Source organism: Aquarana catesbeiana, linkage group LG03 (assembly GCF_042186555.1).
Source record: "Aquarana catesbeiana isolate 2022-GZ linkage group LG03, ASM4218655v1, whole genome shotgun sequence".
In the NCBI taxonomy this organism is placed as follows: Eukaryota; Metazoa; Chordata; class Amphibia; order Anura; family Ranidae; genus Aquarana; species Aquarana catesbeiana.
The window spans coordinates 679,310,572-679,454,750 of NC_133326.1; the positions used below are offsets into that span (position 1 = coordinate 679,310,572).

Here is a 144,179-nt window from a genome sequence, read left to right on the forward strand (position 1 = left end):
CCAGAACCCTTCCTAGAGCTGGCCGTCCGGCCAAACTGAGCTATCGGAGGAGAAGAGCCTTGGTGAGAGAGGTAAAGAAGAACCCAAAGATCACTGTGGCTGAGCTCCAGAGATGCAGTTGGGAGAAAGATGGGAGAAAGTTGTAGAAAGTCAACCATCACTGCAGCCCTCCACCAGTCGGGGCTATATGGCAGAGTGGCCCGACGGAAGCCTCTCCTCAGTGCAAGACACATGAAAGCCCGCATGGAGTTTGCTAAAAAACACCTGAAGGACTCCAAGATGGTGAGAAATAAGATTCTTTGGTCTGATGAGACCAAGAGAGAACTTTTTGGCCTTAATTCTAAGTGGTATGTGTGGAGAAAACCAGGCACTGCTCATCACCTGTCCAATACAGTCCCAACAGAGAAGCATGGTGGTGGCAGCATCATGCTGTGGGGTGTTTTTCAGCTGCAGGGACAGGACGACTGGTTGCAATTGAGGGAAAGATGAATGCGGCCAAGTACAGGGATATCCTGGACGAAAACCTTCTCCAGAGTGTTCAGGACCTCAGACTGGGCCAAAGGTTTACCTTCCAACAAGACAATGACCCTAAGCACACAGCTAAAATAACGAAGGAGTGGCTTCATAACAACTCCGTGACTGTTCTTGAATGTCCCAGCCAGAGCCCTGACTTAAACCCAATTGAGCATCTCTGGAGAGACCTAAAAATGGCTGTCCACCAACGTTTACCATCCAACCTGACAGAACCAGAGAGGATCTGCAAGGAGGAATGGCAGAGGATCCCCAAATCCAGGTGTGAAAAACTTGTTGCATCTTTCACAAAAAGACTCATGGCTATATTAGATCAAAAGGGTGCTTCTACTAAATACTGAGCAAAGGGTCTGAATACTTAGGACCATATGATATTTCAGTTTTTTTCTTTTTTAATAAATCTGCACAAATGTCAACAATTCTGTGTTTTTCTGTCAATATGGGGTGCTGTGTGTACATTAATGAGGAAAAAAATGATCTTAAATTATTTTAGCAAATGGCTGCAATATAACAGAGTGAAAAATTTAAGGGGGGGTCTGAATACTTTCCCAACTGTGCGTATGTATGTGTATGTATATATGTATGTATATATGTGTGTATATATATGTGTATGTGTATGTGTATGTGTGTGTGTATATATATATATATATATATATATATATATATATATATATATATATATATATATATATATATATATATATATATATATATATTTGTAAATCACCCTCATCCCCCTGTGGGCACACGCAGTGGAGAACGCATAAGTAGGTAGTCCATGCCTATGTAAAGGGTGTTTGCACCACACATGTGAGGTATCATCGCAAACTTTATAGCAAGAACAATAATTCTAGTGCTAAAACCTCCTTTGTAACTCTAGACAGGTAACCTGTAAAAATGTATAATATATTTCCTATGGAGATTTTTAGTAGCGTAATTAGTCAGTATATATAATGTTTGGGGGTTCTAAGTAATTTTCTAGCAAAAAATACAGATTTTTAAAATGTAAACAAAAAGTCTTCAAGTGTTTAAACTTCATTTTTATACATACAAACAAAATATATTACACACTGTGTATATATATATATATATATATATATATATATATATATATATATATATATATATATACTTTATTATTATGTCACTTTATTTTAAGAATATGAAAGATGAAATTGCAGTAAAAAGATATCCAACATGTCAAGCCTTAAAGTTGGGCGTCCCTGTGAAAAGACAATAAACTTCCATACTCAAAATTTCCATAGGTGATCCTTTTAAAGGTCATCATTTTAGAGTTATTCTTACAAGAATGCCCTAGAATTATTTTTCACAATACCTAATATGTGTAGAACAATCAACATTTTTGCACATAGGTGCCCCAATAAGTGCCTCAATGTTCATATGTGAGCGTACGTGGGGGCTTTACTTTTCTGCTTGGGTGTATCTTTTTTTGTAAGGTTTTTTTTTTTCCACTAAACTTTATTGCTGTGACATAGGGGACTGACAATATTTTACTTTGATAGGTTCTCTTTATGGAGACATGGTCTATTAGACCCCTGAAGTCTCCTCCACTTGAAGCTAATGGAGGGCAGATCGTACTTCATTCGCTTCATTCTGAGCCACAGCGGGCAGGGAAAGTGACAGCTGAAACCAAAAGAGACAATGGTGGGGCAACAGAGTTAAGGAAACATGGCGGGGGGCTCCTGTTATGGGGGTCCATGGATGTGATTTAGTAGATTGTCTATCAGCATTGTCACTACTGATTTATAAATCTGTACCCTCCTTTTGAAAGCTACAGTGTCTGAGAGGGAGAGCTTAGGAGGAACTAATTAGGAGGATTTGTCTCAGTGCCAATGAAGTCCATCGAATGCATCTTACTGAAATATGGGGGCAACGATGCTGCTCCACTCAAAAATTCAGAACAACATTGTCATCTCCCATGTAGGTAGGATGCAGCGTGATGCAGTGGCAATAATACACAGTCCAGGTGCAATGTAAGAACATGTATTGAAATAATGCAAAGACAGTTCACAATACACCTGGAGGTTCCAACCAGGAACACTCATGGGTCCAACAGCATGTAGAGAGCAGGTCTAAATCGAACTGACATCATGTGTTAGAATGCGGCCTGGCCATGCCTAAGTGGGAATATGTCAACAGAAGTTGCGAGCCTTACGCATTCCCTCCTCATCAGGAACTTTTCTCTGCTGCTAGTTCTGCCTCTACCTTTCTCTACTCCACCCACTTTCAAAATATGTGCCAAGCCTGGGAGCCAGGGTCTTAAATTAGCTCTGCATGACCCAAGATGAATGTTAGCGTCACATGGGCCAGCAGCATGCAACCAGATGGCTTACGCACTGACCTAGGAAGACATAGAGAGACCAGGCCGCCCTTGACTTCCTCTTCAACTGCACTGCCGCTGAAGATGAGCACCACCTACAGTGGAGAAAGTAGACTGCACCTGCCAAAGCCAATGCAGGCTGTCCCTGCTTGCATTACAGGGAGATGAGAAGATGTAGCAGGGAATTGTCACTACTAATTTTTAAACCTGTCGCCTCCATCTGGGAGCTGCAGTGTCTGGGAGGGAGAGCTTGTGAGGAACACATGAGGATTTGGCTCACTCAGGGGGGGTAAAGGAAGTTTTTCTTCTTTTATATCATAAAACCTGTTCATAATATAGTAAATGGATTTTAGGCTTGTTTAGACTGTCATACAGGAGCCAATAGATGCAACAAAGAAATAACTTGTGCTGAGAGAAATACACAAGTTCCCTCTGCTGACCTCTACTTCTGAAAATGCCATCTGCTTGTCCAGGCTGTCATGTTGACCCGATGGCTTCCAGAATTTCAAATTCATTGGCTGAGTATTCAGACTGGGAATTCTGACCTTACATGGTGCCTACTTATTCTGAGTCAATGATCCCGATGCCTAGAGAAACCCTGGATTCACCTAATGAAAAGACCTGAAAGCTTTGCAAATGCTTTGTACAAGCTTGATGTACACCCTGCTCTTATACAAGTTGGAGCCCGTGTGTACAAGACATTCAAACTCATTACATTTTCAGTTTAAATCAGCTAATGCATTTCAGGTACATCAAAACAAATACATACGCAATGCCTTATGGTGGTTTTTCTTTAAAAAGTAGGACCGATCTGAGTTGAAAGGCCTGTCCCCTGCCAGCATGCTGTGGAGAAGGTCTCTGTCTCTTTGTGTGGATTCAATCATCTCTGTGAAGGTCCAAAGCACCCCCTGATGAATCAGACCTATAGATTTGTAATCAGCAAAATCATGACTCCTGCTAATTAGGGAGGGGTATAGGTTTGACTCAGCAGGGGGGGTGTTGGACTTCTGTTGAGATACTGCTGCTACTACACAAAGAACAAGGGTCCGCCTCTAAAACATGCCTTCAAGGGACAGGCTTTTCTACTCTAGGGCTAGTTTACTCTTGTGTTCGGATCACTCTCCAGAGGGCATTGTATAGGCAATGCAGAGGAATTCACCTTCTGTTTTAACCCCTAAAACCCTGCACCAGTGCACCACAACCACGTTGTGGAGCACCCCCATTCAGTTGAATAGACTGCAGTGCGTTTTCCCCCATTCAGTTTTAAGTCCCCCCCATCATTTGAATGGTCGTGTTGTGAGCACCCCATTCAGATGAATGGGCATACATTGTGGTTGCGGGGTGCCCCATTTGGTTGAATGGGGGAAGTCGTGGGGCGCCTTGTTGGATGAATGGGCCTTGTTCTGCCGAAGGTACTGCTGGCTGAACACAACAGTGAGGATGGTCTTTGCCAAGGCACCATGCAAAGCATCTTCGCTGCAGCATATGTACAGTATGCACCCTATGCTGCCTTTGCAGCATAAGGTGGTGGTGGTGGGGGGGGTGGACTTTGCACAGTATTGGTTTTGTTGCACCTGGAATCCATTTAGTGGATTTGAACTGAATTTTCAGTTGGGCTTTAATAAAACCCTATTTATGGGCTGTATTGACCACGTCCGCATAGACAACCTCCTCACTGTGCTTTGGCCGAGCTCGACTTTTATCATTCAGTTTGGTTTCGTCCAGTTTGGCATAAAGCAGTTTATCCTGCGGAAAGAGGATAGTTGAGTTAAGTCAACACACATTCTATACAACTCATCCAAAATAATACAAATATCATCACCTCCACACATGTGAATGGAGACTGGACAGATAGATGTAGGTCTTCATTCATTTTACGTTTATAGAGTATGGGGAATTTGAAAGTAAAATATATTATATTACAAAATACACTGCAATGTATTGGAGCAAAGCGTAGTGTTGGGAGTCATCTGAAGCAGTGAGCCATTGACATTGCAATGTTTCATATTGTTGCCCATTGACAGTGATCAGCATTCGGGAACCGGCCATCATCATAGGGTTCAGCAGCAGGAATAGCCAACTAAATCCCTGAAAAGAGACATCTCCATTTCTAAAGCTGACCATACACTAGTAGAAATTTGTTGAAGAACATTTCATTTTTAATCACAGTGACAAGAAAATTCAAAGGATCGGGATAGAAAATCTTTCTTGAATGAACATATTTCTAACAGTGTATGTGGTTTTTGTTTGGGAAAGTGAGTTCTTTCCAAAAAATCGAAATGCTAATTGCATTTTTAATGTACTACATTCACCAAGTCATCAAACGTATTGAGAATTCTGGTACAAATGTTTATTTAAATGTTTGTATGAACGTTCATTAAAAAAATCTACTTGCATATGGCATAAGATGGGTGTTAGAGATAATGATAGTCTGCTCCTGTTCTGTCCCAATTATTTGCATTTTTCTGCGTTCTTTTGAATGGCATCAAGTTAATATTTTTCAGCAGTATTCTGATGTCTAGTGGTGGTTTTAGGCCACTAGAAGTTGTTTCCTTAAATGATTTGCTATCTCCGTCTTATGCCGTGTACACACGGGCGGACTTTTCGACCGAATCCGTCGGACAATCCGACCGTGTGTGGGCTTCATCGGACCTTCAGTGGACTTATCTGTCGAAAATCAGATGGACTTTAGATTTGGAACATGTTTCAAATCTTTCCGCCGGACCCAGTTCCTATCGAGAAATCCACTCGTCTGTATGCTAGTCCGACGGACGAAAACCGACGCTAGGGCAGCTATTGGCTACTGGCCATCAACTTCCTTATTTTAGTCCGGTCATACGTCATTAGGTACTAATCCGTCGGACTTTTGTGTGATCGTGTGTAGGCAAGTCTGTTCGTTAGAGAGTCAGTCGAAAGTCCATCGGAAAGACCTTTGATGCCGAAAAGTCCGCCCGTGTGTACACAGAATTAGTTTAGTATTAGTTAGTTCAGTCCTATCTAGACCCTCCCGTTTCTTCTATGTGTCCTCAGTGGATATTAGAAATTCATAGAGACAAGGCTTGGGAAAGTCATTGTCTTCTTAAACTTCAAAGGACTGGAAAAGCATCCTCTGTGCTGCAGTTATCTGAAGTAAAAATTGGTTGGATTCAACGTCTGTGTCATTATTGAAGAGTTAAGCTGCCTGTGGATAGTGCTAAGTCAGCAGGTGGCCATTCTCTTTGGATAGACTGAGTCTGTGAAGGTATGTCAAAGCATAAAACATCTGAAACCGACCCCCCCCCAATGCCATCTGTCTCTAAGTACTTACATCTGCTCCATCCTCCACAGTTCCTCCCAAATTATCAGCGCCAACCACTGGGACCTCACCTGGCTTCTGGAAGCAAATAATAACCAAGTTACATTTAAATACCAACTTAAAGTGTATCTAAACTCAAGAGCCAAATTGCAATTTAGCAGTCCTTAGATGTGTCATCTGCATTATATAACTGCAGCTAGATATATCATGACCTGGATAAAAGAGAGCCTTTGCAGATATGGTGGCTGCATTCGTTTTCTTTTTTCAGGCTAAGTGATATTTCCCATAAATACAGTAAAATAGCTGTTGATCCTGCCAGAAATCCAATGTCCTTGTAACTTCCTGTGCACTGAACCGGAATCTCAAACAATTTCATGAGCTTTCTCAGCTATCTTCTAGAAAACAAATCCGCTCTATGGAGATTAGTAGAGGGAGACATGTTTGTTTTTCAAATCAGAAGAACAGCCTAGGGTGACAAAACTGCTTCTCGATAGACCTAGTGCAATGAATATGCCATAATGTAAATATTGTGGATGAGAACAGGAAGAGATTTGACTGGCATCATCATCCCTTAAATCTCAAAGATAACCAATAAGCATATTTTGGATGTAATTTTCAAGGTGCAGAATTGTCACAGACCATAAAGCTGTTAGGTTTAAATAAAATGTACTATTTTATCATTAAAAACAATACACAATTGATTTAAGGACACTGTTTACATTTTGTGGGTTTAGGAAACACATCCCTTTTACATATAGTCTTCTACATGTTTCACCATCATGGCTTCATCAGGAAGTACATGTAAAAGATGCAACTGAACAAAAGAGAAAATAACAATTCAAAAATCATATAACTTAAATATGAAATTAATCATACACATGTTTCTGAACCCAAACACACCAGGATGGTGTCAATCCCTCAAAATCACGACCAAGCCCACACACTATATTTCAGATGGCCAATTCACCCCCCCCCCCAACTATTTATTGTTCCACCTGAAATATAGTGTGTGGGCTTGGTCATGATTTTGAGGGATTGATACCATCCTGGTGGGTTTGTTTTCAGAAACATATGTGTATAATTAATTTCATATTTAAGTAAAATGATTTTTGAGTTGTTATTTTCTCTTTTGTTCAGTTGCATCTCTTACATGTACTTCCTGATGAAGCCCTGATGGCGAAACATGTAGAAGGCTATATGTAAAGGGATGTTTTTTCTATACCCACAACATGTATACAGTCTCGTTACATCAATTTTTCGCTGTTTTTAAAAATAAGAGTAAATGTACTATTTTAACAGCTTTATGGTCTGTGAAAAACTTGCACCTTGAAAATTCCATCTAAAATATGTTTATTGGTTATCTTTGATATGTGCAATGAATGTTGTCAATTTATGCAAGTTTTCCAATAAGAGAGAACAGCAGCTGTTGGTTGCTATCAGGATTCCTCTGGGTGAAACTGTAGGCAGCCCTATGGACAGAACAGCCAGGAGTATAGGAGGGAGGGGAGTCACTGCTCTGAGTCACTGGGGTTAATTTACAAAACAGGTTGTCAATGTTCACTCAGTAAAATTAAAGGGTCACTGGGTACAGTAAAAGTTTATTTAGTTTATTGATTAAAGCTGTGTTCATCTATCCAAACCTATGCGAAACACTTTTTTTTTTAGATTTTCATTTGAACATTCTCTGACTGTCTACTAAATCATTCATATTCACTTGTGTGGTAACTTTAGATTGAGCTACTGAGCTCTTTAAACAGCACTTTTTTCAAATAAATTAGATAGGGATACACAGATAAACACATATAAAGAAGCCAAAAACCTCCACATCCTTGCTGCAGATAAACATACAAAATATTTGCATGCAATATTTTACATTTACTAAGCCAAAAAAAAAAAATTGTGATGTGTAGAAAAGCAATATGTTTTTAATATCGAAAGAACAATCACAGGCGGAAGAGTTGGAATGAATCATGAAGGTAGATCCACCAACACCATCCAAGTTTATATTTAGGCAAAATATAAACACAATTTTTTAGCCACTTTCCACCCCTTCCTGTTCCAACATGACTGCGCACCAGTGCACAACGCAAGGTCCATAAATACATGGATGAGCGAGTTTGGGGTGGAGGAACTTCACTGGCCTGCACAGAGTTCTGACCTCAAACTGATAGAACACCTTTGGGATGAATTAGAGCTGAGACTGTGAGCCAGGCCTTCTCATCCACTGACCTCACAAATGGGCTTCTGGAAGAATGGTCAAACATTCCCATAGACACACTCCTAAACTTTGTGGACGGCCTTCCCAGAAGAGTTGAAGCTGTTATAGCTGCAAAGGGTGGGCCAACCCAATTTTGAACCCTACGGACTAAGACTGGGATGCCATTAACCCTTTCGCTGCCAGGCCCTGTGCTCCATTTTGTACACTCAGGTGGCCAGACCATTTTTGCACTTTTTCCTTTGCTTTTTTATTCTTTACTTATAGCTTTTAGAATTTGTGAAAGACCCCCAAAAACCATATATTTTCTGAAAGCACATGATCAGTAGAATAAAAATAAGGTGCTACTGATTTTTTAGACCCCGCGGTAATGTTTATCAAAGCAATATATTTGCAAAAAATACACTAAAACCATTATTAGGAGATAAAAACACAGCAAATTTTTCAAAATTCCTACTAAATATAAAAGCTTAACCTGCTTTGAGTTAATAAAGAACAAATATTTGTAACATTTAGATATATAGATATTTATTTTGATAGATATTTTGCGAAATGGTGAAAACTGAACAGACGCAAAAGTGTAAATATCCAAATTTCTCAAAAAATCTGAAGGTTTTATTTTTGTACCCTTACAGCTTTCAGAATTTGTGAAAGACCCCCAAAACCATATATTTTCTGAAAGGGTACGACCTCTAGGATAAAAAAAAGGTGCTACGGATTTTTTAAACCCCAAGGTATTTGCGCAGATGTTAATTTTTCCCACCACTGAACCCTCCTGCTCATCTGCTCCACCGCTGTACCCTCTTCTCATCTATGATATGTGTGATGTGCAGAGTGGTAAAAGGAAGCAGAGATGAGACACATCTACCTGTCCTGGCACACTCATCCTGCTGATCCACCTCTCACATCAAGCCCACATGCTTGTATGTGATATATATGATGTATGGGATGTATGGGATGTATGGGATGTATGTGATGTATATGATGTATGGGATGTATGAGATGTATGTGATGTATATGATGTCACCTACAAGCATCTGGAATGGATGCACAATGATGAGCTCAGGTCAGGGGCATTTTCTGAAAGCAGTGGGCCTGTGTTCAGGATCATAAGTTGGGCCCCCACAGCTGAGAAAAAGTGCGGCACTCTGCGATGCAGCTAAAGTTGGGTGTGATTTTCATTGCACTGAATACTGGTTGTGGCTTAAAAAGACACAGAGTGTCCGGGGTTCAGTAATAAGTTACGCAAAGGTTCAGGAATAATTTCAACAAAGTTCCCAGAAGCTCAACAGTAATTCCACAAACTGTCACCCAGATTGTGGTTTTCTCAATCACAGTGAAATCCCTTCTTTCTGGGATTGGTAGTGGCAACCAAGAGAGTCCTCTTCCTCCAGATGATGGGCGGGGCTAGCAGGACTGTGATTGGCTTTAGTAGTGGCCAATGACAGTCCTCCTCCTTCTGGAAACAGGGACCGCCCCTCCCTAGCAGAACTGCACCCAATCACTTTCCCATCACAAAAGCTGACAATCGCAGCTACAGCAAAGTTAGAGAACCAAACAATGTTTCCAATCTTTTACAATGTGTGGGGGGCCATAGTGCCCCCCCCTCTGTGCAGGTGCGGTGTGGGGAACTCTGAAATTGGAATGCATTAGTGTCTCACCAACACTTCCCTGCACTGCTCTGCTGATGGGGAGGGAGTAGGGTTGCCACCTCATCCCTTTAAAACCGAACACATACTAATTACACAGGTTGTGTGTCTGATTAAGGTGGTAATTAAACTCACTTGCTGCCTTATCTGCATTAAATTAGCCTCAGAACCTGTGTAATTCATATTCAGGTTTAAAGGGATGAGGTGGCAACCCTAGGAGGGAGTCGAGTGCCGGCAAAAGAGGCTTTGAGTGCTGCTTGCGGCACCAGTGCCAGGGGTTGCCTACCCCTGGAATAAGGAATCTGTATAGAGATTCCTCACTCATTCATAAACTGACAGTCTGATACATAGTAACACTCGCAGTTATTTTTATCAGATGTCAGTGGGCATATAGGAGCATTCATAGTGATTGCTGCATGTGCCCAGGTTGCCACACTTAGGGGGATGGTAAACACATGTTTACCAAGCCCCCCTAAGCCCAAACATCTCCCGCACTGCCCCCCCTCCCCCCGCCGCGATCCCCAGCCTGACAGCTTACCGGAGCAGAAGCCACAGGCTGCAGGAGGTGAAGGAGGGATGTCGCTGGAGCAGGGATGAATCGGGGTGTGGGGGCCAGTATTGGGGGGCTATCTGAGTGATGGGGGACACACATCTGGATCCCCCCCAAGCCCCCAGCAGCACCTGAAGCCAGCAAGAGCGGCAGAGGAGGGATGTCGGTTTATGATAGTGGCTGCAGAGGGATCTAATTTGTGGGGGGGCGGGTCAGTGCCAGGGGAAAGGGGGTAGAGGGGGATAGGAGAGGAGAGTGGGTGGAGTAGTTTTAGGTGGAAGCGAGCTGTGGGAGGTAGAGAGGCAGGGGATAGGGAAGTGGCGGCATGGAGGGGGGGGTCAGTCACATTAGGGGTTAATAACTCTGATCAGCGGGTGGTAATCCGCTGATCAGAGTTATAGAATTGTTCTGCAGAGTCTTCTCATTGAAGTGACCATAAGCTTATAGGAGAGAGAGAAAGGAGGTCCATACGCCGTACTGACCTGGACGCCTGCAGGCCCTTTTGTAGATCCGTACGGCATACGGACTTGGCAGTGAAAGGCATGTAAAGGCAGGCGTCCCAATACTTTTGGTAATATAGTGTATATATATTTATTGTACAATATATATAAAATTTATAAACATATATTTTGATAAGAATATCACAGGTGCTCACCTTTGAGCTTGTCTCCGAGTATCCTGTCTCTTTACTTGACCTATCACCTGGAAATCAATGAAGAGTTTAAGGAAATGTCCCCAGTACATTACATAGTTACATAGTAGGTGAGGTTGAAAAAAGACACCATCAAGTCCAACCTATGTGTGTGATTATATGTCAGTATTACATTGTATATCCCTGTATGTTTCGGTCGTTCAGGTGCTTGTCTAATAGTTTCTTGAAACTACCGATGCCCCACCGCTGAGACCACCACCTGTGGAAGGGAATTCCACATCCTTGCCGCTCTTACAGTAAAGAACCCTCTACGTAGTTTAAGGTTAAACCTCTTTTCTTCTAATTTTAATGAGTGGTCGCGTATCTTATTAAACTCCCTTCTGCAGAAAAGTTTTATTCCTATTGTGGGGTCACCAGTACGGTATTTTGTAAATTGAAATCATATCCCCTCTCAAGCGTCTCTTCTCCAGAGACATAAAGGTATTTAGTTATTATTGTGCTTTAGATTGTGAAATAATATATTGGTGTATTGTTGAGAGCTAAACATAATAAAGCCTGATTGACCTTTTAGTTTAAATCAGCTAACTACATTCCAAATGCATTAAAACAAAAGATATGCAAAGTCATGTCCCTTTTTTTTTTTTTTTTTTTTTTTTTAGAAAGCAGCCACACCCGCAGAAGAAAAGCCTGTGCCCTACCATCTCCGTAAGGAACTATATGCACAGGTAGGGAAGGCAAAAGAGGTGAGTCACTGCTCTAAATCGTTTACTTGTGTGTAAAAAAACTTCAACTTGAGCTACTGACCACTGTAAACACTTCCTTTTTTTTTCCTAGCAAAACAGCCAAGAAGAGCCTTAAAAATGTGAAAAGGAGCCAAGAACTCCATCTGCTGAAGGAAAATTATGATACAAAATTTTAATGATATATTTTATATTTACTTGATTATAAAATAGGAAAAAAATACATTAAATGTGTTAAATTTAGTTGTAGGGATGGGCCGAACACCCGCCTCCGGGTTGGTTCGCACCAGAACACCTCGAACATGGTGCGAGATGGATTGAAATGTGTCTGGTTCAGCAGGGACCGGACAGATTTTGGTCCATGTGTGACCACTGATATTGAACAGAAGTCGATCTACTGATCAAATTCTGTTTAAACTGGCCTGTCAGATAGAGGCCACTCAATCAGTGCCTGAAACCAATGGCTGTAGCACTGATCTGTGTATTCTGTCAGCGGGGGAGTCTCCATGCTGTCATAATATAATAGCGCAGTGGGGAGGATTTTCCCATACACCTCGAATGTGTGGATGGGAGAATTGGTTCAGTTTTTTTGTTTAGCCCGCTGGCTGAAGGAAGCCATGTATGGCCAGCTTAAAGTGATTGTAAAGGTTGGCATTTTTTAAAAATAAAAATAACAAACGTGTTATACTTACCTGCTCTGTGCAAGGGTTTTGCACAGACCAGTCCTGATCCTCCTCTTCTGGGGTGCCCTGTTGGCACTCCTGGATAGCTGTTTTCCATGGGGGCACCCATTCAAGCGCACTCCAGAGTCCCGCTGCTGTGTCTATTGACACCGCCCCCCATGTCAGTGGATTTGATTGACAGCAGCAGGAGCCAATGGCTGCTATCAATCTATCCAATGAGGACAGAGACAGCGGCTGGGCTTATGCACGTAGATGGAACGGATGGTTTCAGGTAAGAAAAAGAAGGGGGGGGGGGCACTGGGGCAGCTGTAACAATTAAGGTTTTTCACCTTAATGCATAGAATGCATGAGACTTTACAACCCTTTTAAGTCTGTTATTTTTAATTTTTCAACTTTATTTAACAGACCAAGCTGTCCAGCAAAAGTTGTAGTTACAGAGATGAGACGAACCATTTACCACCGACAGGGGTGCTTACAATGATCAGCTTTTATTCTTTTATATAAACATTTATCTCAAAATGAAAAAAAAAAAGGTTGATACACAGTATCTCACAAAAGCGAGTACACCCCCTCACATTTTTGTAAATGTAGCACCCTGGGTTTAGTCAGGGAGCTCTCCTCACAAATTTACTTGCCAAGAGTAGTTATCTTGGTTGATTGTTAGAGATCTATTGATTTCTCCCTAAGTTTGGCCTTGTTGCACTTTTCTCTTCTACCACTAAGTGGCCGGGTACTTGGTGGTACTAGATATGAGAAGGGCAACCCAAGGTCAGGTTATGAGTATATGGGGTATCTCAGCCAATGGGAAGGTGTTTTCTTGAATCCCTTGGCCTGCTGGGAAAACATATATATTCGGGTGGAGTCAGGTGATCGGGGTTCGGTGCCACCTGGATGGCTGTCCGGGTGGACGTGTGACATACACCCTGGGCTGCTAGGCTGGCGATTGGGCCTATATCAGGGGCATCTGGCTGCCAGGCTGTGTGAGGGCCTATCAGGGCCTGTGCTACCACTACGCAAACTAGGCAGCCGCCTAGGGCGCACTGCTGCCTAGGGCGCCCGGCCACTGGTGTTCCTACTCCGTTCTCTCTGCAGCAAGCAACTAAGTCTCAGCATCAGCTGGCAGCCGCCGCTCAGTTCGCACATAGTGTCATAGGCGCAGCGTCGGCGGAGGACTGTATCTGTGTCCCAACTCCCGAATGAATGGAAGCAAGCAAACATTTATTGATGGGCATTGGTAGGCTGCATAATTGGTCGGTGCTTCAGGGGTGGAGCCAAGGGGGGCGGCAAAATGAGGTTTAGCCTAGGGTGTCAAAAATCCTTGCACCAGCCCTGAGGCCTATCCAGAAGAGAGCAGTGCAGGGTTGGGATTGCGGCTTGCAGTCCAACCAGAAGTGATGGTTCTGCCAGCCGGAGAACCTGCCAGTGGTCAGAGGTAGAAGGGAAGCTGTCACCACAAAGGGACCAATCACTTTTACCAGGGACCACAGTGAGTAACTGAAGTAAAGGAACCGTATTCTCGCCGAAAGGGCACGGTGAAGAATCGGGAAAATTCAGGCGGTGATCAAGTCAGGGACCCAACCTGTGGAAGAGATGCTTGCAGAGAAGCCTTGTGAGTCAAGCCAGGGACCTCGCCAGTAAGCAAGGGTGAAGCTTGAGAAGTATCTTGAGTGCCAAGCTAGGGACCCAGCAGAGAAGCAGGGGTGACGCTTGAGGGAGCTACCACAGCAAACCTTGGAGGAGCTCAAGGGATTCAGAGTCAGTGAAACAGAGGGTCTAGTGAGAGACCAGGAGCTCAGTGTTGAAGAATTACAAGAGGCAGTTGTAGTGGAGCTGAAGGAACTGTTACATTTGAGTTAGGAACTGTTAAAAGACTGTTACCATAGGAGACAGCATCCCTGCAAGTGCATATGTGGCTTCTTGCTGGGGCCTTTCCCTGCATGGCTGTTCTCTTATTGAAGTCTCGGAGTCTGCCAATTGAATTAGCAACTATCTAAGGGTGTCCTGGCCCACACCTCTTTCCCCCATAAATACAAAAAAAGGACTGTTAAGAGAGATAAAAACCTCTTTTACATCCTAGAAATGTCTGGCGCCCAATAACTTTGTCCACCTTGCACCCACTATGCCTCACAACCCACCACATACAGAAGGATGTCAGCTATCTTTGGCTTGGAAAGTTCTCATTAGACTGGATAAGGCCAGATACTTTGCTACATAAATATTTTATTATGTCTTTTAATGTGACAAACGAAAGAAATGACACTTTGCTACAAAAGTAAAGTAGTGAGTGTACAGCTTGTATAACAGTGTAAATTTGCTGTCCCCTCAAAATAACTCAACACACGGCCATTAAACCGCTGGCAGCAAAAGTGAGTGCACCCCTAAGTGAAAATGTCAAAATTGGGCCCAAAGTGTCAATATTTTGTGTGGCCACCATTATTTTCCAGCACTGCCTTAACCCTCTTGGGCATGGAGTTCACCAGAGCTTCATAGGTTGTCACTGGAGTCCTCTTCCACTCCTCCATGATGACATCACAGAGCTGGTGGATGTTAGAGACCTTGCACTCCTCCACCTTCCGTTTGAGGATACCCCACAGATGCTCAATAGGGTTTAGGTCTGGAGACATGCTTGGCCAATCCATCACCTTTACCCTCAGCTTCTTTAGCAAAGCAGTGGTCATATTGGAGGTGTGTTTGGGGTCATTATCATGTTGGAATACTGCCCTGCGGCCCAGTCCCTGAAGGGAGGGGATCATGCTCTGCTTCAGTATATCACAGTACATGTTGGTATGCAGTTTTGTCCAAATTTTGGAAATTGATTTTGTGTTCATTGAGATAAGGATTAAAATCTTACTTTTCAAAGGGGGTGTACTCATTTATACTGAGCGCTGTATATTACATTTTTGATTTTGGGTTTAATACCCCTTCATATAAGTACACTTTTTATATAGGTTCATATATGTTCTTTGCCGTACCTTTAGCTGGATCCTGGATGGTGTTCATCTGATGTTCAGAACTAAAACAAAAATAAGTATGTCAGACTCTGCACAATGAAGCAGAATGTTTGTTTATTGAATCAAAAATGTACACCAAATGAATGTTGAGTAAGTGAAAAATATGAAAATTCCCCAGCACAGACTAAAATAAGCCAATCAAACAATAAGTTGAATGCCAGGTCAATGTTTTTCTCTGCTGTGTTGCTCTGTCTCACTTAGAAGGCCCACTTGGGAACACTCACAAATTCCAACAGCATGCAGTGAAGCAGGTTTCAGCCCAACTGACTGTTAGGAGGAGCAAAATGTGGCCTAGCCATCTCGTGCCCAAACGGGAAGATGTCTAGAGAAGTTGCGAACCCTACACTTTCTCTCCTCATTGGAAACCTTTCCCTACCGCCAAAACTGTCCCTGACAGACTGGTAACCTGTCCCTAAACCACCCACTAGCAAATATGCGCCAAAACCTGAGGGCAAAAAAGACTCTGGTGACCTAAGATGGCCACAAAGGGTCACCAGGACACAGTGCAGCCAACCTGTCAGAGAATACCAACCAGCCATTTGGCTAATAGGAATATGCATGCACGAATACATGTGGCTAATAGAAATGCGCATGCGCGCATGAATCTCCACAGAACGGCTATCGGGAATGCACATGCGAACAGGCACGCGCGCAATGTATGTTGGTGACAGATGCACTATTTAAGGATACTTCTGCCTGTGCTCTAATACTGACTGGTCTTCAGCTGTTCCCTGTGTCCTGTGTACCTCCAGTGTGTTCCCTTAATTGCTGTCCCAGCTTACTCCTGACCTGGTCTCGGATCCTGCTTCTGTCCAGTCGCTATTCCTGACCCGGCTCGTTCCTGCCTTTGGCTCTGCTCCAGATTTGGTACCACGTTGCCCACCTGTTGATGACCCTGGCTAATCCTGTGATCACGCTTCTGTCTCAGATCCTGGCTTACCGCCCCGTTGGAGTGTCTGCCTGGCTGTATGCTGCTGCAGTTATGCGCCCTGCTGTGTGTTCCTGCTGCAAGTCTGTGGAGAGCTCTGACCAGCCACATGTCCTGGCCCCACAGTACAAGTGGAGTGCTTCCTTAACCCCAGCTGTTCCTGATCTCATTCTCCTGCTGCCTTGGAACCACATCTCCCACTGCAAGTTCCCCGATCTTCATCTGCAGGCACTCGTGTTCCTCCTGTCCCTCAGTGCCCTCTGTTTCACCCCCCAGTGGGACTTGGGCTGGAGATACAAGAGAGGCTGACCTTGTCATTTCAGTCTCCTCTCAGGTACGTGACACAACCAAAATGCTGTCTCTAGGAACCAGGAAACCACAGAGAACCCCAGTTTCCCCTGACTTCCTCTGCAGGCTGTAATGCCACTCTGGTCGGGCGCCATCTACAGTGGAGAAAGCAGACTGCATCTGCCTACAAAGTGACCCTACTGACTGGACAGACTGGGTCTGAGAAAGTATGTCAATACATAAAGTGTCACATGAAATAGAATATGTGTAGTGATTTCATTTTTGCCTTCTTCATACAGCTGAAAAATAGTTGTTTTCGTGGCTCTCTCCTTGCCCCACTGACATCAACACTGCAGATATGATGGACACCAGTGCTGATATTATTTTTCCATCTATGTTTGGTTTCTCCCAGTGCACACCAGTGATGTAGCTGTGGCCATGTGTTTTGGTGTTTCTATGCACTGGCTCCAGTGTCAGCTGCACATCATTGCCCTGGAATGGCAACCTGATCATAAAAACAGTGTTTGGGCTATGTGTGTCAGCACAGCTGCTTGTAGCACTATTGTTTTTTACTCATTAACCACTTATGGACCACCCACCGTCATTATACGTCAGTACTGTGAAGAGGAGTATCGTTGTTATAGCAGCAGCTAGCTGCCATAATCCCGGTGTCCTCTTCTTCAGCGGGCCGTCCGCTTCAAGATAAAAGTGGTCTGATTTTAACTTGTAAACAACAAGTTTGAAAAATAGGCTCAGGGCTGAAGTGGTTAATACCCCTTGCCTTAAATATATTATGCTACGCAACAACTTCAGCCTTTGACTTTTGTAATTTGCTTTTAACTGGAGTTCCACTTTAAGCCATAATTGTTCAAGAACAAATGACCCAATGATATGAGATCAGACCAAGGAGGTGTAGATTGAAAACTGGAGAGGAGTAACAGTCTGTAATTATCACACTTACATATTTCCTTTCTTTTTGCAGAGAACACCTGCAAGAAATAAACAGGCATTCATTTTTTTAACCACCAGAAGACTCTACTTCCTTCCTTCATAACCAGAGCATTTATGAATGGCAATTGCATGGTCATGCAACACTGTACCCAAAATAAATTCTATTATTTTTTTTTCACACAAATAGAACTTATAGAACTTTATTTTGGTAGTATTTGATCACCACTGGATTTTTTATTTTTTGCTATATAAATGAAAAAATACCAACGGTTTTGAAAAAAGCATGATTCTGTTATAAAATTTGCAAACAATCTTTCTTCATAAATATAGAGCAAAATGTATACTTCTACATTTCTTTGGTGAAAATAACCTAAATCAGTGTATATTATTTAGTCTGTAGGAACTTATACAGTCCACAAACTTCTGTGTGTACATATATATATATATACACACATACATACACACATACATACATACATACATACATACATTTGAAAATTCATGACTTCAAAGGCCTATCTCATTTATTGAGGTCCTAAAATGCCAGGACAGTACAAATACCCCCAAATGTTCTCTATGTGGAAAGTAGACAGTCTCAGGTATTTAGTAAGAGGCATGGTGAGTTTTTTTGAAGATGTAATTTTTTGTTAAATGTTTTAGGAAAATGAAGAAATTAAATAAAACATACACTCTGCAGTGCAGTGTCATTATAGGACTGGTGTGGCGGTGATCGGGGACACTGACTGGTGACAGTTTGTAAAAAAAATAATACTTTTTCAATTATTTATTTATTTTTTGCTATTTTTTTACACCCTGTCATCGGAGTAGTTTAGTGTCACCATCGTGATATTATTGCTTATAGCAGTGATGATCATTGGTATGAGCAATGGCTTTCATTCATGACAGCTTGCTTACTATTGTGATCTGTGATTGGCTACAGCTAATCATACGGTACGGGATGCTGTGATTGGCTCAGATACCATACGATAGCTGTGGGTCAATCACAGCATCACAACAGTAAGCAAGCTGTCATGAACGGAAGCCATTCATGACAATTTTGCTTACATTTAATCATGTGATCGCTATGATTGGTCATAGCAATCACATAATAGCATCGTGATCTGCTGTGGTCAGGAGATCGCCATGCCGCGGCACCCCAGGGGACACGCTAATGTGCATGTGCTAGGCGTCGTGCCACTATGTTGCCTAGCCTGTAGCTGCCGCTTGGCTGCAGTAAATGTACTGTGGGCAGGTGGCAAGCAGTTAAATCAATTTCTGCCTGCATGCTTAATCACCACCATTATACCACAATGGTCAGGGGCAGTAATATTATATGCCCCCTTCATTGGTAGTCATAGTCAAGAACAACAAATCCCCTCTTTCTTTGTGGTCATTGGTAATAATATTATAATTCCCATGCTTTAGTGGTCAGTGGAGATAACAATAAATTAGTGGTCAGTGGCAGTACCATAAAGTCCTATCTTTATTGATGGTCAGTGGCAGGAACATTACATTTGGGTGCATACTCTCCTCCCAACCCAACACAGGAGACATGTAATTATCCTGCGACCTCACCAGGGCCAAAGAATTATAGATCCACTCCACTCTTTTCCTGCAAACAAAACTCTGAGGCCCGATGGTTGACCCTTGGAGTGGTACAAAGCAAACCTTTTAGCACCTCATGTGCTTGTGGTTTAACAGGATGCCTTTAGGCATAGTTTTTTATCTCCCTATGTCGGAGGTGTTGAAACTTCTCTTGCCAATACCCAACCCAGGTATAGATACTTGAAGGTATGAATATTTTGTACTGGTTTCTGGTATAATCTCTCTACAGGGGGTCAGTCACCAGGGAAGCCTCCTATCAGCTTTGCTTTCTATAATAGTAATGGTGCCCTTGGCGCGCTGTATTAGAAAATCCCACATGATTCTTGGCATTTGGCTGGGGGGGTTTGGAAGATTCCATTCTTCTGTATGCCGAATATGATCTTATCCACTTATGTAACTCTGAACACTTGATGGTGGTGTCAATGAATATAATAGATTGTTTTAGTGAGGTTATAGATTTGGAGGAGAATTAGGCTAAATCGGCCATCTTTCCTATAGGTCCCCACAAATTGTTCCCATTTCTGGTGTGCTACAAAATAGTTTTCAATACCTTGGTATTTCCATCCATATTTAGTTTTCCAAATTCATCTAAACCCAAATGTCACTCCTATGGAAACTAAACTTCAAGTGTGGTCCACACTTCCAATAAATCTGATAGATAAAATTACCTTTGTTAAACACCCCAATACCTCTACATCTTAAAGCAGCACTCTAACATCCTTACAGTCTTCATTCAGTGAGGGACGTGAAGTAAGGGAAAATCTCTCTAATGGAGACCCGGATAGTAATAAAAACGTGGATCTAATTCTAGAACAAATAAAAATAGGTTCTAATTCTCCCTCCATCCAAAACTTAACAAAAAGGTTTTTGACTTGGCATACACGTTAATTAAAACACATGGGTACCACCATTGCTACACCTTGCTCCTAATTATCTAATATTCTTGTTATTTGTAATGACGTTTATTTACGGGTCAGACTGGGTCTAGAACCTCATCTAAGCCAGCTCTAAGGTTATGGAGTTAGGGGGAATCACAAGTAGAGGCAGGAACCACACCGACGCCAGATTCAAACTGCTTCCAACTTAAGATGCGGGTGGGCGCCTGCCATTCCATTTACTCCTCCTGTCACTATTTTTGGCTCCCCTCGACCGTACAGTAGGACCTAAGATGCCCCTAACAGATAAGGTCTGACATTGCTTGTAGATATTGGCACTCCTAAACTCCTAGCCCAACCAATCGACCTAGCATGTTACTTTATTATATTAATGGATTATCTTGATGTTACCCCTTTTTGGAACTGTATATTTCATGAACTGATTTATATATATATATACACAGTATCTCACAAAAGTGAGTACACCCCTCACATTTTTGTAAATATTTTATTATATCTTTTCCTGAGACAACACTGAAGAAATTACACTTTACTGCAAAGTAGTGAGTGTACAGCTTGTATAACAATGTAATAACTCAACACAGAGCCATTAATTTCTAAACCGCTGGCAACAAAAGTGAGTACAAAAGTGAATATGTCCAAATTAGGCCCAAAGTGTCAATATTTTGTGTTGCCACCATTATTTTCCAGCACTTCCTTAACCCTCACGGGCATGGAGTTCACCAGAGCTTCACAGGTTGCCACTGGAGTCCTCTTCCACTCCTCCATGACCACATCACGGAGCTGGTGGATGTTAGAGACCTTGCACTCCTCCACCTTCCGTTTGAGGATGCCCCACAGATGCTCAATAGGGTTTAGGTCTGGAGACATGCTTGGCCAGTCCATCACCTTTACGCTCAGCTTCTTTAGCAAGGCAGTGGTCATCCTGGAGGTGTGTTTGAGGTTGTTATGTTGGAATAGTGCCCTGCGGCCCACTCTCCGAAGGGAGGGGATCATGCTCTGCTTCAGTATGTCACAGTACATGTTGGCATTCATGGTTCCCTCAATGAACTGTATCTCCCCAGTGCCGGCAGCACTCATGCAGCCCCAGACTATGGCACTCCCACCACCATGCTTGACTGTAAATACGTTTATCTTTGTCTCATTAGACCACAGATGACCCCCGGTCTCAGTTTTGCTGTAATGCGCTCATGTGAGCGTATTCGCACATACAGACGTTAGTGGAAGACCATTGGCTGCAGAAACCTTCCTGTGGACACGGCAGATCTGTTTTCTCTTTTAGGGATGATCGTTTATGCCTCACCAAGAGACTGGCCACCTCATGGCGATTGCATTAACGCTCCTAGCATACAGATCTGTGTACATGGGAACAATAGCAAAACCATACAAATATTATGGCCTACTGAGCCATGATAGAGTACGGCTCGCGTCATTTGTAGCGGTGGGAATGTGCACACGATTGTGTTCAGAGCCATGTAGTTAGTGTTTAAATTGTGAGACACTTTGTGTTTCACAAGAGGCTGACCGCATGGCTCTGCACACGACCATCTGCACACGTCACTACTGGAATTTTATTTGAATATATACATGTGTGTGATTGGTTCTTTTGAAAGAATACAAGTGTCTGATTGGCTGATTCTGAAGCCACCACCTTCCTTTGTTATTCATGTTTACAGTAAATAAAAGCAGCAGATCATTGTAGTCATTTTTTGCTAAGCTCAATGTGATACCAGTGTCTGTCTACACAAGCTCGCTTTTCCGGCATTATACCAGAGAGCTATGATTGTGCTTATTAGCGCATGGAATTATTTGCTTATAGGCGAAGCTTATAATTTCCACCACAGAATCAATGCTGCCAGCACTCATACATCTACAGTCCGGTCCATAAATATTGGGACAGCGACACAATTCTAATCTTTTTGGCTCTATACACCACCACAATGGATTTAAATGAAACGAACAAGATGTGCTTTTACTGCAGACTTTCAGCTTTAATTTGAGGGTATTTACATCCAAATCAGGTGAACAGTGTAGGAATTACAACAGTTTGTATATGTGCCTCCCACTTTTTAAGGGACCAAAAGTAATGGGACAATTGGCTGCTCAGCTGTTCCATGGCCAGGTGTGTGTTATTCCCTCATTATCCCATTTACAAGGAGCAGATGAAAGGTCCAGAGTTAATTTCAAGTGTGCTATTTGCATTTGGAATCTGTCGCTGTCAACTCTCAATATGAGATCCAAAGAGCTGTCACTATCAGTGAAGCAAGCCATCGTTAGGCTGAAAAAGCAAAACAAATCCATCAGAGAGATAGCAAAAACATTAGGTGTGGCCAAATCAACTGTTTGGAACATCCTTAAAAAGAGAGAACACACCAGTGAGCTCAGCAACACCAAAACACCCTGGAGAGCACGGAAAACAACTGTGGTGGATGACCGAAGAATTTTTTCCCTGGTGAAGAAAACACCCTTCACAACAGTTGGCCAGATCAAGAACACTCTCCAGGAGGTAGGTGTATGTGTGTCAAAGTCAACAATCAAGAGAAGACTTCACCAGAGTGAATACAGAGGGTTCACCACAAGATGTAAACCATTGGTGAGCCTCAAAAACGGGAAGGCCAGATTAGAGTTTGCTAAACCACATCTAAAAAAGCCTTCACAGTTCTGGAAAACATCTTATGGACAGATGAGACCAAGATCAACTTGTACCAGAGCGATGGGAAGAGAAGAGTATGGAGAAGGAAAGGAACTGCTCATGATCCAAAGCACACCACCTCATCAGTGAAGCATGGTGGTGGTAGTGTCATAGCGTGGGCATGTATGGCTGCCAATGGAACCGGTCCTCTTGTATTTATTGATGATGTGACTGCTGCCAAAAGCAGCAGGATGAATTCTGAAGTGTTTCGGGCAATATTATCTGCTCATATTCAGCAAAATGCTTCAGAACTCATTGGACGACGCTTCACAGTACAGATGGACAATGACCCGAAGCATACTGCGAAAGCACACAAAGAGTTTTTTAAGGGAAAGAAGTGGAATGTTATGCAATGGCCAAGTCAATCACCTGACCTGAATCCGATTGAGCATGCATTTCACTTGCTGAAGACAAAACTGAAGAGAAAATGCCCCAAGAACAAGCAGGAACTGAAGACGGTTGCAGTAGAGGTCTGGCAGAGCATCGCCAGGGATGAAACCCAGCATCTGGTGATGTCTATGTGTTCCAGACCTCAGGCTGTAATTGACTGCAAAGGATTTGCAACCAAGTATTAGAAAGTGAAAGTTTGATGGATGATTGTTAATCTGTTCCATGACTTTTGGTCCCTTAAAAAGTGGGAGGCACATATACAAACTGTTGTAATTCCTACACCATTCACCTGATTTGGATGTAAATATCCTCAAACTAAAGCTGAAAGTCTGCAGTTAAAGAACGTCTTGTTTGTTTCATTTCAAATCCATTGTGGTGGTGTATAGAGCCAAAAGGATTAGAATTGTGTCGATGTCCCAATATTTATGGACCTGACTGTATTTCCCAAAGACAACCTCTGGATATGATGCTGAGCATGTTCACTCAACTTTTTTGGTAGAACCATGGCGAGGCCTGTTCTGAGGGGAACCTGTCCTGTTAAACCCCTGTATGGTCTTGGCCACCGTGCTGCAGCTCAGTTTCAGAGTCTTGAAAATCTTCTTGTAGCCTAGGCCATCTTTATGTAGAGCAACAATTCATTTTTTCAGCTCCTCAGAGGGTTTTTTGCCATGAGGTGCCATGTTGAACTTCCAGTGACCAGTATGAGAGAGTGAGAGCGATAACACCAAATTTAACACACCTGCCCCCCATTCACACCTGAGACCTTGTAACACTAATGAGTCACATGACAGGGGGGGGTGGCTGGCTGATTGGGCCCAATTTGGACATTTTCACTTAGGGGTGTACTCACTTTTGTTGCCAACGATTTAGATAATAATGGCTGTGTGTTTAGTTATTTTGACGGGGAGAGCAAATTTACACTGTTATACAAGCTGTACACTCACTACTTTACATTGTAGCAAAGTGTCATTTTTTTCAGTGTTGTCACATGAAAAGATAGAATAAAATATTTACAAAAATGTGAGGGGTGTACTCACTTTTGTGAGATTCTGTATGTTACTTGGTCTTATACTGCAATCCTCTTATGTTTTTGTTTCTATGCTTTCAACTTTAATCAATAAAAATAGCTTATAAGAACAAATGGATAAAAGGTAGAGAACCAAATTTCGTAGAGAATGTTACATGGGTTTGCAGTGACTTTCTGTTACACCTGTGAATGGATAGCTAACCTTGTTTGGACAATAAAAAAAATCTCCTGAATGAGAAGGAGGAATTATTCATTTATAACTAATGGCAATTTTTTTTTTGGATAGAATGAAAATGGATTAGAACACCTGTATGTTTTTATTGCTGTCTGTACCTCCTTTAGGGAGTATCACCCTCTCTATTTACCATTATCATCGAAAGTGAAATTAAGCCGCGAACACACGAGCGGAATGTCCGACAGAAAAAGTCCGACGGAAGCTTTTCATCATCTATTCCAATCGTGTGTAGGCCTCATCGGACTTTCTTTTTGAAAATTCTGACGGACCTAGAAATAGAACATGCTCTAAATATTTCCGACGGAACCAATTCCTATCGAGAAAACCGCTCGTCTGTATTCTGTTCCGATGGACCAAAAACGACGCATGCTGTGAAGCAAGTATGAGACGGAAGCTATTGGCTACTGGCTATTAAACTTCCTTTTTCTAGTCCCGTTGTACCTGCTGTACTACTTTGGATTGACCGTGTGTAGGCAAGACTACTTGAATGGAATTCCGTCGGAGTTCCGTCGGAGAAACCTTCGGAGTTTATGCCGATGGCTAAACCGGTCGTGTGTACGCGGCATAAAAGAAAATCCCAAATTTTGGCTTGTCCCCAGAAAAGTAATAGAGGGGAAATCTTTCAATAGGGACCTGGGGGTCTCCAAGATATTCCCTTAATTTACAAGGATTTCCTCTCACTTCCTGTTTTGACTATGGGATAGGAAGTGAAGGTGAATCTCCCCAATGAGACAAAGATGACAAAATACTTACATGAGTTATTACCCTACTTTGTCCAAAAATTAAAAAAAAAAAGTTTGCCTATAGATTTGCTTTACGCTTACTCACCTTTTACTTTCAAAACTAGTAAGATCAGGATGATAACAATCATGATAATCACAGAGGTAATGATAATACTGATTATGGAAATTGGCAATTCTTTAGGGGTCTTTTCAGTAGGACTTGTTTCTTGTATAGGAATGTCTCCTTTAATTGAATGGGTTCCCTGATTAGAAACATAGGATCTGTCCTGCCAGTTGGCGTCTAACAAAATAAAATACAATGAAAATGTTAACTAACACAGAGGAAAATACATGTAACAAACCTGTGAGCCTTAATTAAAAGTTGTTATAAAAGAACAATTAATATGATTGAAAAAAAGAAACATGCAAAAGCCATCATAGCCATAGAGAAACTGATATTAATAACATTACATTTAAAAAGAGACTTAAATGGTCAATTTTATTATATTTTTGAAAGTGTATACATTTATAAAGTAATGTTTTAAATCTGATTCTGTACTGCTTATGTAAAATATTTATTCTACAAAAAAATATTTAACCACTTCAGCCCCTTCAATTAAAAAGTTGAATATAATACCATTAAATATAAAAGTTTAAAAAAAATATTTTTTAAAACTGTAATTTTCGGCCAAGTGCATGGTGTTTCAGCACCAAAATTTCCATTCGGTGCGCCTCTAGTATCCAGCATCAGTGAAGCTATGGTTAGTTCAGTTAACAATGATCCAGACCTAGGTTATTTATCAATAATGAAAACGTAAATTGTTGTGATGCGTACAAAACAAAAAGCCTAGATTTCCAATTTAATGCAGAACTCCAGTCACACATCTAAATATACAGGTACAGTGAGGAAAATTATTATTTGATCCAAAACCATCAACCAAAAATCCAGAAAAAACACATAATACAATTGTTATAAATTGAGTTGCAACTCAGTGAGTAAAATAAGTATTTGATCCCCTACCAACCAACGATAAATCTGCCTCCCACAGACTGGCTACAGTAGCTGCTCATGTAGTACACTGATTAGTCCTGTCAGTTTAAGAAGGTGCTCTCGATGACAACTCATTATGTGTATAAAAGACACCTGTCCACAGAATCTTTTTCTTCCATTCAAACCTCACCATCATGGGCAAGACCAAAGAGCTGTCTAAGGACATCAGGGGCAAGATTGTAGACCTGCACACAAGGCTGGAATGGGCCACAAGACCATCAACAACAAACTTGGTGAGAAGGAGACAACAGTTGGAGCGATTATTCGCCAATGGAAGAAATACAAAATAACCATCAATCGCCCTCGGTCTGGAGCTCCATATAAGATTTAGTCTCATGGGATAAGGATGATCATAAGAAAAGTGAGGGATTACCCCAGAACTAGGCGCTTGTGAATGATCTCAAGGCAGTTGGAACCACAGTCACCAAACAAACCATTGGTAACACAATACGCCACCTTGGATTGAAATTCTGCAGCACCCTCAAGGTCCCCCTCCTCGGGATGGCACATGTACAGGCCCATCTGAAGTTTGCCAATGAACATCTAAATCATTCAGAGAAGGATTAGGAGAAAGTGCTGTGGTCAGATGAGATCAAAATTGAGCTCTTTGGCATTTGGCATTAACTCGACTCGCTGTGTTTGGAGAAAAAAATGCTGACTGTGACCCTAAGAACGCCATCCCTACAGTCAAGCACGGAGGAGGAAACATTATACTTTGGGGCTGTTTCTCTGCTAGAGGTACAGTCCGACTTTGCCGCAATGAGGGGCCAACAGACGGGGCCATGTATTGTTAAATCCTGGATGAGAACCTTCTTGCCTCAGCCAGAACACTGAAGATGGGTCATGGATGGCTCTTCCAGCAGGACAATGACCCAAATCATACCGCCAATGCAACAAAGATGTGGATCAAGAAGAAGCACATTAAAGGAGAAGTAGAGCTAAAGCTTGTTTGGCTATACTTTTCCTATGGATCACAGGAGTGCAGTTCGTTTTGTACTCTTGTGACCCGTTTTCAGCAGAGAGTGAGGTGAAATCGCTCTCTGATGATGTCACTGATTTCAGCCCAGGCACCACGTCATCACGACAATAAAGTCTGGATCCACCAGCGGTAAGTATGATTCAGGAAAAAAAATCCTTTACTTTTCTTTTAAGGTCATGGCATGGTGTGACCTAGCCAGTCTCTAGACCTCAATCCTATAGAAAATTTATGGAGGAAACTGAAACTTCGAGTTTCCAGCCAAGAAACCATAAGGATTTAGAGAAGATCTGTAAAGAAGAGTGGACCAAAATCCCTCCTGAGATGTGTGCAACCCTGGTCACCAACTACAAGAAACGTCTGAACTCTGTGCTTGCCAACAAGGTTTCCTCCAAGTACTAAGTCATGTTTTGCGTGGGGTTTAAATACATATTTTTCTACCTGAACTGTAACTTCATTTATAACATTTGCATCATGTGTTTCTTCTGGATTTTTTGGTTGATATTCTGTCTCTATCATTTAAAATACACCTATGATAAAAATTCTAGACCCTTAATTTCTTTGTAAGTGGGCTAACCTACAAAATTAGCAGGGGATCAAATAGTTATTTTCCCCACTGTATATACAAATATTAAAAAAAATATATATCTATATATATATATATATAGATATATATAGTATATATATACACACTGTATATTGCAGCTTATGGTCCTTGGATGTGGTAGTTGAACTTGTTTTTTCTTTTTTTTCGAAACTAAAAACATTTTCAGCAAATACAGAAAATACCTGTTGATCCCACCAGAAATACAGTGTCCTTGTCACCTCCTATAAGCTGAATTGAAGAATATCTTTCTTTCCTAGCTATATTCTGTAGCATAGACATGGGCAGGGGATACCCTAATCATCCCGTTTGGCGCAGATTCCCCCTGCTGATATTTCACCAAAGCCCTCCAACGGGGCTCCTAAAAAATTGAAAAAATAATAAAAGTATAAAAGAATAAAATAATAAAAATAAAAAACTGACACCATCCACTGCCCTACTAACACTGTTCATATTTTAATACATTTGGGGTACACACCATAATGCAATGAGCTATGCACACCTATGCTCTGTAGCCTAACAATTTGCCTGTCCCTCGTATAATGGAGATGAAGAGATATGGACTGGTTTGTAGTCCATATCAGGAGAGCAGCCTAGGGAGACAACCATGGCTCCCACCATAGATAGAGACCAGTTTGATAAATGAGTAAAGCCACTCATGAACAGAATGTGTGTTTCATGCAGGATCACCAGGTAAAAATTAACTGGACAAAAAACCTGAAACAAAGAAAAAAGAATGTAACCATCATATTAAGGACTGGTACACTGCAATAAAGTGCATTTTTTTAATTGGGCTTAGATGCACTTTAAGTTTTATTTCATAACAGATATCTAAAATAAAGAAATAAGAGGTCAGACATTCTTACACATTACCTTCAACGTTTAGTCTGGTCTCTCCTCCATACACAATTGAATCCTCATATTGGTTGTCACCTTTACACAGTTTGAACACCACAAAGCAGTGAAAGGTTGTGTTGTCCTCAGTCTTCACACCATTTATTTGGAGGTTTGCTGTCCCCGTTATGGTTGTTCTTTGTATATACCTGGAATGAACCATTTCCCGGTAGGGGTGGTAGGCGTACGGTCCGGTTACATTCCCCACTCTCCAGTATACATTGACCCGCACAACATCTCTCTCTTTGTAACTACTGGCTTGGGTGTAGGAACAAGTCAGATTTACAGATCCTCCTTTTTGGACTATGATCTTAGCAGAATTCGTAATATTGATTAATTGGTCTAGAAAATGAGAACATATCAAGATTTGACTTTAAAATCTTATGACATAATACTGCACACAAGTACTGTGATGTGCAATAAATTGTGACATTTGTGAAAAATGTTGCAAAGTGAGTTTGCTTTAAAAAATAATATGATATATAATATAAAATAATAAATATGAAATAAATAGTTTTTTTGTACATTTTTTTTTTTAAGAAATTGGCATAGTCGTAAAATTGTGCAAACAGAATCGCAAAACGCCCGTCGCTCAAAAAAAGTTCCAGAACTTCTTTTAGATGACAGGCATCCCGCGATTCTTTTTGCATGATTTTACCGCGTTTTGTTGGGCGAATTTGCGCTGCGATCAGGGTGCCTGTGACGGGAGTCACTGTTGGGCACAGGGTGACCAAGAAAAGAATGAACCCTGTGTATGCCATATTGAAAATGGTGACTGGGAGGGTATGTCTTGGATTGCTTAAAATGGGACAGTAATATTTATCCACAATATCTCCCAGGATATATGTAAAGACTATTCTTGGTTTGTTTGATTCTAAACTCAACATGTTAGTTGAGAGAGCTGATCATATTGGCCTCTAGAACTGGGTAGGAGCCGGACAGTCTACTCTTACTATAGTTTGTTGCCTACTAGGCTGAGGAGGGGGGTACCACTGTTTGTATTGTTAATTGTAATTAGCTCCTGCTATTGTGAGAAGGTGTCCTGTGTTTATACTAATGTGTAAAAGTCGGTGACCACAAGTCTAGGTGCAGAGTGCAGGGGCACGCTATGTGCAGTGCAGGGCAGCGCTGTGTATGATGGTCAGTGTAGTATGATGGTCAGTGTAGTATGGTGGTCAGTGTAGTATGGTGGTCAGTGTAGTATGGTGGTCAGTATAATGTAGTATAGTGGACAGTGTAGTATGGTGGTCAGTATAGTGTAGTATAGTGGACAGTGTAGTATAGTGGTCAGTGTAGTATGGTGGTCAGTATAGTGTAGTATAGTGGACAGTGTAGTATGGTGGTCAGTATAGTGTAGTATAGTGGACAGTGTAGTATGGTGGTCAGTATAGTGTAGTATAGTGGACAGTGTAGTATGGTGGTCAGTGTAGTATGGTGGTCAAGTGTAGTGTAGTATAGTGGACAGTGTAATGTAGTATAGTGGACAGTGTAGTGTAGTATAGTGGTCAGTATAGTGGACAGTGTAGTATGGTGGTCAGTATAGTGTAGTATAGTGGTCAGTGTAGTATGGTGGTCAAGTGTAGTGTAGTATAGTGGTCAGTGTAATGTAGTATAGTGGTCAGTATAGTGGACAGTGTAGTATGGTGGTCAGTGTAGTGGTCAGTGTAGTGGTAAGTGTAATATAGTGGACAGTATAGTATAGTGGTCAGTATAGTATAGTGGTCAGTGTAGTATAGTGGTCAGTGTAGTGGACAGTGTAGTTCTCAGTGTAGTGGTCAGTATAGGAATCAGGTAGGTCAGTACTATTGTATTTGAAGGGACTCAGGGATAGCTAAAAGTCCGCAGGTTGGGGAGGGGGCGCAAATTACTTGCCTTGCCCCGGGTGCTGACAACCCACGCTACGCCACTGGAGGTGCGCTATGTACAGATTGCAGGGTTCAGTGGTGCGCTATGTACAGAGTGTTCAGAGGTGCCCTATATACAGAGAGCAGGGTTCAGGGGTGTGCTATGTGCAGAGTGCAGGGTTCAGGGGTGTGCTATGTACATAGTGCAGAGTTTAGGAGTATGCTACGTACAGAGTGCAGGGTTCAGGGGTGCACTATGTCCAGAATGCAAACCCCCCCAAAGCTTCCTCACATCTCTACTCTTCCCTACTTGTCAGCCCAGCTCTAGTACCTCTCTGTGTAGGCAGCTATACTAGCGGTGTATTCGGCTCTAGTACCTACCTGTGTAGGGGTCTCTGCCTTGCCTTACAAGGAGGTTGTTTTCTCTCTCAGATTCTCTGAGATCTTTCCCCACCATGCCCCGTCATGAGTGCGTGCAGGGATCTGTTCAATCCGGCAGCCACTGAGAGCAAAGCTGTCCCTTGTGAACACAGAAGGCTTCTGTGTTTACAAGTGACAGCAAGGAGTGGGAGTGGAGGGTGAGAGCCGGAGGTGGTGGAATGGAGTTCAAGGGCCACATGACAGGGCTCGGTTGGGCTAGATTCAGCCCGCAGGTCTTGTATTTGACATATGTGTTCTAAACCCACCAGACTGAATAAAAAATAAATAAATAAAGAAGACTGGAATTGGACTTTTCCAGCACTTGGGAAACTTCAGTTAGTGGTTTTGCTTTTTAACCCATTTTACCTGGTCTTTCTTTTTTAAATAATTTTTAACTTCCAATTTTTTAACCGATTTAATTCTGTTTTTGCTTTTTTACCTCAATCCCCAGTCCTTCTAAAATTTAAAAAAAATGCAGTAATTGGGCTTTAAAATTCACAATCAGTGCTGGTCAGTTTTGTGTAACTAACCTTATATCATTGATGGGTAATTCCCCAAGTTGTTACTTTTTCTTCCTCTTGGCTTGGACGTGTATGGTATGTTCTGTATAGTGTAGACTTGTTATACAGTATCAGGGCAGCCATCAAAAATGTACACAGATTTACACAGATGGATGGTGCTGGGCGTGAATGGGGATGCATTGTGGAGAGGGATGGATGGTGCTGGGCGTGGATGGGGATGCATTTTGGAGAGGGATGGAAGGTGCTGGGCATGGATGGGAATACATTGTGGAGAGGGATGGATGGTGCTGGGTGTGGATGGGGATGCATTGTGGAGAGGGATAGATGGTGCTGGGCGTGGATGGGGATACATTGTGGAGACTGGAGGGATAGATGGTGCTGGGCATGGATGGGGATGCGTTGTGGAGACTGGAGGGATGGATGGTGCTGGGTGTGGATGGGGATGCGTTGTGAAGACTGGAAGGATGGATGGTGCTGGGCGTGGATGGGGATGCCTTGTGAAGACTGGAGGGATGGATGGTGCTGGGCGTGGATGGGAAAGCATTGTGGAAACTGGAGGGATGGATGGTGCTGGGCATGGATGGAGATGCATTGTTGAGACTGGAGGGATGGATGGTGCTGGGCGTGGGTGGGGATACATTGTGGAGAGGGCTGGATGGTGCTGGGCGTGGGTGGGGATGCATTGTGGAAACTAGAGGGATAGATGGTGCTGGGCATGGATGGGGATGCGTTGTGAAGACTGGAAGGATGGATGGTGCTGGGCGTGGATGGGGATGCGTTGTGAAGACTGGAAGGATGGATGGTGCTGGGCGTGGATGGGGATGCGTTGTGAAGACTGAAGGGATGGATGGTGCTGGGCGTGGATGGGAAAGCATTGTGGAAACTGGAGGGATGGATGGTGCTGGGCATGGATGGAGATGCATTGTTGAGACTGGAGGGATGGATGGTGCTGGGCGTGGGTGGGGATACATTGTGGAGAGGGCTGGATGGTGCTGGGCGTGGGTGGGGATGCATTGTGGAAACTGGAGGGATAGATGGTGCTGGGCATGGATGGGGATGCGTTGTGGAGACTGGAGGGATGGATGGTGCTGGGTGTGGATGGGGATGCATTGTGGAAAATGGAGGGATAGATGGTGCTGGGCGTGGATGGGGATGCGTTGTGAAGACTGGAAGGATGGATGGTGCTGGGCGTGGATGGGGATGCGTTGTGAAGACTGGAGGGATGGATGGTGCTGGGCATGGATGGGGATGCATTGTTGAGACTGGAGGGATGGATGGTGCTGGGCGTGGGTGGGGATACATTGTGGAGAGGGCTGGATGGTGCTGGGCGTGGGTGGGGATGCATTGTGGAGAGGGATGGATGGTGCTGGGTGTGGATGGGGAAGCATTGTGCAGAGGTATGGATGGGGCTGGGCGTGGATGGCGATACATTGTGGAGAGGGATGGATTAGGCTGGGCGTGGATGGGGATGCATTGTGGAGACTGGAGGGATGGATGGTGCTTGGAGTGGCTGAGGATGCATTGTGGAGACTGGAGGGATGGATGGTGCTTGGAGTGGCTGGGGATGCATTGTGGAGACTGGAGGGATGGATGGTGCTGGGCGTGGGTGGGGATGCATTGTGGAGAGGGATGGATGGTGCTGGGCGTGGGTGGGGATGCATTGTGGAGAGGGATGGATGGTGCTGGGCGTGGGTGAGGATGCATTGTGGAGAGGGATGGATGGTGCTGGGCGTGGATGGGAATACATTGTGGAGAGGGATGGATGGTGCTGGGCGTGGATAGGGATGCATTGTGGAGACTGGAGGAATGGATGGTGCTGGGCGTGGATGGGGATGCATTGTGGAGAGGGATGGATGGTGCTGGGCATGGGTGGGGATGCATTGTGCAAACTGGAGGGATAGATGGTGCTGGGCGTGGATGGGGATGCGTTGTGGAGACTGGAGGGATGGATGGTGCTGGGCGTGGATGGGGATGCGTTGTGAAGACTGGAAGGATGGATGGTGCTGGGCGTGGATGGGGATGCGTTGTGAAGACTGAAGGGATGGATGGTGCTGGGCGTGGATGGGAAAGCATTGTGGAAACTGGAGGGATGGATGGTGCTGGGCATGGATGGAGATGCATTGTTGAGACTGGAGGGATGGATGGTGCTGGGCGTGGGTGGGGATACATTGTGGAGAGGGCTGGATGGTGCTGGGCGTGGGTGGGGATGCATTGTGGAAACTGGAGGGATAGATGGTGCTGGGCATGGATGGGGATGCGTTGTGGAGACTGGAGGGATGGATGGTGCTGGGTGTGGATGGGGATGCATTGTGGAAAATGGAGGGATAGATGGTGCTGGGCGTGGATGGGGATGCGTTGTGAAGACTGGAAGGATGGATGGTGCTGGGCGTGGATGGGGATGCATTGTGAAGACTGGAGGGATGGATGGTGCTGGGCATGGATGGGGATGCATTGTTGAGACTGGAGGGATGGATGGCGCTGGGTGTGGGTGGGGATACATTGTGGAGAGGGCTGGATGGTGCTGGGCGTGGGTGGGGATGCATTGTGGAGAGGGATGGATGGTGCTGGGTGTGGATGGGGAAGCATTGTGCAGAGGTATGGATGGGGCTGGGCGTGGATGGCGATACATTGTGGAGAGGGATGGATTAGGCTGGGCGTGGATGGGGATGCATTGTGGAGACTGGAGGGATGGATGGTGCTTGGAGTGGCTGAGGATGCATTGTGGAGACTGGAGGGATGGATGGTGCTTGGAGTGGCTGGGGATGCATTGTGGAGACTGGAGGGATGGATGGTGCTGGGCGTGGGTGGGGATGCATTGTGGAGAGGGATGGATGGTGCTGGGCGTGGGTGGGGATGCATTGTGGAGAGGGATGGATGGTGCTGGGCGTGGGTGAGGATGCATTGTGCAGAGGGATGGATGGTGCTGGGCGTGGATGGGAATACATTGTGGAGAGGGATGGATGGTGCTGGGCGTGGATAGGGATGCATTGTGGAGACTGGAGGAATGGATGGTGCTGGGCGTGGATGGGGATGCATTGTGGAGAGGGATGGATGGTGCTGGCCATGGGTGGGGATGCATTGTGCAAACTGGAGGGATAGATGGTGCTGGGCGTGGATGGGGATGCGTTGTGGAGACTGGAGGGATGGATGGTGCTGGGCGTGGATGGGGATGTGTTGTGGAGACTGGAGGGATAGATGGTGCAGGGTGTGGGTGGGGATGCGTTGTGGAAACTGGAGGCATGGATGGTGCTGGGTGGGGATGAAGATGATGGACTTACATTGTGGAAAATGGATAAGGATGACTCTGGGTGGGAATGCGTTACATAACGAAGAGGCTCTCCACAATGTAACTCATCCCCACCCACAGTCATCCTCATCCATTTTCCACAATGCAACTCCATCATGCACTGATGCCAGCTTGTCAGCCTCGGTCCTCAGGTGACCCATCCAAGGAGAAGGATATTAAATAACTATTAAATCTACAGGCAGCAAAAGGGGCACAGCAGCACACACAACATTTTTGTGACTTACCCTCCAGGCTGCTCTCTGGTATCTATCTGCATGCACCTGATAGGGCTGGATGCATGCAGATAGACGCTGATGAGCTGACCACACCCCCTGCCCGTGTCCTGGCCAATCACATTGTAAACCAACCTAACAGCAGCGGCACAGGTGATAGATTCATTTCATGTGCTGCTGTAGGTGCAGCGGGCCCTGGCCAGCCGGGCCCCTTGGGACGCTCGGGCCCCTTATTTGAGTACTGCCTGTACCCCCCTGAAGGTGGCCCTGTAGAGTATGAATGAGCCCAGTTGTGACTATCAACCTTTTATCATCTATAAATGAATCTATACATTTGTTTGTGATTGGGCAACTTGAACATTGACTTCCATTAATACTTCAAGGGTCTTCTTGTCCCATCTATTTATAAGAGTTCAAAATGTGGAGAACAATGGCCATACACCTAAATCAGATTTTTTTTTAATGAGAAACTGACCTTGTTGTGCTCTTACCTGCAACAAGAAGTGTTGTGATTTGTTTGCTTAAAATTCTTGTAGCAGCAACCTCACAGCAATAACCACCCTGATCCTGCTTCTTGGTTTTTCGTATGCGCAGTGAGATACCTTGAGGGTAATTGACCAATGAGTGTCGGTTATCTTGATGTGGATTGTTCGATATATAAACTTTTTCTGCATTAGTGTCACAAATTTTCCAATTGCTCGCTACATGATACCAGGTGACTTCCCGCACAGAATCTATGCTTTCCCTGGGGTAGTGACAGGGAATTTCAATGTCTTCACCTAATACAGCAATCAATTCATCCAACTGAGTGACAGTTTTCTTATCTAGATAATGACAATAAGATATTATTTATATATACACTGCATATGACCACTGACAGGTAAAGTGAAAACCATTGATTATTTTGTTACAATGGCATCTGAAAGAGGGTGGGATATATTAGGCAGCAAGCAAACATGTTGTCCCTGATGGTTATGTGTTGAAAGTAGAAAAAATGGGTAGAGGTCGACCGATATATCAGCCAATGTTTGGCATTTTTTAGTTAATCGGCATCGGCTGATTGTGCTGCAAATTAGGCCGCTTAAAACTTCAGAGCGACTTGCAAATGACTTCTGTAATAGAAGTCGATGCAAGTCGCCTGAAGTCTTCCAATGGAGCGACTTGTCTCTCCTATCTGGGCAGCCTTCCAAGTCGGAGAACATAGCCTTCCAAGTCTGATAAAAGAAGCAAAGAGATACATTGTTTCTACTTATCAAATGACTGAACTCTGGTGTGTAGGAGATCTCAGTTTAACCATTTATAGCGGTGTTTTTAAAAGTCAGCAGTTACAAACACTGTAGCTGCTGACTTTTAATAAGGACACTTACCTGTGCAGGGAGCCCGCGATGTCGGCCCCCAAAGGCCGATCCGTCCATCGGATTTGGTGCAGGAGCAGCCATCTTAACAAAGGGAAACAGGCAGTGGAGCCTTGCGGGGCAGCTCGCCGAAGAGGAGGAAGTGACGGAACAGCACCGCGGAATAGGAAGAGGCAGATTAGGAAGAATGCCTAGCTACAGGCATTTCTGGTAAGTAAAATTTTTTTTTTTTCAATTGTTTTTTTATAGATTTTTTGGAGAATTTTAATGTAATTTTTTATTTTAGGGTGGACCTCCGCTTTAAAGACTAAATCTTTTCTGACATGTGTTGCTTACAAGGAAAAATCCAGTATTTTCTGCTAGAAAACAAACATTAAACATTATATATACAGTATATATATATATATATATATATATATATATATATATATATATATATATATATATATATATATATATATATATATATATATATATATTTAGGTAGAGACCCTAGGGAATAAAATGGCAGTTGTTGAAATATTTTATGTATTTAAGATAGTTTTTTAAAATCTAAATTATACATAGAAGTGCACTGATTGGAGGTTTGTTGTGTTTAATAAATGTTTAATTTAATAAGCTTTCTGTATCACTTCTTACTACTTAAGGCTGCTTTCACACTGGGGAGTTTTATCGGCGCTTTACCGTCATTTTCGTGGCGCTATTCAGCCACTAGCGGGGCGCTTTTAACCCCGCTAGCAGCCGATGAAGGGGTTAAATGCGCCCATGTAGTGATTTACAGGCACTTCGGCAACAGTGCCCATTCATTTCCAAAGATGCTGCTTGCAGAACTTTTTTTAACGTCCTGCTAGCGCATCCCCTCAGTGTGAAAGCAATCGCGCTTTCACAGTGAGACTGCAGGGGAGACGTTTTTCAAGCGCTTTACAGGTCCTATTTTTAGCCCAAAAGCGCCTGAAAAATGCCCCAGTGTGAAAGGGGTCTAACTGTTAGATTTTATGAGATGAAGGGAAAAAAAAAAACACAAAAAAATCAGCCTAACACACGGTCCAAAAAAATCGGCATCATATATCGGCCATCGGCTACCGCGATTTCTAAATATTAGCATCGGCCAGAGAAAAACCCATATCGGTTGACCTCTAAAAATGGGCAAGCGTAAGGATGTGAGTGATTTTGACAGGGGCCAAACAGTAATGGTTAGATGACTGGGTCAGAGTAATTCCAAAACTGCAGGTCTTGTGAGATGTTCCCAGTCTGCTGTGGTCAGACCCTAACAAAAATGGTCCAAGGAAGGAAAACCGGCAAGAGAGGGTCATGGACTGCCAAGGCTCATTGATGGAGGTGGGGAGTGAAGGCTGGTCTGTTCAGTCCTATCCAATAGAGGAGCTACTGTAGCTCAAATTGCTAAAAAAAAGTTAATTCTGGTTCTGATAGAAAGGTTTCAGAACACAGAGCATCGCAGTTTGTTAAGTATGGGGCTGTGTAGCCGCAGACTGGTCAGGGTTCCCATGCTGACCTGTGTTCACAGCCAAAAGTGCCTACAACGGGCATGTGAGCATCAGAATTGGATCACAGAGCAATGGAAGAAGGTGACCTGGTCTGATGAATCACATTTTCTTTTACATCATGTGCATGGCCAAATGCATGTCCATTGCTTACCTGGGGAAGAAATGGCACCAGGATGCAGTATGGGAAGAAGGCGGGCCAGCAGAGGCAGTGTGATGCTTTGGGCAATGTTCTGCTGGGAAACCTTGGCTCCTGACATTCATATGGATGTTAATTTGACTCATACCACCAACCTGAACATTGTTGGTGACCAAGTACACACCTTCATGGAAAATGGTATTCCCTGATGGCCGTGGCAACTTTCAGCAGGATAATGTGCCCTGCCACACTGCAAAAACTGTTCAAGAATGGTTTGAGGAACTCAACAACAAGTTGGAGCTGTTGACATGGCCTCCAATGTCTGTGATCTCAATCCCATTGAACATCTGTGGGATGTGCTGGAAAAACAAGTCCAATCCATAGAGGCCCCACCTCGCACCTTACAGGACTTAAAGGATCTTCTACTGATGGCTTGGTGTCAGATACCACAGCATATCTTCAGAGGTCTAAAGATCTATATAGGGGAATCAGGACCTCCTTTCTCCTACTGGTGACCCCTCTAGTGATAACTACATATCTATATAGGGGAATCAGGACCTCCTTCCTCCTGCTGGTGATCCCTCTAGTGATAACTAAAGATCTATATAGAGGAATCAGGACCTCCTTTCGCCTCCTGGTGATGCCTCCAATGATATCTAAAGATCTAGATAGAAAAATCAAGAGATCCTTCCTCCTGCTGGTGATGTCTCTAGTGATATAAACATCTATAGTATATCAAGGAATCAGGACCTCCTACCCCATGCTGGTACCCCTCTATTGATATACAAATCTATATAAGGACCTCCTTCCTCCTGCTGGTGATGCCTCCAATGATATCTAAAGATCTAGATAGAAAAATCAAGAGCTCCTTCCTCATGCTGGTGATGTCTCTAGTGATATAAAAATCTATATAGGGACCTCCTTACCACTTCTAGTGATCCCTCTAGTGATAACTAAAGATCTATATAGAGAAATCATGACCTCCTTCCTCCTGCAGGGGATTCCTCCAGTTATAACTAAAGATTAGGGATGAGCCGAACACCCCCCGGTTCGGTTCGCACCAGAACCTGCGAACGGACCGAAAGTTCGCACGAACGTTAGAACCCCATTGACGTCTATGGGACTCGAACGTTCGAAATCAAAAGTGCTCATTTTAAAGGCTAATTTGCATGGTATTGTCCTAAAAAGGGTTTGGGGACCCGGGTCCTACCCCAGGGGACATGTATCAATGCAAAAAAAACTTTTAAAAACGGCCGTTTTTTCGGGAGCAGTGATTTTAATGATGCTTAAAGTAAAAAAAAAAAAGTGAAATATTCCTTTAAATATCGTACCTGAGGGGTGTCTATAGTATGCCTGTAAAGTGACGCGTGTTTCCCGTGTTTAGAACAGTCCCTACACCAAATGTCATTTTTAAAGGAAAAAATCTCATTTAAAACTGCTTGCGGGTTTAATGTAATGTCGGGTCCTGGCAATATGGATGAAAATCAGTGAGACAAACGGCATGGGTACCCCCCAGTCCATTACCAGGCCCTTTGGGTCTTGTATGGATATTAAGGGGAACCCCGCACCCAAATTAAAATAAGGAAAGGTGTGGGGCCACCAGGCCCTATATACTCTGAACAGCAGTATACAGGCTGTAGGTTTGTTGTTAAGTAGAATCTCTTTGTAATTTTGAATGGGTACATTTTTAACGTGTTTAGCTCCAGCCAAAAAATCTTTTTTAAGCTTTTTGGAAAACATAGGGAAGGGTTATCACCCCTGTGACATTTGTTTTGCTGTCTTTCCTCCTCTTCAGAAGATTTCACCTCACTTTTTGTCCCAATGGATTGGAAAGCATCAGTGGAAAGGAGAAATGTTTTTCCCATATTAACTCTTACAGGAGAGAATTTCCCTTCCTAGGGGTAGATTTATTCTCACTTCCTGTTGTCTCCTTCCGTTTGCAAGTAGGAGTCGTTTGTAAGTTAGTTGTTTGAAAGTAGGGTCCTGCCCTATATACTCAGCAGAAATTTGGGCCTTAGGTGTTGCTGTGGCTACAACACTGTAAGCCCTCACAGGGCTCTGCTGTGAAATATTAGATCAAGAATTGTAATTACATGCCCCTGTTGAACAGGAGCTGAAAAATTAGGCCTTAGGCACTGGTGCTGGTGCCACAACACTGCAACCCCTCACAGACACTCTAGTTGGAATGCAGGAACGAGCCCTGCTGCAAAGTATTTCATCAAAAATTGTAATTACACGCCCCTGTTAAACAGGGGCTGAAAAATTGTGCCTTAGGCACTGGTGGTGGCACCCAGAACCAAAAATGTTCTTACAAGCTATCAGCGTGATGATTGAGGAGGAAGAGGATAATTACTCAGGGATAGTCACTCAGCATCAGCATAGGCAGTCTTTGAAGGGATCTGAGATTTCAAAAAAAATTATTCGGTTACATCAGCATCAGGTGCTTGGTAGCTGGTGGTGATCCAAGACTCATTCATTTTTATGAAGGTCAGTCGATCGACCAAGTCAGTGGACAGACGCACCCTGTGATCGGTTACCACGCCTCCAGCAGCACTGAATGTGCGTTCCGAAAGAACGCTGGATGCAGGACAGGCCAGTAGCTCAATTGCATACTGTGCAAGCTCTGGTCAGTGATCCATCCTCAAGACCCAGTAACCCAGAGGATTTTCGGTGGGAAAGGTGTCCAAGTCTGATCTTGCCCCTAGGTATTCCTGCACCATGTAAAACAGACGCTGGCGATGGTTGCTGGAACCGGTCATACCTTGGGGCTGCGGACCAAAAAATTGTCTGAACGCATCGGTCAGACGGCCACCTTCTCCACCGCTCCTTCTTTGACTGACCGAAGCCTCAGCAACACGTTGTCCAGAAACAGGAGTTTGTAACCTCCCAGTCTCTGGGAACGCGTTGCACAGACCTTTCTGCAAGGCCTCCCGAAGATGTTTCATCCTCTGCTCCCTCTGCGATGGCAAGATAAGGTCCGCAACCTTACCCTTGTAACGTGGATCAAGGAGGGTTGCCAGCCAGTATTGGTCCTTCTCCTTGATACCACGAATACGAGGATCCTTACGCAGGCTTTGCAGGATCAGGGAGGCCATGCAGCGTAGGTTTGCTGAGGCATTCGGTCCGGAGTCCTCTGGGTCACTAAGGACGACATGGTCCGCAGCCACCTCCTCCCAGCCACGTACAAGTCCATGTGTTTCTTGGGACTGATCCCTTAAAGACTGCTGCTGATGCTGAGTGCCAGGCTCCACCTCCATACTGACACAATCTTCCTCCTCCTCCTCTTCCTCCTCGTCCTCTTCCTGTGTGATCGGCGGGCACGCAGGAACACTGTCTGGATAAAGGGGGCCTTGAGAGCTAAGGAAGTCCTCCTCTTCCTGCCTCTGTTCTGCCTCAAGTGCCCTGTCCATTATTCCACGCAGCGTGTGCTCCAACAGGTGGACAAGGGGGACAGTGTCACTGATGCATGCACTGTCACTGCTCACCATCCTCGTGGCCTCCTCAAATGGTGACAGGACAGTGCATGCATCCCTGATCATGGCCCACTGGCGTGGGGAAAAAAAAACAAGCTCCCCTGACCCTGTCCTGGTGCCATAGTCGCACAGGTACTCATTGATGGCCCTCTGCTGCGTGTGCAGCCGCTGCAGCATGGCCAACGTTGAGTTCCACCTGGTGGGCATGTCACAGATTAGGCGGTTCTTGGGCAGGTTAAACTCCTTTTGGAGGTCCGTCAGCCGAGCACTGGCATTATATGACCGGCGGAAATGCACACAGACTTTCCTGGCCTGCCTCAGGACATCCTGTAAGCCCGGGTACCTGCCCAAGAACTGCTGCACCACCAAGTTAAGGACGTGAGCCAAACAGGGCACATGGGTCATTTGTCCCTGTCGGAGGGCAGAGAGGAGGTTGGTGCCATTGTCGCAAACCACCATTCCTGCCTTAAGTTGGCGTGGCGTCAACCACCTCTGAACCTGCCCCTGCAGAGCTGACAGAACCTCTGCCCCAGTGTGGCTCCTGTCCCCCAAGCACACCAGCTCAAGCACCGCATGGCATCTTTTGGCCTGCGTACTTTCGTAGCCCCTTGAACGACTACGGAGCACCGCTGGTTCCGAGGAAGAGGCCATGGAGGAAGAAGAAGAGGAGGGGGTGGAGGAGAGAGGTGTGTCACAATCATTAGTATTTTGGAGGCGTGGTGGCGGAACAACCTTCAACACTACTGCACCTTGTCCTGCATCCTTCCCAGCTGCCAGCAGAGTCACCCAATGCGCCGTGAAACTTAGGTAACGTCCCTGTCCATGCCTGCTGGACCATGAGTCAGCGGTAATATGCACCTTACCACTGACCGCCCTGTCCAGCGAGGCATGGACATTGCCTTCCACATGCTGGTAGAGAGCCGGAATCACCTTCCGTGAGAAAAAGTGGCGTTTGGGTACCTGCCACTGAGGAACCGCACATTCCACAAACTCACGGAAGGGGGCAGAGTCTACCAACTGAAAAGGCAGCAGTTGAAGTGCTAGCAATTTTGCAAGCTAGCATTCAACCGTTGGGCATGTGGATGGCTGGGAGCAAACTTCTTTCGGCGGTGCAGCAGCTGGGGCAGGGAAATTTGCCTGGTACAATCTGACGTCGGTGTACCAAAATCAGATTGCCCACAAGTACGTGGCTGTGACACACCTAATTCTACACCTTCATTCCTCTCAGTGCAGGTCTCAGAGAGGACTGAAGGTCTAGTGGGGTTGGAAATCTCAGCTGATGAGGAGCAAGCAGAGGTCCTCTTTGTTCTTTGGTGTGTGTCTTTTAGATACGCTTGCCAACGAACTGCATGGCAGGTCAACATATGACTGGTCAAGCATGTGGTACCCAAGCGGGAGATGTTTTGGCCACGCGAGATACGCTTGAGACATATGTTGCAAATAGCAGCGGTGCGATCTGATGCACTCGTCTCAAAAAAGGCCCACACCAAAGAACTTTTTGAATAACGCGCAGAGACTGCAGCGCCCTGCACATGTGGAGCTTTGGGGTGTGATGCAGTCAATGTGCTGCCCTTAGGCTGGCCCCTGGAGGGCATCCTGCCTCGTTGGTGATGTGCCGCCTCCTCCTCCTCCTCCTCTCTCCTATCAGGCACCCACGTTGAGTCAGTGACCTCATCATCCCCTCCCTCCTCATCACTGGAGCAAACCTGGCAGTATGCTGCAGCAGGGGGAGCATGACTGCCAGATTGCTGTCCTTCTTGGGCACCCCCTCTGTCCGTGCTCGTGTTACTGCCTTCATCGAGCTCAGTATCATCATCAGAGCCTTCCAAACGCTGGGCATCCTCCTGGAGCATGTACCCAACACTGTGGTCAAACAGTTCGAGGGACTCCTCAGGAGGACATGGTGGGGCTAGGGAAGGAGTCACTGATGACATTGATCCGAGGGAAGATGCCGCTGCTTTGCCAGACAAAGTACCCTGGGCATGGGTGAGAGAGGATAAGGAGGATGAGGACGGCTTGGTCATCCACTCGACCAAGTCTTCCGCATGTTGCGGCTCAACATGGCCAGCTGCCGAAAAAAAGGCCAAGCGTGTCCCATGGCCACGTGCTGATGAGGATGCACCGTCTCCACGACCAGCACTAGACACAGAGCCTGCTTGCCCTCTCTTATTGGCTTGTGACTGTCTGCCTCTCCTTCTTGGCCTTCCAGACATACTAATGGCCTGTAGCTGCACTAAGCTGGGATATATATATATATATATATATATATATATATATATATATATATGTACTGATACTGCAGCTAGCAAAATCAACTGCCTGCCTGTAGTATGAGAACACCACCAACCTTCTACAGGTAGCTTTAGCTGAACACTGTGAGGTGGACGCACCCCACTAACTTGTAAGTTTAGCAGAACACTGTGAGCAGGACGCACTGCACTAATTGTAAATAGTCTAGCTGCCTGACTGTGGTACTAATAGGATCAAAAGAACACCAGCAATTTTCTTCAGGTAGCTGTATTTACTGTAACAAGACAAGCCTGCCTGTCAGTAAGAAGATAACAGAAACGGATCTAGCTGAACACTGTGAGCAGGACGCACCCCACTAGCTGGTAGGTTTAGCTGAACACTGTGAGGTGGACGCACCCCACTAACTTGTAGGTTTAGCTGAACACTGTGAGCAGGACGCACCCCACTAACTTGTAGGTTTAGCAGAACACTGTGAGCAGGACGCACTGCACTAACTGTAAATAGTCTAGCTGTCTGACTGTGGTACTAATAGGATCAAAAGAACATCAGTAATTTTCTTTAAAATACTGTAACAAGACAAGCCTGCCTGTCAGTAAGAAGATAACAGGAACGGATCTAGCTGAACACTGTGAGCAGGACGCACCCCACTAGCTTGTAGGTTTAGCTGAACACTGTGAGGTGGACGCACCCCACTAACTTGTAGGTTTAGCTGAACACTGTGAGCAGGACGCACCCCACTAACTTGTAGGTTTAGCAGAACACTGTGAGCAGGACGCACTGCACTAACTGTAAATAGTCTAGCTGCCTGACTGTGGTACTAATAGGATCAAAAGAACACCAGCAATTTTCTTTAAAATACTGTAACAAGACAAGCCTGCCTGTCAGTAAGAAGATAACAGGAACGGATCTAGCTGAACACTGTGAGCAGGACGCACCCCACTAGCTTGTAGGTTTAGCTGAACACTGTGAGGTGGACGCACCCCACTAACTTGTAGGTTTAGCTGAACACTGTGAGCAGGACGCACCCCACTAACTTGTAGGTTTAGCAGAACACTGTGAGCAGGACGCACTGCACTAACTGTAAATAGTCTAGCTGCCTGACTGTGGTACTAATAGGATCAAAAGAACACCAGCAATTTTCTTCAGGTAGCTGTATTTACTGTAACAAGACAAGCCTGCCTGTCAGTAAGAAGATAACAGGAACGGATCTAGCTGAACACTGTGAGCAGGACGCACTCCACTAGCTTGTAGGTTTAGCTGAACACTGTGAGGTGGATGCACCCCACTAACTTGTAGGTTTAGCTGAACACTGTGAGCAGGACGCACCCCACTAACTTGTAGGTTTAGCAGAACACTGTGAGCAGGACGCACTGCACTAACTGTAAATAGTCTAGCTGCCTGACTGTGGTACTAATAGGATCAAAAGAATACCAGCAATTTTCTTCAGGTAGCTGTATTTACTGTAACAAGACAAGCCTGCCTGTCAGTAAGAAGATAACAGGAACGGATCTAGCTGAACACTGTGAGCAGGACGCACCCCACTAGCTTGTAGGTTTAGCTGAACACTGTGAGGTGGACGCACCCCACTAACTTGTAGGTTTAGCTGAACACTGTGAGCAGGACCCACCCCACTAACTTGTAGGTTTAGCAGAACATTGTGAGCAGGACGCACTGCACTAACTGTAAATAGTCTAGCTGCCTGACTGTGGTACTAATAGGATCAAAAGAACACCAGCAATTTTCTTCAGGTAGCTGTATTTACTGTAACAAGACAAGCCTGCCTGTCAGTAAGAAGATAACAGAAACGGATCTAGCTGAACACTGTGAGCAGGACGCACCCCACTAGCTTGTAGGTTTAGCTGAACACTGTGAGGTGGACGCACCCCACTAACTTGTAGGTTTAGCTGAACACTGTGAGCAGGACGCACCCCACTAACTTGTAGGTTTAGCAGAACACTGTGAGCAGGACGCACTGCACTAACTGTAAATAGTCTAGCTGCCTGACTGTGGTACTAATAGGATCAAAAGAACACCAGCAATTTTCTTCAGGTAGCTGTATTTACTGTAACAAGACAAGCCTGCCTGTCAGTAAGAAGATAACAGAAACGGATCTAGCTGAACACTGTGAGCAGGACGCACCCCACTAGCTTGTAGGTTTAGCTGAACACTGTGAGGTGGACGCACCCCACTAACTTGTAGGTTTAGCTGAACACTGTGAGCAGGACGCACTCCACTTACTTGTAGGTTTAGCAGAACACTGTGGGCAGGACGCACTGCACTAACTGTAAATAGTCTAGCTGCCTGACTGTGGTACTAATAGGATCAAAAGAACACCAGTAATTTTCTTTAAAATACTGTAACAAGACAAGCCTGCCTGTCAGTAAGAAGATAACAGGAACGGATCTAGCTGAACACTGTGAGCAGGACGCACTGCACTAAATGTAAATAGTCTAGCTGCCTGACTGTGGTACTAATAGGATCAAAAGAACACCAGTAATTTTCTTCAAAATACTGTAACAAGACAAGCCTGCCTGTCAGTAGGAATATAACAGGAACGGATCTAGCTGAACACTGTGAGCAGGACGCACTGCACTAAATGTAAATAGTCTAGAAGATAACAGGAACGGATCTAGCTAAACTGAATACAGTGTATATATATATATATATATATATATATATATATATATGCAACACCTGGGATGCATATATATACACAATACACTTTAAGTGCAGCTAACTGACTGACTGTCCTGCCTAATCTAGCTAACTCAAATGAAATGACACTGTCTCTCTCTCTCTAAGCACACCGGAACACACTGCACAGGGCCGCCATGCAGGCGGCCTTATATAGTGTGGGGCGTGTACTAAATCCCCTGAGCCATAATTGGCCAAAGCCTCCTTGGCTTTGGCCAATTATGGCTCTCTGTTAAGGCGGCGCTGTGATTGGCCAAGCATGCGGGTCATAGTGCATGCTTGGCCAATCATCAGCAAGCAATGCACTGCGATGCCGCAGTGAATTATGGGCCGTGACGCGCCACACGAATTTGGCGCAAACGGCCCATATCGTTCGCAATTCGGCGAACGATCGAACAGCCGATGAAGCTCATCCCTACTAAAGATCTATAAAGATGATTCAGAACCTTCCATCCTCCTCTTGGTGATCCTTCTAGTGTTAACTGAAGATCTATATAAGGGAATCATGTCCCCATTCTTCCTCCTGGTGATGCCTCCCATGATATCTAAAGATCTATATAAAGAAATCAGGACCTCCTTCCTCCTGCTAGTGATACATCATAGAATACCATTCACTTTCACCACTGCCTGGCCATACTATTTGCTCATTTTGCAATTATTGGAAATAAGCACCCCCAAAATCTTTTTCCTCTGTAGTATACTTTACCCCCAATATTGTTCTCTAATGCCCTGTACACACGGTCGGACATTGATCGGATATTCCGACAACAAAATCTATGGATTTTTTCAGACGGATGTTGGCTCAAACTTGTCTTGCATACACACGGTCGCACAAAGTTGTCAGAATTTCCGAACGCCAAGAACACGGTGACGTACACCACGTACAACGAGACTATATAAGGGCAGTCCAGTACCAAGCGCAGCACCCTTTGGGCTCCTTTTACTAATCTTGTGTTAGTAAAAGTTTGGTAAGAGAAGATTCGCGCTTTTTCAGACTCATGGTTTTCAGATCGTATTTCTGCTGTTCAGTTTGTGCTTGTGGGTTTGTATCTGGTCTTCAGTGCGTGCAGCGAGTTACCATTGACTTGTCATTGTGTTCTTGTCTGTTCACTCTTCACAGGCCTTGCTATTCTTCAGTGCGTTCTGTTACTTCGTTCTGAGCAGCCGTCTGTTTTCTAGCTATGTTGCGTGTACGTACTCATCGTAGAGTTCGTGCTGTGCCAGGGCTTGGTGTTGGGGCTCTTACTTCGACACAAGCCCAGTCCATGAACAGGGCGAGGAGGAGTTCATGGACCAAGAATTGGTTACTCCAGCATGACCAATTCTGTCACATGCCTTTGCTCCGTGAGAATAATCCTGACGATTTCAGGAACTTTCTCCGGATGACGGACCCCGTATTTCACCGTTTGTTGGCTTTGCTGATTCCTTATATCAGCAGGCAGAATACCTGCATGAGGCAAGCCATCACTGCGAAGCAGAGGCTAGTCGCCACCCTGCGGTACTTGGCGACGGGAGAAGAAAGAAAAATAAATCAGCGCGAAGTGGTATATACGTAATGCAGCAGATGAACACTAGGGTCAAAATTCAAATCCCTTAATAAAATCAAAACAACAGACAATGCAGAGCTAAAACCAAATACAGACAGGAGAAAACACAATAAAAATCCACCACAGTGTAAAATCAATGGGTCCATAGGAGTAATCCTGATATCATCTTCAAATCTGAGCAGAACACATGCTTTGCAGAGAGGTGATTCAAAAATCCCACCACCAAGGTAAAAGATGGCCTCTCACCTGATGGCGTAGACCCTTTAATTACAGAGGGTCAAAGAGAGCCTTTTCATGTAACCAAATGGTATGCAGCATACAGAGGCATCCGTCAGGGACACGGCATAGGACAATCCGATTTGGCAATATATAAAATAAGAATAGCAGAAAAAATAGTGCTCTCCGTAATATATAACTCTTTATTAAATGTAAAAGTAGTGACACTCACATGTGAAGCACTTGATAAGTGCAAGAAAACAAACAGAAGCGGTGAAGATCTTCCGAACAGCGATGCGGATGCGCAGTGGCCGCGGGTGACGTCACGGCGTATCCTCGTTCTGACGGGGAGAAGCCTGCAGGACCTTAAGTTCTCGACAGGCATCTCCCCCCAAGCTCTGGGGATCATTATCCCGGAGACCTGTTCTGCCATCATCCACGTCCTGCAGAAGGACTATATTAAGGTAAGATTTTTATCCTTTAACATCAAATTTTATTGTATTTAATGTTTGATAATGTATTGTATTTCTTTCCCCATTCCCTAATTACCATGATTGTAATATGCTGTGAATGTCCCCTTTGTCCTCATGCATGCTGGAAATTTTAAAAAATTTTTTTTGTCCTTCATACATATATGCCTTCACTTACCTCCCCAGCATGCTCTCCTGGGCCTATATCCACCTTGTCTACTCAATTGACAATGTATTTTGTCAGCTCCATAGTAGTGCTTTACCGTAAACACCCCCTAAAATGTGTTAAAATGTGCTTAAAATTCAGGCAGAGTGCCAGATTTTTTATTTGGGGGGTCAAAAATCATTTTCAACCCTCCCTCCCCCCAACTGCTAACTCAGCTGATACCAATCCTCTATCTATCCTCAATCCTCTATCTGCTGACTTTGCCAAACCCATACATACTATACCCACCTCTTTTGTGGTCATATTTATGGATGAATTCCCCAAAGCATGTAGTGCAAGGGCCTGCCTGAATACTTTCAAATGGTAATGTTTAAAGTTTTTGTATCCTATTATTATCTTGATAGGTAATAGCAGAATGTAAAAATGTGCTAAAATGTGTACAGTGTGTATTTATCTCTTTGCATTATGACACTTCTTACCTGTCCAGTGGCCTGCCAATAGTGTAAGTAAGGGGGGGCTGGCCAAAGTAATACACATTATTTAGGCCAGGGGTCTCAAACTGGTGGCCCTCCAGCTGTTGTGAAACTACAAGTCCCATGAGGCATTTGAAAGCTGACAGTTACAAGCATGACTCCCACAGGCAGAGGCATGATGGGACTTGTAGTTTCGCAACAGCTGGAGGGTCGCCAGTTTGAGACCCCTGATTTAGGCATTCATCTCTCAATGAAGTGGAGAGGGTTACCTGGCCAAAACATCCCCCCCCCCTAAAATTTTTAAAATGGCCCATGAGAGGGGGGGAGGAATCTGATAGGTGGACCTTATACCTTTGCCTTTAAATACTCCCTAGAATAAATGTTATACTGATGTTGGCCAAGAATGTTTGTGTCTAATCTGCTTTCCATGTTTATGTGCAAAATGATTCATTTATTTTTCTTGTTTGACTCCACAGATTCCTTCCAACCCACAGGAATGGCAGACTGTGGCCTACCACTTTGCCCAGCGGTGGGACTTTCCTAACTGCGGAGGGGCAACACGTCCACATCATCCCACTACCCAACTCGGGGTCATACTATTACAACTACAAGCGGTTCAATAGTATTGTGATGTTGGTGGTGGTGTTGGCTACTTACGAGTTCCTGTATGTGGACGTGGGGAAGAATGGCCGGATGTCAGATGGTGGAGTCATCACCCACATGGAGTTCTACAAGCATCTCCAGAATGGCAGCTTGGGCTTGCCACCTCCAGAAGACAATGCGGAAGGACTCCCATTCGTCTTCGTTGCGGATGAAGCGTTTGCGCTGGGGGAGCATCTTATGCAGCCATTCCCTATGAGGACCCTCACCCCAGACCAGAGGGTTTTAAATTACAAGCTGGCCAGAGCCAGAAGAGTGGTGGAGAACACGTTTGGAATAATGGACAGCCGGTTCCGCCTATTTCTTACACCGATACACATGGCAGAATATAAACTCAATCACATCATCCTGGCTTGCTGTGTTCTCCACAACTTTTTAAGGAGAAATTCTGTGAACTATGCTGGCTCAGTTGGGCCTAAAGCCGGAATTAATATGAATGAACCAAACCTGACGGCGCTTGAAGCTGGCTGTCCTGGCTTGCCCCCCCAGAGTGCCCGCGAAGTCCGTCTAAGATACATGGAATACTTTGCGGGTAGGGGGGCCATCAATATGCCAGACAATGTCTGAGATATTTTTTAAATAAAAATCTATTTTAAACTGAACAAATATTTGCTTAGATTTACTGCTTGGCTTTCTTTTAGCTGACCATGACCGAAATTTGGGGAGTCCTGAAAATGGCATGATTGTGTAAAATTAGAAAGCACTGTTGGGTGTTATTTACTAAAGGAAAATACACTTTGCACTACAAGTGCAGTTTCTGTGCAGTCCCAAGTGCGCTTGTAGTGCAAAGTGGATTTGCCTTTAGTAAATAACCTCCATTGTCACTGAAAACACCAACTTTACAACAAAAGAATGCTTTTGAGCATTGAAAGAAGAAGCCAAACATTGTTGATTATCAATCTTTTTAATCAAAGCACAATCACATGTGCATTTATAAAAGGTTTTTAAAACAAACCAACATGTTTGATATATAACAATTTTTTAGGTCACATTAAAAAGTCGAAATTGCCTTTTAAAAGGTAAAACAGGCATGTTTAAAACCAACAAGAAATACACAACTCTGGAACTTACAAAGTTCAACTTTTGTAGAAACTGAAGGCAATATCAGACATGAGTATTTATAAACTGTGTTTGATATTGCATTCAGCAGATGGGCATGTGGCCTGGTACAGTTCAGGAGGGGGGGCGCTCTCTCGTCCCCCCCTCTTTTCCTGAGGCCTGCCAGGTTGCGTGCTCAGATAAGGGTCTGGTATGGATTTTTGGGGGGACCCCACGCCGTTTTTTTTTTTTTTTTTTTTGGCGAGGGGTTCCCCTTACTATCCATACCAGACCTGAAAGGCCTGGTACGGAATTTAGGAGGACCCCACCCATGTAATTTTTTATTTTTTTTATTTTGGTTCGGGGTTCCCCTATGTGTTTTTATCAATGAACTTCTATGTGTATTGTCGGACCGGCAATGCATTAATAGCCGGGAGTAGTTTTAAATGACTTTTTTTCCTTTGAAATGTCATTTTGCTGTCAGACTGTTCTAAATACAGGAAACATGCGCCCCTTTACATGCTTACTATAGACACCCCCCAGGTACGAAATTTAAAGGGATATTACACTTTTATTGTTTCACTTTAAGCATTATTAAAATCACTGCTCCCGAAAAAACGTCCGTTTTTAAAACTTTTTTTTGCATTGATCCATGTCCCCTGGGGCAGGACCCAGGTCCCCAAACACTTTTTATGACAATAACTTGCATATAAGCCTTTAAAATTAGCACTTTTGATTATTCATGTTCGTGTCCCATAGACTTTAACCGTGTTCGAACAAATTTTTTGCCTGTTCGCATGTTCTGGTGCGAACCGAACAGGGGGGTGTTCAGCTCATCCCTACTTATCTGTTTTGGACAAGCTTCACAGATGGAGACACCCCTATAGTATACACTGGAGCACCTGTGTGGGCCCCCTAATAAAAAGGGCGTTCTTGTGTCCCACACTAGTGCTCCAGCGTCCAGATGTGTAAACAGCTGCTGAGTGTCCTCTCCTTACACAGAATCTAGTTTGTATTTCATTCTAGTTACAAACCCATCTAGACAAAAAAATAATTTTAAGCGAAGTAGGCCAGAAAAAAATGTATTGAAATGCATCTGGACAAAACATGGTGTTTTATTGGCCGAACTAACAATGTTTCCTATGAACGAATAATGTGTCCATAGACATGCCATTTTAAACAACAGTATAAAGAAAAGCACATGGAGCAGCACGAATGTAATAAAAATAAAGAATAGGAACACAGGACAACTACTTACTTTTTTGCAGCACTCTCCTGATCCTTCTGTACTGATCGTGCTCCCTTAATTTGAGGTCCGACCACCGCTTCCTCAGTTGATCCTTGGATCGCCATACCCCAAAATATTTCTGCAGACTCTTCACAACTTTAGTCATGAGCTTGGCCTTTCTGACATTGGGGTTGGGGTAAGGTCCATACTTCCCGTCATAGTCCATCCTCTTCAGTATGTCGACCATCTCCAACATCTCAACAAAGGACATATTTGATGCCTTAAATCATCTCCTCTGGGATCGTGACGTTTCTGGCTCCGGGCTTTCCTCCTCCTCCTCGTTGCTGTAATTAGCACGCACCTGCTCTGTCTCCGCCATGTGCTCTTCCCCACTGCGCCGAACGAGAAGGGGTGGGGAATAGACTAGAAAGAATGCCAGGGGCGGGCGGAGTTTCACGCATGCGCAGTGTATATAAAGCGTAACACGCGTACGTAGTACGTACGATCTGTGAGCGGAGGAAGGAGTATAGGAAGTGCCGATCGTGATAAGGAAGGTAACATTTAAACTTGGGCCTATACTGCTTAGAGATTGAGGCCTATATTGGGACAAGATTAGGAGAGTTTAGCCTGACATTAGGGTTTGTCTTGTGTATTGCAGATAAAATGGATGGCTTCAATGACCACAACTTCCTCCCCCTGTTCATAGACAAGTACAGGGAGCTGCCCTGTCTGTGGCAGGTGAAACACCTGCAATATAATCATAAACAAAAGAGGCAGGCAGCGCTGGAGAAACTGCTGGAGTTGGTGAAGCCGGTGGTCCCCATGGCAATCATTCCTATTTAAAAGCCAAAATTGGTGGCCTGAGGAGCACTTATCTTAGGGAGCGCAAGAAGGTCCAGGATTCCCAGAGATCCGGAGCTGCAGCAGATGACGCTTATGTCCCCAGGCTGTGGTATTATGAGAGACTTCATTTTCTGTCAGACCAGACTGAAGTCAGGGAATCACTCTCAACCCTTCCTTCCACTCTTCCTTCCACCCTATCTTCCACCCCAGCTGAGGCTTCCGATGTCCAACCTGAGACTTCCAGCCAGGAAAAAGTGGAGGAGCCCAGCTTGAGCCAGGTATAGCATTCTTCTACAGATTTCTGGGCAAAACATAAATGATGTTTACTAGATGTTATTATTGATCACTATTTGCTGATTTAATAAAGGCGTTTACATATCAATAGACAGTAGTGGGCAAAAATAATTGGGACAAGAATGAAAAATGCTGAGGTCAGAATGATGATCTTTTATATTTCTTAACATTCAATTTGCAACAGTCACGAGATGAAAATTGTGTGGGATTGATGAAGAAAAAACAAAAACTATGTCCCTTTTTCATACACAGGAAGACCTCAGCCAGGAGGAGGCTATGGAATGTGGCACACAGGAGGAGGCTGTGGAATGTGGCAGCCAGGAGGAGGCGGGGGTTAGTGGCAGCCAGGAGGTGGCCGGGCCCAGTAGGAGCCTCACAGAATCGCAGGTCCCTCCCCTCCACCTTCCAAACAAAAGACCCAGGGGAGTAACGTGGAGGATTCAGCACTCAGGCTGATTCAGGAGGCTTCTGCGTCTCTCAGAGCCACCCCCACTCGTGAAGAGGCCTTTGCCTGCATGGCTGCCACCAAACTGCAGGACATGCAGGAGGGTCAACGCCTCATGTCTGAGGACATCCTTTATAAAACATTAACTAAGGGGGTGAAGGGCGAAATCACACCCAATACCCACCTGTGTGAGTTGCATCATCCTCCTCCTGCCACAACTTCACCACCACAGACACAGCGTGAAAGGAAGAGTGGAAGGAAGACAAGAAAGTGATGGCCTGGGTTCAGTCTGGTCTGACAAAAGATGCAGGCTCTTGTATGACCACAGCCTGGGGACATGTATGTCATCTGCTGCTGTTCATGATCTCTTGGACTTCTGGACCAGATTGTACTCCCTTATATATGGAATCCTCAGGCCACTAATTTGGAAGTAAAATAGTTGACGTGTACCCCGGGGGCCAAAGGCTTCACCAATTTCTGCTGTTTCTCCAGCGCTGCCTCCCTCTTTCTTTGGTTAGGACCCCTTAATAAATTTTTGGTTTGTTTAATTATACTCGCCTATGTGTGTTTTCCTTCAAAAAGGACAGTTTGTTTGTGAGGAGGCAGGTACATTTCCAAAATACAAAATTCTGAGATTAAATAATACAAGATAATAATGGTGTTGTGGTAACTTGACACACAAAACACACCCAAAACTATTCTGGAGTAAAAAAAAAAAAAAAATAAAAACTCAAGATCAGGATTTTAAAAATTTTTTTATTTTGGATTTTTTATCGAAAAACATCAAAAATAATTTTTTTTTCGGTAGATGTGACAAATAAAAATATTATATTGATGAAATCACCTTAAATAATAAAGAAAGAAGTTTGTGAGAAATCTGTGTGAATATGACCAGCAAAACAACTTAATTCTTCTAGCATTATAAAGAAGAAGAGTGCTCTGCATTAAACAATTTAAAACATTGCAGCGTGACGAAAGTGCTATATCCATTCTGAACGCTAATTTTACCAGACCGAGCAGTTCTGTCTCGGAATTAATTCTGAGCATGCATGGCACTTTGTACGTCGGAATTGGCCACACACGGTCGGAATTGATGCGATCGGATTTTGTTGTCGGAAAATTTTATAGCCTGCTCTCAAACTTTGTGTGTTGGAAATTCTGATGGAAAAATTAAGATGTAGCCCACACACGGTCGGAATTTCCAACAACAAGCTCCGATCTCACATTTTCCGTCGAAAAATCTGACCGTGTGTACAGGGCATAACAGGATTATTTTTGCGTAGGTGCATTAGTTTGCATTCAGAAACATTGAGCTGCAGTTTCCATTATGTTGAATGACTTTCCGGCAATGCCAAATTATGTTCCATGTTACAGATAGGGATGGGCTGAACAGACCCCTAATCGGTTCGCACCACAACTTTCGAACACTGCAAAAGTTCGGACCCGAATAACGAACCCCATTAAAGTCAATGGAACCCGAACGTCATTCAAAAATACCCATTTTGAAGGCTTATATGCAAGTAATTGGGAATACAATGGTTATAGGGGTCTGGGTCCTGCTCTGGGGGACATGTATCAATAAAAAAAAGTTTGTGAAAAACATCATTTTTAAAGAAGCAGTGATTTTTTTATTTTTAAAGTGAAAGCATAAAAATGAAAAATTCCTTCCAATATAGTGCCTGGGTGTCCCCTTAGTCTACCTGTAAATTGGCAGATCTGTACCATGTCTATAATCTGCTGCAGCAATAATTGCATTTGTAAAGCCCAAAAAAAAGAAAAAGACTAAAATTTTTCTTGCAAGCTGCCTTTATTTTGCTCAGCAACAGCTGAGGAGCCAGTGTGAATGATGAGGCCACAATGTAGTGCACTGGGAACAAGATTAGAGATTTTTTGGATACATTCTGGTGTCACTTTGACTTTGGATAGAAGTAAAGGGTATGTAAAAATTGGTCTTTGGGTGTCAGTGGCGCCCTTCCACCGTAACCCTATAGAGGTATTCTTAATGAAAGCAAGAATTGGCTTTGTTGTAAAAAAATTGCAATGATATGCACCTGTTAAACAGGTGCAGAAAAATTGGCCTTGGTGTGTCGGTGGCACCTTCCCACCGTAACCCTATAGAGGTACTCTTGATGAAAGCAAGAACTGGCCTTGCTGTAAAAAAATTGCAATGATATGCACCTGTCAAGCAGGTGCTGAAAAATTGGTCTTTGGGTGTTAATTGTGCCCATGAAACCTATAGCAAAAACATTCTTCCAGATGAAATGATTGAACACCCTTAAAGCTAGGCAGCCTCGAAGTCCTGCAGAGATTCCACATCCCAAAAAGACTTAATCAGTGACATCCGCATCAGGGGCTTCATAGCTGATAATCCAGGACTGATTCATTTTCATAAAAGTCAAACGGTCCACGGAGTCTGTGGACAGGCGCGTTCCATGATCAGAAACAAAACCTCCTGGAGCAGTGAATGCCCGTTCTGAAAGCACGCTGAATGCAGGGCAGCTCAACAACTCAATAGCATACTGGGCAAGTTCTGGCCAGTGGTCTATTCTCATGATCCAGTAAGTCAGTGGATAGTCAACTGGAAAGCTCTCCACCTCTGTTTTGACCCCAAGGTAATCGTCCACCATGTGGTGCAGACGCTGCCGATGGGATGTGGAAGCTGACAGCCCTGGGCTGCGAGGACTAAAAAAATTCCAAAATGCCTCACTTAGGCAGATGCCTTCTCCAACGCTCCTCTCTGGACCAACAGAAGACTCAAAACTATGTTTTCCACGACACTGTAACTTATTGGAATCAGGAAAAACGTTCAATAAAATCCTCTTTAACATGTCCTCAAGAGATTTTATCTTCTGCACTGTCTGTGGGGATGGGATGAGTTCTGAGACCTTCCCCTTATAACGGTGGTCAAGGGTTGCCAACCAGTAATCATCCTTCTCCTTTATGCCACGTATTCTTGGGTCCTTTCGCAGGCATTGAAGCATGAAGTTGCCCATGCGCCTCAAATTTGCCGAGGCTTGAGAAGCAGACTCCTCGGGGTCACTCAGGATGACAGCATCTGGAATTTCCTCCTCCCATCCACGTACTACTCCCAAGGGTCCTGGGGTTGGAAAGCCATCGTTTACAGATTGACGCATGTCTTCCTCTTCTTCAAAGCCTATGAAAGTGCCAGAATTCTCCTCCTCATCCTTCTCTGCTCTCTCCTCCTGTGTGTTCTGTGACATAGGAATGATGGCGTCTGGATAAAGTGGGCCTTGAGAGGAAAGGAAGTCCTCCTGTTCCTCCTGCTGCTCTGCCTCCAGTGCCCTGTCCATAATGCCACACAGAGTGTGCTCCAGCAGGAACACAACAGGGATTATGTCACTGATGCATGCACTGTCACTACTCACCATCCTTGTGGCCTCCTCAAATGGTACAATACAGTGCATGCATCCTTAATGATCAGCCATTGGCGTGGGGAAAAAAGCAGAGGTGGCCTGAGCCTGTAATTGTGCCGTACTGGCACAGGTACTCGTTGACGGCCCTCTGCTGCATGTATAGCTGCTTCAGCATTCCCAAAGTTGAGTTCCACCTGGTGAGCATGTCACAAATCAGGCGGTTTACGAGCAGGTGAAATTCCCGCTAAATATCAGCCAACCGAGCACTGGCTGTGTATGACCGCCTGAAATGGCTACAGACTCTTCTGGCCTGCTTTAGTACATCGTGAAACGCTTCACCACCAAATTGAGGACATGTGCCAGGCATGGCACATGTGTCAACTTTCCCTGTCTAAGGGCGGACAGAAGGTTTGAGCCGTTATCAGACACCATCATTCCTGGCTCCAGCTGGCGTGGTGTGAACCACCTCTGAGTCTGTCCCTGCAGAGCTGCAAGAATCTAGACTCCGGTGTGGTTCCTGTCCCCTAAACACACCAGCTGAAGCACTACATGGCACCTTTTAGCCTGACTCTGGGAATGGCCCTTTGAACGCTTAGGGGGTACCTGATGTTCATAGGACAATTTTGCAGAGGAGGACATGGAGGTGGCAGAGGAGAAGGAGGAGGGGATAGAGCTCACAGGTCTGGCATCACCACCAGCTGTATGGAGATGTGGGGGCACAACAAGCAGCAGCACTGAGCCATGTCCTGCATCCTTTCGAGTTGCAAGCACCGTTACCCAGTGTGCCGTGAACAAAATATATCGTCCCTGCCCATGCTTACTGGACCACGTGTCAGCAGTAAGGTGGATTTTATGGCTGACTGCCTTGCCCAACGATGCCAGAATATTCCCTTCCATGTGATGGTAAAGAGATGGAACGGCCTTACGTGAAAAGTAGCAGCGACTGGGAACCTGCCATTTTGGTACAGCACAATGTGCAAATTCACGGAAGGGGGCAGAATCCACCAGGCTGAAAGGCAGAAGTTGGAGAGCCAACAGCTTTGACAAGCTTGCATTCAGATGCTGGGCATGTGGGTTTCAGGGACTGTATTTTGGGGCAGATGGGGCAGAGAAATTTGCCGGCTACAGTCTACAGCTGGTGGTGTGCTGCTGGCAGATGTGCTGCTAGGACCTGGGACACCCTGTGCTATACCATCATCCCTGTCAGTGGAGGCTGCTGAGAGGTATTGACTCAGTATCGCAGGGGCAGACTGAAGTGGGTAAGGAGGAGGAGGAGGGACAGATTTGTGCCCTTTTTGTGTGGCTTTTAGGTGCTCTTGCCAACGTGCTGAGTGGTTTGACGTTAAATGCCTTCTTAAACATGTGGTACCCAAATTTTTGATATTTTTGCCACGTTTGATGTGCCTGAGACACAGTTTGTAGATAGCAATAGTGTGACCTGCTGCAGATGTACTGAAAAAGGCCCAGACAGCTGAGCTTTGGGGAGTGGGCTGGGAGATAACAGCTGCAGAATGTGATGGAATAGGGTGGCTTCTCTCTACTCTCTTGATGTCAACCTCCTTGGGTTTGTGCCGCCTCACCTTCAGTTTCCCCCTCTGCTCTTTCTGGCACCCAAGTCACATCAGTGACCTCATCATCATCTTCATCATCATCATTTCCATCTCCATCTCCTTCTCCTCCATCTTCATCATTACCACTGGAGACAACTTGGCAATATGCTGCGGTTTGAGGAACATGAATGCCAATTTGTCTACCAGTGTCCCTCCCTCTCTCTAGGCTCATGTTCCTGTCATCCTCAGAACCAACATCTGAATCCAGTAATGGCTGGGCATCATCAAGGAGCAAGTGGCTGACGCTGTGGTCAGATAACTCAGCTGACTCCTCAATGGCTGATGTTGGGGCTATGGCAGGAATAGATGTGGACAAGGAGGCAGGTTTATCCACTCTGGCAACTGCAGGGGACTGCACACTTGTCTCTGCTTGTGTGACAGAGGATGAGGAGGATGAGGAAGGTTTAGTAAGCCAGTCCATCACCTCCCCTGCATGCTGTGGCTGGATAGCACGGGCAAACTCACTAAACAGAGGAAATGATGCCCTGCCTGAGGACTGACCACCACGTCCATCTTTGCCTGTGGACACATTTGTTGCTGGCCCACTTACAGTGCCAAGGGAACGTCTGCCTCTCCTTGTTGTCCTCCCAGACATTATTGGGAGGGAGGGGGCTGTGCTTATAAGCAAATGTAAAGAAGTTGAAATCTGTACGTAAATGCACTTTAATCAATGTAAAGAGGTGTTTGGTGTTAATTTGAGTACTCACACTACACAGACACACTCCACCAAAACACCATCATATATTGCAATATATTGTGGCAAACATACAGTGATGCACAGAACTATATGGCATTAAACTGGCAGTACCGCACACAGAACTACATGGTGTTAAACTGGCAGTACCGCACACAGAACTATATGGCGTTAAACTGGCAGTACCGCACACAAAACTATATGGCATTAAACTGGCAGTAAAGAACACAGAATTATATTGCGTTAAATTGGCAGTAACGCACACAGAAGTGAATGGCGTTAAACTGGCAGTAATGCACACAAAACTATATGGCATTAAACTGGCTGTAAGGCACACAAAACTATATGGCGTTAAAAAGGCAGTGACGCACACAGAACTATATGGCGTTAAACTGGCAGTAACGTACACAAAACAATATGGCATTAAACTGGCAGTAACGCACACATAACTACATTGTGTTAAACTGGCAGTAATGCACGCAAAAATATATGGCATTAAACTGGCAGTAACACACACAATACAATATGGTGTTATACTGTCAGTAATACACACAGAAATATATGGCGTTAAACTGGCAGTAACGCATGCAAAACGATATGGTGTTAAACTGGCAGTAACGCACAGAAAACAATATGGCATTAAACTGGCAGTAACACACACAGAAGTAAATGGTGTTAAACTGGCAGTAACTCACACAGAACTATATGGCGGTAAACTGGCATTAAAGCACGCAAAACGATATGGCGTTAAACTGGCAGTTACGCACACAGAAATAAATGGCGTGAAACTGACGGTAACGCAATCAAAAAGACGGTGTTCAACCATCACTACACTGACGCCATCTGAATTGTCCCTACTCTAGCTATACTAGGGTTGCCACCTTTTCTTCAAGCCAAACCCGAACATTTTAATGTCGTAAGGCAATTTTTTTTGTAGTATACATTATAAGATTGTAAAAGACCTGGGGCACTGTTGGGTGTCCCAATGAAAGTAGTAATGTGGCGTGCTATATGCACCATGGCGAACAGTAGGTGTGTCCAATTTGCATTAACAGTGTGAGGGGCTTATAGTGGCATGGTTAAATAAAACAAAAGCATTTTTGTATTCATAAAATATTCTTATATTAAAAAAACAAATGTCACTGCAAATATATGAACTTAACCTACCTTAAAAGTGATCAGTGTCAGTCAGCAAAACAGTGGACAGTGGATGGCACCAGTATGAGAGTGGACACAATTGAATGTCCGGGTGAATCTCCGACAGGTGGCAACCCTAACTACTGCTCGCTTAACCCATTCTATTTAATCGAATGTAATGAGGAAGTGATATAACACCTCATCCTTGCCTGTCAAATGCTTTCTGAAAAGCAATCCAAATGTGTATTGCTCTTCAGAAGGCACCACAGTAGTAAATGAGCCCTACATCTGTTCAGCCATTCCAGTATTTTCTGTCAATTCAGTAGATAACTGGGCATAGGAACAGGACTATTATTGTTTACTTTGGGACATTGCCGAGTAACCTCATGGTCTGCAGCAATTACAAAAAAAAACTTCCCTGGGCCCCATCTACTTAGCTTGGTGAAAGAACAGGACTATTTCGGGCCCTTTTACACTACTCTGCAGCAAAATCTGCAAGCATCAAGATTCTTTTGTGTTTCAGATGTGTTTCCTGTGCGTTTCTGGTGCGTTTTTGGGTTGCTTGTACCTGTGAAAAATGGACACGTGACTCAAAAACCCACCAAAAACTTGAATGGAAAGCTGCATTTTTTGTGTGGTTTTTCAACACCACACCAAATATGCAGCATGCAGGAATTTTCAAAACGCACTGCACCCATGGGTTTAAATGGTCCCATTGCAGAGTAAAAACGCATCAGTGTGAAAGGGGCCCTAGGCTACTTTCACAGTGGTGATTAGAGCTGGTGCGAATTGTAACAGTTCCTGATGTGGCTCTCAGCAGCTAGGTGTGGCTGCTGGCCCCCTTCACTATATTGATATTTGCCAGTCCGGCGTCCAGCAGCGATCAGCCCAGGTAATCATTGGCCATTCAGAGAGGAACGAATAGCTGTGGCCCCTGGTGAAATGTCATTATAGTGAAGGAGGCCTGCTGCCGCACCTACTCGCTAACAGCTGCCACAGGAATCTCTAAGGCTCGATTCACACCTATGCATGTTGCTTTTGAGCATTTTTGGAGGTTTTTTTTTCATGCTTGGCACGTTTTTGAGCAGCGTTTTTGTAGCGTTTTTGCGGCGTTTTTGCCACGATTTGCGTTTTGCGTTTTTTTTTTTTTTTTCATTTTTTTTTACAGTCTTAAAAAAAATTACAAAAAAAAAAAAAAAACGGCAAAAACGCACCAAAAACGCACCAAAAACGCTGCAAAAACGCTGCAAAAACGGTGCACTTGCGTTTTTGATGCTTGTCCATTGAAATCCATTACATGCAAAACGCTGCTTTTTGCATGAAAAAAAGTCCCCGACCCTTTCCAAAAACGCAGAGATACAAAAAAGCATTGATGTGAACATGTTCCATAGGAACCCATGTTAAAAAATTCCCATGCATTTCTGCAAAAGGCAAAATGCATCAAAAAACGCGCTAGTGTGAATGGAGCCTAATACCTGCTGCTACTATTCACACCAGGCCTAATTGCCAAGGTGAATGTAGCCATCAGCTGTTAGTGCTTTGCCTTCCTTGAACAGTTTAATTGCTAATTTACAGCACATTACTTTAGGTGGACTTTAAGAAAATTAGGGCAGGGAGGAAAAGAAGCTGGAGTTGGGCTTTAGGCAGTGGCGGCTGGTGCTCAAAATTTTTGGGGGGGGCGCAAACAAACTGTCGGATCGCGCTGGAAACATTCTCGCCGTCGCGTACTGTAGATTGTACAAAAGTCTGATGCTTTTGTGTACACACGATCGAACTTTGCTCCATCGGACTTTTGTTGCCGGAAAGTTTGTGCCAACAAAAGTCCGATGGAAACAGAAAAAGTTTGTCCGATGGAGCGTACACACGGTCGGATGTTGCTCCAAAACAGCTAATTTGCATGTTTGTCCTTAGCAGGACTAGTTAAAACTTATCAGGGAGCAGCGGAGTAATCCTTAATGCAGTGGTTCCGATAAATCAGAGTCCCGACAATCCGCCGGGGCATGTAAAAAAAGCAGAAGGCGGAGGTCAGTAGTATGGCAGAGGTAATATGTAATGCAGAGGGTAACCATCAGTGGCCCACACACAGTCACTGTGCACATCAGTCTTGTCCATCCTGCCCCCCCCCCCCCAGGTTCATATCCTCATAGATGCACACAAGCAGGCCCTGAGTTTTTTATCCACCATGCACCCCCACATCCTCCTCTTACCGGCAGAGATGAGCAAGGCAACAACTCCCCATTAACTCCTCACCTCCTAACCTAACAACAAGGTTACCAGGACACATGAGTCTGATCAGGCTGGGGAAAGAACAGAAGTAGTTAATCCTTATCCGGCAGCAGCAATCTTTATGTCACGCTCCAGATCTCCACTTCTCTATCAATCCGCCGGGCATGTAATTGCCGGGAACCGCAGCACATGGACTTCACCTGTGCCCGAAAATCATCAAATAGTCCCGGCGGAGTAATCCTTGTACTGTGGCACCTGGCAATTACATGCCCTGGCGGATTGATATACACAAGGGGGACCGGGACTATAGTTTAATTGTCGGGAGCTGCTGCACAAGTTTTAGTGCTCTGCTGACTGATTTAACTAGTTCTGTTCCTTCCTCAGCCCCCAGCTGCTGCCCGATAAGCACTAGCTATGTTGTTAAAGTGTACTAAAGTGCTGATATGTAAGTGTAAGAGAGGGGCATTGAGGCCATTGTATGGTCCTCAGGGACTTTTTACGGTGCTTGAGTCAAATGATATATCCAACATATCATAAAATCATATTTTATTAAACAATCTTATAAAAGGAAACAGACATAATGAAGGACAATATACAAAACAGGAAAAAAGAAAAAAAGGGGGAAGATACCCCTTTGATACACAAGTTAATACCACTTTCTCGATACACAAGTTAATACCACTTTCTCAACATGTTTCGCTTGCATAAGCTTCTTCAGGAGATATGTTTGTGATATTAAAGTCAACTATAAAAAATAGAAAATATCTGTAAATAATACATATACATGTCTGCTAATACCTCATACAGTCATGATATTAGAGTATAAACAATATACAAAATAAATCTGAAAAATGAACCTGCATATGTGTAAACATTATATATTTAAACATGAGAAAAAAAAAAAAAAGGGGGGGGGGGGAAGAAAAAAAGGGGGGGGGGGGGAAAGGGGAGGGGGTTTTTTTTATGCATTATCATCATTCAGCTCAAAAAGAGCTTACCTGTAGAGAAAAATCTACAATTCACATGGAAATTTGCGTAATGGCGGAAAGCTTCCTCCCCGATTCTCACCTCACTTGGGAGGCATGCAGAGAGAGATAAAAATCTTTAAGCCTAAGCTCTTTGTAGAAAAGAAAAAAATGGAAAGAAGTAAGTCTAGGTAATTAAAGTAATTTTCAATGATATTATGTATAAATATAAAATAATTTCAATCTAGAAATACCTCAATAGAATCAATTCAAGATAAAAAGAAGGCTACATCCAAGAGATGGTAGATTGCAAAATTGCTGACAGATGTAAATGATGGTTCTAATATTGCAGTGGAGTAGCAAACGCAGAGGGGGGCAGTATATGTCCATACACAGCTGATGGATAAGCTGGACCTGGAGGTATTGCTGCAAACTAACCACAGAGAACCTAAAAAATATATGTAAAGACATATTGAGGAAATGTCTCTGAGTATCATCCATATTAGGGATGCATAATTAATATAGAAAGCAAATAAGCATAGACTTACTGTGATGATCAAAGTTCTTGTTAAATTAGAATTTAACAAGAATTTTTTTTTTTTTTTTTTTTTCCCCTGGTATTATGCATTATATATTATTAAATCAATTGACGGTTTTATTATCCTAATTATTGATTTTTATTGATTTAAAATGTGGTATGAGCTCATGCTTCTTCCTCGATTTTCTCCCTCTACACTATTTGGCATGTACGGACACCCCGGGCACCTGGTCAATCATTTCTTAATCAATGTTTTGATTGCTCGGTTGCCCGTTTCCTAGACTCCTTGCGCTGCGGCCCCCTTTTTTCTCCGAATTATTCGTGCACACGGTATTCATTATTTTTATTTAATCAATGATAGTTTTATCTTAGGGCTTTTTCAATTCCGGACCATTAATGAATAATCCCCAATCATGGCTGTGTTTTAGCCATGTTATTTTAGTGATCCTTAACTCTAATTAATTCCACCGCATTCACCGAGTACAATTCAACTTTATTGCTGCTCTTCTTTTTTGAGCCTTACGAGCCTTCTTACTATCATACTCAGGACGCAGGATTTTTAAAGATGGCCGCGAGCCCATTTGCCATTACTTTACGTCACTCACGCTGTCCGATGTACGGAAGTCGGAGGTATGCGCATGCGCGGGCGTCTTCCTTGTGTCCGCAGCGTGACGATGAGTCAGACGTCGTCACGCTGGAGGGTTTTAAAAGCGGGGCTTCATTCCCCTGCCAAATTTCTGTCAGTTCCTGTTTGACATACGGGGCAGAGAGATCTCCCGGACGGGCCATTCTAATTTAACAAGAACTTTGATCATCACAGTAAGTCTATGCTTATTTGCTTTCTATATTAATTATGCATCCCTAATAGGGATGAGCTTCGAGTTCGAGTCGAACTCATGTTCGACTCGAACATTGGCTGTTCGCAAGTTCACCGAACAGCGAACAATTTGGGGTGTTCGCGGCAAATTCGAATGCCGCGGAACACCCTTTAAAAGTCTATGGGAGAAATCAAAAGTGCTAATTTTAAAGGCTAATATGCAAGTTATTGTCATAAAAAGTGTTTGGGGACCTGGGTCCTGCCCCAGGGGACATGGATCAATGCAAAAAAAAGTTTTAAAAACGGCCGTTTTTTCAGGAGCAGTGATTTTAATAATGCTTAAAGTCAATCAATAAAAGTGTAATATCCCTTTAAATTTCGTACCTGGGGGGTGTCTATAGTGTGCCTGTAAAGGGGCGCATGTTTCCTGTGTTTAGAACAGTCTGACAGCAAAATTACATTTTGAAGGAAAAAACTCATTTAAAACTACCCGCGGCTATTGCATTGCCGACAATACACATAGAAGTTCATTGATAAAAACTGCATGGGAATTCCCCAAAGGGGAACCCCGAACCAAAATTAAAAAAAAAAAATGATGTGAGAGTCCCCCTAAATTCCATACCAGGCCCTTCAGGTCTGGTATGGATATTAAGGGGAACCCCGGCCAAAATTAAAAAAAAAAAATGACGTGGGGTTCCCCCTAAATTCCATACCAGACCCTTCAGGTCTGGTATGGATTTTAAGGGGAACCCCGCGCCAAAAAAAAAAAAAAACCGGCGTGGGGTCCCCCCAAAAATCCATACCAGACCCTTATCCGAGCACGCAACCTGGCAGGCCGCAGGAAAAGAGGGGGGGACGAGAGTGCGGCCCCCCCTCCCTCCTGAACCGTACCAGGCCACATGCCCTCAACATTGGGAGGGTGCTTTGGGGTAGCCCCCCAAAACACCTTGTCCCCATGTTGATGAGGACAAGGGCCTCATCCCCACAACCCTGGCCGGTGGTTGTGGGGGTCTGCGGGCGGGGGGCTTATCGGAATCTGGAAGCCCCCTTTAACAAGGTGACCCCCAGATCCCGGCCCCCCCCCTGTGTGAAATGGTAAGGGGGTACTTGTACCCCTACCATTTCACGAAAAAAGTGTCAAAAATGTTAAAAATGACAAGAGACAGTTTTTGACAATTCCTTTATTTAAATGCTTCTTCTTTCTTCTATCTTCCTTCATCTTCTGGTTCTTCTGGTTCTTCTGGCTCTTCTGGTTCTTCTTCCGGCGTTCTCGTCCAGCATCTCCTCCGCGGCGTCTTCTATCTTCTTCTCCTCGGGCCGCTCCGCACCCATGGCATGGGGGGGAGGCTCCCGCTCTTCTCTTCTTCTTTTCTTCTCTTCTTCTCTTCTTCATTTTCTTCTCCGGGCCGCTCCGCAATCCATGCTGGCATGGAGGGAGGCTCCCGCTGTGTGACGGCGCTCCTCGTCTGACAGTTCTTAAATAACGGGGGGGGCGGGGCCACCCGGTGACCCCGCCCCCCTCTGACGCACGGTGACTTGACGGGACTTCCCTGTGACGTCACGGGGAATGCCACAGGGAAGTCCCGTCAAGTCACCGTGCATCAGAGGGGGGCGGGGTCACCGGGTGCCCCCCCCCCGTTATTTAAGAACTGTCAGACGAGGAGCGCCGTCACACAGCGGGAGCCTCCCTCCATGCCAGCATGGATTGCGGAGCGGCCCGGAGAAGAAAATGAAGAAGAGAAGAAAAGAAGAAGAGAAGAGCTGGAGCCTCCCCCCCATGCCATGGGTGCGGAGCGGCCCGAGGAGAAGAAGACAGAAGACGCCGCGGAGGAGATGCTGGACGAGAACGCCGGAGGAAGAACCAGAAGAGCCAGAAGAACCAGAAGAACCAGAAGATGAAGGAAGATAGAAGAAAGAAGAAGCATTTAAATAAAGGAATTGTCAAAAACTGTCTCTTGTCATTTTTAACATTTTTGACACTTTCTTCGTGAAATGGTAGGGGTACTTATGTACCCCCTTACCATTTCACACAGGGGGGGGCCGGGATCTGGGGGTCACCTTGTTAAAGGGGGCTTCCAGATTCCGATAAGCCCCCCCGCCCACAGACCCCCACAACCACCGGCCAGGGTTGTGGGGATGAGGCCCTTGTCCTCATCAACATGGGGACAAGGTGTTTTGGGGGGCTACCCCAAAGCACCCTCCCAATGTTGAGGGCATGTGGCCTGGTACGGTTCAGGAGGGAGGGGGGGCCACACTCTCGTCCCCCCCTCTTTTCCTGCGGCCTGCCAGGTTGCGTGCTCGGATAAGGGTCTGGTATGGATTTTTGGGGGGACCCCACGCCGTTTTTTTTTTTTTTTTTTTGGCGCGGGGTTCCCCTTAATATCCATACCAGACCTGAAGGGCCTGGTATGGAATTTAGGAGGACTCCCACGTCATTTTTTTTTTTTAATTTTGGTTCGCGGTTCCCCTTTGGGGAATTCCCATGCCGTTTTTATCAATGAACTTCTATGTGTATTGTCGGCAATGCAATAGCCGCGAGTAGTTTTAAATGAGTTTTTTCCTTCAAAATGTCATTTTGCTGTCAGACTGTTCTAAACACAGGAAACATGCGCCCCTTTACAGGCATACTATAGACACCCCCCAGGTACGAAATTTAAAGGGATATTACACTTTTATTGTTTGACTTTAAGCATTATTAAAATCACTGCTCCTGAAAAAACGGCCGTTTTTAAAACTTTTTTTTGCATTGACCCATGTCCCCTGGGGCAGGACCCAGGTCCCCAAACACTTTTTATGACAATAACTTGCATATAATCCTTTAAAATTAGCACTTTTGATTATTCATGTTCGTGTCCCATAGACTTTAACGGTGTTCGCGTGTTCGAACGAACATTTTTCCTGTTCGCATGTTCTGGTGCGAACCGAACAGGGGGGTGTTCGGCTCATCCCTAATCCCTAATATGGATGATACTCAGAGACATTTCCTCAATATGTCTTTACATATATTTTTTAGGTTCTCTGTGGTTAGTTTGCAGCAATACCTCCAGGTCCAGCTTATCCATCAGCTGTGTATGGACGTATACTGCCCCCCTCTGCGTTTGCTACTCCACTGCAATATTAGAACCATCATTTACATCTGTCAGCAATTTTGCAATCTACCATCTCTTGGATGTAGCCTTCTTTTTATCTTGAATTGATTCTATTAAGGTATTTCTAGATTGAAATTATTTTATATTTATACATAATATCATTGAAAATTACTTTAATTACCTAGACTTACTTCTTTCCATTTTTTTCTTTTCTACAAAGAGCTTAGGCTTAAAGATTTTTATCTCTCTCTGCATGCCTCCCAAGTGAGGTGAGAATCGGGGAGGAAGCTTTCCGCCATTACGCAAATTTCCATGTGAATTGTAGATTTTTCTCTACAGGTAAGCTCTTTTTGAGCTGAATGATGATAATGCATAAAAAAAACCCCCTCCCCTTTCCCCCCCCCCCCTTTTTTTCTTCCCCCCCCCCTTTTTTTTTTTTTTTTTTTTTTCTCATGTTTAAATATATAATGTTTACACATATGCAGATTCATTTTTCAGATTTATTTTGTATATTGTTTATACTCTAATATCATGACTGTATGAGGTATTAGCAGACATGTATATGTATTATTTACAGATATTTTCTATTTTTTATAGTTGACTTTAATATCACAAACATATCTCCTGAAGAAGCTTATGCAAGCGAAACATGTTGAGAAAGTGGTATTAACTTGTGTATCGAGAAAGTGGTATTAACTTGTGTATCAAAGGGGTATCTTCCCCCTTTTTTTCTTTTTTCCTGTTTTGTATATTGTCCTTCATTATGTCTGTTTCCTTTTATAAGATTGTTTAATAAAATATGATTTTATGATATGTTGGATATATCATTTGACTCAAGCACCGTAAAAAGTCCCTGAGGACCATACAATGGCCTCAATGCCCCTCTCTTACATTTAAAGTGATTATTTGGGATGTGGTGCTATTGAATTTTCCTCTCTTTCCCTAATCTTCCGCTGATATGTAAGGTGAATATATATGAACTGGTGTTAAAATATTGTGAATAAAAAATGTGAAAAAAATGTGCAAATATCAGGGACTGGGATAAAAGTAAATACATACCAACAATCCACAACCTCTATAATGTGGGTGAAAAATAGGAAATATCCAAATAATTAAAGCTGCACTTATGTGAAAAAGTGCTCCGATTACCACTACAATGAAACTAATTAAAAAATAAGTGCGCTAATAATTACCTTCCTATTGGAATATAATAATACACATATAATATACCGTGAAGTAAAACAAAATTATTTTGTGAGTCACAGTCAAATTAGAGCTTAAAATAATAAAAATCCATAGCTGCCTTCATAAAAAAACATCCAGGTAAAAATCAGAAGAAAAATAACCAGCAAATAAAAATGATGTGTCTCAATCCTTATAAATAACGACAAATGTTCTTTGTATGTTCAGAGGAAAACATCCATCATAGATGCTATTGCCGATTACTTTAATCAAACAATTAAATGGGGCTGTAGGTCTCTGCCCTGTAATTCTGAAGCTTATAGACGATGATTTAGAATCCTCCCATTTCGTATTTATATTGTGTATTACAAAGAAAGAAAGGGAAAAAATATCATTGCGCAATGAAGCTACTTCTAAAAAGTCATCTGCATCCCCAGCATATTCACTCACATTTAGCTGGCAAATAACAGTGCTTGTGAAACAATCAGGAACAGTTTCGTTTTCCTTCCTCTCACCACTGGCAATGTGTCTCGGATGACGTCACTGGCTCCTCCCGATGCGTTGCGTCACATGTCACGTGACTTTATTGAGGGTCCCCCGATCCCCAGCTTCCACAGTTCGATCTGAATGAATCATGTGTCCGGGATCCAGGGAGACTGAAAACCGGACACATGTTTCAAAATGATTCAAAACCCATACTGTCCGGGTGAATCCCGGACAGGTGGCAACCCTAAGCTATACACTAATGTAAAGATTACTGACACGGTCTCACTACACTACACTGGAACTAGCTGAGCTGTCCCTACTCTAGCTGCACACTATGCAAAGCTGAATGATGGTCCTCCTCACTACACTCACACTATCCCTAGACTGACACTAAACTAATATTCTACACTGACAATTGAAGCAAAATAGCACAGTATAGCACACTAACTAACTAAAAGCACTGAACAGAGCCCTGTTCTATCTCTCTCCACGCCGAAATCACACTAAAAATGGCTGCCATTGAAACTTTTATACTGTGGGGCGGGAATGAGCCATGATTGGATAAAGTCATGATGGTGGTGTCCAATCGTGACTCTGACAGTGCTCTGTGCCCTGTGAAAAGTGAAAACTTCAGCCAATCAGGGCTTGCAATGCACTGTTCAGTGCCGCAATACATTGCGGTCAGTTCGGGGGCCGAACAAATGGTCGAATCACCCGTTTGTTTGGCTGTTCGCCGAACAATGAAAGTTCAGCCCGTACTTATGCTCGGGCCGAACCATTCATCAATCCCTAGTTAGAGACACCTCCAGGAATAAAATAGAAAAGGACTTAGTAAAGAGCCTTGTGGTACACCATTAATGACTGACCTCACATACAACCACCTCAACCACCTTACTGACTGCTTTGTCGCACCTAAAAGTATATTCATCTTCTTACTTTGTTTCAAATATTAAAATTTGTTGGTTTATGGAAAAAAAATCTATATTTATTCACCTGAGAATTGCAGAAGGGTCCCATGCTGACTTTCCCAATCATTTTGTGGATCTTGTTTGTTAAATATTTGGCAGCAGAATAATGGACCATCTGTTGTTTTCAGTCCTGTGATTTCCATGTAATGTGTTCTGGTCTTATTAGTATCCTTCCATGTGAAAAGACGCCCATCATATTTCTCTGCAACTTTTTCAGGAGAGATCACACCTCTGGCAAATTGACATGTTGTTTCATTTCCCTCTGTCCAGCGGATGCTTATCTGTTCCTCCCCTCCCAGTTCCTGGGGGTCGCTGTATGAACACGGTATAATAACAGATCCTCCAGATTGTACAGTACGAGTTTTCACCTGATAAACACAGGACTTACCGGAAGAGACTGCAATTCCTGCAACTAGCAGAACAGACAAAATATCTTACTAATATCAGTTCACTAAGGACTTACAAAAAGTTCACACCCTTCCATGATCTTTCAACTGTTTTATGCATATAATATTCCATATACTAAAGAAGAATGTTTCTAAGAGGCAGCATGTTATTTTTATGCAGATATTAACCGCTTCGGTCCCAGTTTTTCCCCCCTTCCCGACCAGAGCACTTTTTACAATTTGGCACTGCATCGATTTAACTAACAATTGTAATGTCATGTAATGTTGTACCCAAACTAAATTTGCGTCCTTTTTTTCCCCACAAATAGAGCTTTCTTTTGGTGGTATTCACCTCTGCGTTTTTTGCGCTATTAACAAGCAAAGAGTGTCAATTTTGAAAAAAAACAAAACAATATTTTTTACTTTTTGCTTTCATAAAATGTTTTTAAAAAACAAATTTCGTCATCAGTTTAGGCCAATATATATTCTTCTACATGTTTTTGATTAAAAAAAAAAAAATCGCAATAAGCATATATTAATTGGTTTGCGCAAACGTTATAGTGTCTACAAACTATGGGAAAGATTTATGGCATTTTTATGGAATTTTTATTATTATTATTTTTTTTTTACTAGAAATGACGGTGACCTGCGACATTGCAGCGGACAGATCGGACACTTTTGACACATTTTTGTGACCATTGACATTTATACAACGATCAGTGCTTTAAAAATGCACTGATTACTGTGTAAATGTCACTGGCAGGGAAGGGGTTAACAATAAGGGGCAATCAAAGGGTTAACTGTGTTCCCTAGGTGTGTTTCTAACTGTGAGGGGATAGGACTGACTAGGGGAGGAGCCAGATCGTTGTTCCTACTTAGTAGGAACAGACAGTCTGTATCTCCTCCCTTGTCATTACAGAGATTTGTGTGTTTAAACATACAAATCCCTGTGCTGGCTCTCGTGCGCCCAGGATCATGGGTGGCCAGCTGTGATCGCGCACCTGCTATGCGTTTTAAAGGGGACAACGTACCCATACAGGGTTTCTCAGGAATGTGCCCCTTTGCCGACGGATATCGGAGTGAGGCGGTTGGCAAGAGATTAAGGAAAGACTGCGTGTTACCTGATCAGAAGTTTTGTGACTCCTCTCAGCATCCTCTGCACTCCTCTCAATCTAAACTCCAAGCCATCAAAGCTTAAAGTGATTGTAAAGTCTTGTTGTTTTTTTTTCTATTAAAATAACAAACATGTTATACCTACCTAAGTATAAAAAGAAGTGCAGCGCTGGATATATAAAACACAAAAATGAGTAGTATTAAATAAATATATATATATGCTATACGTGATCCAACAAATAGTGCATAAATCATATGATTTGTCCATACATAATCAAACAAATTAGATGATGAAAATGCTTCACTGTAGGGATATGTGCGTGGTTCCCACCACCGCAAACGCCTATCTTAAACAGATTTAAGGTGCATCAATAAACATAAAGTGTCCATAAAAAGTATGAAGTGACTTTGCTGTATGAATAAATCTGTGACTTCCACCGTGATGAATGCCCATCACCTTGAAGAGATTAAAGGCTTACCAGACGGCCTCTAATCAGAGGCATAATAGCATCAACTTGGAGTGTTGTCTTCTCAATGAATGGGTCTCATCCGGGATGGTGGATGCGTCTGCCCTGGCCAATTTTCAGCGCTGTCACAATTTGAATGACAATTGCGGTCATGCAATACTATACCCATATTAAATTTTTATAATTTTTTTGAAGACAGATAGAACTTCCTTTTGGTGGTATTTAATCACCACTGGGTTTTTTTTTTTTTTTTGCAAACAAAGGATAAAAGACCAAAAATTTAGAAAAAAAAAAGTTTTTCCTATTTTCTATTTTGCAAATAAGCTACTTTCTCTTCTTCAGTGATGGGCACTGATAGGCTGTACTTATGAGATGGCACTGATGGGCACTGCTGAGGAGTAGGGATGGGCCGAACACCGCACTGTTCGGTTCGCATCCAGAACATGTGAACAGGCAAAAAATTTTTTCGAACACACGCATACCGTTAAAGCCTATGGGATACGAACATGAAAAATCAAAAGTGCTAATTTTAAAGGTTAATATGCAAGTTATTGTCATAAAAAGTGTTTGGGGACCTGGGTCCTGCCCCAGGGGACATGTATCAATGCAAAAAAAGTTTTAAAAATGGCAGTTTTTTTCGGGAGCAGTGATTTTAATAATGCTTAAAGTGAAACAATAAAAGTGAAATATTCCTTTAAATTTCGTATCTGGGGGATGTCTATACGCATGTTTCCCGTGTTTATAACAGTCCGAGAGCAAACTGACATTTCTAAAGAAAAAAAAGTCATTTAAAAGTGCGAGCGCTAGTATCGGCTATTAATGAATTGTCGGTCCCGACAATGCACAAAAAAGTAATTGAAAGTCATTGAAAAATAAAAAAAAAATACGTGGGGGTCCCCCAAAATTCCATTACCAGGCCCTTTAGGTCTGGTATGGATATTAAGGGGAACTCCATGCCAAAAGTTAAAAAAAAATGGCGTGAGGTTCCTTCCAAAAATCCATACCAGACCTGGATTTTAAGAGGAACTCTGTGTCAAAATAAAAAAAAAATGGCATGGGGTTCCCCAAAAAATCCACACCAGACCCTTATCTGAGCACAAAACCTGTCAGGCCGCAGGAAAAGAGGGGGGACGAGAGAGCGCCCCCCCTCCTGAACCATACCAGGCCACATACCCTCAACATCGGGAGGATGTCCCCATGTTGATGGGGACAAGGGCCTCATCCCGACAACCCTTGCCCGCTGCAACGCAGGATTCCTATTGCATCGGGGGGGGGGCGGGTCACCCATACATGTCACTGGGAAACCCCATCATTTCCCCTTGTCAGAGGGGGATGGGGTCACGTGATGGCTACCCCAAAGCACCCTCCCAATGTTAATGTTGAGGGCATGTGGCCTGGTATGGTTCGGGAGGGGGGGGTGCTCTCTCATCCTACCCCTCTTTTCCTGCAGCCTTCCTGGTTGCGTGCTTAACTAAGGGTCTGGTATGGATTTTTGGGGGACCCCACGCCATTTTTTTTTAAACTTTGGCATGGGGATCCCCTTTAAATCCATACCTGACCTGAAGGGTCTGGTATGGATTTTGAGGAGGACCCCCATGCCATTTTTTAAAAAAATTTTGCCACGGGGTTCCCCTTAATATCCATACCAGACCTGAAGGGCCTGGTATGGAAATTGGGGGGACCCCCACACATTTTTTTTTAAATTTTGGTTCGGGGTTCCCCTGTGGGGGAATCCCATGCTGTTTTTATCATAGAACCTTTATGTATTGGAGTCGGGACCAACAATTCATTATAGCCGCAAGTACTTTTAAATGACTTTTTTCCTTTAGAAATGTCATTTTGCTCTCGGACTGTTGTAAACATGGGAAACATGCGTCACTTTACAGGCATACTATAGACACCCCCCAGGTATGAAATTTAAAGGAATATTATACTTTTATTGTTTCACTTTAAGCATTATTAAAATCACTGCTCCCGAAAAAACGTCCGTTTTTTAAACTTTTTTTTGCATTGATACATGTCCCCTGGGGTAGGACCCAGGTCCCAAAACACTTTTTAAGACAATACCATGCATATAAGGCTTTAAAATTAGCACTTTTAATTTTTCATGTTCGTGTCCCATAGACTTTAACGGTGTTCGGGTGTTCAAACAAATTTTTTGCCTGTTCGCATGTTCTGGTGTGAACCGAACAGGGGGTTGTTCGGTCCATCCCTAAGTACAATATGGGTGAACTAAATATCCCTATTTTTTGTTGCAAAGTTTGCTTGAAAGGGTAAAGCAGTGTGCAGAGGGTTCAACCAGTATTTTTAGGTGCATTATTGAAACATGTTACACGTTCCACCCTAACTACAGGTGTAACATAAAACATGTTACAAAGGTAAACTTATCCGTTAACTGTTGAACATTGCATAACATCCCTTTTTGGAGGAGCTACATTTTTGTGCACCCTTGCAACACCATGCTCTTAGGGACCTTCTCTTACCTCCACTACTATACAAGACTGTAATACAGAATAAACATTATCATTAACATAGGTGTACGCAGCCTCTTGCATTAGGGTGTGCACCCCAAAGCTCAAATACATATGCATGTGTATATGTACTGATGGTGTCAGTAGGGCAGTGGACAGTGTAATTTTGTTAATTTTCTTTTCCCAAAAATTTTTAGCTTGTGTAATATTTTTGAGGGGGATGAAATATCAGTGGTCTAAACAGGGGGGAATATGCACCACACAAGGCAATTAGGGTGTGCCCAGGCACACCTGGCACACCCTGTGCACACGCCTATGATTATTATTAATAATAATAATAATAATAATAATAGCACCCTTGTTTTGTACTTACCTTGAAAGCAAATGAAAATCAGGGTGAAAAGTCTCATGTTTGCTCGTAGAGCAGACGGCAGAGAGTCTGTAGACAGACTGTGCAGTCACTGGGATATTAACTGGAGGATGATGTTGATGTAAAGAAAAAAGGAAGTGAGCTGAACTACAAGGGGAAGGTGAAGAAATAACAACTTTTTTCTTAGAAGAAGAGAAGTTGTTGTGTGAAAAAGAAAACATTAGGGAGAGGTGCGAAGATCTACAGATAGGTAAAAAAGATTCACATTTTAGTGTGTAGCAACTTTTCTATAGAAAGTTACATTAAATCTGACCTCCAGCCTTACCTTCGGTCTTGCACTGAACTCAACAGAAATTGCTTACTCTAATTTTACTCTAATTTTACGAGGTTTGGTGAATTGTCTGATATCTCAATGGCAACATGAGTTAGGTGTCCACACATGCACATGGTTCTCCAGAGACACATTGAGAAGAGCCACCTAGCGTGGAGTACACATGACCATCAGGGTAGACCCGCTGCGGGCAGTCAAATGTAGTAAATGTGAGAGGTAGGGTCACAGTGCAATGGAGCAACGAGTAAGCATCAAGTTTTGCTACAAATTGGGGAATTTGGCGTTGGAGGCGCATGAAATGATGGTGCAAGTGTATGAGACGGAAGCCGTGAACAGAAAATGTGTTTGAACGTTTTCACGATGGGAAGGAAACGACTGAGGATGAGCCACTTTTGGGTTGGCCGTCGACAAGCAGAACCCCAGGCGTGATCGAGTAAGTGCGACAAATGCTGGCACGAGATCGGCGACTGTCTCTATGATTGATGGTGGAGGAATTGGGCATTAGCAGGGACACAGTGCGCACCATCGTTCGCAAAGATTTGGGTAAGCAGAAGATCTGTTTATGGTTTATGCCCCACAAGCTGACAGATGAACAGATGAACAGAAAACCAAACAGATGGAAACCTCTAGAGATTTCATTACCATGTGTGACCAGTAGGGATGGGCTATCTGTTTGAGTCGAACATGAGTTCGACTCGAACATTGGCTGTTCGCCCATTCGCCAAACAGCGAACAATTTGGGGTGTTCGCGGCAAATTCGAAAAGCCTCGGAACACCCTTTAAAGGTCTATGGGAGAAATCTAAAGTGCTAATTTTAAATTTTAATATGCAAGTTATTGTCATAAAAAGTGTTTGGGGACATGGGTCCTGCCCCAGGGGACATGTATCAATGCAAAAAAAGGTTTTAAAAACTGATTTTTTTTAGGGAGCAATGATTTTAATAATGCTTAAAGTGAAACAATAAAAGTGAAATATTCCTTTAAATTTCCTACCTGGGAGGTGTCTATAGTATGCCTGTAAAGTAGCGCATGTTTCCCGTGTTTATAACAGTCCGAGAGCAAAATTACATTTCTAAAGGAAAAAAAAAGACATTTAAAAGTACTAGCGCTAGTGCCGGCTATTAATGAATTGTCAGTCCCAAAAATACACATAAAATTTATTGAAAGTCATTGTAAAATTAAAAAAAAAAAGAATGTGTAGGGGTCCCCCAAAATTCCATCACCAGGCCCTTCAGGTCTGGTATGGATATTAAGGGGAACTTCATGCCAATTTTTTTTTTTTAAAATGGCGTGGGGTTTGCCCCAAAAATCCATACCAGACCCTTCAGGTCAAAATGAGAAAAAAATGGCGTGGGGTTCCCCCAAAATCCCGCCCCACTATGTGAATTGGTAAGGGGTACATTGTACCCCTACCATTTCACAAAAAAAAGTGTCAAAATGTTAAAAAACCACAGGAGACGGCTTGGGACAAGTCCTTTATTAAAAATAAAAAAATTAAAAATAAAGAAAATAAAGAGATTCAAGCAATGTAATCCAGTAAATCCATGCTCCTACTCCAGCGATGTAATCCAATTCTTGATCTCCAGCGATGGATGATCTCCAGCGACTCCAGCAAGGAACACGCACAGGATCCTGCCTCCACCGAAGGCACCCAGCCAATGACGCAACGCTAGCTTGACAGCTCTTATGTAGCTGAGGGTGGGGCCACCCATCACCTGACCCCGTCCCCCCCTGACAAGGGGAAACGCCGGGGTTATCCCAGTGACGTGTACGGGTGACCCCGCCCCCCTCTCATGCAAGGCTGGATTCCGGTTGCAGGAGACGGCTTGGGACCTTTATTAAAAATAAATTTATTAAAAATAAATTTTATTAAAAAGTCCTTTATTAAAAATAAAAAATAAAAAAGAGATTCGAGTGATGTAATCCATAAATCCATGCGGCCTGGTACGGTTTGGGGGGGCACTCTCTTGTCACCCCCTCCTATCCTGTGGCCTGCCAGGTTGCGTGCTCGGATAAGGGTCTGGTGTGGATTTTTTGGGGGACCCCACACCATTTTTTTTTTTTAATTTTGGCGTGGAATTCCCTTTAAAATCCATACCTTCTGGTATGGATTTTTGGGGGGAACCCCACGCCATTTTTTAAAAAAATTTTGGAATGGAGTTCACCTTAATATCCATACCAGACCTGAAGGGCCTGGTAATGGAATTTTGGGGGACCCCCACGCATTTTTTTTTTCAATGACTTTCAATTACTTTAATGAATTGTCAGTCCCGACAATACACAAATAGCCGTCACTAGCGCTAGTACTTTTAAATGACTTTTTTTTCCCCTTTAGAAATGTCATTTTTCTCTCGGGCTGTTATAAACATGGGAAACATGCACTACTTTACAGGCATACTATAGACACCCCCCAGGTACGAAATATAAAGGAATATTTCACTTTTATTGTTTCACTTTAAGCATTTTTAAAATCACTGCTCCCAAAAAAACGGCCTTTTTTAAAACTTTTTTTTGCATTAATACATGTCCCCTGGGACAGGTCCCAGGTCCCCAAACACTTTTTATGACAACAACTTGCATATTAACCTTTAAAATTAGCACTTTTGATTTTTCATGTTTGTGTCCCATAGACTTTAATGGTGTTCGCTTGTTCAAATTAATTTTTTGTCTGTTCGCATGTTTTGGATGCGAACCGAACAGGGGGGTGTTCGGCCCACCCCTAGTGACCAGGATCCATCCTTTCTGCCAAGTGCCAGCCATCATCACAGGGGATGAGAACAGGTGCTACTAGTTCCATCCGGAATCCAAGCGGCAATAGATGGAATGGCCTTCACCATCTTCCCCACATCTGCGAACTTCTTTCTGTTTCCCCGCCTGAAGAGTGTCATGATAGGCGCACATTTTGTGGATGTGGGGGCAATCCAAGAATGTGGCATCGATTCTGTGATCGATTCCTAAAGAGGCTGTTCCTGACAGCTTCAAGAAGGTTTATGAACGTTGTCAAAAGTATGTTGTGAAGGATGGGCAAAATTGGTTTTCTGACAAAATTCACCAAACTTTTTAGACATACCTTGTATTGCACACTATGAGCTTCTCATGCTTCTCTGTGTAATAAAGACTGTAGCAAGTTAGCCTAATTTCCTGGCTGGAGGACTGAGGATGCCCAGTGTCAGATAGCCCTTTCCTACCCACCCCTATTGGTCCTGGCTCATATCTTGTATTCATTGTGTTTCAGTTCTTTTAATCAATATCACATATGGGCATTATCTTACATTTTTGTTTTCAGCGGACTTTGTAAAACACCCTGTTGGACACACCCAGCAGCCATGATCTGCCTACATTGCATAGAGAATCAAAGAGACCTAGTGATGATGTCACTAAAATAAGATGTGTAATTCAAATGGAAACTTTTTGTTTGATATTTTTGTTACCATGGTAATGATAGGAGGGAGATTGAACCAGTAAATGTGAAAAGATAAGGTCACAACCCTAAAAATGATTTATTCATTTATTATTAAAATTAAACCAGACATGCCTTTGCCCTAAATGAAAATTATATACACTAGCGCCAAATATGAAATATATATATATATAATGTAAGTTTTTCTTCCTTAAACTTTACTCCTAAAAGTTTTTTTCCTTAAAATTCCCTCCTAAACTTGGGGTGCGTGTTATACGCTGGCGCGTGTTATATGCCGATAAATACGGTATACTGATCAAAATCCCCAAAATTATACCTCTCACACGTGTACAGATAGAGATAGCGGCGCTAATATAAATTGTGTAAAATAATGGGTCAGAGCAGTATAATGCCTATGACCCTCTACTTATGCATAAAATATTAATAATAATAGTGTCATGAAAAATATTAATTTTATCATGAAAAGAAATTTCCTTAACACCCAGTGAAAAGTGTCACTATAAATAATAAATTACAAGAAATGAATGATCAAGTTCAACAGTTGTTTTTCAATCTTCTTGTGAAAAATCTTCTACTCTTCCACCACACCACCGTGATAGTGACACCACTCCCTCTGAAGAGCGCACTCACCAGATTGTATAGCCTCCCACTCTCGTGTTTGGCAAAACAGCAATTGAACCACACCTGGGTTGCATGTGATGAACCGTGAATCCAATCAAGCCAGCTCCATATGTGAAAAAATGAATAAAGTGTGAGCATGTGCAGAGCAGGAGGTCACATGACTGATGGTGATCACATGACTGATGGTGATCACATGACTAATCATAGATAATATATAAGGATTGATGAACCATCCGTGTAGCCAATCCCATTTGAAAAAGTCTATTCGACGAAACATGTCTTGGGCGTGGTTACACGGCATTCCATCGCACTGACATTAGATGCCCCTGTCTGAGGAGGACTACACTGATCGGATGGCTGGGCCTTAGAAGGTTGGGTGAGAGATACACCAGTTTACACTTCAGGTCCGCTGTGACCGCGGTGCACCGTTGGATCACTGATCCTGTTGCTTGCTGTGCTTGCTGTGGATTTCTTTTTAAAGGCCTTTATGTTTCAGTTTAAAAGTGAGTGTAACCATTGAAGTGTGTTTGAAGTGATTTTAATAAATCCGTCAAAATGGTATCACGCTATGTGGAGCACTTTATTCATTTTTTCACATATGGAGCTGGCTTGATTGGATTCACGGTTCATCACATGCAACCCAGGTGTGGTTCAATTGCTGTTTTGCCAAACACGAGAGTGGGAGGCTATACAATCTGGTGAGTGCGCTCTTCAGAGGGAGTGGTGTCACTATCACGGTGGTGTGGTGGAAGAGTAGAAGATTTTTCACAAGAAGATTGAAAAACAACTGTTGAACTTGATCATTCATTTCTTGTAATTTATTATTTATAGTGACACTTTTCACTGGGTGTTAAAGAAATTTCTTTTCATGATAAAATTAATATTTTTCATGACACTATTATTATTAATATTTTATGCATAAGTAGAGGGTCTTAGGCATTATACTGCTCTGACCCATTATTTTACACAATTTATATTAGCGCCGCTATCTCTATCTGTACACGTGTGAGAGGTATAGCTTTGGGGATTTTGATCAGTTTATGTATTTATTTAAGTGGCAGCTTTTTTCACTGTACACTGTGTATGTACACATATTTTGTATTCATTTACACAACTTTTATATAGCTTTGCACTTTTCTTTGGCACAGTGGAGTAAGAGAGATTCAGGGGCGGTTTATTTGTATTTCCTGACAGACTCCATGGCAGCAACGTGTGGGTTAAGTCCCGCCTCTACTACCCTATAGGACACTACTCCCATAAATCTTTGCTCCCTGCCCCCGGCCGTGTTCTTTTTTTGTCCTCCTCGCAAGACCTAGTGTTGGTCTTCCTACCTGAAGATGTTTATCCCCACGATCAAGGTTGGCCGAGCTGCGACTTGGATCGGGAAAAGTCGCATTACTCCGCTAAGCCCTAGCTATTAGCAGGGTATGGAGTGGGGCGTTGGAAGAGGCGCAGGAAGAAGCCGTTTCCCCTGGCCACTGGCAGGCGAGGCCGCGCATGGGTTGGATAGCCAGCTATTAGCAGGTGACCCCTTGTTGCCCCTGGAAAGTCCGGTGTTTACCTTCGGCCTGATGATCGTGGTGGGATTGGTGAGATGTTTCCTTGCTATCATGGCAGCAGTTTCTGTTGGAATTGCTTGTTGTTCCTCTCCCTTGTGTGTCTTTTCCCCTCGTCTTAACGTTCAGGTGGCTGCAGGCATGGCGGCTGGTTCTTCCTGCGTTCCAGCCGCCGTTTTTACTTTCACTTTGTGTCCGGCCGTACTGCGCATGCGCGGACGGCACGAAACCGAGGCTTGGTTTTCGCGCATGCGCGATAGCGGCAAATCACCGCTAATCGCGCATGCGCACTGGCGTTCGCTCGTCACGGGCGGTGACGTCACTGGGGCGCCCTATTTAAACTGGGGAAATAGCCTGCAGTCCCTGGGAATGCCTGCAAGCTGTTTTTGGCTCTTCCCCACGCTCCAGTGAATCAGCTACTGGTAAGTAGCTTTACATACAGGAGGGCTGTTGCTCCCTGGCTCATAGCAGAGTTAATTTATATGCCTTACGTTAACTTTGCAGTCAGATGGATATTTCTCAAGACATGAGCTCTCCACCGCCTGCCTCTGGCCAGCCTCCTCTCACAAGGTACAAGGGCAGGTCCCATTGCCGAGGGTCCTTAGGCGGGTGGGGGGGGGGGTGTATTTCCGCAGATGATCGTTCTTTCTAACTGCTCTGTTTTGTTTCTGTGGTTCTCTGTCTTCTGCTTTAGCCCTTCCAGGTCAGAACAGCGTCGCAGCTCGCACAAAGGAAGTGATTCGTCAAAGTCGCATCACCGGCAATCCTCTTCCAAATCTAAACATTACGGCTCCTCCTCAAAATCAGGACACCGTAGTGAGGAGCGCTCGCACTCCTCAGTGGCCCACTCCAGCCACTCTTCAAGTGTCTGCTGGGGATGCAGATCACAAGTACCTGTCGGTAAATCGCTGTGCGATTCCTGCTTCGCCAAAGCTTCCAGGGAAAGAGGTGATTCGGACCAGCAACTTAAAGCCCTAGTTGAGAGGGTTGTGAAGGAGTCACTTAAGGGTATTGAGGCAGTCCGGCCTGTTACCCCTCAGGCAGAGCCACCAGGTTCCCCAGTGAGGGAAACTCAGTTGCAGGACACCTGGGAGTCCTCTGTTCCTAGCCACCCTTCAGTGGTCAACTCTGACAGTGACTCGGATGAAGATAATACCTGTGTGGGTTTTGACTTCACTCTGCTACCTCCCTTGGTCAAGGCGATTAGAGAAACTCTAAATTGGGAGGATGCGACGGCTGTCCCTCCCAAACAGAGAAAATTCTTTAAACAGCTAAAGAAGGAGCGAGTTAACTTTCCTTTCTTTTCTGAGTTGGGCGAGATCATCACAGATGAATGGAGCAAGGTGGAGAAGAAAAACTCCATGCTTACCAAAATTTCAAAGCTTTATCCCTTTCGGGAGGAAGAAGTGAAGCATCTGGAATCAGCTCCTTTGGTGGACGCAGCGGTGATGAGGCTAGTGAAACACGTGACACTCCCCTTGGAGGACACAGTGTCCTTTAAAGACGTTCTGGACAGACGGATTGATGCTGATTTGAGGAGAGTGTACCTTACAGCAGGCATGGCTTGCAAACCAGCCTTAGCCCTGGCAGCCCTGTCCAAAGCTATGGAGGTGTGGACGGATAGTGTTCAAGATACGCTAAGGAATATTTCAGATGACACAGCGAAGAACTCGCCTATTCAAGAATTAAGGCTAGCATCGGCTTTTCTGGGTGAAGCCTCGATTGACATCATTCGCCTGGCGGCCCGAGTAATGCTCTCGTCGGTCACCGCCAAGCGGGCTCTTTGGCTCCGCCCTTGGCTGGCTGACCCAGCCTCTAAGCAGGTATGGTGCCGAATTCCCTACGGGGGCTCTTCTCTTTTCGGCAACAAACTGGATGAGGCCATTACACGGGCTACTGGCGGGAAGTCGGGGTTCCTACCTCAGGATAGACGCCTGCAAGGCCAAAGAAGATCCTTCCCGAAGAGGCAATATCAAGATCGATCCAGAGAGGCTCGTACTTACAAGCCAGGCCGGGAATTCTCCAGATCCTGGAAATCAAGGCAATCGTCCTTTAAGAAGGCTGCAGGTAGTGAGTCGAAAGGGGAGAGGCAACCTTCCAAATCTTTTTGAAAGTGGGCCCGCTCAGGCAGACCGTGTGGGGGCCCGTCTCTTCCACTTTCGGCATGTCTGGGCGGCCTCGATTCACGACTTCTGGACAATCAAGACAGTCTCCTCTGGTCATGCCTGGACCTTTACCGACCCTCCCAGACTCAGGTGGGTACCCACTACGCTTCCGGCATCAGAAGAAAAAAGGACAATACTTTTAGCCTACATAGAATCTTTGTTGGCCCAAAGCGCTGTCGTCCCAGTCCCTGTCAGCCAGCAAGGCATGGGAATGTATTCTCCCCTCTTTCTGGTTCAGAAGAAGAGTGGGGCCTGGAGGCCGGTCATAGACCTAACCCATCTAAATCGCTTCATCAAAAAGGAGAGGTTCAAGATGGAAACACTCTCCACAATTCAACAGTCAGTTCAACCAGGGGACTGGATGGTGTCCATAGACCTCAAGGACGCCTACTTTCACGTTCCCATCGCGGAAAACTTTCAACAATTTCTCCGCTTCTCCGTGGGCAACCTTCACTTACAATTTACATGCCTTCCCTTCGGGTTGTCAACTTCTCCTCGGGTTTTCTCAAAGGTGCTGTTGGCAATAGTAGCTCTCCTGAGAACCAGGGGGATTCGTCTACATCACTACCTGGACGACCTGCTTCTCTTGGCACAAGACAGGGTGCAACTCATAGCACACAGAGGGCAAGTGATTTCCACACTACAGGAATTCGGATGGATTCTGAACCAGGAGAAGAGCCAGTTAGACCCATCGCAGTCTCTGGTGTTTTTGGGTGCCCTCTTCGACACGGTCAGAGGCACCATTTCGTTACCGGAAGAGAAGATCTCGACATTCAGAGACAGGATCCACCCAGCTCTTTCTACTCCTCATCTTCACGCTCTCCAATGCCTGAGGATCATTGGCACTATGGTGGCGGCGATTCCGATGGTGAGGTGGGCCCAATGGAGAATGAGGCCTTTTCAGAAGGGCTTCCTTCACCAGTGGAAGGGCAGCAAGACCCAGCTGATTCGGATTACTGCATCCATGAGGCTCTCTCTCCTATGGTGGCTCCAACGGGAGAACCTCTCCAACTGCCATTCTATCCTTCCCATTGCTTGGGTGACTATAACAACAGACGCCAGCAACAGGGGCTGGGGTGCCCACTGTCTGGCGGAAGTGGCTCAGGGCACTTGGGAATTCCCCTCCAGAAGGATAGTGTCAAACATCCTGGAGCTGAGAGCAGCCTTCCAGGCACTTCTGGCATTTCGGCATCTCATTCAAGGCTCCTCGGTCCTACTCAGACTGGACAATACCACAGCAGTGGCATACATAAGAAGGCAAGGAGGGACTCGAAGTCTCTCCTTACTACAAGAGGTAGAGCCAATTATGTCCTGGGCCCAGAAAAACCTGAAGGATCTGACAGCGACATATGTTCCGGGGGTTCAGAATGTTCAGGCAGACTTTCTTTCTCGGAGGCTCCTAGACAACAACGAGTGGTCTCTCCACGAAGAAGTATTCAAGTGGATTCTTTCGTTGGGGTTCCTTCCGGAAGTCGACCTGTTCGCCTCCCCCTGCAACAAAAAGATGGCAAGATACTATTCAAGGTACAGGGACCCTCAAGCGTATGGGGTGGATGCCCTGACGGAGAAATGGTGGTTCAACAGAGCCTATGCCTTTCCGCCAACTCCGATCATCCTCCAGTTCCTGAAGAGGCTCAGGGCAGAGACAGCAGAGGTGATAGCAATAATTCCTTATTGGCCCAACAGGCCCTGGTTCCCTCTCCTGACACTCCTCAGTGTCCGAGATCCGATCCCTCTTCCATCCAGACCAGACCTCCTGTCTCAGGGGTCGAGGCTACACCCTTGCCCGGATCACCTACGCCTAAGGGCTTGGCTTTTGAAAGGGGAAGGTTGGAGGCGCTAGGCTGCCCGGATGAAGTAATTCCCACTCTCCTTAGTTCAAGAAGGAATAGTACTAACCGAGTGTATGAGAGGATCTGGGCGAAATTTAGCAACCATTTGTCTTCCAGGTCCAGCTCCTGTGATAATCTGGCGATTCAGGACGTTCTAAGTTTTCTGCAGACGGGTCTGGACATCTCACTATCCGTCAGTTCTCTGCGTGTCCAGGTTTCCGCAATATCAGCTTTCTCCGGAGTCGCATGGGCCAAGCACCCTCTGGTCCAGCAATTTTTCAAAGGAGCAGTCAGACTTAGGCCACAGAGGAGACCTAGATTCCCTAAATGGGATCTTCCGTTAGTCCTGGATTTCTTTGCTCAACTTGACAGATCTCTCTCAGTCAGGGAATTAACCCTCAAGACTTCGTTCCTGATAGCTATAACTTCGGCGAAGAGGGTCTCGGAAATTCAATCCCTGGGGTCCAAGGAACCATTCATCACCTTTTTTCCGGACAGAGTGGTCCTAATACCAATGCTTGGGACAAATCCCAAAGTTACCTCGGTCTTTCACGAGAACCAGGATATCACACTCCCTACCTTCAAATCCACTGGAGGTCCAGATCCACACCCTCTCGATGTAGGAGCTACTCTCAATCAATACCTGGAAGTTACGGCATCTTTCCGTCAATCTGAATTCCTTTTTGTTCTATTCCATGGGAAAAACAGGGGCTCTAGAGCTTCTGTCAGATCCATCGCGGCTTGGGTGGTTCAAGCCATTCAATGGGCTTACAGAGAGAAAGGCTTGGCTCCTCCTGAGGCGGTTACAGCTCACTCTACAAGAAGTCTGTCGACGTCCTGGGCGGCCTCACGTCACGTTGCTCCTGATGTGATCTGTAGAGCAGCTTCGTGGTCTTCGATTCATACATTCATGACCCATTATTGTGTTGAGCCAGCAACCTTATCTTCTGTTAAATTTGGTTTAAAAGTGCTGTCGGCCGACAGTGTTAAATAAATCTTTTGTTCAGCATTTAGCCCACCCGGGTGTGTATGGCGAGTTATTTCCCACACGTTGCTGCCATGGAGTCTGTCAGGAAAACGGAAAATTCCTATCATAATACTTACCGTAATTTTCCTTTCCTGATGGACTCCATGGCAGCAGGAGTTCCCTCCCCGAATGGCTGAAGTAGGCTAGTTACCGAACACGGCCGGGGGCAGGGAGCAAAGATTTATGGGAGTAGTGTCCTATAGGGTAGTAGAGGCGGGACTTAACCCACACGTTGCTGCCATGGAGTCCATCAGGAAAGGAAAATTACGGTAAGTATTATGATAGGAATTTTCCGTTATCTCTTGCTACAAACCATTGATAAATACGGTATATCTTTTTCTAACACCCTAGAGAATAAACGGTGGTCATTGCGATACCTTCTGTCACACTGTATTTGCGCAGCGGTCTTACAAGCGCATTTTGTTTCTTACAAGTGTATTTTGTGGAAAAATACACTTTTTTGAATTAAAAAATAAGACAACAGTAAAGATAGCCCAATTTTTTTTTTACATTGTGAAAGATCTCTTAAAAATCTCCATAGGTGACATTTAAAAAATTCTACAGGTTGCATGTTTTGAGTTACAGAGGAGGTCTGGTAACATAGTAGTTAGGGTTGTCCCGATACCGATACTAGTATCGGCATCGGCACCGATACCGAGCATTTGCCCAAGTACTTGTACTCAGGCAAATGCTGGCAATGCTTCCCCCGATACCTAGAAGACAGCTGTGATCGGCGCATGGGGGAGTTACAACATTCTCCCCCAGCAGCTTTCAGCGGCTTTAGTGACATACAGCGGTGATCGGTCACCGCTGATTGTCACTGCATCCTCCTCCATGCCCCCTCCGTTCCTCTGTCCCCCTCCGCTGTCCCCCTCAGTTCCTCTCTCCTTTTCTGTCCCCCTCCGCTGTCCCCTCCGTTCCTCTTTCCTTCTCTGTGCCTCTCCACTGTCCCCTCAGCTGACTCTGTCCATTCACATAACTGAAACATTGTAATCTCCTGTGATTACGATGTGTCAGTTTATGAATGGAGAGGAGCCGCTGTCTTCTCTCCATTCATTCTCAGTGCAGCTGAGGCTGCAGAGAAAGGGACTGGGGAATATCTATCCTCGGTCTCTTTCTCTGTGTCAAGGGGGAGATATCAGAGGTCTGTTAAGACCCCTGATATCTCACCAAAGCCCCCCAACAGGGCTGATTAAAAGAAAAACAAAAAAAAAACACATATTGCAATAAAGAATAAAAAAAAAATAATTGTAAAAAATAAAAATTGTAAATAAAAAAAAAAAAAAAACACACACACATACACCATTCACCCCCCCCCCCCCAAAAAAAAAAGCATTGTTAAAAAAAAAAAAAAAAACACTGTCACGTGACATTAAAAAAAAAGTATCGGTAATCGGTATCGGCGAGTACTTGAAAAAAGTATCGGTACTTGTACTCGGTCCTAAAAAAGTGGTATCGGGACAAACCTAATAGTAGTTATGAGTCAAGTCAGGGTCACAACCAGAAGTTAAGCAGGAGACAAGTCCAGGGGCAGGTCGAAGCTAATCAGAGAAGAGTGAAACAAGAAACACATGGGAGACAGAAGATCATTAAGCAATCTTCAGTGACTGCTTCCTTTCTTAAATAGGTTTTTTTGGTGCTAGTTTTGAGACTGGGAAAGTGCGCGCAATGCATCTGAACATATCCCAATGGAGACAAGCACACCCATGCAAGATACTGGCAGAAGTGCCAAGCCTAATGCCCCGTACACACGATCGGACATTGATCGGACATTCCGACAACAAAATCCATGGATTTTTTCTGACGGATGTTGGCTCAAACTTGTTTTGCGTACACACGGTCGCACAAAGTTGTCGGAATTTCCGATCGCCAAGAACACGGTGACATACACCATGTACGACGAGACTAGAAAAGGCCAGTTCAGAACCAAGCATGGCACCCTTTGGGCTCCTTCTGCTAATCTCGTGTTAGTAAAAGTTTGGTGAGAGGCGATTTGCGCTTTTTCAGACTCGTGGTTTTCAGATCGTTTTCTGCTGTTCAGTTTATGCTTGTGGGTTTGTATCTGCTCATTGGTGCGTGCAGCAAGCTACGCGTGACTCTGTCATTGTGTTCTTGTTCGTTCGTTACTGTTTTTCAGGTCGCTCTTCACAGGCCTTGCTGTTCTTCAGTGCATTCTGTTACTTCGTTCTGAGCAGCCGACTATTTTTTAGCCATGTTGCGTATATGTACTCCTCGTAGAGTTTGTGCTGTGCGGGGGCTTGGTGTTGGGGTCCTTACCTCGACACAAGTCCAGTCCATGAACAGGGTGGGGAGGAGTTCATGGACCAAGAATTGGTTGCTCCAGCATGACCAGTTCTGTCATATAGCTTTGCTCCGTGAGATCCGTGAGAATAATCCTGATGATTTCAGGAACTTTCTCCAGATGACGGACCCCGTATTTCACTGTTTGTTGGCTTTGCTGATCCCCTATATCAGCAGGCAGGATACCTGCATGAGGCAAGCCATCACTCCGGAGCAGAGGCTAGTCGCCACCCTGCGGTACTTGGCGACAGGGAGAAGTCTGCAGGACTTGAAGTTCTTAACAGGCATCTCCCCCCAGGCTCTGGGGATCATTATCCCAGAGACCTGTTCTGCCCTCATCCAGGTCCTGCAGAAGGAGTATATGAAGGTAAGATTTGTATCCTTTAACATCACATTTAATTGTATGGAATGTTTGCTAATATATTGTATTTCTTTCCTCATTCCCTAATTACCATGATTGTAATATGCTGTGAATGTCCCCTTTGTCCTCATGCATGCTGGATTTTTAGGTAATTATTTTTTTTTCCTTCATACATATTTGCCTTCACTTACCTCCCCAGCATGGTCTCTTGCCCCTATATTCACCTCATGTATTCACTTAACAATGTATTTTATCAGCTCCATAGTAGTGCTTTACCCTAAATACCCCCTAAAATGTTTATAAATGTGATTTGTGCTTTAAATTCAGGCAGAGTGCCAGAGGCTTATTTTGGGTGTCCCCAAATCATTTTAACCCTCCCTCCCCCCAACTGCTAAGTTAGCTGATACCAATTCTCTAACTATCCGCAATCATCTATCTGCTGACTTTGATAAAAACCCATACACACTATACCCATCTCTTTTGTGGTCAGATGTGTGGATGAATTCCCCAAAGCATGTAGTGCAAGGGCCTGCTTGTATACTTTCAAATGGTACTGTTTAAAGTTTTTGTATCCTATTATCTTGATATGTAATAGCAGAATGTCCAAATGTGCTCAAATGTGTACAATGTGTATTTATATCTTTGTATTATGACACTTCTTACCTGTCCAGTGGGCTGCCAATAGTGTAAGTAAGGAGGGGCTGTTCAAAGCAATACCCATTATTTAGGCATTCATCTCTCAATGAAGTGGAGAGGGTTACCTGTCCAAGAGCTCCCCCCCTATAATGTTAGAAATGGACCATGAGAGGGGGGGGGGGGGAATCTGATAGGTGTACCTTATACGTTGGTCTTTAAAAACTCCCTCAAATAAATGTTATCTTGATGTTGGCCAAGAATGTTTGTGTCTGATCTGCTTTCCCTGTTTATGTGCAAAATGAATAATTGTTTTTTTTGTTTGACTGCACAGTTTCCTTCCACGCCACAGGAATGGCAGACTGTGGCCTCCCACTTTGCCCAGCGGTGGGACTTTCCTAACTGCAGAGGGGCAATTGATGGGAAACACGTCCACATCCTCCCACCACCCAACTCGGGGATGTACTATTATAATTATAAGGGGTTCAATAATATTTTGATATTGGCGGTGGTGTCGGCTACTTATGAGTTCCTGTATGTGGACGTGGGGAAGAATGTCCGGATGTCCGATGGTGGAGTCATCGCCCAGACGGAGTTCTTCAGGCGTCTCCAGAATGGCAGCTTGGACTTGCCACCTCCAGAAGACAATGTGGAAGGACTCCCATTCGTCTTCGTTGCGGATGAAGCATTTGCGCTGGGGGACCATCTTATGCGGCCATTCCCGATGAGGACCCTCAAGCCAGACCAGAGGGTTTTTAATTACTGGCTGGCCAGAGTCAGAAGAGTGGTGGAGAACACGTTTGGAATCATGGCCAGCTGGTTCCGCCTATTTCTTACACCCATACATATGGCGGAGTATAAACTGAATCATATAATCCTGGTGTGCTGCGTTCTACACAACTTTTTACGGCAATATTCTGCCAACTATGCTGGCTCAGTTGGGCCTGAGGCTGGACTTCAAAATGAAACAACCCTGACGGCGCTTGAAAGTGGCCGTCCTGGCTTGCCCCCCTGAGTGCCCGTGATGTCCGGCTAAGATACCTTGAATTCTTTGCGGGTAGGGGGGCTATCAATATGCCAGACAATGTCTAAAACCTTTTTCAAATAAAAAAAAACTACTCAAATCTTTGGTGACGTTTACTGCTTGTGTTTGTTTTAGCTGACCCTGACAGAAATGTGGTGAGTCCTGAAAATGGCATGATTGTGTAACCTTACAAAGCACTGTTGGGTGTTATTTACTAAAGGCAAAGACACTTCGCACTACAAGTGCAGTTGAAACTGCACTTGTAGTGCAAAGTGGATTTTACCTTAGGAAATAACACCCATTATCACAGAAAAACACCAATTAGAGCAAAACAAAAGTGTTGGAGCGTTGAGACAATAATCCACACATTCTTGATTAACAATCTTTTTAATACCAGCACAATCACATGTGCATTTGGAAAAGGTTTTTAAAACAAACCAACATGTTTGTTGTATAACAATTTTTGGGGTCACATTAGAAAAAGTAGAAATGTCCATTTAAGATAAAACAGGCATGTTTAAAACCAACAAGAAAGACACAAATCTTGAACTTACAAAGTTCACATTTGGTAGAACTTGAAGGCAATATCAGACATGAGTATTTACAAACTGTGTTTAATATTGCGTTCAGATGGGGTGAAGTCACCCCAGGAAAAGCCAAATTTTGAAGATGCACACAAATTTACGAATGTCAACATGTGCTACCTGCCATCACGGGGGATCAAGGGACGTGTTTTGGGGGTGCAACCCCTTCCTCACAGCTACTTGATTATTGAGGAAGGGGTTGCACCCCCAAAACACGTCCATTGATCTCCCGTGATGGCAGATAGCACATGTTGACACACTGTGTGCATCTCCAAAATTTGGCTTTTCTCAAATTTTTCAAAAAATGTCAAAAATTTTTAGTTCACAAAAAAACAAAGGGATTTTGAGGGGTTTTAAACTCTCCCTAAAACATCAATGATGTTCTTCATTTTTTGAACATCATTGTTTTTTTTCTTGATGTTTTCCAAGTCCCTATTAAACCCCATGATCTCCCCGATCAGGATCTGTGCGCTTTCCGAGGTGAAAGGATCTGGATTCACAACATCACAATCACCTAAAAAGATAGAAACCAAAACACAACATGTATTATAAATATGCCGGCATCCATCTCCTACCTGAGCCTGTGGTCCCAGACACTCACCTGTTGTGGTGCCAATTTCCACCACATCTTCCTCCTCCTGCTGTGCTTGTTCTGGGTGAATTTCCCCTTCTTCCAGAGGTGGGGGGTCTCTGGTCTCCTCAGATGAGGGGTGTCCTCCGAGTCTTTTCTCCCCTATGTAAAAAAAAAATAGGTCTACTTAGCACACAGATATTGGATGGCAGAACTATAAATATGAAACATTGCTTTAAAGTGGGATACAATTGTCTGTTTTGGCAGAGTTCCAAGATGTTGCATTTTTCTTGTCCTTTGTCAAGCTTCAACACTTTACCTGTTTTGTACAAGCCTCACAGATGGAGACACCCCTATAATATACACTGGACCACCTGTGTGGGCCCCCTATTAAAAAGGGTGTTCTTGTGTCCCACACTAGTGCTCCAGCGTCCAGAGTGTAAACAGCTGCTGAGTGTTCTCTCCTTACACAAAATCTAGTTTGCATTTCATTCTAGTAACAAACGCATCTACACAACCAAATTAGTTTCACACAAGTAGGCCCTAAAAAATGTGGGCAAATGTATATGGCCAAAACAATGGTGTTTTATAGGCCGAAAGAAAAATGTTTGATACGAACAAATAATGTGCCCATGAACATGAAAGTTGACATTTTAAACTAGATAACAGTTCCTAAAAGCACATGGAGCAGCACGAACGTAATAAACACAAAAAGAATAGGAACACAGCACAACTACTTACTTTTTTGCAGCACTCTCCGGATCTTTCTGTACTGCTCGTGCTCTCTTAATTTTAGGTCCGACCACCACTTCCTGAGCTGATCTTTCAATCGTCGTATCCCGAAATTCCGGTGCAGACTTTTGACCACTTTCGCCATGATCTTGGCCTTTCTGACATTGGGGTTAGGGTAAGGTCCTTACTTCCCGTCATAGTCGGCCTTCTTCAGGATGTCGACCATCTCCAACATCTCCCCAAAGGACATATTTGATGCCTTAAATCGTCTCCTTCTGGATCGGGACGTTTCTGCCTCCGGGCTTTCCTCCTCCTCGTTGGTGTAATTATCAGACACCTGCTCTGACTCCGCCATGTGCTCTTCCCCACTGCGACGAACGAGAAGGGGCGGGGAATAGACTATAAAGAACGTCAGGGGTGGGCGGAGTTTCACGCATGCGCAGTGTCTATAAAGCGTAACACGCGTGCGTAGTACGTACGTTCTGTGAGCGGAGGAAGGAGTAACGGAGGCGCCGATCGTGATTGCCAAGGAAAGATTTAACATTGGGCCTATACTGCTTCTAGATTGAGGACTGTATTTGCACAAGTTTAGAAGACTTTAGGCTGACATTAGGGTTTGTCTTGTGTTGTGTCTTGCAGTGAAAATGGATATCTTGAAAGATAAGGACTTTATGCCAATCTTCATTGATATGTTCAGGGAGCTACCCTGTCTATGGGAGATAAACCACCCTGAATATAAGAACCAAACAAAGAGGAAGGCAGCGCTGGATAATTTGTTGGAATTTGTGAAGACAGTGATCCCCACGGCAGACATCACCTATTTGAAGATCCTAATTGGTGGCCTGAGGAGTACATATCTAAGGGAGCACAAGAAGGTCCAGTATTCCCAGAGATCAGGAGCTGTAGATGACATTTATGTCCCCAGGCTGTGGTACTATGACAGGCTGCATTTTCTGGCAGTTCAGACCGAACCCAGGCCAGCACTCTCCAATCTTCTTTCCATGCTTCCTTCCCCCCCAGCTGAGGCTTCTGACGCCCAACCTGGGCCTTCCAGGCAGCAACATGTGGAGGAACCCAGCTTGAGCCATGTATACCATTCCTCTAAATATTCATGGTTGTACAATCAATGATGTTAACTAGATGTTAGTTTGGAGTATTAATTTATGATTGTGATTGATGATGCAAAAAATAAAACCGTGTCCCTTTTTCATACACAGGGAAGTCTCAGCCAGGAGGTGGCCGGGCCAAGCAGGCTGCCCGATACCCAGGTCCTTCCCCTACATCTTCAAAGACAAAGTGGCAGGAAGAGAAGTAACCTGGAGGAGGCTGCCATAGGCCTCTTTTGGAAGGCTACAGAGGCCCTGAGAAGCCCCCACAGTGTGGAGGAGGACTTTGCTGGCATAACTGCCTGCAAAATGCTGCAGATGGAGGAGGGCCAACAACTCCTGTGTGAGTCCTTAATTTTGGAAGCTCTCAATAAGGAGTGTGGGGCCAAATAACATGTGCTACCCACATTTGTAACCTCACACATAGTCCTCCTCCTCCTCCAGGTCCTACTACTAATCCTCCTCCTCCTCCTCCAGGTCCTACTCCTCCTCCTGCCACATCTCCAACACCAGAGCCACAGCCGGGAAGGAAGCGTGGAAAGAAGACCAGAGAGTGATGACCCTGGGTCCAGTCTGGTCTGGCAAAAGATGCAGGCTCTTGTAGTACCACAGCCTGTCATATGCTGCTTTCATGATCTCTGGGACTTCTGGACCAGACTGCACTCCCTTAGATATGGACTCCTCAGGCCACCAATTTTGCAGTAAAAGAATTGATGTGTGCCCTGGGGGTCCATGGCTTCGCCAATTTATGATGTTTCTCCAGCGGATTTTTTGTTTCAATTATACTCGCCTATGTGTGTTTTCCTTAAAAAAGGACAGTTTGTTTGTGAGGATTCAGGTACATTTCAAAAATACAATGTGAAATTAACAAGGGACACCAACACCAAGCAATCTCCTTGAGATTAAATAATACAAGATAATAATGGTATTGTGGTAACTTGACACACAAAGCACACAAAAATATTATGGAGTAAAACTAAAAATAAAATAAAACAAAGATCAGCCTTGAAAAAAATACAAACCCAAAAATAAAAAAAACAGCCTTGAAAATAAATAAATAAATAAATAACACAAAAAAGAAATTTGGTCAGATGTGACAAATCAAAATATATTGAGGGAATCACGATAAATAATAAAGAAAGAAGTTTGTGAGAATATGAGCAGTAAAACTACTTCATTCTTCTCACATTATAAAGAAGAAGAGAGTGCGCTGTATTAAACCATTTTTTACATTGCAGCGTGACGAAAGTGCTGTATCCATTCCAAACGCTAATTTTACCAGACTGAGCTGTTCCGTCTCGGAATTTCTTCTGAGCATGCATGGCACTTTGTGCGTCGGAATTGTCCACACACGGTCAGAATTGACGCGATCAGATTTTGTTGTCGGAAAATTTTATAGTCTGCTCTCAAACTTTGTGTGTCGGAAAATCCGATGGAAAATGTCCGATGGAGCCCACACACGGTCGGAATTTCCGACAACACGCTCTGATCGCACATTTTCCGTCGGAATATCCGACCGTGTGTACGGGGCATAAGAATTGGTGCACACATACCTCTGTTCTGGGTAGCACCCTGACACCAGACAACCTTTGTTAGGTACTTTAGCATATTTAGTCCCCTTTATTTTGCTGTTACTTATTGTATAATTTGTAATATCTTTTTCAGTCAATATTTTTCTGTACCTTTTTTCTTTTTATTGTTTAAAATGATGATTAAAAAATGTTAATCTGACCCTCTAAATGCTCACACAGGGATAAACATGTATGCTTGGCTTTACTAATAATACACATTTAATGTCCATTTTTTTCTTCATTGGATGCGAGAATGTAGATCCTCTCTAGCAGGGACACAGACAGCAATACAAACCTGAAGAAGATCCTACGTGGTCCCCAATCTATTTGTAGTGCTCATCCCTGAAATGACCCACTGAATGACCCTGGAGTTCTTTCCCCAATAAGTGCACTAGTAGCCAGGCCAGTCTCAGTAACTCTCCTGACTCAATGATTAGTCTAGGGGTATTCTTTTTGATACTTTATTAAAAACTTGAACTTGGATAGGTGTAGGGCAGTAGTTCTCAACCCTGTCCTCAAGTACCTCCAACAGGCCATGTTTGCAGGTTTTCCTTTATCTTGCACAGGTGCTTTAAATTAGAGTCAATGGCTTGGTATCTTGGACAGCTATTTTATTTAAGAGAAATTTCGAAAACATGGTCTGTTTGGGGTACTTGAGGACAGGGTTGAGAACCACTGGAAGAACCAAGGGATACTCTAGTAATGTTAAGTAGTAACTTGAGGACACCTATGTTCTTCCTAAAGATTCTTAGCACAGTCCTTGCATCAGCGAATTTTAGGTTGAGCTACACAGGGACGCCATAAGCAGTGTCCACTTTTAGTACAGGCTAACTCTGATGCAAGAGGGATAGCAGCAGCACATAGTCACTGGGATCTCATTCACCGGCCTGCACTCACAAATGTCCTTGGATATAAAATGCCTCTTTCTAATATTTGCCAGACATTTCTCCCGTGAATTCTTCAGACCAGATCCCCAAAACAAAATCCCTCAGTCAGCTCCAGCAAAGTTTGGTAGAACAGGCTCCCCAATGAGCAAACAAAGAAGCATGGCTGGACCGCCCAGAAAGGCAGCAGCCCTTCAGGCTGGGATCTTCTCCTTCTGCACAAGAACCCCTCTGTTCCAAGCCGCAAGCTATTTATGCTCAATCCTAGCCACCTAGTGGGCACCCTCCCCCAGGGAATGGCTTGGACTACATAAATATTTAGACCGGAGATCTGACTCTCCTGACACACTACTTTCCAGAACCATGCAGAAAATGGGACAAGCAGTCCAATCCACAGCCAGTAAAACCCTGAGCAGAACAGAGCAATAACAAGCAAACTCCACTGATTACAGGAGAGCAAAAGGACTACAATTACCTAACCTAGATAGCACCTAACCAGGAGGAAGCTGCATATCCAAAACCAAAAAGGAAAAATGTAGATACACCTAATTTTTTTTACCTCACTGTAGGTGTTAAAAGTATGCTTTTGTATCATCCTTTTTGCAAGATAACATCTCTTTCTAGATAGTACCTAATTAGGAGGAAGCTGCATATCTAAAACCAGAAAGGAAAAATGTAGATACACTTAATTTGTTTTTTCTACAGAAAAAAAGCTACTGTACACTAAGATATGTATCTTTTTTTACCTCACTGTAGGTGTTAAAATTAACCCTTTTTGTCATCCTTTTTGCAAGATATTTTTTTAACCTTTCCTTGCTGTTCAACTCTTCACATCAACATACATCCGCAGATAAAATCCCAGGGAGCGCACACTCTTTACAGTCTGTCCTAGGAATAAACGTGAGGCTTCTAATCAAGCTTTTCTTTTGCTTTCAAGGTAAGTAGCAAAACGAAGCTTAAATTATTATTAATTTTGCAGTATAGTGTTTTATATAGGTGGAAGTAGAAGAAGGTCCCCTTAAGTGTAGCAGGAGGTCACACAAAAATAGCATTCCCAAATTGGATGTTATGCAATGTTCAAAAGCTAAATTAAAAGATAAGTATTGTTATCCTTTTTTTTTTTTAGCTTCATCATATTCCTTGTGAGCTGCAAATACATAAAAATATTTCCAGCCCTCTGAGAAATGCACCCTTTCTATTAAAATCAAAGTAAATACCTATGGGAGGGGGATCTGGAAGGTATACACCTCCTTTCCTTCTCCTTTGCTTGATTGATGTTGGCTCTGGGCTATCTGCTCTTGCTTTACCTCCCTCCTCCTTTTACACAGCACAGTGCCCAGATCGATTCTCTTACAGACAGCCATATCTGCACACTGTGTAGCTGCCTGCTATGCTGCAGTTCTGACCTGTGAAGTATAGCAGCATAGCAGGCTGCTACACAGTGTGCGGATAGAGGCTTTCTGTAAGAGACTTGATCTGAGCTGTGTGCTGCATGAGAGGAGGAGGCTGGGAAAGGAGGGGGAAAGGAGCTGTGCAGCTTGTGCTCAGATGGTGTGCAGTACAGGGATGTGAGATGGAGCCCAACGAGCACGGCTTCCATGGAGAGTGGGGGCACAACTAAAATTTGGGGGGAGAGTGGCACAGCCCTCCCCAACACTTCCCCCTAGATCCAACCATGTCTATACCACTTATGTATTTTCCTCTATGCACAGGAATTGCACAGTGCCTGAACTTGTTTACTGTTCAGGTGTGTGTCTGTTCAGTAGGTTCGGCCACATCTCCCAGTGGAGGAGGACAGAAAGAGGGGTGGATTGCTGAAGTGCGTGATAGATGACGTTCCCCTGCTGGAAAAACAAAAGGAGAGAGGAACTAAGTAACAGCTGATTCATGATTGTGGCAATATTTGTTAATTATTTAACCTATCCCATTCTTTGCTTTTAACCACTTTCCGACCAGCACATGTACATATATGTTGGCAGCCCTGCGCAAAACGACGTACAGGTTTTAGAGCCTTAGCAAGGCTAAGGATGGGGGACCCAATGACCGCTGGCCACCCGCGATCTCGGACACGAGAGATGGAATGGAGATATGTGTGTGTGAACACACAAATCCCGGTTCTGTCAGGAGAGGAGAGACAGATCGTGTGTTCAAATTAATTAGGAACAGCGATATGTCTCCTCCCATCCACCCACAGTTGGAACACACACTGAGGGAACACATTTAACTCCTTGATCGCCCTCTATGTTAACCCCTTCCCTGCCAGTGACATTTATACAGTAATCATTGGCTATTTTTAGCTCTGATCGCTGTATAAATGTCACTGGTCCCAAAATAGTGTCAAAAGTGTCCGATCTGTCCGCCGCAATCCCAATAAAAATTGTTGATCAGCGCCATTACTAGTAAGAAATAAATAAATAAGTAAAAATGCCATAAATCTATCCCCTATTTTGTAGACGTTATAACTTTTGCGCAAACCAATCAATATACGCTGTAAAGTCTCTTTTTTTTTTTTTTAAATAAAATAACAAATGTGTTATACTTACCTTTTATGTGCAGTGAATTTGCACAGGCCAGCCCGGATCCCACTCTTTTCGGGTCCCTCTTTGCTGCTCTTGGCCCCTCCTTCTTTTGAGTGCCCCCACAACAAGCGGCTTGCTATGGGGGCACCTGAGCTGATCTGCACCTCCTTGTGTCCATTCATGCACAGAGCTGCCATTCAGCCACTCCCCCTCTCTCTCATGATTGGCTAACTGACTTTGACAACCATGGGAGCTAATGGTGCCGCTGCTGTGTCTAGGCCAATCAGGAGGCGAGTGCCAAGGGGACTTGTGGACATCACTGGACAGAGATGGGGCTCAGGTAAGTAGGGGGACTGAGGGGGGCTGCTGCACACAGAAGGCTTTTCATCTTAATGCATAGAATGCATTAAGATAAAAACCTTCTGCCTTTACAACTCCTTTAAGATAAAAAGCCTTTTTTTTTTTTTTAGAGGCACATGATTAGAGCCGAGGCTCTAATTGGCTTCAAAAAAGGGTGGGCTTGGGGCACAGAGCATTAATGTCTCTTGCGAAAGAAGGTGTAAAACCCAGGAATATCTACAGAAGACTTCAAGTACAGTACGGCGATGAGATGCTCAGCCGCAGTAAGACATTTGAATGGTGTAAATGTTTCAAAGATGGCCATACATCCATCAGTGATGATCCAAGGCTGTAGTGGTTTCCAACCCACAGCAGTCATTCCTGTGAACAGTCAGCATGTGGAATGCCTGATACTGGAAAATTGATGCATAACATGTTGTATTATTGCACAAGAGACTAAACTTTCTGTGGCAAAAAGAAAGCAGGCTGTGCTAGGATGGTTCAGGCGTATTGACAAATCTTTCTATGCCGAAGATTTCCAAGCATTAGTTATACGCTGGGATACATGTATAAATGTAGCAGAGGAGTAAGTTGAAAAATGCAGTTTCCACTCTTTGAAATTTGTTCTTTTATTATATGAACTTAAAATTCCCGGTTTGACTTGTTTTAAACATGTCTGACGTGGCAGTGAGTGTCACAGATATATTCTAAAGGTCATAATTGTTACAGATTATACAGTGCCTGCTTCCATTAAAGCAAGTGGAGGCAGCTATTGTTTATAAAAGGTTACCTTTGGAGTTAACCAACCTCAGTGATGATCATGCTCAGTCTGCTGGGGCTAAGGTTCAAGCCTTGCAAACTGGAAAATCCCTGTGCATGGTGAGACTGCAAGTGCCATTGTCACAAAGGGATAAACATATATGCTTGGCTTGAATAATAATACACATTTAGGACCCAACTCAATCCAATTTCTGTTCTTTATAGGACAGTGAGGGGGACTGTATAGATCCTCTCCAACAGGACACAGACAACAATACTAACCGAAAGAAGATCCTAAATCAGTAATGGCAAACCTGTGGCACGCGTGCCACAGCTAGCATGCAGAGCCCTCTATATGAGCATGCCAGCTATACTGAGAACTTCCCACTGCCTCCACTGCCTGCGCTCTCCCCCCGCCGAAGCTGCGGGAGTGAGAAGTGCAGCGGCGCTGTGACAAGGGGAGAAGCGAGTGTGGACTCTCAGTGAATTTCCCCCACTCGCCCCTCTTCTTCTGTCAAGCAGCGCTGGGCAGGAACACAACGGCACTTGCAGAGATCGCCGCCTGCTCTGATTCCTCCTGCCTCCCCATTGGCTGCAGCCAGGGACCAATGAGGAGCCAGGACAAGTGCACCATGGGACATGTAGTCCCTGGAAGACTATGGGTCCAATTTAATGTCCAGCCCAGCATTACCACCAGGAGAGAGAGAGAGTCATTGCTGCATAGGAGAGATACTGGAGCAGCATGTGGGTGTCGCCACAGGCAACCGAGAGTGAGAGGACATCTGTTCAGAGGAAGCGTTGTTGCTGTGTCGGTGGGATTGGTGAGAGGCCCTTGTGTCCATTATCTGTGGATACTACTAATTATAGTGTTGGCACTATAAAAAAAAATGGTTTTGTGTTGCAGTTTGGGCACTCGGGCTCAAAAAGGTTCGCCATCACTGTTCTAAATGTTCCCCAATCTATCAAAAACCAAAAAGGAAAAAAATAGAGATTTCTGTAGCACTACTCCAGCAAGGGCCGCTGACTTGTGTGGCTAATTTCATTCCACTTGCTCAGAAACATTCTAGGGGTTTCCTTCATAAAGATTATTGCAGATTAGCTTGGATGGGGTTTAGGGAGCTGTGGTATACTCCAAAACACTAAAACAGAAATGTGAGGACATTCTCTTCTTGGCAACAGCTTCTCAGAACAATCTCTTCAGCAGGGATGAGCTTCGAGTTCGAGTCGAACGTAAGTTTGACCATTCATCAAATTATGAATATTATGGGCCGTTCGCACCAAAATCGCCCATATTCGCCCATAATTCACTGCGGCATCGCAGTGCATTGCTGGCTGATGATTGGCCAAGCATGCACTATGACCCGCATGCTTTGGCCAATCACAGCGCGGTAAGAACGGAGAGCCGTAATTGGCCAAAGGCAGGGTGGCTTTGGTCAATTATGCCTCAGGGAATTTAGTACATGCCCCACACTATATAAGGCCGCCTGGAAGTCAGCCTTGTGTAGTGTGTTCCGGCGTGCTGAGAGAGAGAGAGAGAGAGAGAAGGAGAGAGAGAGAAAGTGTCATTTCATTTGAGTTAGATAGAGCAGGTAGGCGAGTCAGTTAGCTGCAGTCAGTGTATTTAGTATATATATGCATCCCAGGTGTTGTGTGTGTGTGTGTATATGTATGTATGTACATATATATATATATATATATATATATATATATATATATATATATACTGTATTCAGTTTAGCTAGATCCGTTCCTGTTATTCTCTTCCTAATATACTTACAGGCAGGCAGCTGCAGTATTTTCAGTCAGTGTACTGTATCCTGTGCACAGTGTGAAACTAAAGCTAACTGCAGACAATTGCTGGTGTTCTCTTCCTAATAATACCACAGGCAGGCAGCTGCAGTATTTTCAGTCAGTGTACTGTATCCTGTGCACAGTGTGAAACTAAAGCTAACTGCAGACAATTGCTGGTGTTCTCTTCCTAATAATACCACAGGCAGGCAGCTGCAGTATTTTCAGTCAGTGTACTGTATCCTGTGCACAGCGTGAAACTAAAGCTAACTGCAGACAATTACTGGTGTTCTCTTCCTAATAATACCACAGGCAGGCAGCTTCAGTATTTTCAGTCAGTGTACTGTATCCTGTATTCAGCTAGCTGCAGTATAATCAGTATATATATATATATATATATATATATATATATATATATATATATATATATACATCTCACTGCAGGCCATTCCTTGTGTACCTATTCCAATACATCAAAGACAGTATGTCTGGAAGGCCAACAAGGAGAGGCAGACAGTCACAGGCCAATAAAAGAGGGCAAGCAGGCATCAGCACGTGGCTGTGGGGCACGCTTGTCCTTTTTCTCGGCAGCTGGCCGTGTTGAGCCACAACATGCCGAAGAGTTGGTAGAGTGGATGACCAAGCCGTCCTCATCCTCCTCATCCTCTGTCACCCAGGCTACCTTGGCTGCCAATGCAGGTGCCAAAGCAGCCTATTCCTTGGACTCAAGGTCATCATCAGTTACTCCTTCCCTAGCCCCACCGGAGGAGTCCCCCGAACTGTTTGACCACAGTGTCAGGTAAATTCTGCAGGAGGATGCGCAGCGTTTTGAAGGCTCCAATGATGGTACCCAGCTTAAGGAAGGCAGTAACGTGAGCCCAGAGAGAGGGGTTGCCCAAGAAGGACAACAAATTGGCAGTCATGTTCCCCCAGCTGCAGCATACTGCCAGGTTTCCTCCAGTGATGAGGAGGGAGGGGATGATGAGCTCACTGACTCTACGTGGGTACCTGATAGGAGAGAGGAGGAAGAAGCGGAGGAGGAAGAAGAGGAGGTACATCTCCAATGAGGCAGGATGCCCTCCAGAGGCCAGCTTAAGGGCAGTCAACCGACTGCATCACACCACAGAGCTCCGCAAGTGCAGGGCACAGGTGACTCCGCACGTTATTCCAAAAGTTCTTTAGTGTGGGCCTTTTTTGAGACGTGTGCAGCAGATCGCTATTTGCAACATATGTCTGAAGGGTATCAAGCGTGGAATAGACAGCAAGCGCTGGGCGCCACATGCTTAATCAGACATATGTCGAGCTCCCATGCAGCCCGTTGGCAACACTACCTAAAAGACCCACACCAAAGAACAAAGCAGACCTCTCCTTGCTCCTCATCAGCTGGAATCTCCAACTCCACTTTACCTTCAGTCCTCTCAGAAACCTGCACTGAGAGGAATGAAGGTGTAAAATTTGGTGTGCCACTGCCAAGTACTTGCGGGAAATCTGCTATCGGTACACCAACGTCCAATTCTAGCAGGCAGATTTCCCTACCCCAGTTGCTCCACCGGCGAAAGAAGTTCGCTCCCAGCCATCCACATGCCCAGCGGTAGAATGCTAGCTTGGCTAAATTGCTAGCTCTTCAACTTTTGCCTTTTCAGTTGGTAGACTCTGCCCCCTTCCGTGACTTTGTAGAATGTGCGGTACCTCAGTGGCAGGTTCCCAAACGCCACTTTTTTTCACGGAAGGCGATTCCGGCTCTCTCTACCGGCATGTGGAAGGCAATGTCCATGCCTCGCTGGATAGGGCAGTCAGTGCTAAGCTGCATATTACTGCTGACTCATGGTCCAGCAGGCATGGACAGGGATGCATGCAATGTCTTTTCATCATTTGAGGAGGCCATGAGGATGGTGAGCAGTGACAGTGCATGCATCAGTGATACTGTCCCTCTTGTCCTCCTGTTGGAGCACACGCTGCGTGGAATAATGGACAGGGCACTTGAGGCAGAACAGAGGCAGGAAGAGGAGGACTTCCTTACCTCTCAAGGCCCCCTTTATCCAGACAGTGTTCCTGCGTGCCCGCCGATCACACATGAAGAGGAGGAGGAGGATTGTGTCAGCATGGAGGTGGAGCCTAGCACTCATCAGCAGCAGCCTTCAAGGGATCATGTACAGTCCGAAGAAACCCATGGACTTGTATGTGGCTGGGAGGAGGTGGATGTGGATCATGTCGTCCTTAGTGACCCAGAGGACTCCAGACCAAATGCCTCAGCAAACCTACGCTGCATGGCCTCCCTGATCCTGCAAAGCCTGTGGAAGGATCCTTGTATTTGTGGTATCAAGGAGAGGGATCATTACTGGCGGGCAACCCTCCTTGACCCACGTTACAAGGGTAAGGTTGCTGACCTTATCTTGCCGTCGCAAAGGGAGCAGAGGATGAAACATCTTCGGGAGGCCTTGCAGAAAGGTTTGTGCAACGCATTTTCAGAGCCTGGGAAGTTACAATTTCCTGGTCCTCCTGGACAACATGTTGCTGAGGCTTCTTTCAGTCACAGAAGGAGCGGTGGAGAAGGTGGCCGCCTGACCGATGCGTTCAGACAATTTTTTAGTCCGCAGCCCCAAGGTACTGTATGATCGGTTCCAGCAACCATCGCCAGCGTCTGATCCACATGGTGCAGGAATACCTAGGGGCAAGATCAGACTTAAGCACCTTTCCCACCGAAAATCCTCTGGGTTACTGGGTCTTGAGGATGGATCACTGGCTGGAGCTTGCACAGTATGCAATTGAGCTACTGGCCTGTCCTGCATCCAGTGTTCTTTCAGAATGCACATTTAGTGCTGCTGGAGGCTTTGTAACCGATCACAGGGTGCACCTGTCCACCAAATCGGTCAATCAGCTGACCTTCATAAAAATGAATCAGTCTTGGATCACCAGCTACCAATTGATTGTAACCGATTGATTGATTTTGTGAGATCCCTTCAAGACTGCCTATGCTGATGCTGAGTGACTATCCTGTTATGCTGAGTGACTATCCTCTTCCTCCTCAATGTTAATGCTGATAGCCTGTAAGAACATTTTTGGCTCTGGGCACCGCCACCAGTGGCTAAGGCCCAATTTTTCTGCCCCTGTTTAACAGGGGCGTGTAATTACAATTTTTGATACAATACTTTGCAGCAGGGCTCATTCCTGCGCTCCAACTAGAGTATCTGTGAGGAGTTGCAGTGTTGTGGCACCAGCACCAGTGGCTAAGGCCCAATTTTTCAGCCCCTGTTTAACAGGGGCATGTAATTACAATTCTTGATCTAATATTTCACAGCAGGGCCCGTTCCTGTGCCCACCAAGAGTAACTGTGAAGCCTTACAGTGTTGTGGCAACACCACCACACCGTTCACCACTTAAGGCCCAATTTTTCTGACCCTGTTCAACAGGGGCATGTAATTACTATTCTTGATCTAATATTTCACAGCGGGGCCTGTTCTTGAGCTCACCAAGAGCCTAAGGCCCAAATTTCTGCAGAGTAAATAGGGCAGGCCCCTACTTTCAAACATCCAACTTACAAACGACTCCTACTTGCAAACGGAAGGAGACAACAGGAAGTGAGAGGAAATCTACCCCTAGGAAGGGAAATTCTCTCCTGTAAGAGTTCCTTGTTGCACTAAAAACCCCAAATTTTCAAAATCCAATTGTCATTGGGACAGAAAGTGAGGTGAAATCTTCTGAACAGGTGCACAGACAGCAAAACAAATGTTACAGGGGTGATAATCCTTCCCTATGTTTTCCAAAAAGCTTAAAAATACATTTTTTAGCTGGAGCTACACGTAAAAAATGTACCAGTTCAAAATTACAAACAGATTCCACTTAAGAACAAACCTACAGTCCCTGTCTTGTTTGCACCGCCTGTATACTGCTGTTCAGAGTATATAAGGCCTGGGGGCCCCACGCCTTTCCTTTTTTTTATTTGGGTGCGGGGTTCCCCTTAATATCCATACAAGACCTAAAGGGGTTGGTAATGGGCTGGGGGGGTGTTTCTCAATGATTTTCATCCATATTGCCAGGACCAGACATGACATTAAAGCCGCAAGCAGTTTTAAATGACTTTTTTACCTTTAGAAATGTCATTTTGAGCAGGAACTGTTCTAAACACTGGAAACGCGCCACTTTACAGGCATACTATAGACACCCCCAAGCACGATATTTAAAGGAATATTTTACTTAAATTTTTTTACTTTAAGCATCATTAAAATCACTGCTCCCGAAAAAACATCCGTTTTTAAAACTTTTTTTTGCATTGATACATGTACCCTGGGCAGGACCCGGGTCCCCAAACCCTATTAAGGATAATAACTTGCATATTAGCCTTTAAAATTTGCATTTTTGATTTCTCATTTTCGAGTCCCATAGACTTTAACGGGGTTCGAAAGTTTGTGCGAACTTTCGGTCCGTTCGAATGTTCTGATGTGAACCGAACCGGGGGGGGGGGGTGTTCGGCTCATCCCTACCCTTCAGCAATAAGTCAGAAAATAAGCAGCACTGGGACACCATTATCAATGTCCAAGGCCAGGGAAGCCTTAAACTTAACATAGCAGGGGTTAGCAACAGCAACAGTCACTGAGATCCTTCGCCCTTAGGTCTGTACTCAGTGTCCCCAGGGCTGGGATGTCTTCCTTAAACTCAGGCAGACAGACTCCTCTGTAAAGTTCCCAGATCAGATCCCCAAGGGCACCCCTCTTTTGGCTCCGGAAGGACTTGTAGCAGGATAGGCCCCCCAGCTAAGCGCAGCTTGGATGTCGACGAGAATCCTTAGCAGGATGGGCAGGTAGGGCTGATGGACATTCTGACAGGGAACCTCTCCTCCTAGCAAAATAAACATGCTTTTTTGGGCCACAACTTATTTATTCACCATCTGGACACAGTTCCCCAGGGATTGACTGGAGCTGCATAAATATTCAGGCTGCTTATTTGACTCTATGTTCTTGAAATCTCACAAAAAAATGGGGAAGCAATCAAACTTGCATCCTGCAAAGCCCAGAGCAGCCTAAAGCCAGCCATAGATGGAGCGAATATCTTCCTGCAACCTTGATTCCCCCGTCAACACAGTGTTGATAGTTGAATCCCTCCTGCCGAGCCATTGTGTTCTCCCGGTGGGGTAAGCTGTCCCCACGGGGAGAACAGTGATTTTTGCTAGCGGCTATAACAGCCACTAGTACAGCAACAGCAGGCTGGTTGTACCCAAGTTGATCGATTGTTCAACTTGGGTACATTCATCCTGCCCATACATGGTTCGATTCTCGACTGGTTCCTGCTGAACTGGTCGAGATTCTTTGGCCAGCTTATAACATGCCGCTCTGCTGATTACAGGAGTGTCACAGAGTTAAATTTTTCTATCCAAACATAGCAGCCTATCTAGGAGGGTGCTACACTTCAATTTATATTTCTACAGAAAAGTAGTGACTGTACATTAAGAAATGTTTCTTTTTACCACACTTTTGGCTTTAAAATCACACTTTTTTTTTAACATCCTTTTCAAACGATAACATCTATGTCTTCCTTCTTTTTTTTTACCCTCCCTTTTGCAATTCAGCTCACTTCCTTTTTCTTTACATCAACCTACATCTCTCAGATAATACAAATGAGAAGAGAAACACAGGCACCACTAGGTTAGAACTGTAAACATGGCGGTTAAGGAAGTAAGGCACGAGTCCATCCACACTGGCATGGCGTTCACTGCAGAGCGGCGTTCTGAACAGCTGATTTTTCTGCCTGTGGGGAAGAAATCCTAGCCAGCAGGATCTCTGGGACCACGGCGATGAAACCAAGGCTTGATTCAGGCCGATGGTGAGGGCTGGAACGCGGCACCGGGCGTGATGATGTCACTGGTGGGTTGCAATGGTGTTTTGGAGCATTGCAAACATGGAGAAACTGCAGCCATAAGATTGCATCCCTAGGGATTTGATCTGGGAGATGAGGGGGGTTTTGGAAGGCGATGAACTCTGTCCAGTGTTACATCCAAATCAGATGCTTCATGAAGTATATCTTTAAACATAACGGTGACATAGGAGCACAAATCCACTTGTGCAATTGATTTAGGGATCCCCCTTATTTTCAGGCTGTTTCTTCTAGACCTTTCCTCAATGTCTGCTATCTTAGCTTTGACAAATTCCATTTCCTCATCTTTCCCCCCAGAGTCATCCACAAGGTCATTGATGGTGGTGGCAAACTCCCCCATTTTATTTTATATGTGATCTACGCTGGCTTCAACATCTTTTGGCTCTTAGTTAAACTTATACATACAGGACATCAGATCTGCCTGGTGGGAGCTTCTTAGTGACATCTACAGGTCTTTCATGACTGTGTCTAATATTGGTTGAAGTTGGGAACTCCTTAATAGTCAGGCAGTTCCCTTATATTTTCCCCAGAGTCTGCAGTGTAGCTCACCTCATGGTCTCTGCTCTGCTTGTCCATCCTGAATCTGGACTTCGCTGGCTGGGACATGAGAGCCCTGTTGGGAGGACCATGGGGCTGCTCTAGAGGCTGTCCCCTGCACGGCCGGAGCTTCTCTTTTAAGCGTCCATCTTGGTCCGTGGCTAGCTCCGTCTCCCCAACTATTTTATTAATCTGGAGGGAAATGCAGTTACAATTTTTACATAGAGTGTATTATGCCTTTAATATACCCATTCAACAACCTACTTGCATCAACTATCCTATTAAATGCCCAAAGTGAAGGGGCGTGTCCAGGATGGTGCTGGGAGCAGGCGTGTAGTGTCTGAGCTCCTGGGCACCGGCTTTAGACTCGGCTTTTATCTGGTGCAGACTCACCTATAACGACAGACCTGTGTCCCCCCTGCCTCAGTGTCTCCTTCAGGGTATGCATAGGCGACGATCGCAGGCAAATTCCCTCCACACACACGGCCACAACACCTAGCACCGTGGGTAAGGCCACAGCCGAAGCCTCGCCTAAATCCTCGGCCCGCATGGAGACCCAGCCTGAGGAGCCCGAACGGCTGCCTGCCACGGTGGCGGACTTTAAAGCAGTCATGCAGGCGATCACTACCTTGACCGATAAGGTGGACCACATACAGGCTAATGTGGAATTAATTTGCAAGGACTATGACTCCTTCAGTGGCCGGATGACAGAGGTGGAACAGAGGGTCTCTCAGATCGAAGACAAGGTACGTGACCATGGGTCTGATCTACACACCCTAAAAATGTTAAGGCATTGAATGCTTGGACTGAAGATGCCGAAAACCGTAACAGGAGAAATAATTTGCGCATCTTGAGCCTCCCTGAGGGGGCTGAGGGTGCTTCTGCTCGCATTTCTCCATTTTTTACTGTGGAGTGAGCTCACCGCATACCCTCCATTAGGGGGCCCCAGGGAGCACCACCTTGCACTTTCATCTTTAAACCGCTCCATTTCCATGAATGGGACCTGGTGGTGAGGGAGGCAAGATCCCAAGGAGAACTGCGCTTTGAAAATGCCAAGCTCCTGATTTTTCAGGATTATTCGCTGGAAACACAGAGGCAATGACGAGGTGAGAGCTAGACTCCACTCCAAGAGTGTAAAATACAGCACGTTATTTCCAGCCAGGCTGTGTGTGGAAGATGGTGAGTCGGTCCGGTTTTTTACATCCCCTGAGGAGGCCTCACCCTGGCTTGACACCCTGCCTCGACGCTGACCATTGCTGATGGCTGATCTTCTAACTAAGCGGCGGATATCAAGTGCCTCCTACGCCTACGCTCCTATCACACTGGCTACTGTCTGGCTACTTAATTACCATACTTCCTATCGCCAGTTCATGACGGGTCCCATGGTTCTCTTTGGGGAAGGAGATGTTGTTTTGTTACCCCCTGACACTTTCTTTGTTACTCCTACCTGGATATCAGACTATCCACTGCCCCCTCCCCCTTTCTCCTATGGCCTGTGTCATTACACCTACTGCACTATGCAGCTATGATGCTCAAGTTTGTACCTCCAGCAGCTGCTGGGAGACTGCACCCACATTTCTGATCCAGTCCAGAACTGTGTGCTAAATGTGTGTTGACTGCCGGACTGTGGATGCCGTTCTTCCCCCCTTGAAGGAGTTTCTGCCTCTGTTTTGGGTTGGGTTATTAAGCCTCCCCAGGATTGGGGTTGGGGTTTGTGGGGTGGGGGGGGGGGGGGATTGGTTGGGTCTGTTTTGTTGCACTTTTCTCTTTTATTTTAACTTTACAAGCAATGACAACTTTATATCTCAGGATCCCATGTTTTGCATGAACTGTTGTATGCGGTGGTCTGGGTTCTGCTCCTGGGCCCCTTTTGGATATCCTTGCCTAGTTCTGTAATGCCTAGTGCCTATGGCTGACTGTAATATAGTGTCTTGGAATGCCAGGGGGCTGAACTCCTCCGTGAAGAGGTCCCCGGTTTTTCAATTTTTTAATTCCTGTCGTTCCCAGATTTGTATTTTACAAGAGACTCATTTTTTTTAATCCAACAAGATTTTATTGAGTTTGCAGGAAGGACAATACAAACATTGTAAGCAGAGTTACATAGCTCCTCTTCTACAATACATAATCCAGTAAACAATCAACCGTCTCGATATAACATGGCTAAGACCTTGTTCCAGTCACAGTCAACCTCCATCCATGTCTCATCCGGCATTGATTCCTAGCAGCCTGTCATATACCAACTCCATAGGTGCTAATCCCGGTACATCCAACCATGGACCCCATATTTTTTCATATTTTGGCATGCTACCTCTACGTTGATAAATCAACTTTTCCATTTTTAGAGTTGTGTTAATATTATCCGTCCACTCCTTAATAGTCGGGGGCCTATCAGACTTCCAGTGAGTCATAATCAACCTTCTGGCCTGGAAAAGTACTCTATGCACAGCCTCTCTGGTGTGTCCTTCCCATTCGTATTCCTCCAAAGCCCCCAAGAGACACGCTCTAGGGTCTTGTGGAAGATTCACATTAAAAATTGAGTTAATGTTTTGCACCACTCCTGCCCAATACATGTGTAGCTTGGGGCACCTCCACAGCATGTGTATAGGGTCTCCATGCTCACGTTTACATCTGGTACACGTTGGTTCCGCCTGCCTGTTCATTAAATGTAATCTGTGTGGAGTGTAATATGTTCTCAGTAATATATATAGTTGGGTGAGTTTTTGTGACACATTGAGTGAACATTGGTTCACTGCCTGAAAGATCTCCTCCCACTGATCCCCGTCTAGTTGTCCCACCTCTGTTTCCCATTTCTCTCTAACCCTCAAGGGATGGTGTCTCATCACGGACTGTAGCAGGATGGCATAGCATTGAGAAATAAATCCTTTAGATGAGACAGCATCCCTCAGTAGGTTGAATACCGGGGTTGGGGACAAATGCCACTCCGAAGAGCGGCTCTGTGTGTGTATTGCATGTTTGAGCTGCACATAGTAGAATAACATTGAGGCTGGCAGATTATACGTTTCCTTTAAGTTTGCAAATGTTCGTAGTACTCCATCCCTGAATATTTGCTTGATATGAGTGACTCCAAACTGCTTCCAACGAGCTCCGCATTGTAATTTAGCTAGTTCCCCATATGTTTCATTGTGCAAAATAGGACTATATTCCGTATATCCATCAGCATTCTGGAGATATTTGGACTTATTCCACACTTTTTGAATCAGACTAAACGTTGGGTATTTTTTATGTGGTTTAGTGAAGGCTAAAGCCTCTAAAGCCATATGAATCGGTCCCTTACCTACTGTATGAATCATTAGCCTGTGGGATGAGTTTTGTGACGGGACAAATGTACCAATCAGGTGCTGTAATTGGGAGGCCAGGTAATACAACCATGGGTTGGGCAATGCCAGTCCACCACAGTCCTTGGGTCTCTGTAGGTGTTCTAATTTTATCCGGGCGGGACCATTTTTCCAAATAAGAGTTCGGAAAATGGCATTGACTATATGAAATATTTTTAAGGGGATAACCATAGGGGTGTTATGCAGAAAATAGAGTAACTGAGGCATAAGAATCATTTTTATTAAATTTACTCTACCTGCTACCGACATTAACAGAGAGTTCCAGGTCTTAATTTTGTCTCGGAAGCTTTGTAGGAGTGGAAGTATATTTAAATGTATAAAGTCCCGGGGCTGGGACGTAATTTGAATCCCTAGATATTTGAAGGAAGTAGTAATCGGAATTGGGCAAGTGGCGCACACCTCCTGTGTTTCATCTCCATCCAATAAAAGAAGGGCAGACTTTGACCAATTTATGAGGAGGCCAGAAAACTTCCCAAATTTAGATATGGTCGACATGGCCTCCTGAAGGGAGGGGCCAGTATCACCAAGTAGGAGCATGGTGTCATCGGCATACAACATAATTTTTTCCTGCATGTCACCATAGCAGAAGCCTGTAATGCCCCGATTTGCCCTGATTCTGATCGCCAATGGTTCAATAGCCAGCGTGAAGAGGAGAGGGGACAGGGGACATCCCTGTCTCGTACCTCTCCTCAACGCGAAGCTCGGGGACAGAAAGCCAGACACCCTCACAGTAGCCTCAGGCTGACTATAAAGGAGCTTAACCCAAGAGACATATTGTGGACCAAATCCAAAATTCCGCAAGACCGACCACAGATAGTCCCAGTCTATGCTATCAAATGCCTTAGTGGCATCCAAAAACAGCAAGGCCCTGGAACCCATGTTGTCTGCTTTGGATTGCATATTAAGGAATAGCCTTCTCAAATTAACCGCAGTTGATTTATTGGGCATGAAGCCAGCCTGGTCTCCATGTACAATTGAAGTAATAACTCCATTTAATCTAATGGCCAGAGCTTTAGCTAATATTTTCACGTCACTCTGTAACAGAGATCGGGCGATATGCCCCCGGGTCTACTGGATCTTTACCAGGTTTAAGTAGCAAAACAATATTAGCCCTAGACATTGATATTGGTAGGCGTCCCTCCTCTCGGGCTCTATTAAAGACCTTAAGCAATTGGGGTAGTAGTTCAGTAGGATACTGTTTATATATCTCTATGGGAATTCCATCTTCCCCTGGCGCTTTGCAGTTAGGAAAGGATCCAACCTCAGTCTGTAGTTCTTCCACTGTAAGGGGGTTCTCCAAGAGGACCCTCTGATCTGTGTTTAATTTGGGGAAATCTATCTGTCCTAAGTATTGTTCTAACTCCTCAGGTGTGTAAGCTGTACCCGGCTTATATAAGTCTTCATAATAAGTAGATAGTTCCTGCAGCACCTTCTCAGGCGTATTAACTATGTTACCCGTCTTAGTCCTAATAGCACCTATGGTTGGGGACTTCTGATATGAATTTGCGATTCTCGCCAGTATGCGGCCTGTTTTCTCGCCCTCCTCAAAAAAAGCTTGTTTTGCAAAGAATCTCTTCTTGTCGGCCGACGAGGATAGCAGTTGACAATATGCAGACAAAGCTGCCTGCCATGCCTCCTTGGTCGAATCAGAAGGATCCGCGACATACAATTGTTCCATCTCTTGTACTTTAGCTTCAAGTTCATTTTTAAGAGCAGATGAGTCTTGTTTAACCTTATTCATTTCAGCGATTAATACACCCCTCAGATATGCCTTAAAGGCATCCCACTGCCCAACCAACGAGTCATTTGGATCCTGGGTGCGGAAAAACTCACACATGCTCCCTACTATCCCCTCATGTGAGCGGAATAGTTTCAACCAGAAAGAGTTAAATTTCCAGGGGGCTTTGGGTAATGTAACTATTGGGGCAATTATGAGCCGTATAACCACTGGAGAGTGGTCAGATACACAGCGAGGCCTATGTATCATATCAGAAATAAACGGGAGCATGTTTAAGCTGCACACCCCCAGGTCAATTCTAGACAAACAGCCATGGGTTTTAGAAAAACATGTGAATTGTCTAACTCCTGGATTCCTGTGTCTCCAGATATCCACCCAGCCCACCTCTTGCAACAACCGCGCCAGGGGGGTATCCCTGGAGAGGGCAGAGGCTCCGGGTCCCGGGTGTCTATCTTCAACTGTATTTAGACAGCAGTTAAAGTCCCCCGTTACCAACAGCGGTGCGTCAGGCCTGCCACCCAGAAATGTTAGCAGAGACCTAAGCACCGCCGCCGTGAAGGGGGGGGAATATATACCACCGCCAGCACACAAGTCAATGTACCCAATCTGCAATGGAGAAAAACATATCGATCTTCACTATCAATTTCATTAGCAAATTCTTCATAGTCCAGGTTACCGTGAATCAGCACGCTCACTCCCCTAGAGTAGGAAGTGTGCGTAGAATGATAGGCTTTTCCCACCCAGGAGTAACCTAGGAAGCTCACAGTGTCTGCAGTCAAGTGGGTCTCTTGGTAGCAAAGGATGCCGGGGATGTATTTCTTCAAACACATACGAATCATAGTACGTTTCAGTGGGGAGTGGAGTCCCCTAACATTCCAAGATACTAACGGGATGTCTGCCATGTCTGCTGGTAGGCAAGTAATGTTGACAGGTAATTTATGCGCACCTGTGCAAGATGGTGGATCCACTTCTGTAGCAAAGTTCCACTGGATTTGCCTTTTGCCGTGAGGTTGATGAACTCGTGCCCTTTTGATATATTATCCGTTCTGCTTGTGACTCTCATTAGTAAATTCTTCCCCGCAACCATGGGGGGCAATGGAAAAGGAAACCTTCTTGTGCTATAAACCGCACTTTCTGCCAACATGGCAACTTTAACAACATATGCGATATTCCATCGATCTTTTTCAATGTAAATGGTCATTCGTAATTCAACTTTTGTTCCAATTCGCTCTCATTATACTGCTTAGGAATATTCTGTCCCCCAGCCAAGGAACATCTTTCAACATTGAAAAGAAGGAGAAAGGGTATGCTCTGGTTGCCCATCTAGAAAATGATATAGAAGGACATTTTCAAGTAGCTCAGCACTCTGCAAGCAGCCGGTTTAGTCCTTTCAATCTTCTTCCTGTGGAGCTTGCCGTTTCAATGCCTGCTCATTTCTATCCAACCAGACTGAAGCATCCTTAGCGGATTCAAAAAATTGTGCTTGGCCTCTTACCACAATCCGTAGTTTCGCCGGATATAGCATAGCATATGGGAGCTGTAAAAGCTGCAATCTGCGTTTCACGTCTGTGAATTTAGCTCTGCGCCTCTGGACTTCTGCCGAGAAGTCCGGGTAGAAGGATACCCGGACGCCATTATTGAGAACATTTGCCTTTTCCCGAGCTTGTCTCAGCACTGCTTCTCTGTCCTTGTAAAATTCTTGCCAGAATAGATCTTGGAGGGCCCCCTGGTGGAGGAGGGCGTGAAGGCACTCGGTGAGCACGTTCCACTGCAAACATTGGGGAGAATGCATTTTTTCCAAAGAGTTCCATTAGCCAGTTTTCGACATAGGTGGTGGGGTCCCTGCCCTCCACTTTCTCAGGCAACCCCACTATGCGAACATTGTTTCGCCTTAAGCGATTTTCCAGATCCTCTGCATGATCATATGCATCCCTGGCTAGTTGTAGTGCTGTTCTGGTATCTTGTGTCATAGGTGGTAACTGATCTTCTATGTCACTGACTCTGCTTTCCACAGCCGTGGTCCGCTCACGTATCTTCTGTATGTCTTGCCTTAGTAGTGACATATCTTCTCTCAGACCCCCAAACTGCTCCTTCAAAGTGTTAACAGAAGCTGTACAGTTGTTCACAGCTCTGAGTATGTCAGCTAATGTAGGCTGCATATTGTCCGGGTCCGGGTCCGCTGCGCTTTGTGGTTCCCCAGATGCATGGGCAGACTGCTCCCCCTCCTCCTCTCCCCAGAGCACCTGAGTGTTATCTGCCTGCATGGCCTCCTGCATAGCATGTGTCCCAGCCTGACTGGATGGCTGCTCTGTTCCCAATGTCCCAGCCATTTTCTGTGCATAGTATATCATGTCTCTAGGGGCATCTTTCCCAGAAAATTTTGGCGTCTTACTTGTTTTAGGCCCAGAGTCTTTCAGCTTGTCCTGTCCGCGCGGTGTGTGCTTCACTGAGGACGCCGCGGCGCCATCTTGGATCTCCAGGCCCGTCATCTCAGTTTGTCCTGTTCGGAACTTTTACTCTGGTGCAGAGAGCCGGCGGATGATCCCCTGGGGTCTCAGGATCGTGCCCGTGCTGCATAGGGCAAAAGAAAGTCGGTATGTGGGCTGGGGGAGGATCGGTTACCGGATCGCTGCTGGGAGCTGTGGGAGATGCGTCCTCTCACATGCCTGCCTTGGCCACGCCCCGCCACAGGAGACCCATTTAGTGGGCAGTAAACTCCTGGGTCTTAAGAAACCCTGGGTAGGACACCATTACCATTCCTCGTATACCAATTATTCAGCATTTTAATACACAAGTCTCTTGCATTTAGGCTACTGGCGCTGGAGCTAGACCCAGATGATCGCTCTGTCATATTACATGCCATGGTGGATAGATTGGAACTGGTGGTGGTGGGGCTGTACTTACCTCTCCCTGCTTCCATGAGACTGCTCAACCAATTTATTACCAAAATTGTTGCCTACTCTACAGATAATGTGGTGATTCTTGGAGATTTTAATATGGTCCCGGATCCTGGGATGGGCAGAGGCCTCAAATCTGACAGATGTGTGGAGATGGCATCATCCTCATCAACACGCCTACACCTGTCATTCTGCATTGCATAAAACTTTTTCCCGTATAGACCTAGTCTATGCTGGGGGTCTGTCCTTTCTAGAATTTGGGACATCTCCATCCTACCTCGTGGCATTTTGGACCATGCTCTTCTTACCCTGAAACTGAATGTATCTACTGCCCCACGGGATAGTCTGTGGCGTTTATCCAGGTTCTGGCTGTCCGATTCGAGGGTCTCCGAGCTGTATAGATCTGACATGATACAATACTGGAAGGATCAGAAGCGTTCTATATCTCTGTCCACCTCTTGGTATGCTTATAAAGCGTTCTCCAGAGGCAGCCTGCAGTCACACGTCTGTCAGGTTTGCAGGGGCTTGAGGGAGGATTTGCTGAGGGCTGAAGAGAGAGTGGCTGCCCTTGAGATGGAGTACTCCCTGTCGAGAGCTTCCCGAGTGTACTCTGATTTTCAGGTGGCTCTGAGAGATGTTCTTCTGCTTCAAACATCTGGTACTAAAACCCAGCTTCTACATCAATCCAAACGCATATTCGAACATGGGGAAAAACCTGGGAGTGTGCTGGCATGGTTGGCTAGGGAGAGTTCCTCACCTTTGTCTATATCCAGTATTCGTGACTCTGATGGGTTGCTGCTGAATGATCCTGCCTCTATTAATGCTTGTTTCACAACGTTCTATCAAGAGCTATATAGCTCCCGGAAGTGGGTGCAGATGAGGAACTATACGAATATCTGGAGGAAATTGAGCTGCCATGCTTAACATCTACTTTTAGGGATGCATTGGATAGCCCCATTACGCTGGAAGAGCTCCAGCGGGCGGTGGCTTCTCTGCAAAATGGTAAAACACCAGGCCCTGATGGCCTCCCTGCTGAATTCTTTAAGACATATGCGGAGGAGCTGCTCCCTACATTTAGGCTTATACTCCAAAAGGCCATAGAGGAGGGATCTCTTCCCCTTTCCATGGCAGAAGCGGTTGTTGTGGTCCTACTCAAACCTTTTAATGCTCTGGAGCGGTGTTCCTTGTACCAGCCAATATCCCTCCTTAATGTGGACGCAAAAATTTTGGCTAAGGTCTTAGCCGGTTGATTGAACACTGTGATCACTGCTTTGGTTCATGCGGATCAATCTGGATTCCTGCCGGGTTGGGGAACCGATATTAATATCCAACGCCTACTTACACATCTCTCTAGGGTGGGCGGGAACGGTTCAGGGGTGGTGGCCTCCGTGGACGCCAAAAAGGCTTTTGATTAAGTGAAGTGGATCTACCTCTGGGCCGTCCTACGTAAATTTGGATTCGGTCCTTGGTTTATTAAATGGGTCCAATTGCTCTATCACAACCCTTTGGCCAAAATACACACTAATAACTCATTGCCCTCTCCTTTCTCCCTGACTTGGGGTACTAGACAGGGCTGCCCGCTCTCCCTGGGCCTGTTTGCACTGGCAATGGAACCCCTAACAGTGCGCATTAGGTCTGCGCCCACGGTTGAAGGCATACAGGTGGGGGTGATTGTAGACACAATATCCATATATGAAGACAACACTCTCCTGTTCCTGAAAGACATCTCCTCTCTCCCTCCGGCCCTTCAAATCATTGATGTGTTTGGATCCTTTTCGGGCATCAAGGTTAACTGGGGAAAGTAGCTCCTGTTCCCGCTACACACCTCAGATCCCCACACCCAGATTAGCACTCCGTTGACATGGACCACTGAATTTAAATATTTGGAGGTGGTGATAAAGGCACCACTGTCCTCATATTTTGAGCTAAACTTCTTGCCATTGCTTAGAACCTTCTCCCAGAAATGTATGGCCTGGAGGTCTCTCCCTCTTACTCCAGTGGGTAGAGTGAACCACGTTAAGATGGTATATATACCTAAGTTCCTTTATCTCTTCCGCAGTTCCCCTGATTCCTTCTTTAACAAACTACAGGGAATTATATCATCCTTTGTGTGGAATGGGAGGCCTCTACGTTTGGCCATCTCTACTTTACAGCTCCCTCTCACCCAGGGGGGCCTGTCTCTACCTAACTTTCAGGCTTACTTCTGAGCGGCGGTCCTGGTGACGGTGAGATGGTGGTTCTCCCAACTTAAAGATAACCCATCGGTTACTCTGGAGGCGGCCATCATTGGGTCGTACTCCACCCTTAGTAACTCGGTGTTCAGGGGACCAAAATCCCACCCAAGAATTACAGATTTAATGCATACCATTATTACGGTATGGCACAGGGCGAGGGCCCGTTATAGCTCTCCAGAGACGTTCTCCCCACACACTCCCCTTTGGGGTAATCCAAATCTCTCACATCTGAATAAAGTTCCTGACCCGCAGGTTAGGGCAACAAGAGGGATAGTGAATGTTAAACATGTTGTTTTGCACTGCCCTTGTATTCTCCCATATTTTCCATTTTAAATAATTTGTAGTTTTTAAAGCTGGTGGGAAATCAGGATTAGAGATTAAAGGTGTCATTGCTCCAATCATGGTGGAGAGCTTCCCCTTTTTTATTATATTGTCCCATATTTTTAATGTGGCCTGTACAAAGACTGTTAGTTTTTCTTATTTTTGGTCTTAAATGGGGTTTTATCCAAGGCAGAAATCTAAGCTGTGGTCCTATTATTTCTTCTTCTAGTTTAACCCATTATTTATTTTCCTTGTTGTGATACTAATCTATAATTCTAGTTATTGATGCTGCCTGTAAATATTTCAGAAAATCTGGTAATGCTAAGCCTCCATTTTTTTTGTTCTAATTAAAATTTCTCTTTTTATTCTAGGAGTTTTTTGAGCCCAAATAAAATTTACTACTGCTTTTCTTTCCAGCATCAGTTTTCTAGAAGGGACAAGGGGTACTGTTTGAAAAACATATAATAATTTCGGCAACATATCCATTTTTATTATATTAATTCTTCCCATCCATGAGTATGTTATTTTATCATATTTTTGTAATGATTTAATTATTTTATGGACTGTCGCATTCAGCTCCTGTAATTGCTTCAGGTCTTTCGGGATAAATATTCCCAAATATTTAATTGCTTCTTGCTTCCATTTAAACGGAAAATCTTTTTGCAAAAGAGTGTGCATTTTTTCTGTTAACAATGTATTTAATATTTCTGATTTCTCATAATTAACTTTAAAGTTACTTAATTCCCCAGATCTTTTAAATTCTTTGATCAAGTTTGGTATTGTTATAATAGGGTTAGTTATGTATATTAGCAGATCATCTGCATATACGGCTGTTTTATATTCTTTATCTTTAACTTTTATCCCTTTAATATCTTCATTTTTTCTTATTGCCGTAATAAGATCTTCCATTATCAGTATATATAGCAGAGGAGAAAGGGGGCATCCCTGCTGGGTACCATTTGATATATTGTATATACTCTGACAATATTCCACCCATTCTTACTCTAGCTCTAGAGTTAGAGTACAGTGCGACAATCAGTGCGAATAGGTATGATTAAATCCTGGAATGTCTTATAGAATCTGAGGGTATATCCATCCGGTCCTGGGCTTTTCCCTGGGACCAGTTCAGAAATCGCCTGTTGAATCTCATCTAGTGAAACTTCTTTTTCCAGATCCTCAGCTACTTCCCTAGAGAGCATGGGTAAAGTGGTTTCCTTTATATATTTACTAATCTCTTTCCCCTTTTTTCCTTCTCTTTGTTCCCAAGTTGTTTATTTATATTATATAAATTCGAGTAATATGTATGAAAAGTTTTAGATATTTCTATTGGATAATAAGTAATTTCCCCATTTGCTTTTAAGATTTTTACTATGGATGTCATGGGCTGTTGATCCCTTAGTGTTTTAGCTAACATTTTCCCTGTTCTATTTCCATATTGATATCATTGAGTTTTTTGTTTTTATCCCTTAATCGGAGAGACTCCTCATCAAGCACAGCTTGTAATTCCATTTGTTTATTTTTCAAAATAATTTTATCAAATGAATTAGGGTTCTGTTTATGTTTTTTTTTCCAGATTCTCAATTTCTTTCATTATTTGAACTTTCTTTTGTTCTTTTTCTTTTTTTAGTCTTGATCCGTGCTTGATGAATAGTCCCCGTAGTACACATTTTAATGCTTCCCATTGCATTGGATTAGAGGTTTCATCTTTTTCATGAGTTAACGAAAATTCTATAATTTCTTTTTGGATATCATTTTCACATTCTTTATCTTTAATTAAATTATTGTTCAACCTCCACGACTCTCTAGTTTTTTTGTGTTCCATTATCTTAAGTTCCAAATATATTGGGGCATGGTCCGACCACAAGAATCCGCCTATATCTGTTGAAGGTGTCATCATTATACCAGCACGATTAATGAAAAAATAATCTATTCTATGATATGAGTCATGCATATTTGAATAGTATGTATAATTCTTTTCCGTTTGATGTTGAGTCCTCCAAATATCTATCAATTGATAGTTTCCCAGTAGATTTTTAAATTCCCTTAATTGGCTTTTATTTCTGTGCGTGTGATTGCTAGTAGTATCCATTTTTGTATCCAATATAAAATTGAAGTCGCCCCCCAAAATTATTATTCCTTCTGCTTTCTCCATTGCGTTCGACAGAGCCTTCATCCCACTCTTAATTTGTTCATATATTGGTAGGTAGAGGTTTATAATTGTAAAGATTTTCCCATATATCATTACCCTCACAATTAAGGATCTGCCATCTCCACCCTTGTGATTTTGCAATATTTGGTGGGGTATGTTTCTGTGGAACGCAATAGATACTCCTTTTGATTTGGAATATGCAAAAGTGTCGTGGATCCAGGTAACATAGTTCCTACTAATTATTTTCGGAATGTGATCTGAACGAAAATGTGTTTCCTGAAACAGGATGATATCTATCTTTTGCTTATGGAATTAATTCAAGATTTGGTTTCTTTTAGAAGGAGAATTAAGGCCTCTTGCATTTAAAGAACATAATTTAACCCCTCCCATGAAGAGAGAGGGAAATTTTTTTTTTAAATAAAGTACAGTCACTCACCACTCTTCCCACCCAAATCAGTTACACGCTATTCACTTCTCTAATCTTCCCAGTCACTCTAACCTATCCTGACTTCAATAAAGTCTATCTTACTAAAGTAAGGTCCCTACTGAGGGGGAAATTGGTGCTGCCACTTCAGATCTGCTGCTCATCCCTTTACCACATGCCGCTATTACTATTTCCCTTATTTTTTCTCAATGAGCCTGAACAGTTTACTATTTTTCCTTTATTATCTTTGTTCTTTTCTATTACTTTTCTATTAACATAAAAATGTAAACATATAACCCCCTATTATTAATTTACTCTTTTATCCATCTACCACTAAAACCCACAGAATAAAAAAAAAAAAGGGGGGGGGGGGATAGGGCCAAGGGATCAGGTGGAGGGGGAGGAAAAAAAAAAAAAAAGCACAAACACATCAACCCCCCAAATTAATAAGTACATTTCAACCTCCTACCTCCCTCCCATTTATTCCATTACCCTAAATACCTTCAATTCTAGTGTTATATATATATGTGTGTAATATCTAGAGAAAAAAACAACAACACATCAAACCCCCCAAATTAATAACTACATTTAAACCACCCACCTCCCTCCCATTAGTCTCATTATCCTTGATGCCCTCAATTTAGTGTTAATAATTATGTGCATGGTAAAAAAAAAAAAAAAAAAAAACACGGAAAATATTCCTATGACCACCATCTCTCCTTCCCCCCTCCCCTCTATCCCACTAAGATTATTGTGTCAAAAACGTTTATTGTGATCTCTTAGTGTTGCAACATAATTCTCTGTGGAAAAAAAACAAAACCCTAAATATATGGTGTATTGCTATTGATATGTGACTTTGTGTTGTGACATTAGTGATCTATTATATTTTCTAGTGTACACCTATATATATAATCACTCCCCAACCCCTAAAAGCTCAGAAAAAACCCTCCCCCCAACTCCCCCCCGTCCCAACCCCCCTGTCTCCCTCCATGGATCCTTAAGGTTTTTTAAGTGTTCTTATACATGTCTTGGGCCATTCTGGTAGTTTTATTTCTGGGAGGCCGAGCGCCTCCAGGAATTTCAGTAGGTCCTCCAAGTCCCTATATGCTATTATTGCACCTTCATGTTGAACTTGCAGCTGAAATGGAAATTTCCATCGATATTGAACATTTCTCTTTGTTAGTTGCTCCAGAAGGGGTTTTAATGCTTTTCTTCTATCTAGTGTGTACTTGGATAGAATCTGAAAAAATATTAGTTGTGTCCCTTCAAATTGAATAATTTTATTTTGCTGTGCGGCCATCATAATTTTATCTTTTGTTTGAGCGTAATGCATCCTACAGATAACATCTCTTGGTTTGCCAGGCTCTGATCTTCTTGGGCCCACAATTCTATGTGCTCGATCGATTATTAAATCAGCTGGATCTTGATTCTGGATTAGATCTTGAAATATCCTCTGCAGTGTTGTTATCAAATCTTTTGAGTTCACATTTTCAGTTAATCCTCTAATTCTTACATTATTTCTTCTATTTCTATTTTCTTGTTCGTCTAAGGTATTTATGGCTTGCTTTAATTGTTTATCTTGCTCCTGAATGTTCTCCTTTGCTTGTGTCATTTCTTGCTCCATTTTTGCCACTCATATCTATTTTATCAATTTTTTCCTGTGTTTTTTGTGTGGATATTTTAGATTCCTGTATCTCTATTTTATATGATTTTTCCAATCTATGTACATATTGATCCTTATCCGCCCTAGTCGGAAGAGAGCGGATATATTTTCTCATGTCCCATTCTTCCTTATCAGCTTCTTTCTGTTACTAATGACGAACCCATTAAGTCTATTGGTGAGCTATTTCTAGGTTGATTTATTTGTTCTTCCCCCAATGATCTTGATGCTATAGATGACTCTGCAATATTTAGCAATTCCTGCGATATCTGTAATGCCTGTGGTGTTTGGGGGGATTGTAATTGTAGTTGTTGAAAATATTCTTTAATATCTGTATTTTGAACTACTTGAGCCCCTGTAGTGTTTTTATTTATTTTTTCTGTTTTATCCTTTTTATCTTTTTGAGATTGTGGTGTTCTATTTCCCATTTTGGGCGACATGACTGCACCTTAGAATTCTCAAAAGTGTAGAGATATGTATTGTATATTGTATATCCTCTATATAGAAGAAAGAAATGTGAAAATCTTTGATATTGGTGCTGATGGATCTTGCTCAAAAAGCAGGTTCTTCTTTCTTGCTGAGCCTTATTATTAATTAGTTCAGTGCAATATAAAGTCAATATATAGTCTTTTTCTAATTAATAGTGTACCTTCTCTCCTCTTTTGTCTCTTTTGTCTCAGATATCCACCTCTTATTACTATTCCATTTTATTGCATTTCAACAGCATTTCAGCAACTGTCCTTACATGTGTTGTATGCAGCAGACATTTTTTAGACATACATCAACCAATATCCTATATATATGGAGCCAAGCAGTTAGCATTTAATTTAAGCTTCTATTATAAATTAAATGCTGCGTCCTGAATACCGACTCACAACCCTTGAGTTTCCCGAGATTTCCCATTTTTTTTTCACTCAGGTCCGTTTCTGATCAGTCTTGGGGTTAATTCACTGCTTCACTGCTCCACTGTATCTTCCAAAAAACTCTTCTGTTGTTCTCAGGGCCAGGTAAATTATTATGTAAATTACTGGTATTCCTCAGGCTTAGCTGGTATCTACTGAGATTCTCCGGGAACTTCCTGTTCACTCCTGATCTCTGCCTCATGCTTTCGAGCTTTCGAAGCTCCCGCCGGAGGGTGGATCAACAGGCCTGCAGCCTCGGCTACCGGCATACGCTGCCAAGCCGAAGCGCTGGTCCCGACCCGCTCCTGAACTCCTGGCTTTGTCCTCTGCTCTGATCCGCGGCACCCCACATGTATGTTCGGTTCCCAGTCTTCTTACCCTGCCCACGCCAAACAAACAAACAGCAATAGTCCAAGTAGTATAGGAGGTAGGTTGAGCAGTGTGTCATATAATGCAGATTAAGTGTGGTTGAGTCTCCTCACGATCAGCTGTTCAGATTTTCCTCGCTCAGCTGCGGCATGACAGGCTCATGGTCACGATCTTTACGGAGCGGCCATCTTAGTCAGTAACTCCTCCTCCCCCTCAGGCCTGACACCCTTCCGGTGCTCCGGGCTGCTTTGGTATTCCCTATTGTAACGTAAATGTCATCGACTGTGCCTGTTCATTGCTTGTGATGTAAAGATTTGAATAAACCTTTTCTTGTTAAAAAAAAAATGCCCAAAGTGTTAGAATGCACCTGATCTATTTCACTTAATATAGGCATGTCCACAGATTCAGTTAGTATGGTCCCAAACTCTGGCCTGCTTGACTCAGTTAACTGGATGGGTACGTCCCCCATCTCCTTCCTTGATATTATTTCAAGCAAGTTTCTCTGTAGGAAGAATGACCCCTCGTTTAAATAGAATTAAACATCTTGCTCTGTTGGTAATTCAAAAAATGACTTAACAAAATGGATTACTCTTGTTCTCCTCATGCTGGCAGATTTGTTGCATAAATTGTATAAGATTATGCTTTTTGATAAAATGGAGGCTGATAAACATCAGGAGTCCCTTATGAAAAAGTTTATCAATACTTGGACTCCATACTTGCTCAACACTCTGACATCAACCCAACTTAGAGAACCTATGTGGCTATTTAGATACTTTAGATAAGTCTTTCGCCACCTTTTCAACGCAGAGGGACCCTTGAACTAATTTTCTGATCTTGAACCCCTGCTAAAAATGACAATATCTACAAATTAATGTGATAGTGGGAAGAATGCTCATTACACTTGTGATCACTGGGAAGAATTACCCCCTTACAGATTGCTGAAAAGATCAGCGGTGTCAGTGAGAACTTATCTGAAAGGCAGAAATTGCTCATTGCACAATGAATTCCTAGCAACCTTTTGGAGGAACCCTAGCTGAGAAACCATGCTCTAGATCAGTGATGGCGAACCTTGACACCCCAGATGTTTTGGAACTACATTTCCCATGATGCTCAATCTCACTGCATAATGCATGAGCACTATGGGAAATGTAGTTCCAAAACATCTGGGGTGCCAAGGTTCACCATCACTGCTCTAGATGGTATTTTTCTGTCTCGTTTATGTTTCATGGACATCACAGGTCAGCAAATTGTAATACTTGCAGCTTATTTTTGGATCAAAACCGCTTTAGCTGTACTGAGTATAATACTGTGTGCCATCTATGTGAAGAGAAAGTGACAACACCAATGCCCATTTTAAACTGATAAAACGGAAGAAGGGCAAGTGGGACTAGAGACATCCGAAAAGACAACCTTGAATTGCTGATTTGAGGTGATTTTGTCTTCACTTTCTGTTCCCAGGAAGTTTATTTAAAATATCAAAATGTGAAGCCCTTCCATTGCTAGTGGCCCAGTGGACTTGGGTGGTGTCTGAGGGTTACATATGTTGGTAAGTTGCCAACAATGTGGGTTTTATATTAGCAAGTTAGTTAGCCTGCCCAGGCTGAGAAGACGATAACTGGGTTTCCGACTCCTTTACTGGGCTTTTTTGGCCCTGATTTCCTACCCTGTGATATAAAAAGGGAGTAAAGGCTGAGCTCCCGGCTGCAACCGCACATGGATACTGAGAAAGAGCTGCTGCGCCATGTAGTCCCACGAAACACTGAAACAACAAAAGAATCTAACAAATGTCTGGGGAACGTAAATCATGGACTTTCTCCTTATCAAGGTATGCCTGGGCAGCCTCAGTGTAGGTAGTTAGGATTGAGAACATTTGTACTGTTATAGACTTTACCATGGAAGTTCTTAGTAAAGTTTTAATGTTCTAAGCCTGATCTGAAATTTCTCACTCTGCCATCAAATCACTGTGGAACAGGGGCAGGTGACATGGATAGACAGAGGGATGGAAAGCATGATGATAGCTCATAAGGGCAGTCTTCCTAAGTATATAAAATTAAAGTAAACAGAAATTGCAATCATCCCCTCTTCCCCAGCGCTCATGTGTTGGACAATATATCCACTGTAAGGTCCAAATAAATAAATCCAAAGCAGCCAATATAAGGCCCCTTTCACACGGGGTGGATCCACCCAGCGGGCTCCGCTAGCTCAGCAGGAGATTGCTCCATTGATCCCCGCTGAGCCGGCGAATGACCGGTCCGTCTCTTCACACTGAGCAGTGAGGGACCTGTCAGAGCCCCACTGATTTTTATGGGGAAATCGAACGAAAACGAACAGTATGTCCATTTTCATCAGATCTCATCCAATCAGCCAGACGGATGGCAAACGTAAGTCGGTCTTGAGCAGATCGGATGGCAGGCGGGGGTCAGCGGACACATCTGTCTGCCCATAGGAGTCACAATAAGCATTTATTGATTGGTTTGCACAAAAAAGTTATGGCATCTACAAAATAGGAAATAGATTTATGGCATTTTTTTTTACTAGTAATGGTGGTGATCAGCAATTTTTAGCGGGACTGCGACATTGTGGCGGACAGATTGGACACTTTTGACACTTTTGTGGGGCCAGTGACATTTATACGGCGATCGGAGCTAAAAATAGCCACTGATTACTATATAAATGTCACTGGCAGGGAAGCATGTTAACACTAGGGGGCGATCAAGGGGTTAACTGTGTTCCCTGGGTGGGTTCCAACTGTAGGGGGGATGGGCTACTTAGGACATGACTAGGAACAGAAGATCTCTGACATGTCACTAGGCAGTGTTTACATAGGCAGTTCCCCGCTCTGCCTCTGTACACCTCAATCATGGGCCGCCAGTGGACATCAAATCCATGGGACCCACGGGCACGCCCCAGCGGCACGCGCACCCACTAGCCTCCCTGCACAGACCAACGTACACCTACAGTGGCTTGTGCAGGAGAGATGACCTGCCACAGTATAATGACGGCGGCTGGTCGGCAAGAGGTTAAAACAATTCAGTATGAAAGTATGAAAGCAATAGGTCGTACACCAAGCTACGTGTATCACTCTCACCGCTCCTCACTGATGGTAGTCGCAGTGATACCCAGGAGGAGCTGTACACTTGTTGGACGATCTAGTAGCCGCGTGGTCACGCATTAACGTGTTTTGTCATCGACTTTGTCAGAGGGCATGGCCACACAGTGCAGCTCATTTTATTTATTAGCTGTCACTGATGGGATTAACCCTGTGTATGCTCATATCTGATTGGAATTTCACATTTCTATGTCCCGTCAGCCTGCACATTGAGGGAACAGCTTCATATGGTTCATCATTGGTTACTGACATTCTGCAAATATGTTCATGTAATCCAGCACAGCAGATCACGATTTAGTGAAATACTTCTCCCGCTTTTGTTGAGTAACTAACCCACATGTTTATACATTTTGTTGGTCTCGCCCATTGAAATCTTAGCGTCTATGGTGAGCCTAAACTCTTATGCCGCATACACATGATCAGATTTTCCGATGGGAAATGTTGGATGTGAGCTTGTAGGCGGAAAATCCGACCATGTGTATGCTCCATCGGACATTTGTTGTCGGACTTTCCGCCAACACATGTTGGCTAGCATGCTCTCAAATTTTCCGCCAACAAATGTGTGTTGTCGGATTTTCCGATCGTGTGTACACAAGTCCATCGGACAAAAGTACAAAGTACAAACACGCATGCTCGGAATCAAGAACGAGCCGGAAGCGCTTGGTCTTGTAAAACTAGCGTTTGTAATGGAGATATCACATCAGCTCATCGTATGTCTTGTACGTCACTACGTTCGTAATTGTTGGCCAACATTTGTGTGACCGTGTGTATCAAGACAAGCTGGAGCCGACACCCTTCGAACAAAAATCCACGGTTTTGTTGTCGGAAAGTCCAATCATGTGTTTGAGGCATTAAACTGAATCTGTGATTGACTACTATTTAAACTATCCCTTAAAATGATCATTAACATAAACCCTATGCATCATCCATCACTCAGATGAATAAATATATGTATAATATACATCCAATATACAAATAACATACTAAATATATATAAAATGGTATTATAAAATATATATATATATATATATATATATATATATATATATATATATATATAAATATTAAAACATACTCTATACGTAGCATAAACTATTCGGAATAATGTGTCAACTCATATAGTTGCATGCCTGTAATCAATCTCAATCACTAAAATTAAAAACCTTCAATAATCACTTATAAAACAGTTTAGATCCAGTTACACATTCATACCTCTAGGGATTAAAGTATTGGTCAGAAAAATCCACTTGGTCTCACATTTAGATCCCCTCCACATAGGGTGGGTCCTATCTATACCTCAAAACTTAAGCCCTGAGGGATCCCTATTGTGTTTTTGCATGAAATGTAATGATACACTGTGATCCTTAAAACCATTACAAGTGATATTGATATTTTCCGAAACATGCTTGCCCAACGTCCTTTTAGTTTGACCAATATACAGATTAGCCCACAAGGGCATTCGAGGGCATACACAACATGTATAGAGTTACACTAAATAAAATCCTTTATGTAAAACTCTCATCCATTAGCTGTTGATGTGAACTTGGTTAGTCCCCTAAGGAGGGTGTTAACCTGTTGGCACGCCCTACATTTTCAGCAGGCGTAAAACCCAACCTTAAACCAAAACATTTGTGGTCTTTCTGGTTGGTCTAAAACTCCCCAAAAGATGGAGCCTTTCTATAAATAAAGACAGGATTCTCAGGAAGTACTCGTCTCAAAATCCTATCCATATAACACCTTCCAATATTTATTAAAAAAAGCCTCAACCTCTCTATATTGCGCATGGAAATTACTTATACATCCCCATTCCTGTTTATCATCCCTAGGTCTGTCTCTTTCTCTCAAGCACATTTCTTGGGATGTCTGACTCACTTTATCAATTACCTTTTCAACGGATGGGACTTTATACCCTTTTTCTACAAAGCATTTTTTTTAAATTTCTGTTTGTGATATAAAGTCAGTGTCAGAGGTACAATTTCTCCTAACCAGCATAAATTGTCCCTTCAGATATTTTTTAACTATATAGGGTGGTGCCCATTATGTATGGGCAGATAGCTATTCCTATCGGTAGGTTAAAAAAAAAACTTTTGTGGTTAAAATATTATTCTCCAGCATTATACTAACATCCAAATAGGTGACCTGATCTTTACTTCAAAGGCATTCTAGTTTGATAGTTTGATATTATTAGTGTTGGTGCTCAGTTTATCAATGAAGGCTATAAGAATATTCACAGTGCAAAAATACACATGACAAAACTTTAAGGGCATCAAGTCTATTCCTACAAAAACAAATGTATAAAAAAAAAAAAAAAAAAAAAAAAGGGTTATGATAATTATGTTCTAGAATCAAAAATCCAGAGAATATCGACTCAGGATAGGAACACACTCTTAGTCCCTAGAGACAAAAAGTTAATGTTTCTAATAAATTTGAATGGTCCTTTTTGACCAATTTCTCTTCCCAGTATAAATGGGTTAATACAATTTTGAGAAAACACTGGAAAGTCCTGAAGGGAGCTAATGTGTTGGGTCCAGCTCTCATTTTTAGAAGAACCCAAAACTTGAAAGATTTGGTAGCTCCTAGTTCCACTGAGGTGTTCCCCGAAATCAGAATGTTTGGGAATCTAAAAGGCTTTTATCCATGTAGAAGGTGTAAAGTATGTAAAGATTCAAAAACTAGGAGGACTGCTTTCTTTACATCTCATACTACCAAATATACCTTTCCCATTAAGGAGTTCATTACATGTGGAACTGTAGGTGTCATATACCTCTTAAGGTGCCCATGTAGGTTCCAATATATTGGGAGGACGACGCGGGCACTTAAAGTGAGGATAGCAAAACATCTTGCGAATATCAGGAAAGAATTTAAAGAGGACAGTATGTCCAAGCATTTTCGTGATTACCATAATTGATCCGGCTTTATTGCTGATTTCAGGCATTGAGAAACACCTCATTGGAGGGGGAGCAATATGAAAAAATCTATATCCCGTTGTGAAACCCATTGGATTTTTTATTTACGTACTTATAGACCCTTGTGGATGAAGATAGAATGGGATATTAATTGTTTCATTGATAATAGCTGATCTTTCTTTTTGTGCTAGTGTTAGGTTTTTTTTTTGGTCTTTTTCGTTTTTTTAGTATCCTTTTTAGATTATTATCTATACCATTGTTTACTCAATGAAGGGTTCTCTTTTAATAATTGATAGATATCATGTCTACTTGTCATACTGGATTATGTTATTGTAAGAGTCCGTGCCAACTGAGCATGTGTCAAAGACCCCTCAGGGCGCCAACCCGTACCTGCGCAGAGGACTTGATGGAAAAGGGCAGGAAAATGCCCAGGACGTGCACAGGAAGTGACCTCAAACTTCCCTATATAAGCCCAGCCCAGACACTGCCAAATTACTGGATTATCTTCAGTCCCCCCTTGTTCCTGTGCTAGTGTGTGATCTGTCTAAACCTGTTGTGACCTGAAAATCTGTTTGACTACTCTCGATTGCTGCTTGCCTTTGACCTCGGATTTGTACCTTAACCATACTACTTCTTTACCCCTTTTGTACTCAGCTGCCAGATTGGAACCGACCACGGCTTGGATTTTGACCATTCTTTTTCTGATTAACCCTTTTATGCTTGGTTGCCCAACTGGACTTGACCTCGGCTCGGATCCCGGACTAAGGCTTGCACGGTGCTCCGCACCCTTGGCATCCCTGTCACTCGGTGTCCCCACCAAGTCTATGTCTCCATCTCCAGAGGCTTTAGGGACCCCAGGTGCAAGGGAGGCCTCCCCAGTACTTCGGTCTCACATCAGGTACGTGGCCCACGTGACAGTTATATTATGTTCAGTTCTACCTACCAATACATTGGGTTTACATCCTGAACATATTTAAAATTAAAAAATAATTAAAAAATTTTTTTTTTTTAAAAGAGGTTTTTTTAATTTTAATTTATTTTTTGGTAATCTTTTTCAGTAAAATTTTTTTGACCTTTGGCCATCAATGGCACCATCCTAATCGGTGTGACGCCGCATGCGGCGCTGAGCTGATTTCCAAGGGTAGTTTCTGTACTGCTTTTTGAGATTTCAGGCTGTGATTTACAATGACATCTGTGCAGAAACCTGTGCAGACCAGATGTCTTTGGGATCATGGACAAAATCAGGACTGACATGCGGGAGTGAAGTCGTGCATCGGTGTGAACCTGGGCTAATGCACGCCTAATACCAAATATTGATTACACTTTGGTGGCATAGCATATTTTTATTCATATTTTGAATTTTTTACATGTCCCATCCTGGTGACACAAAAAGGATGTATAGATGAATTCAACTTCCGGTGTCACCCACATCCACTTGTACCTATATGCAATTAGCAGACTTCTTGGGTGAGTCTCCTTTCCCAGCTGAAGCCTATTATGGAGAAACTAGTCTGGTGAAGCCCATTGTGAGATGTCTAAGAGCCCATTCACACAGGGGCAACTTTGGATCCGACTTCAAGTCGCCCCAAGTCGCCCCTAGTTGCCTCAAGTCGCGCTACATGAAAAAATCAATGTAAGTGAATGGATCCATCTTAATGCACACTACTGCAGTCGCTCCGACTTCAGAAAAGGTTGCTGTACTACTTCAATCCGACTAGAAGGCGACTTGTACCCATTGATTTCAATGGAAGTTGCCTCCAAGTCTGATCACTGTTCATACTGAGGCAACTTTACAGGAAGCAGAAAGGAAACAAAAAGTAATTTACTCCACTAAACAGCCAGCCCCCTCCTTCTCACACACACTGATAAGCTCTGATTGGCCACTTGTAAAGTTCCCTGTCCTGGAGGTGACTCCAAGTCGTGCTGTGATTCATACTCAAGTCGTGTCCAAGTTGCCGCCCAAAGTCGCACTGGAAGTCGTGTTGCCCCTGTGTGAATGGGCTCTTACCGTTTGAGCTGGTTGGTGCAAACCACCACTTTGTTTTTTATGTGCATTTATTTTTGCTGATGTTTGGTTGCCTTGATGTAAGTTTTTAGTGTGCTGTTTTAATAACCTCTTTTGTTGAAACATATTGACTACGAAGCTATCCTCTTCTTCCTTTATGCTCTGGGATTTATCCTTGAGCTGCCAGATTGGATATCAGCTCTCCCAAACATACCGTGATTCCTGCATCCATTGAAAAACCGGGTCCACTTTTACAGCTTAAGGTGTTGGAGCCTTATGGGATCATTGTCCAGTGTCTGATACCGCTGTTATCTAGAATTTTGGTTCGTTTTTACAGCCCAGTCTGTTGGAGCATGGTGGGATTATTATCCAATGCTTGAAACTACTGCTATCTGGTAAGAAGTAAATCTATGTGGTGATGGGATATTAACCGCTTCAGATCTGTGCTATAGCCGAATGATGGCTACAGCGCGGACCTACTTGCCAGGAAGATGACAATAGACGTCCTCTTGTGCTCAAGCGGCCTGCGCACCTCCTGCAGGGCCCGCGGCACGCTCTGTGATCAGCGGGTCTATGAGACTCTCTGGGTCACAAATCGGAGTAAGGGGTCGATCCCGACCCCTTACCACGTGATCAGCTGTCAGCCAATGACAGCTGATCATGTGATACATCAGCCGCTGATAGCGTGAGGAGAAAAAAAAATAGCCGATCACCAGCGGCTGTCAGAGGGACATCGGTCCCGATCAAGGAGAGCAGCCGCAACCTCATCTGTGCCACCTGCCAGTGCCATCTACCAGTGCACAACAGTGCCGCCTACCAGTGCCCTACAGTGCCACCTATCAATGTCACCAATCAGTGCCTCATCAACAGTGTTGCCCATCAGTGCCACCCATCAGGGCACATTAGCGCCAACTTATCAGTGGCCATCAGTGCCGCCTTATCTGTGTCCATCAGTACTGCCTTATCTGTCCCCATCAGTGCCGCTTTATCTGTGCCTATCAGTGCCCCCCAGTGCAGCCTATCAGTGCCCATCAGTGCTGCCTCATCAGTGCATATCAATGAGGGAGAAAAATTACCTGTTTGCAAAATTTTATAACAAACTATGAAACATGATTTTTTTATTTTTCAAAATTTTCCGTCTTTTTTTGTTTAGCAAAAAATAAAATCCCAGTGTTGATTAAAGCGGGGGTCCACCTATCTATGCTTTTTTTTTTTTTTGAGTTCATTCACAAACTTTTCTTCTCAGCATTACATACTCACATATTGTGTGTAATATGTCCGCCTGTGTCAGATTTCGTTGGAAAGAATAACTTATATTATTCACTGCAGGCGGTTTCCATCTTCATTGTGGGCATTCGAAGCCCACAAGCATTTATTTCCTGGATGTGGTGAATGCTGTGCTCCCAGCATTCACTGCTCGTTCCCGCACATGCTCAGTGGCATCCTGGGAAGCCTGAGACTAGCTCCCAGGAGTCTGGGAGAGGCTAGAAACACGCCTACTCCCACGGGAGGAGAACCAGGAAGTGCAAAGAAGAATAGAAAAATAAAAGGTAATTACGGCGATTTAAATTTTTTTAAACGGCATGTCAGCATCTAGGCAAGGAAGAGAATACATACAGATATTGTTCAAAATTTGTTTGGAACTCCGCTTTAAATACCACCAAAAGAAAGCTCTATTTGTGTGAAAAAAATGATAAAAATATCTTTTGGCGACTATACGATGATACTGTAATCTTGATACTGTTTTTTTTCCCATAAAAATGTTTTTGGAAAAAAAAAATATCTTTTGGGTACAGTGTTGCATGACTGCGCAATTGTCATTCAAAGAGTGACAACGCTGAAAGCTGAAAATTGGTCTGGGCAGGAGGGGGGTTTAAGTGCCCTGTAAGCAAGGGGTCTTTGTGTTTTGAAGAGCACTGAAGTTCCCTTATATTAGGTTTGCCCAATTTCCTTGAAGAGCACAGAGGTTTTTCACATATTTGGTTCACTCATTTCCCTTTTGTATAAGGGTTTGTCAGTTGGACATTTTTCATGCACATCTTTTTATCATTTTTTTTGCACTTTTTATGAACTGAATCATATATTTTTCACTTTGAGTCATTTCATCCAATTTTTTAATTTATTTTTACACTTGTATAACCCTTACATTTTTGACGTGTATTTTTGCACTGTGAATAGGGATGAGCTTCGTGTTCGAGTCGAACATAAGTTCGACTTGAACATCGGCTGTTCGATCATTCGCCGAAGATTGAACATTCAGGGGCGTTCGCGCCAAATTCGAGCGGCACATCACGCCCCATAATGCACTGCGTTATCGCAGTGCATTGCTGGCTGATGATTGCCCAAGCATGCACTATGACCCGCATGCTTTGGCCAATCACAGCGCCGTCAGCAAAGAGATCAATAATTGACCAAAGGCAGGGTGCCTTTGGCTCAGGGGGTTAAGTCCACGCCCCACACTATATAAGGCCGCCTGCACATCAGCCTTGTGTAGTGTGTTGCTGGCGGAGAGAGAGATACAGAGAGAGAGAGAGAGAGAGTGTCATTTCATTTACTTTGAGCAGGCAGTTTATTCAGTTAGCTAGATCTCACTGCAGACTGTTCCTGCTGTACTGTTTCTAATATACTTCAGGCAGGCAGTTGATTAAGATAGCTGCAGTAATTTAATGTATATATAGAGTCAGACTGGTGTGTGTGTGTATATATAGTATGTGTGTGTGTGTATGTATATGTATGTATATATATATATATATATATATCTACATCCACTGCATACAGTTTAGCTAGATCGTTCCTTCCTGGTGTACGTATTCAAATACACTTCAAATACACTTTCAGGCAGGTCAGGCAGTTTATTCAGTGACCTGCAGTGCATAAAATATATATACTGTCTCCTACATACATATCCATTGCATTCTAGTCTAGCCAAGCCTATATCTGACTGCAGGTAGTTCCTGGTGTACGTTTTCAAATACACTTTCAGGCAAGTGATTCAGTGATCTGCAGTGCATTAAATATATATACAGTCTCCAACATATATATATATTCATTGCATTCCAGTCTAGTCAAGCCTATATCTGACTGCAGGCCATTGCTGGTGTACGTTTTCAAAGACACTTTCAGGCAGGCATGCCAGGCAGGTGATTCAGTGATCTGCAGTACATAAAGATATATATACAGTCTCCTATATATATCCACTGCATTCTAGTCTAGCCAAGCCTATACCTGACTCCAGGCCATTCCTGGTGTACGTATTCAAAGATACTTTCAGGCAGGCCAGGCAGGTGATTCAGTGATCTGCAGTGCATGAAAATATATATACAGTCTCCTACATATATATCCACTACATTCTAGTCTAGCCAAGCCTATACCTGACTGCAGGCCATTCCTGGTGTAATTTTTCTAGTAAACTTCAGGCGGTGTTTTACTAATCCAATTTTACAGCATGGCATCTTTTTGCTTGCGTAGCCCCTTGAACACCTACGGAGCACCGCTGGTTCTGAGGACAAAGCACAGGAAGAGGCCATGGAGGAAGAAGAAGAGGAGGGGTGGAGGAGAGAGGTGTGTCAGAATCGCCAGTAATAGCATTTTGGAGGCGTGGTGGTGAAACAACCTCCAACACTACTGCACCTTGTTCTGCATCCATCCCAGCTGCCAGTAGAGTCACCCATTGCACCGTGAAAGATAGGAAACGTCCCTGTCCATGCCTGCTGGACCATGAGTCAGCGGTAATATGCACCTTACCACTGACCTCCCTTGCCTTCCGTGAGAAAAAGTGGCATTTGGGAACCTGCCACTGAGGAACCGCACATTCCACAAACTCACGGAAGGGGGCAGAGTCTACCAACTGAAAAGGCAGCAGTTGAAGTGCTAGCAATTTAGCCAAGCTAGCATTCAACCGTTGGGCATGTGGGTGGCGAACTTCTTTCAGCGCTGCAGCAGCTTGGGCAGGGAAATGTGCCTGGTACAATCTGACATCAGTGTACCGATAGCAGTTTGCCCGCAAGTACTTGGCTGTGACACACCTAATTCTACACTTTCATTCCTCTCAGTGCAAGTTTTAGAGAGGACTGAAGGTATAGTGGGGTTGGAGATCTGATGAGGAGCAAGGAGAGGTCCACTTTGTTCTTTGGTGTGGGTCTTTTGGGTACGCTTGCCAACGAACTGCATGGCAGGTCGACATATGTCTCGTCAAGCATGTGGTGCCCAAGCAGGTGATGTTTTGGCCACGTGAGATACGCTTGAGACATATGTTGCAAATAGCAGCGGTGGGATCTGATGCACTCACCTCAAAAAAGGCCCACACCAAAGAACTTTTGGAATAACGCGCAGAGACAGCAGCGCCTTGCACATGCGGAGCTCTGCGGGGTGATGCAGTCGGTGTGATGCCCTTAAGCTGGCCCCTGAAGGGCATCCTGCCTCATTGGAGATGTGCCTCCTCCTCCTCCTCTCTCCTATCAGGCACCCACATGGAGTCAGTGACTTCCTCTTCATCCCCTCCCTCCTCATCACTGGAGCAAACCTGGCAGTATGCTGCAGCTGGGGAACATGACTGCCAGATTGCTGTCCTTCTTTGGTACCCCCTCTCTCTGGGCTCACATTACTGCCTTCCTCTAGCTGGGTACCATCATCGGAGCCTTCAAAACACTGGGCATCCTCCTGGAGCATGTACCCAACACTGTGGTCAAACAGTTCGGGGGACTCTTCAGGAGGACATTGTGGGGCTAGGGAAGAAGTGACTGATGCCATTGAGCCGAGGAAAGAGGCCGCATTGGCAGCTGCTTTGCCAGACAAAGTACCCCGAGCCTGGGTTAGAGAGGATGAGGAGGATGAGGACGGCTTGGTCATCCACTCTACCAAGTCTTCCGCATGTTGCGGCTCAACGCGGCCAGCTGCCAAAAAAAAGGACAAGCGTGTCCAATGGCCACGTGCTGATGAGGATGCACCGTGTCCATGACCAGCACTGTTGCCTCTAGACACAGAGCCTGCTTGCCCTCTTTTATTGGCTTGTGACTGTCTGCCTCTCCTTGTTGGCCTTCCAGACATACTAATGGCCTGCAATGAGATGTAGCTGCACAAAGCTGGGATGCATATATATACTGATTATACTGCAGCTAGCATAATCAACTGCCTGCCTGTAGTATTATTAGTATGAGAACACCAGCAATTGTCTTCAGGTAGCTTTAGGTGCACACTGTGCAAAGGACACAGTACACTAACTGTAAATACAGCAGCTGCCTGCCTGTGGTGCTAATAAGATCAGAAGAACACCAGGAATTGTTTTCAGGTAGCTTTAGGTGCACACTGTGCAGAAGACACAGTACACTAACTGTAAATACTGCAGCTGCCTGCCTGTGGTATTAATAGGATCAGAACACCAGCAATTGTCTTCAGGGAGCTTTAGGTGCACACTGTGCAGAGCACACAGTACAGTAACTGTAAATACTGCAGCTGCCTGCCTGTGGTACTAATAAGATCATAAGAGCACCAGCAATTGTCTTCAGGTAGCTTTAGGTGCACACTGTGCAGAGGACGCAGTACACTAACTGTAAATACTGCAGCTGCCTGCCTGTGGTATTAATAGGAACAGAACACCAGCAATTGTCTTCAGGTAGCTTTAGGTGCACACTGTGCAAAGGACACAATACACTAACTGTAAATACTATAAAAACACTTGCCTGCCAGTATATTAGGAAGAGAATAACAGGAACGGATCTAGCTAAACTGTTATATAGTGTGGGGCGTGTACTAAACCCCCTGAGCCATAACTGACCAAAGCCACCCTGGCCTATTCCATCGGCTCAATGGCATCAGTCACTCCTTCCCTAGCCCCACCATCATGTCCTGAGGAGTTCCCCAGAACTGTTCGACCACAGTGTTGGGTACATGCTGCAGGAGGATGCGTAGCGTTTTGAAGGTTGGTGGTACCAAGGTTGAGGATGAAGGCAGTAACAAGAGCCCAGAGAGAGGGAGTGCCCAAGAAGGACAAGAAATTGGCAGTCATGTTCCCCCAGCTGCAGCATACTGCCAGGTTTGCTCCAGTTGCGAGGAGAGAGGGGATGATGAGGTCACTGACTCTACGTGGGAGCCTGATAGAAGAGAGGAGAAGGAGAAGGAGGAGGCAGCACATCTCCAACGAGGCAGGATTCCCTCCAGGGGGCAACTTAAGGATAGCCAACCGACTGCATCGCACCGCAGAGCTCCGCATGTGTAGGGCGCTGCTGACTCCGCGCGTTTTATCAAAAGTTCTTTGGTGTGGGCCTTTTTTGAGAGGTGTGCAGCAGATCGCACAGTTGCTGTTTGCAACATATGTCTGAAGCGTATCAAGCGTGGCCAAAACAGCAGCCGCTTGGGCACCACATGCTTAACCAGAAATATGTTGAGCGTCCATGCAGTCTGTTGGCAACAGTACTTAAAAGACCCACACCAAAGAACAAGGCGGACCTCTCCTTGCTCCTCATCAGCTGGGATCTCCAACCCCACTATACCTTCAGTCCTCTCAGAGACCTGCACTGAGAGGAATGAAAGTGTAGAATCAGGTGTCCCAAGAACTTGCGGGCAATCTGCTAGCGGTACACCTAAATCCGATTGTAGCAGCCAAATTTCCCTACCCTAGTTGCTAAACCGTCCAAAGAAATTCGGTCCCAGCCATCCACATGCTCAGCGGCTGAATGCTAGTTTGGCTAAACTGCTAGCACTTCAACTGCTGTCTTTTCAACTGGTAGACTCTGCCCCCTTTTGAGAATTTGTGGAATGTGCGGTGCCTTAGTGGCAGGTTCCCAAACACCATTTTTTTCTCGGAAGGCCATTCCAGCTCTCTACCGGCATGTGGAAGGCAATGTCTTGGCCTCGTTGGACAGGGCGGTCAGCGGTAAGGTGCATATTACCGCTGACTCATGGTCCAGCAGGCATGGACAGGGACGTTACCTATCTTTCATGGCGCACTGGGTAACCCTGCTGGCAGCTGGGAAGGATGCAGTAATGTTGGAGCTTGTTCTGCCACCACGCCTCCAAAATGTTGGTAGTGGTGATTCTGCCACACCTGTCTCCTCCACCCCCTCCTATTCTTCTTCCTCTATGGCCTCTTCCTGTGCAGATTTGTCCTCAGAACCAGCGGTGCTTCGTAGGCGTTCTAGGGGCTACGCAAGCACTCAGGCAAAAAGATGCCATGTGGTGCTTGAGTTCGTCTGCTTAGGGGACAGGAGCCACACTGGGGCAGAGATTCTGGCAGCACTGCAGGGTTCAGAGGTGGTTGTCGACATGCCAGCTTCAGGCAGGAATGGTGGTTTGTGACAATGGCACCAACCTCCTCTCCGCCCACTGACAGGGACACTTGACCCATGTTCCCTATTTGGCTCACGTCCTTAATTTGGTGGTGCAGTGGTTCTTGTGTAGGTACCCGGCCTTACAGGATCTCCTTAATTTGGTGGTGCAGTGGTTCTTGTGTAGGTACCCGGCCTTACAGGATCTCCTGAGGCAGGCCAGGAAATTCTGTGGGCATTTCCGCTGGTCATATAATGCCAGTGCTCAGCTGGCTGACCTTCAAAAGGAATGCAACCTGCCCAAGAACCGCCTCATCTGTGACATGCCTACCAGGTGGAATTCAATGTTGGCAAAGGCTGCAGAGGGCCATCAATGAGTACCTGTGCGAGTATGGCACCAGGACAGGGTCAGGGGAGCTTGACCTTTTTTTGCCATGCCAGTGGCTACTGATCAAGGATGCATGCAATGTCCTGTCACCATTTGAGGAGGCAACAAGGATGGTGAGCAGTGACAATGCATGCATCAGTGATACTGTCCCTCTTGTCTTCCTGTTGGAGCACACGCTGCGTGGAATAATGGACAGGGCACTTGAGGCAGAACAGAGGGAGGAAGAGAAGGACTTCCTTACATCTGAAGGCCCCCTTTATTCAGACAGTATTTTTGCAGGCCCGCCTATCACACAGGAAGAGGAGGAGGATTGTGTCAGCATGGAGGTGGAGCCTGGCACTCAGCATCAGCAGCAGTCTTCAAGGGATTGTTTTCAGTCCCCAGAAACCCATGGACTTGTACATGGCTGGGAGGAGGTGGCTGACGATCATGTCGTCCTTAGTGACCCAGAGGACTCCGGACCGAATGCCTCGGCAACCTACACTGCATGGCCTCCCTAATTCTGCAAAGCCTGCGAAAGGACCCTCGGATTCCTGGTATGAAGGAGAGGGATCAGTACTGGCTGGCAACCCTTCTTGATCCACATTACAAGGGTAAGCTTGCGGAACTTATCCAGCCTTCGCAGAGGGAGCAGAGGATGAAACATCTTCGGGAGGCCTTGCAAAAAGGTTTGTGCAATGCATTTCCAGAGCCTGGGAGGTTGCAATTTGCTGGTCCTCCTGGACAACGTGTTGCTGAGGCTTTGGTCAGTCACAGAAGGAGCGGTGAAGAAGGTGGCCGTCTGACCGATGCGTTCAGACAATTTTTTAGTCCGCAGCCCCAGGTATGATCGGTTCCAGCAACCATCACCAGCGTCTGAATTAAATGGTGCAGGAATACCTTGGGACAAGATCAGACTTGGAGACCTTTCCAACCGAAAATCCACTGGGTTACTGGGTCTTGAGGATGGATCACCGGCCAGAGCTTGCACAGTATGCAATTGAGCTACTGGCCTGTCCTGCATCCAGCAATCTATCTGAACGCACATTCAGTGCTGCTGGAGGCTTTGTAACTGATCACAGAGTGCACCTGTCTACAGACTCGGTTGATCGGCTCACCTTCATAAAAATGAATCAGTCTTGGATCACCAGCTACCAAGCACCTGATGCTGATGTAACCGATTAATTTTTTTATGCATGTGAGATCCCTTGAAAACTGCCTATGCTGATGTTGAGTGACTATCCTATTCCTCCTCAATGTTCATGTTGATAGCTTCTAAGAACGATTTTGGTTCTGGGCACCAGCACCAGTGCCTAAAGCCCAATTTTTCTGCCCCTCTTTAACAGGGGCGTGTAATTACAATTATTGCTGTAATATTTTGCAGCAGGGCTCGTTCCTGCACTCAACTAGAGTATTTGTGAGGCGTTGTAGTGTTGTGACCCCGCCCCCTCTAACAACACAGGGAAAGCCACAGGGAAGTCCCGTGAATTCCCCGTGCGTCAGAGGAGAGCGGGGTCACCGGGTGGCCCCACCCTCCGTTATATAAGAAGTGTCAGAAGAAGCGAAGCGTCACACGGCTGAAGACTCCCACTGAGGCGGATCGTGCAGATGGAGCGGAAAAGAAGCCTGGAGGAAGATGCAGGACGAGAAGAGCGGAGGAAGAAGAAGATGGAGAAGACGAAGATAAAGAAGAAGAAGAAGATGGAGGAAAAAGAGGAACACAAAAAGAACACCAGAAGAAAGATGGAAGAAGAAGCCGAAAGAAGAAATTAATAAAGGACTTGTCATAACCCTTCTCTTGTGTTTTTTAACCTTTTTGACACTTTTTTTGTGAAATGGTAGGGGTACATTTGTACCCCATTACCAATTCACACGGGGGGCGGGATCTGGGGGTCCCCTTGTTAAAGGGGGCTTCCAGATTCCAATAAGCCCTCCCGCCTGCAGACCCCCACAACCACCGGGCAAGGGTTGTGGGGATGAGGCCCTTCTCCCCATCAACATGGAGACAAGGTGCTTTGGGGGCTACCTCAAAGCACCCTCCCAATGTTGAGGGCATGCGGCCTGGTACGGTTCAGGAGGGGGCCGCTCTCTCGTCCCCCCTCTTTTCCTGCGGCCTGCCAGGTTGGGTCTGGTATGGATTTTTGGGGGGACCCCGCACCATTTTTTAAAAATTTTGGCCGGGGTTCCCCTTAATATCCATACCAGACCTGAAGGGCCTGGTATGGAATATAGGGGGACCCCCACGCATTTTTTTTTCTTTATTGTGGTTCGGGGTTCCCCTGTGGGGAAACACATGCCTTTTTTATCAATTAACTTTTATGTGTATTGTTGGACCGACAATTCATTATAGCCGTTATAGAGTAGTTTTAAATGACTTTTTTTCCTTTGAAATGTCACTTTGCTGTCAGACTGTTCTAAACACGGGAAACATGCGCCCCTTTACAGGCATACTATAGACACCCCCAGGTATGAAATTTAAAGGAATATTACACTTTTACTGTTTCACTTTAAACATTATTAAAATCACTGCTCCCAAAAAAACAGCCATTTTTAAAACTTCTTTTTGCGTTGATACATGTCCCCTGGGGCAGGACCCAGGTCCCCAAACACTTTTTATGACAATACCATGCATATAAGCCTTTAAAATTAGCACTTTTGATTTCTCCTATAATCTTTTAAAGGGTGTTCTTCGGCTTACGAATTTGCCGCGCACACCCCAAATTGTTAGCTGTTCGGTGAACTGGCGAACAGCCGATGTTCGAGTCGAACATGAGTTCGACTCGAACTCGAAGCTCATCCCTAATGACCAGTACCTACGGACAAGGCGTAATTGTTTTAACGAGAGAATTTTAAGCTCCAAGCTCAACAACTCTGTGACACACTCTTGCAGAGAGGCTACTTTCATGCCTCCCTCCAAGGGCCTATCAACGAGCATCATCACATAATAGAAAAATACTTCTACATACAAACGAACCTAAGAATGACAACAATCCTCTACGTATCATCACAAGATACACAAATCAACAAGCCAAAGTTAACAACATTGCCAATAAATACTGGCACATCTCTTGGTTCAACAACTTGTCCCAGATCACCCTTTATTTACATTTAAAGGGGCTACATCAATCAGAGATAAACTGGACAGAGGGGGGGTCTGGAATGTTTTTGACTAGTTCGTCTCTAAGTGTTGGAGCTCTCTTATATACAACTTTCGGTATCTGCAGAAGGAGTGATTTCAAGTGTGTATCAGTTAGTAAAATATGCCAATGGCATTCCAGACCCCCCAAAGTTGGCTAAACGTTCTTCACAGGAAAATGGTTTTACCCATGTAGACGGTGCTACGCTTGCACAAAGTCCAAAAGACCAGCAGAAAAAACATTTAAGTTTACATCTACCAGCACCAATAACACGTATGAAGTTGATGATTTTTTTTGTTGCAATACAGAAGGGGCAGTCTATGCCCTCAAATGCAGCTGTGGGTTACAGTATATTGGACGCACAAAGAGACCCCTGAAAGTGTGACTTAAGGAACACATACAAAACATTATCAAAGGATTTGATAAACACAGTTTTTCTAAATTTTGCCATACACCACAAACAAGACCCAACCCATTTGAGATTTTGGGGCATTGAATCTTACAAGAAACACTTGGAGGAGGGCACAAAGTCAGAACCCTTAGCTAGTTATCTTATTATATGACATCTGGGCAGTATATATATATTTTTTGCCCTCTGTCATCTTTTAATTATTGCGCAACATATTGCCCACGGAAAATGGCCGCTGCTATGTTTTTAATGGATGGTCTCCAAGAAAATGACCGACTGGCAATAACTCATTAGCTATTTAAAGACACTTCCATTGCCTACAATCTATCCCCGATGAAGTCACGTAACGATGACAACACGCGTTGGATACGGACACCGGAAGTGACAATCTAGCTTCGAGCTCGCCGCTCGTCTGGATGCATTGTACTGTTGTTGTTACTTTAATGTGAGTACCCGACCCCCCTTTTTTATCTAAATAAATGTATTGAG

At 44.2% G+C, this 144,179-nt stretch overlaps 1 protein-coding gene across 2 annotated transcripts; it reads right to left on the reverse strand.

The window, feature by feature from the left end:
• Positions 1-1,656: 1,656 nt before the first annotated feature.
• On the reverse strand, positions 1,657-76,040 carry LOC141133516 (uncharacterized). 2 transcript variants are annotated; one of them, XM_073622943.1, is made up of 10 exons: positions 75,920-76,040; positions 71,135-71,521; positions 35,722-35,832; positions 28,906-29,268; positions 25,508-25,702; positions 17,845-17,872; positions 15,629-15,669; positions 11,237-11,283; positions 6,180-6,245; positions 1,657-4,618 (listed from the first exon to the last, which is right to left on the reverse strand). In XM_073622943.1, the coding sequence occupies exons 1-10, from the start codon at positions 75,954-75,956 to the stop codon at positions 4,502-4,504; spliced, it is 1,392 nt and encodes a 463-aa protein (XP_073479044.1). In that variant the 5' UTR covers positions 75,957-76,040; the 3' UTR covers positions 1,657-4,501. The 2 variants fall into 2 exon arrangements, with proteins under 2 accessions (XP_073479044.1, XP_073479043.1); XM_073622942.1 differs by having other exon boundaries at positions 35,722-36,054.
• Positions 76,041-144,179: the final 68,139 nt, after the last annotated feature.

Excerpts from the sequence above, each read along its gene's own strand:
- LOC141133516 (XM_073622942.1), bottom strand. The coding sequence starts at position 75,956 with ATGAGACTTTTCACCCTGATTTTCATTTGCTTTCAAG. Across the intron at positions 17,873-25,507 it reads ACTAGTTTTGAAAGTAAAAG|GTGTTCTCTGCAAAAAGAAA; the intron begins GTGAGTAAGCGT and ends TATTTCTTGCAG. Across the intron at positions 15,670-17,844 it reads TGCAAAAAGAAAGGAAATAT|TTCTGAACATCAGATGAACA; the intron begins GTAAGTGTGATA and ends TTTTTGTTTTAG.